Source organism: Symphodus melops (assembly GCF_947650265.1).
Source record: "Symphodus melops genome assembly, chromosome: 14".
Classification (NCBI taxonomy): Eukaryota; Metazoa; Chordata; class Actinopteri; order Labriformes; family Labridae; genus Symphodus; species Symphodus melops.
Window position 1 is genome coordinate 9,582,159 of NC_136704.1, and position 128,816 is coordinate 9,710,974.

The 128,816-nt window shown below is 40.5% G+C and overlaps 2 protein-coding genes across 7 annotated transcripts; both read left to right on the forward strand.

Moving 5' to 3' along the window:
• The first annotated feature begins 721 nt into the window (after positions 1 to 721).
• LOC306834869 (kinesin-1 heavy chain-like) lies at positions 722 to 27,141 on the forward strand. Its single transcript, XM_079361121.1, has 26 exons — positions 722 to 1,047; positions 6,428 to 6,515; positions 6,628 to 6,701; positions 6,802 to 6,906; positions 7,009 to 7,057; positions 7,661 to 7,716; positions 8,110 to 8,197; positions 11,332 to 11,456; positions 12,023 to 12,127; positions 15,265 to 15,410; positions 15,574 to 15,722; positions 17,502 to 17,701; positions 18,958 to 19,026; positions 19,324 to 19,530; positions 19,627 to 19,770; positions 21,441 to 21,629; positions 21,869 to 21,986; positions 22,558 to 22,613; positions 22,841 to 22,950; positions 23,037 to 23,138; positions 23,221 to 23,281; positions 23,968 to 24,039; positions 24,580 to 24,684; positions 24,799 to 25,012; positions 25,710 to 25,824; positions 26,852 to 27,141. Exons 1-26 carry the CDS (start codon positions 922 to 924, stop codon positions 26,856 to 26,858), a joined length of 2,880 nt encoding a protein of 959 aa, XP_079217247.1. The 5' UTR covers positions 722 to 921; the 3' UTR covers positions 26,859 to 27,141.
• Positions 27,142 to 32,036: 4,895 nt separating this feature from the next.
• arhgap12b (Rho GTPase activating protein 12b) lies at positions 32,037 to 104,975 on the forward strand. Of its 6 annotated transcripts, none has more exons than XM_079360850.1 (19): positions 32,037 to 32,195; positions 43,185 to 43,954; positions 89,245 to 89,517; positions 90,965 to 91,105; positions 91,222 to 91,302; positions 92,149 to 92,271; positions 94,223 to 94,297; positions 95,304 to 95,365; positions 95,452 to 95,533; positions 95,742 to 95,864; positions 97,660 to 97,764; positions 97,873 to 97,971; positions 98,837 to 98,939; positions 99,022 to 99,141; positions 99,271 to 99,369; positions 100,564 to 100,641; positions 100,814 to 100,948; positions 101,088 to 101,193; positions 103,217 to 104,975. In XM_079360850.1, exons 2-19 carry the CDS (start codon positions 43,277 to 43,279, stop codon positions 103,389 to 103,391), a joined length of 2,658 nt encoding a protein of 885 aa, XP_079216976.1. In that variant the 5' UTR covers positions 32,037 to 32,195; positions 43,185 to 43,276; the 3' UTR covers positions 103,392 to 104,975. The 6 variants fall into 6 exon arrangements, with proteins under 6 accessions (XP_079216976.1, XP_079216977.1, XP_079216979.1 ...); XM_079360851.1 differs by having other exon boundaries at positions 97,663 to 97,764; XM_079360853.1 differs by lacking the exon at positions 95,742 to 95,864.
• Positions 104,976 to 128,816: the final 23,841 nt, after the last annotated feature.

The window sequence follows — 128,816 nt, forward strand, 5'->3', positions numbered from 1 at the left end:
ATGTACAATTTAAAAACAAAAGCTTTCTAAAATATGAAAAACAAGATGTATTCCGGGTTCTTTCAATTTGAGATTACAAAACTAGTTCAGACTAATTTTAGTTTTGCCTCATCACGTGATTAAGCCAAATATCATGTACAATTTCAAAATAAAAACTATCTGAAATATGGAAATTTTGATTTACAGCAAGATTTTTTCAATTTAATATTAAAATTAAATTACCTGTTACCACAGACTCAGTTGAGTTTACGTTGGTCGTCAACCACCTCACATGACAATTATATAAGACAATTTGACATAAAATTTAAAAAAAAAAACACAAAAAACCCCATTTCAAACTTGAAAGCTGAGGTCTATTTTTTCTATATATATATTTTATATAGCTTTTATTTTGAAATCCTACTAATTTATGTTTAATATTAAATCGATCTAAACCTGGAATGTTGCTTATTTTCCAGCTGTTATTTTACAATTTCACATTAGACTATTTTAATGTTTCATAAATAACATTATGAAGTTGTGAACTACCACTCTCGACTGAAATGAGTCTGCGGTAACAGGAAGTTTATTTTTAATCTCAAATTAAAATAAGACTTGAATATACCTTGTGAAGCATATTTCAGATACTTTTTATTTTGAATCTTGTTATTTGCCACAATGGACAGATTACGTCCCGTGTTTCATTATTCCTCCTTTAAAGCAAGCATCTACTTCTTAAACAATACACAAGCCAATGAAGGGATTTTAAGTTGAAACTTTACTTCTTAGGCACTTTAACCATAATGCTTCTACTACACGCGCACCTCAAAATCGCGTCAGCGCTGGCTTGGCTATCGTTTCCCTCGGCTCTCTACTTTGCTCTCTGTATCCCTCAGACTGTAACGAGAGGACGGAGCTCTCCATCCATCCACTACCGCAGAGATGGCGGACGCTGCGGAGACCTGCATCAAGGTGGTGTGCCGGTTTAGGCCACTGAACCGCTCGGAAGTGGCCCGGGGAGACAAGTACATCCCCAAGTTTCAAGGGGACGATTGTGTGGTGTTAGCGGTGAGTGCGTTTCTGAATTAGCAGCACAGAGGACAGGCCTAAATTGAACCCAGCGCTACACTTACACCGAGGGAAAGTTAGTCAAATGTCTATAAAAATGGATTTAATGTTAATTATTTTTTAAATTGATATGAATTTGCAACACTATCCCACATAAAGAATGCGAAAGAAAATGTACAGTTTCAGGAAAAATTAAGCTGTAAAAAAGTATTACCTCCTATCATTGGAGTTAAAACAGGTTGGCTTTTGACTCTTTACGTTGCCTTGCTTTATTGTATGCATTACATTCAATTTGTAGGTGATTAGCACATGTTTGTATATGAAAAAGCCGTGCGTATAGAAGTCTTTTTACGCACGGATTTCTCTGGAATACTGACAGTTTTTTTTCATGTCTCAAGATCGGCTAAAACAGTAACACTCAAATCAAATCCATCATCACTGGCATCAGTCAGGCCAAAACTGAACTTTTCAGCTGAACTTTTACTGTATCAACGTCCACTAAACTTGGGGTTCATGATTTTTCTGGCATGTTAATAGGTTAGTGTGGCATGAGTTGGGAGTGGTAACGAATTATGTAAAATAACCGACAACGCAATCTGGGGGCTTGCACCCCAGGAAATCCACAATTTATCACTGTAAATGTAAATAAGTAAGACGCAAAATAATGTAAGGATTGTATTCAAATTAATCGAATGAATAAAAATGCTAAATAAGGTGGACTGAAGCTGTGGCAAAGGAAGAATGGTCAAACAAGACAAACACACAAGCTAACAATGGGAATTAAAATAGACTTCTATTTTATAACATTCTAAAATGGCCTAAAAGGAACATTAAAAAGCAAATTAGATTAAAAGAAATACTACTCGTCCAGAAATAAGCCCAGACTGAGTTTAACCCTCGAATGAAGGCAGACTACACTGAGGAAGGTGTTGGGGTTCTACCTCACCTACGGTAAGTGCAGCACAGCAATTCTCATCAACTGTGGGGCCTATTTGTGCCCCAGTGCTCTTTAACTCACTCTCAACAAGTAGAGCTGGTGGTTGGACATTTTATAAAAACAAAAACAAACGTTTTTCACTCTTGAAAGTGAATTGAGTCTTTCACAAGTTTCATGAGAATTGTGTTTATACCGAAATAGATCATTTTAAATTTGTTTTAGACGTAAGTTGTGGTATCTATGAGCATGACATTGAATAGCAACATGAGAAAACCTAGCATAAAAGTGCACCAGTTTAGCTGTGCGGACTAATAAAGTAAAAATGGGGAAAGTTGAGCCAGTAGGACATAATATCTACTTTCAAAAGGAAAGATGAAGGACATTTCCCAAGCTAAGCTCACTTGATTAGTGTGGTAGAGGACAGGTGAGAGGCTGGTTTAAGACTTCAATGTTGTATTGTCCATGGCATTAGCATGTTATTTCTTAGTAAGCAGCTGAAATTGACAAACTCTGTTGACCGAATGCTGAACCCTATAATGAAGGCTTATTTTGACGTTGGACGAATACGCTGGGGTGAGTCTAAAAAATGGGAATATTGTCAAAAAATCCCACTGTACGACCTAAGGACTGAATGATTAGAGATAGGTGACAGAGGTTTGCCAGTGAGACCTTAAAAGCAATGGGAAATAAAGCAAAAGTTGTCTAAATATGAACAGAAAAAACAAAGAAGCTCATTTGTTTGCACACAGCGAATTTTATGATTGACTAGCAGGCTATAAAAATTCATCATAAATCATATGCTGTGGCCTTCGAGGTCATCATTTGACAGCCAAGCTTACACTTGAATGTTACAATACTTTCTAATGCTAATTGACAAATAGTAAAGGTGACGATTTATGGCAGTGATCCATTTTTTGGTGTGTTTAAACTATAGATAGAATCTAAGAAGTAGATGTAGCCACAGTGAAGTTACTCATCAGTTTTTGGATAACTGTTTTAAAGGCCCAGGTTTGGCCCATTGGTGCGCCATGTATTTTTTTGTTTGAAGTTATAAGTGAGCTTGTCTGTGGTCATGTGGATGGATACACATTTATGCCTCTTTCTTGGTTTAAACATCAGTCAGCCATCTTTTGCAACAAGTGGCCCTCTGCTGGCTATGATGAAAAAGGCAAGCTTAAAGCACTTTGGCATTGGTTTCACTTTTCAAACCCACTGGCTGTGGTAATTATTAATTTATATTTATAATAATCACAATCAGCTTTATATCCATGCTGTATCTGCAGTTATTTGACTCTTTTACTCCAACACAAAACATCTGAGGAACAGATCACTTACATCAACACATAAAAAGTGAAGGGAAAAAAATTACATACTGGTTTTCGCTGCTAACAAAGCATGATACATTTAGTTAGAGCACATCCAGATAAATATAAGGCTTAAAAAAGGAAATATTTGAAAATATTTTTACCTGCCATAGGGGATGCCAAAATAAGAAGTTTGGGAACCACTGGGTTAGGTCATTGGTTTGGACAAAGTGTTAAAATCCCTTACATGCACACTTGAAACACTCTGCAAATGCTCTGTGGGATACTCAAGTCAAAGATGGCATCAGGTTAATCACTTCCTAGATGCCATCTACTCACCTGAGGGCTCAGATGGAGTCCTGTCTCTTCAGCCAGAGCCACTGACTCCCCTTTTCAGGAGACTGCCTTTCCTCATTCTCCCTTCTCCAGAAGTAGCCTTGATGTTGATGTGACAATAAAACCCTCTGCAGCCTACTTCGACCAGTCAGACGTTGCCTTCCAGCCCTGTTGTTTGTATGTCAGCGCACCTCAGTTTCTTCTGCTTGTATGCCTCGTCCCCTGTATCCTCCAGGACATTGTAAGTTCGATGATGTGGAGGAGCTGGAGTGAGGCAGGCCAAAGTACAAGGTCAGGTAGGAAGCACAGCCTTCTGCCTAAATCTAGTGGGCTAACATTTACGCTTTGGTTACATAATGTTTTGTCAGATTATTGCCACTAAGCATCCCTGATCATGAGCAATTAATATGTTATTTGTTTCCCTTAAAACAGTCACACATCTGTTTTTATCATTAGATAAATATGTATATAATTTTAGATTATTCCGTCTTTGATGCAGTTTCCATGGTCTTACATCAACCTTTTCTTGTTGTATATAATGGCTGCACAGATAAGTAAAAGTAAAGAAATACACACACATCAACTATTTAGGTGCTGAGTCGGAAAACTTCAGATGCAAAAAAGGACTTGCAACACTTAAGTTCCCTAATATAAACTGTTGTTAAAATGTTTATTGACAGACTGTGCTCAGCACAGGAAGAACAACATCTTAAAACATTGTGCCCCTGGTAATGCACTTTTAGCAAATAAAGACCTGTACATTTTAGTAGTAATTATCAATTTTAATGGCAAACTAAATTTTCATGGATACTAAGAAGTAACACATGAACAGCTGCTTTGTCTGGACGTACAGACTCCCAGTTACAGGCTGGCTTATGATCATTTGTTTAAGGACAGTTTGTGTGAACGTTCTTCAGCACTGACTCTGTTCAGTGCTGATCATATCAAAGGACATGTTATAGCGGGTATCTGTCCCCTCCCTCACTATTTATAGAAATAAACACAGAATATCCTTCACAAAGGAACATTATTGTGACAGGATTGATTATGTTACAGGAAAAGATTACAAGTAAAATATGTCAAAATGAGTTACATTTAAAACCTCTATATACAGTATAACACAGTTAAAGCTGTGGTCAGAGAGATTCAGGATACAACAAACACAACCATCAGTGATACAGGTTCCACAGAGGAAGGACTCAATGAATAATCTTTAGTTAGTTTAGCTTCATTTCATTTATTTTTAAAGTAAAAACAATCCTTAATGTCCACGTTATCTTTGTTCAGCGTTCCAGCTGATGGATGTTACTCACTTTTTATGAGGATAATTAGATTACCAAGATTTAAGCATATTATTTCTTTGCCTGGGGGTATAAAAAATATTCAAGAGGTTCATTATTTGACTATTTACTTGTTAAAGTTAGTAAATGAAACATTTGATCTTTGGTAATGTACCATGTCACAACCTCAGGGAGTGAAGTTATTTTCTCTGTGTGACTCATCCTTCACATGAACTAAAGTCATTAGCACTGTTTGAAACGCGAGGCATTTCATATTTCTTTATTTTCTTTTATTTTTCATACATCAAATTTCTTATGAATGACTGTTTTATTGACCTGATCAGATATAACCTCTGATGGATTCTTTGTAGATTAGAAGACATTCTGCCCTTCACAGAAGCTGTTCTCCATAATCTGACATGTTGTAATATGACTATATTGTTGTCCTAAATAAGCAGCTGGACCCCACAGTAACATATTGAATAACTTTCAAATCAAGAAGAGCTAATGGCATTGATACAGGGTTTTTCCTGGCTAAAGATGCATTGCTACTTAAAGTTAAAGTTACTCCACATGTACAGTATGTGTCACTGCTTCACACTGAGGGCCTGATTTATTAAAGGTTTGCGTGTATTAAACGTGTGCAAACTTAATACCACCACCAAAAAATGTGCTATCTGATGTACTAACAGTGTGCAGTGAGGATTGCGTCTTTCATATGAGCAAAACAACTTGTATTGTCCAAATAGTACGTTTGCCTTAATGAATATGCAACATGAGGCGTTTCTGCCCCAGTGTGCAAAATACTGGGAGGAGAAAATGTAAAGAAGTGAAGTTAGTACACGCAATGTGATTTACCAAGCCAGGCAAAAATTGTGGTGATAAATTTAACACCTTTGAAAGGAACGTGTTAGGCCCAGTGTTAGGCACAACAGGCTGCAGTTAGGAGGAGACATAGGCACAATAAAAGACATTGTAACATGTTTAAATGACAGAAAAATAAATGGTATGCATTTTTTTTTTTTTATCTTGCTTCAATAATAGTTTAAAAGAAACGCCATGATTAAACTATAACTGAACATTCACAGCGTCTGCATTCTAAAGAATTTCAACATTGACACCCATGTCTTCCTATTTCCCTCTTCTCGCCAACATTACATTTTAAACAGGGCATTTCCTTTTTCTTAGGTTGCGTGTCTCCAGAGCGCACTCGTCTCTTCACTCTACAGGCTTTTGTTATCCGAACAGCACACTGTTTGTGACAGCCAGAAAAATAACTGCAAGTGCAATACAATAATACCCAAATGAAAAGCTATTTGACAGGTAAATTAATTAAGTAATATCTGTGCATATCTGTAATAAAATTTGCAGATACCGATAGTCACTAATGCCAATACTTCACCGCCTAATTAATCAGTCAAGCTTTAGTCAAAACATGGAGTTATAATAACCTGTGTGCCTAACGTGTGTTAATATGTGGAATTTGATGTTTGACACTGATCACTGCTGACTCTTTTGAACAGGGTAAACCATACCATTTTGACCGTGTGTTCCAGTCGAACACAACTCAAGAGCAGTTCTACAATGCTGTGGCTCAGAAGATCGTCAAAGGTAAGGAATGCAGTGCATTACAGAAGCAGTGAGGGTGGCTGAAAGACTGGAACTGTGAACATATAAATGGAATCCTCAATATTGGTAAATTGGTAAATATTGATGTGTACAGATGTTCTGGAGGGCTACAATGGGACAATATTTGCATATGGGCAGACTTCCTCTGGGAAAACACACACGATGGAGGTAATGTAAAGAACCAGCTTTTGACCCAAGATTAGAAAATGGCAACAAACAGACTTGAAATAAAACTTTTGTTTCTTTTTCAAATGTTTGTTTCCTTAAGGGGAAACTCCACGACCAAGAAATGATGGGAGTCACTCCAAGAATTGTTCAAGACATCTTCAACTACATTTATTCCATGGATGAGAACCTAGAGTTTCACATCAAAGTATGTTAGCATGTCAATCAGCTGTTCACATTTTTTTTAAATATCAACAAGTAATCATCAAACTTGTCTTTTTAAAACTTATTTTATTTTTTCCCTTTGCAGGTGTCCTATTTTGAAGTCTATTTGGACAAAATCAGAGACTTGTTGGATGGTAAAATAGTCCTTTTATTTTTTAATGAATTATAAATGAATGACTTGTAAATGTATTTATTTGATCCCATTTGAATTTTTGTAATGCCCTCTACTCAGGGATAAACACAAACATAACCCCCTGGACTTGTTACATTGTCTTCCTGTTTTGAACCTCTAAAACACCCAGTATACCAGTATATACCTTACTTTACGAACCCCTTTTGAGCCTGGGAGTCCCCTCAGATTGGTTGATCAGGGTTTACTGGTTGTACCCAGAGCCCAATAGAAGACAGAGGCCTATCAGGCTTTTGCAGTCCACACTCTCTTTCCACTCTGGAATGACCTAACTGCTGAAATCCTGTTTGCTATCGCTCTCTCTCTCTGCTTTTAAATATATTCTTAAAATGTTTTTCTTTGTACATTTTTCATTCTTTATGTTTATTAAATTGAAAAATCTAAATTGCAAATCAAAATATGTGTTTTTCTTTAATTGTAATGTATTTAAGGCAATTTGTAAAGCACTTTTTTTTTCTTTGTTAAGAAAAATGCTTTATAACTGTAATTATTCAGACCATGATACAAAGAATGTGATTCATAAAGTTTATTTTTGTCTCCTCCGCAGTAAAAAAGACCAACCTTTCTGTACATGAGGATAAAAACAGGGTGCCCTATGTGAAGGTGAGTCTTTTTTTAGGTGCAACAATGGTTGCATTTGATTAAGTTGCACAATCAAAAGTCACAAGTTTGACCCAAACGTTTATAATGCATTAGCCAAAAATAACATCAACACATTTCCTGGATGAGGGTTTACGTAACGACAAAGAATTTCCGGTCTTTGCATTACACGGTAAAAGATTTTGATTCTGGAAAACAAGAACATTGTAGAGAGATCCTAAAAGTACAAAGAAAACGAAGTAATAAGCGCACTGTTTCTTTTAACCTTTCCTGTAAAAAGCACCAGCCTGATGCAGTATGTCATCATCTCCACTGCTCATAAGTGTCTCTCTGTATGTCCCTCCTGCTGCAGGGTGTTTAAACACAGTGTTTCCTTGTAAATGTGTGTGTCCTCAGGGTTGTACTGAGCGTTTCGTGTGCAGTCCCGACGAGGTCATGGATGCCATAGACGAAGGCAAAAACAACAGAATCGTGGCTGTCACAAGTGAGTTCACAAGGGCCTTTGGTGCTGCTGCTGCTTCTCATGGGTTCAACCTCACAGTCTCCTGACTGTCATGATGTGCTTAAACCACAGCCGAAGAAGAAAGAGAAGTGAAGGAAAATAGGCAAAATTCATAACACAGACATTTCCACGTTTCTCATTTTAAACAAAAAAAAGTATTTTTACTTTTTGGACCATAAAAACAATACAAGTATCCTTGTAAAAGTTTTCAAAGATTTGATCAATTTCTTTTGATGAAGTTACTACTCCATTTCCCGTTTTAATCATTGGTATATTGTTATAGAAATCCTGTTGTTCCAATTGTCTCGATAATAATCTACCACCCTTTTCACCTCCCTCGTAAAAATTTGATTTAAATCTAAACAAGGCGTATTCTGCTTTTTTGTTATATATCGCATGCAGCTGATATTTAAGATTGCAGATAGTTTAGTATAATGTATTGGTGTCATGCATTGCCAATTCTTTTTCCAGATGACATACAGTATTTTATTTTCTACTTCTTTTACTTTCACTACATTCTCTTTCTTAATTCTCAAAGATTGGTCGATGACTTGCCTTCTTATATATGCCTTGGATGCCTCCTAAACAGAGGATATTCTTGATGTGGTTTCAATATTAATTTTAAAAAAGGATTTGAGTTCTTCTGATAGTGTATTGCTGAATACCTAATTTTGCAACAGCATAGAATACTATGCCAGAACCTCCACTGGCCCTTTCTAACCTTGTCCATATTCAGGTCTACATGTAACTCCACTGGGCCATGATCACTGAGAGCAATGGCTCCTATCTCACAGTCCACTACTGAGTCTATTAAGGTAGTAGACAAAGGTAGTAGACAAGTAGATAAATCCTTAAGTGTGACTTGTGGCAATGAGAATAGAATGTGTATTCTCTCTCAGATGGATTCACTAACCTCCATATGTCAACCAAGCTCAAATCTTCTGCCAGCATATGTATTGCAGCCCTATCGCTGGGTAAATGTGTACCTCTAGGTTTACTCCTATCAATCATTCCATCTGTCACCTGGTTAAAATCGGCTGTTAATCTAACCTGAGCCTCCATATCGCCCACTATTCCATTAATGTTGTGAAAGAAACCAGGTTCTCACTTATTGGGAGCATATATATTGCATAACACAGTCCTTACTCCATTAATTAAGGCTTCAATACAAATAAGTCGACCTTCTTTGTCTTTTCGTTGTTTCTGCATGACAAAACTTAAGAATTGTCACCCCGTTTCGTTTACTTGAGTATGAGCTGTGAAAAACTCTTCCCACCCAGTCCTTTTGAAATTTGCCTACTTCCTCTTTAGACAATATATGGGACACCTGAATAAAAGTTACGTCCGTATTCTTTGATTTCAAATATGCTAGAACCTTCCTCCTTTTAATTTGGCTCCCACAAGCATTTAGGTTCCATGATATTTAAAAACCTTTTCAACTGCAAATCACCCCTTATCATCATAACACATCTAACTAAAGAGAAGTTAGACAAAAGAATATCCCAAACATTGTTAAATTTACCTAATGCTGTCTTAATGCAAAAATCTAACAAGAACAGAAAGAACAAACCACACACCCCCTTCCGAACAACATGGAACATCTTGTTGCTCCTAACCCCCCTCCTCCCCACCCCACTAACTGTTTCCCCTAATTCTTTACTCGGCGCTTTGCTATAGCCTCCATTAGCCCAGACAAGCCCATCGTGAGAGTTACTTTTCGTCTCCAGACTCACACACACCACACATGTCCATCTTGAGGACCCGTGGTTTCCTCTGTTTAGCCTTCTGAATGTAATCCTCTGCTTTCTTACTGTCTCTGAATGTTTTCTTTTGCCCCTTACATGTGAAAACAAGCGTTGCAGGAGACACCAATCGATGTTTCACATTCAGCTTGTGTAGAGATCTTTTCACCAGCATAAATGCCTTCCTTTTCTCTGCCAGCTCTCTCGTCAAATCCTCAAAAAAAGACAGCTTGCAATCCTTCCATTTAATTCCAAACTTCTCCTTAGCCACCTGCAGCACCTTGTCCCGGGCCATTGAGCGTAGAAAACAAATCAGGATGGTTCGAGGGTGGCTCATCCGCGTTTGGCATGGGGGCGAGGGAGCGATGTGCCTGTTCATTCTCGAATTCACGGCCGACAGCCCCTCTGATATGATCCTTTCCACGCATTGCATCCCTTTACCCGTCTGCTCTTTGCTTTCTTTCTGACATTATTTCTTCTACTCCAGTTTTCCAGGTCTCTAACTTCTTATCATATTTCTCTATGCTTTTCTCCATCTGAGCGTTTAAATCCTGTCTGATATCCGCTGCTCTGCATCTCTGAGCCTTACTTGTATGTTCCCCACTGCATCTTTCAGCTCTTTGTGGTCTCTTTTATTGCGGCAACATCCACCGCTACCACTTGTAGTGTTGCATTCATTTTTCGTATCTCCTCCTTTATGTTGTTATCGTCAGTACAGCTCTTAGCTTTGTCCATTGCACCTTTGTACTGCGGAGAGTCTTTCTCAAGTGCTTCCGCCTGTGTGGTACTCCGAGGCTGCGTGCTACTTCTTGCTACAGGCTTGTTTCGCGTTCCAGCACCCTTGAAAAAGTTGGCTTTGTTATAGCTCGACATTTCACCAGTAAGCGAGTGCAGCAGATATACTTTACTCCACCAAAGGACCTCAAAATTTCCACAAAAAGCGAAGTGTGTGCTTCCAAATTTATGCTAATAACTGATGGTTGTCAGGAGCTCTGCTAGTGTGCTGCCATCTCTCTCAGCGGTCCCACGTGACTCTCTTGACTTCTGTTTTTAAAATTCAAATGGAATCATCATGAAGAGGCAAAATAAACTCTTCAATGTAATCTTTCCATCAATATCAGGGTGCAATGGAGAGTCCAAACCTCGACCCTTGTGATGCATTTGCCAAACTATGACATTTTTGGGACATGCATAAAGCTGTTGGGAGAAATCATCAAAGAAGCCACTGTTTTTTTCTCAGGGCAATGATGAACCTGTAACAGTCGTTGCTAAACTAACTAAACTCACTAACTATGTTACCAATGCTTGGTATGTGGGCATTGCAAAATGTTAATTGTGTTTCTGTGGATGTGCGTCTTTCTGTGTGTATGCCAGACATGAATGAACACAGCTCCAGGAGTCACAGCATCTTCCTCATCAATATCAAGCAGGAGAACTCTAAAACCGAGCAGAAACTTACTGGAAAGCTTTACCTCGTCGATCTGGCTGGAAGTGAAAAAGTACGCCTCTATACACTTATACTCTTCTACATCTCCCTGTGTCCGTCTATTTGCTACTGTTGCTTTCAATCACATGCATATCTGCATTTTCCTACTGTTTTAATAAACACAAGTAAAATCAGTGGAACCATCATAGATTTTAAACATTTATTTGGAATTGTTTTATTCCGAGTTGTAGTTTTTGATCTTTTTACCTTTGTTGGGTTTCAAGCCACAGTTTGCCTGTCTGTATTGACTTGATCTATTTTGAATAAAACAGGGCTGCTAATGTTGTGTCCTCTCAGCAGGGAGTTCTGCAGTTGTCTGTCTGTCAGTATGAGATGTTAATAAACCAAGACTAAGCTTTTATCTCCAGTAAACAAAGCGTACATTTTTGGTCAACAGTCTTCAATTAATCTCTTTTGTTTTTCAGTACTCATAAGACAACCACACAGTTGTTGTTTCTGTTTTTATAACTGCTTGAGAATCCATTTTTATTGTTATCCGTTATTAATTATAATGCTCTGAAGAGGGATTCTGCTTCTGTTTCCAGCCTCATTATCCTCTTATGTGTTTGTGTTTTAAAGGTTGGAAAAACTGGAGCAGAAGGCACAGTGCTGGATGAGGCCAAGATGATCAACAAGTCCCTGTCTGCTCTGGGAAATGTTATTTCAGCTCTGGCTGAGGGCTTGGTGAGACTCACAGAACTTCCTGCTGTAATCCTGTACCCCTATCCAGTGGGTGGTTTAAGTGATTTTGCAGCCCCGGGCAAAGGGTGGCCTCTTCCATTTTGTTAAGAGAAATACCTTTAGTCAAAGGTAGTCCAGTCTTGTCTTGTCTATATAGTAAAACAACCTTTGCCACCATCAATTGTTATGCTTTTAATAAGTATTTTAGAAATGGAGGATGCTTTTAAGAGTTACGTAGAAGTACTGATTAGACTAATTTTAGATATTTATATTCCTTCAGACCAATAAAAAATAAATGTTTTTTAGAGAGTCTGTACTGTTATATTTACAGTATATATTTATATTTAAAACAATACACAGTCATATGTTTACACAATACGTAGATGTAGGCGAAGTTATGACATATGCCATACTTTTTAAATACCCGTTATTTAATATACAATTTTCTGTATATTGTTATGTTATGTATCACACATACAAAAAAGGAAAACAAAAAAATTGTAGGTCATAGGACAGTCAGTGTGTCAAGTCAGATTTGTCATTTTTGAAATATACTCAATCACTCATAGTACATTATTATATAATATTGGAATTGTGAATATAAATTGAATTATCTATGTTTGACTAAATACACTTTTTATGCCCATGTTTTTCCTTTTGAAGCAGTATGGAATAAGTCATCTTTTAAAAATGATGCAATGATTCTTCTTGCTTGCTGCCAGCAAATTCTTCAATAGGCTATATAGGCATTGTCTTTACTGAGCCTATCAGTAATATATAATCAAGGTGAAGAGATGTAAAAGTTGTACAAAGTGTCTGAAACCCAATGTTTTTGAGATTATTGTTGTGACCTCCTGCCAAACTTTCAATGGACTTGTTGTCTGTAACATGTCCTTCCCTCTATTAACACAACAGAGCATAGACTGCACATGTGTGTCTGTTAAACTTGACTCCATAGTCAATTTGGCCACATAAGATGGGTTACACCAGTATAGACCTACTAAGGGCCTCAACTGAGCTGACAAGTAATAATCTCGTAAAGATGGAAGAGCCCTAACCCGCTCTCTCATCTTGCCGCAGAAGAGTAGAGAATTTCAGTCTCGGTCTCTTTTTGTTCCAAATGAATCATGAGATACACTCATACAATTCTGGAAATTGTCTCTGAGGGATCCCTACAGGAAGTGACAAAAAGATAAAGTAATCCAGGTAGAATGTTCTTTTTGACTGATCTGATTCTGCTAAAGTAGAGAGAAAGCAAGGCCAATCTTGCAATGTCATCATATTATATGTTTTTTATATACATATATTTTTTATACATTATTAGTTATAGTTAATAGCAAATAGCTGTGAAAGATCCTTAGGTAGACATACTTCGAGGTACTTGATGAGATGAAGACCAGTTGAAATGATAATTTGTGATAAATTCTTGTGTGGGAATATACTATAAATGTCATGACCTTGGTTTTATGTATGTTCAGGAAATATCCTGAACATGTCCTGTATGTTGCCATCATTTTAATTAGCAGAGACAAGCCTGATTGTGACCATTATGTCGTCTGCATATAGGCTTACTTTGTATTCAATTCTCCCTGAGAATACAATACAGTCTGTCCTCCTGAAAAAGTTGCTTGAGCCAATGGCAACAAATAAATAAATTAAAGACACTGGGGCTAACAGCGTTGCAAAGTGATGGAGTTAGAAAGGCTACCATTGACCGTTATTCTTTCAGTAGGAGAAGAGTTGAGGGTTTGGAGACAACATATAAAATCTTTACTAAAGCCGAATCTATTCATTACTAAATACTGAAATTCCCAGCAAATCGAATCAAAAGCCATCATCCGCTGAATACTATGCAAGGCTCTCCTTATGTTGTCTTCAGTTTGTCTATTTTTTTATGAAACCTGTTTGATATTCAACTATTAACAAAGGCATTGCAAATTCCATTATCTGTTAGCTTACAGTTCAACCTATCCTTACCTTCTTTGAGGCTAACATCATTCAAACATTTCTCTAGTAAAGGGAGCAGATGTTATTTCATGGATTTGTACCATTCTGAGGGGGATTATTTAGAGTTATTGTTATTATTTAGAGATGAGATAGCTTTGTCTGTTTCCAATGTTTCCTCCAGTGACAGTGGAAGAAAACACATTCTGGTTAGAGGAGTCTGGAAACAGGCTCATGAAGTAGCTTAGTGTGGGCATCTTTCACTCCAATGGCCCACCTTCCTATGTCAGCCATATTCAGGGACCTCTTCACTGGGGCATATTCCTTCCCCTTAATACAATTGTTTGTTCTGGATAGTAGGCTAGTTCCTTCTTCCAAGCGGTAGGCCTATATAGAATTTTTTTTTTACTGAAAAACCAAGAACCGGACCACGGTAGAGCGTGGTGCTGCACTTGCCAGTGGTTTTGGTGCCAGGGCCCTGTGGGCGAGCTCTATATCCAGGTAATGGTCCCGGTCTGGGCCAAGCTCATCTCCCATTTCCGTCTTTATTACATTTTTCAAAAAGTTCATAGTGGAGGTGCCCTTGGCGTCCTCCGAGGCACCATAAATCCTTATATTGTTGCGCCTGGACTGGCGTTTTAGGTCAGATATTTTTCCTGTAATGTTCACTGGTCACAAAGTAGCTGAGTGAGAGCATCCTTTGCTCCAATGTCCCACCTTTCCATGTCAGCAATATTTCCCTCCATCTCACCTACACACTTCACCACTTCTTCATGTCTGGCTTGTTGATTCCTGTATTTTACTGTATATTTCCATCTCAATTTGTCCATTTGTTTTCTAATGTCCTCCCAAAACGTGTATGGAAATACAGTATGTGAGACCTACTGTATGTCAAAGGCCTTTTTTCAGTTTGGCCGGAACTGCCGCCATTCCACCCACACAGCCTTACACTCCTCTTGAATCGTATTGTCCTTTTCTATTTTTATCCCCAGACATTATTATATTAATGTGTAAACTAACTGTGCAGAAATATTCAAATTTAGGTACCAGGAGCTCCTTCTCTAAGCTTTTCTTCTGTGTCGTGTGTCACTTGAAGCCCACACATGCTGCAGCCTACTTTTAAAATACTATTTGACGAAAACTTTTAGTGGAATCATTAAATAATAAATGTACCCAGTATTTGTGTCCTCTGTCAGGGTTATGTACCGTACAGAGACAGTAAGATGACCAGGATTCTGCAGGACTCTCTTGGGGGGAACTGTCGGACCACCATGGTCATCTGCTGCTCACCCTCTGAGTTCAATGACGCTGAGACACGGTCTACACTGATGTTTGGACAGAGGTACACATATAACCTACATACACACACATCACATACACCTAGGCTACACATATTCACACTCATTCTGTTTTATTCAGCAGTAAAACAGATCTGTGAGTGGCAAAGCTGCTGATATTCAAAACATTTTTTTCCCGCACTATCTCCTATTGATCTTCCCCAACAGGGCAAAGACCATCAAGAACTCAGTGTCTCTGAATATGGAGTTGACCGCAGAGCAGTGGAAAAAAAAGTGGGAGAAAGAGAAAGACAAGAACAAAACACTGAAAACCACTGTCACCTGGCTGGAGAATGAACTCAACCGCTGGAGGAGTGGTAAGGACGTAACATACATCTGACGGTAAACGAGTTATGTGCCTTAACCACAAAACTCTTGAATACTGACCAGATGGTGGTGCCACAGGACCATTTATGAGTGGATTAAGCATAGTACGACAAGTAAACATGTGACTTGCCATCGGCCTAAGCCTTTGCGCCACAGTAAAGACAAAAACTCAGCATGCACTTTCACTACGTGAGGCTATGACATCACCTGGAGCTTGCAGCTTAGAACTTCAAATTCTTCAAATTATCAAAATTTCATCATAAAATTCTGAAAATATTCGTACAGTATCCTGATACTTTCCTGAGTGCTTTTGACAAGTTTGGTGAAGTTTGATCAAACATTTAGTGAAATACAAAATGTTTTGACTACAGTACCGATTACAGTAAAACGTTTATCGTTGTCACGGCCACACCGTTTAACCGATCATTACTAAATTTGACTTGTGGATTCTGGAGTATCTCAGCAATGGCTGATTTTTGGTATGTTTGGTATGCTTTGAGTAAATGCACGATGAGTTACAGTAGTTAATTGATTATGCATGTTTTGGAAAATATAGAGTGACGAAGTTCTGAATTGACCATAGGTTGCAGCGTGGCAAATGATCACTAGCATCCAAGCAACGTGCTGTGCAAATATTTTTTTCATACAGCTAACCTTTAGCGACTTATTAGCATTGAAAGCAAAATGCTTAGTATTTCACCACATGGTTGCACTATGGGTGTCATGGTTTAGTATGTTAAACATATTACCATTAGGGACAATATTACCAAATTTGAGTACTTTAGCACTTTTAGTTTTTGAGTTATGAGCATTCAAAGATGTGTCCCATAGGATTCCATTCATATTTTTACAGTTTAAAATATTCATATAAAATCACTGTACCATTGTAGCATCACTAAAAGTAATAGCGCACATGTCATCACCAAGTTTCCAGTTGGAACCATGTTTCTAGCACAAACCGCATAGGAGTAGATACAAGCCAAAAAACGGCGAAATAATAATAATAATAAGATAGAAAAATAAAGAGCGAAGATAACATAAGTGTGAGCTGCAGCTCTCACACTAATAATAAGAATATTTACAATAGTAGTAGTGTGGTTTGCCTTTCAGGCAACCACCCTAATAAAGGGCGAACACTAATAACATGGGGGGAGCTCTTTTCTTATTTTTAAGCCCCTGCCCATGCTTACTTCTTCAGTATACAAACTGATGAAAACTTCCAACCACCAGAGCTAAATATAATAATTACACATTATACGTAATAACACTAAACCTGTATCTACATTACATGGTAATGTGAATGAACAAGGATGAGATAAAAAAAACAACAACAAAAAAAGAATTGTGTCACTCTCAAGTCTCCCTGTCTTGGTTTGTTAAAACTGCTTCTATTTTAAGCTTGAAGCTTGAGCTTAAAGAAAGAACCCATTGTCTCTGTGTTAGAGGCTCGGTGAAGAAACCTGTTCTATTTGTACTTTTTAAAGGTAAAACAATAATTTTAGTGGATGTTAGTTATTGGGTGCTGCTGTGTACAAGATGCAAACATTTACAACCTAGTGACGGATGCCAGATGGAAAACCTGGTGGAGCACTTCCACAACTTTTTGTTTTGACTTTCTGACCACTTGGACCCAGAGTTTGTACAAAGAGAAGCCCATGTTTAAAGTCAACCTTTTACAAAACAGGCTCAGATTGAAGGAGAAGATGAGGAAGGATGGGACATGTTCCACCAACCTCGAGACTGATGTTCCTTTCTGCTGCTCCCTACAGGAGAAAGTGTGCCAGCAGAAGAACAGTTTGACAAAGAAAAGGCCAAAGCAGAGGTCCAGGCCCTGGATGGTGCGTCCAACAATGATAAAACAGCACCCCCACCTGCACTCAGCAGTCTCCCTGGAGTCAAACTCACAGATGCACAACCAGGAAAGTGTGAGGCAGAAATGGCCAAACTCTACAAGGAACTGGATGACAAGGCGAGGACAGATCCACAATACACTGTTTACAATACACAGTTTACGATACACTGTTTACGATACCCCGTTTACGATACTCTGTCCGATATTTTTGTTACATTTGCTGTATGTTCAAAGCTCCCTACAGCTTCTAGGAAAGTAACAAGTGCACATGCTGGTGTACAAACAGCATTTGTGGTTGTTGTAGGTTATTGGCTAGAAAAATGTAATCTGGTGGTTATAATAATTGGAACATTTAGACAGAAAAACATGTTATACTTTTCATTGGATGATAATTTTTACAATTTATTTCAAGTAGGGTTGTCGCTATACTACAACTTTAAACTTTGATACGCTACAAAGATAAAACACTATTGATACCTGTTTTGATACAGCAGCAACAAAAATAGAAGTGCCTTCATGTTTTCAATTAGCTGTTAATTCTTGTTTTAAAAAATGTCATGCTTTGTATGTCATATTTGAGATCATTAAAGCCCTGTTTTGACCAGAGGAATTTTAGGGACCTTTTTAGGAACTATGTACATGTTAACAACAGGAATCAGGCTCTAAACTTAGTTCTGGGGTTAAAGATCCCCAGAACCTAAAAAAGACCCTGTCACTGCCCCCCCATTTTTCTTCTCAAGGTGTGGCTTCTACAATTATGAAAAGGTACAAAAACACTATGTCAGACTAAGCAAATCTTAAAGAACAAAAGAGATAACACAAGTATAGAAAGAAAAATAAATAGAAAGAAAATGACTAAAGTAGAACACAATGTCAATGACATAGTACACTGAATTTCTTTGTATTTTGATTGTGCTCATTCCTCTCCCACACCTGTTTTATGGATTAGACATCATCTGATAGTTTGAGGCTATCAGTCATTAAAAAAGGGAGATTGTATCATTTAAAAGGTGTGGTATGAAATATTTGACAACCCTAGTTCCAGGCTAAATGTATCGGTGTTGTAATTGACACTTTTTTAAAGCCAAGGCTCTCAACTGAAATGGATGTTAGACTGAAAACTGTGAGTGGTCTAAGAAGCAGATAGACTCCTGCGATAGTGAACTAACTTTAGTCATAAACCTTTTTTTCCCACTAAATGAATCACTATGCTTTATAAATGCTATCGTATTGTTCTATTTGGAGCTTTTGTGTACAGTATTTATTTTGGCCAGCAGGTGGTATGATTGTATGCTGTTCATTATCAGTTGAGATTTAGTAAAAACATTGATGGTGAAAAAATAATGCTCTCCTCCATCCTGTCCTTCTTGCAGGATGATGAGATTAACCAGCAGTCTCAGTTGGTGGAGGAGCTGAAACAACAGATGATGGACCAGGAAGAGGTGACCCAATACCATCCCCCTCCCCCTTTCCTCTTCCCTCTCCTCCCAATACTTCCCAACTCCGCAACACTGTCTTTTCCCTCAAGACCTTCCTGTTAGCACACACCCAGTCTGACAGCTGATAGCAGACCATTAGTTTCCCTGCAGGAGAGGTCAGACTGTAACTCACCCTCAGTCAGCCTCACAGATTAAACACATTAGCTCAAAAGAAATGTAGTTCTTAGATCGTGTAATGAATTACTGACTTTACTCCCTTTTTACCATTTTTCATCCCTGTCCTCACTCCCTCACCCGTAGCTCTTATCGTCCTCCCGACGAGATCACGACACGCTGCAAACTGAACTAAACCGGCTGCTGGCAGAGAATGAAGCATCTAAGGAGGAGGTGAAGGAGGTGCTGCAGGCCCTGGAGGAGCTAGCGGTCAACTATGACCTAAAGACTCAGGAAGTGGAGGACAAAGCAAGAGAGTTTGAGGCTCTGAGTGAGGAGCTCAACCAGAAATCGGTGCTTTTTTGATCAAAATTAATAAGAAGATTTAAAATCATATGAATGTAAAACTTGTGATATGTGTATTTATTGTTCGTTTTCTTCCACCACCAGAGCTCCCTCGCCTCCATAGATACTGAACTCCAGAAGCTGAAGGAGATGACAAACCACCAGAAGAAGAGGGTCACCGAGATGATGTCATCATTACTCAAAGATTTGGCTGAAATTGGCATCGCCGTGGGAAGCAACGACATTAAGGTTAACTGTAATGACACGGTGACAGACAACAATGGCCAGTTGAAACAAAAATTATACATATCTCTCATTAATTCACCTGCTCCTTGAATAACGTGTTCTGCAGGACACATGCCTCTCATTTACTGTCTTTGTTTTCACTGTGTTCTTTTAACAGAACTTTTCAAACCCTTTGGTTCTGCCCATTTGTATTCATTCATCATCACCAAGTATCCAGGCAATACTTAGAGTCCCTCTCATTAGAGATATTTCTATTGTCAGACCATCCGTACTTTTGTTTCAATCAGTAATTAATTTTGATAACTTTTTTAAATACAGGGTGTATAATTAACCATTTGTCTACTGTAATGCCCCTTTTTTGTCTTGTAACAGTCTAAAACCCACAAACACTAAAAAGCAGCAAATTCTCAAAATATAAAAAGCTGAAACTGGGTGATGTAATATATAAGTTTTTCCAATTTTATAAAGAAGCATCCTAAGAGTTCCTTCGTTCCCATCCTCTTTGCCTTGTTATCACACAAACACACTTTATGAGAGTGCACTGATTGTGTGCATCGGTGTTCTACAGCAGGCTGAACATGGTTTACATTTCTAGACTATTTTGAACTCTTTAAGTTCATTTCCGGCCTGATCTATTTTAAACTGCACTCTTCTCCAGAATATAAAGGTCAAGTGTCTCTTGTGGAAACCTATAATTCTGCTGGTTTGTTTATGTCAATCACCTAACATCACTGAAGTGGAAACTTAACCTATGCTGTGCCAGAGCTAAATCTTACGCTTTTGAACTGTAGATATTTAGAGTCTCACACTGCACATTTCAGAGATCACGCCAGACAATCGGAGTGGCCAGAAAGGGGAAAAGTCAGTTCATATAACAGCCAAGAAAAATCAACAACAGTGTTTTACAGCTGAAAAAATACTGTCTTTTGTCAAGATACAAGCCAAAAGTTTAATCCTTCTCATGTCTCATATCTCTTTGCTGTTTCATATCAGTGTAACCTTAACTATTGGAATTTTCCCCAATTGGCCAAACACAACATCCAATTTAAAGATGGCATCTCCATTTTTTCACTTTACAGACGAAAGAATTAATCAGTATATTAAATCTTCAAATTAATTAATATTACGAATTATAGCTAAGTGCAGCCATGGGATGTATTGAATACCTGTACATGGCTGCTATGAAGATGGTTTATAGACTACCACTATGGAACCTCAGATCCTATTGACATTTGCTCGTTTGCTTTCCATTCCCCACAACATCCTGCAGACTTTTGGAGGCAGAGCCTCCAGTGTGGCAGCCACCCAACATCTGGAACTCTCTCCAGAGAATGTTACATTATTGGACATATTCAAAAAAAACTCTTCCCATAGCATGTGCTGCTTTGTTGTTTATTTTCTGTAAATGAGACCATAATTTACAAAATCTTATGATGCTGGATTGATGAAGGCTTGTAATTAACAGTTGAGACCATAAACTGATATTTACAATTTTAACGGATGTAGTCAATCAAGTGAGAATTAAGGATATTTACTTCTTGCAATCATAGCAATATTGAGCTGCTACCTTCATGGAGAGGACTTTATTTAGTTTCCTGTAACTTTTAAGAGATTTAGGTGATTAACATAAAGAAGATCTTCACATGCCCAGGGCTGTTTTTCTGACCTCTCAGCAACAAGAGAGCAGCGGGCTCATCGACGAGGAGTTCACTGTGGCTCGTCTCTACATTAGTAAAATGAAGTCGGAGGTGAAGACGATGGTGAAGCGCAGCAAACAGCTAGAGAACACCCAGGCTGAGAGCAGTCAGAAGATGGAGCAGACGGAGATTGAGCTGACTGCCTGCCAGCTCCGCATATCCCAGGTAACTGCTGCTTAGCGCCGCTGTAATCATGGATATTGTCACTATAGTGACAAACGTGACGGTTAATTAAACTGGCAGAGCATGAGCTTATCAATCATACTGCAGGGTAATAAGTAGGCAGGTTGTTCTGCATGTGTTACACTTTTTGTTCTGGGATTTAAAAAGCACTGTCATGGATTTTTTTGTAACTTTGAATCAAAGTTGTTGTTTTTTTTTTTGTTAATCCTGCTGTTTTGCAGTATGAAGCTAAGATCAAGTCCCTGACAGAGTCCCTGCAGAATGTGGAGCAGAAGAAAAGACTGCTGGAGGAGAACCTGGACTCTCTCAATGAGGAAGTAGTCAGGATCAGAGCCCAAGGTGAGCGCACCTTAGTCTGCAGCATTAACCCTTTAAAGGTGACATATCATCCTCCTTTTCAATCAGTTATACTAAGTCACAGAGCTCCCCAATACATTTCTTGTTAATTATCAATCAATAAGTCAATCAATCTTTATTTGTATAGCGTCAGTTCATTACAAATGTTATCTCGAGACACTTTACAAAAGCAGGTAGAGGACCTTACTCTACATCTGTTAACATTACAAAAGAGCAGGTAAACAGACCATGCTCATTGTTATGTTTACAAAAAGCAGGTAAAAGACCCTACTTATTGCTATATTACAAGCGCCTGGTTTAATCCATCATATTATCTACTCTGATAGGGAAAAAAATAATAATTTTAATATTATGTGACCAAGTGTTTTGGTGAATGTAAAATCTGATACAACTTGGTATTCAAAAGTGTTTTGAGAACTTGCAGGTTTTACAGCTGTATTTCAGGACTCTAGATACCAAGTTTACCATATAGTATACCAACCTGTCTGAGCCTCCTGAAAAAATGAGTTGAAACAATATTTGACTTCACGTTTGTGATTTTTGTTTCTATCAGAGAAAGTAAAGACCATGGAGAAGGACAATGGAATCCAGTCTGCTAATGAAGTCAAGGTACAGTTCTGTAATCCATTTTATTCACTAATTTAACAGGAACACAGACGATGAACATTGCTTTATGATGTAAAATACAAAGTAGATGCCAAACACACGAATGGCTTATTCGCAACCCCTGTCCTTTGCTATAGGCTTCTGGGAATAGATAAGGCCTTCCCTTAAAATTATGGCTTTACTTCTCTTGTATACTTGAATGCTTCAGTTGTATGTTTGTGTTTCTTCAGGACGCTGTGGAGAAGCAGATCCTCTCTCACAGAGAGGCCCATCAGAAACAGATCAGCAGCCTGAGAGATGAGCTGGACCAAAAGGAAAAACTTATCACAGAGCTCCAGGAGTAAGACAAGACATCAGCCAACACTTCTCTCTCTGTTATAGTGATCCATTGCCGCCATACTTAGTCTGTTTCTGACATGTGTTTAGTCTGAACCAGAAGATCATCCTGGAGCAGGAGAGGCTGAGGGTGGAGCATGAGAGGCTGAAGACTGCCGACCAGGAGAAGAGCCGCCAGCTGCAGGAGCTTACGTAATGTCTTTTCATATAATCTAAAACTGCCTGTTCTTATTTTACTATTTGCCATAAAAAACATATATTTTACACTGTGCAGGGTGCAGCAGGACAGAAGGGAGCAGGCCAGACAGGACCTGAAGGGACTGGAGGAGACTGTGGTTAGTTATTGCATGTTTGACTGAGTTGTTTTTAAATACAATCAAGGTGGAATTAATTTACTATTAAAGTCATGATCACCATTAATTGTGGATCAATAAGCTTATTTAGCCTGCTTTTTATTTGTGTGCAAATGCGCCATAACTAAGCTCGGCCCTCATCACGTCTTAGTACATTCATATTGATGTCACTGTCAGACTGTCAGATTTCAGTCTATGAATTCACATTGCGTTTTAGCGTTTTGGAAGCACAGTAGCGTTGTGCTCAGCTGCTGGCTCCGCTAAAACAGTTTCTCCCCTGTAACGCCTCTGTTACTACCTCTGAAGACGGTACAGAGGAGGGATCACTTTTTTCCCCCATTAAGCCTTAACGACATTCAGACTGAATGTGAAACTTCAAAATATCGCAGCTTTAAACAGCAGTCTGAATAGGGCTTTATGGGTACTAAATAATGGCTTCCTCTAAAATGTGGATCAAGCCATATGAAATTGTCGACGGCCATGATTATGTTCTGTGTAGTTAGAGACATGAGTTGAACCCTCCTAATGTATTTGTGAAGCTGCAAATGTGTAATTATTATTCAGAACACCTTTATTGTGTGGAAGGCAGAAAAGGGAAGGAGAGGATTTATCATATTGTGAATAAAAACTTAAATGTCCACAAATCTGTCTCTCTTTGCTTCACAAAGGCCCGAGAACTGCAGACACTCCACAACCTCAGGAGGCTCTTTGTCCAAGACATGTCGACTAGAGTCAAAAAGGTAAAAGTCCTGTCCTGCCCTGTACAGCCTGCTCACAATATATTCTAACTGTGATCATCGTTCTGTGATCTGGTGTAATGTGTAATATCTGATAGAGTAACATCAAAACATTTACCTGGAATGAGACACACAGATCCATATATTTTCTTGTGCACCGGCTGCACTCTATTTAATTTGCACCATGATGAAATTTTAATACATCCAGGGAGCACAACAGAAAGTCTCTGCAAAAAGTAGGCCATCTGATTCTTCAAAGGTAGAAGCTGTAAATTAGGAATCCAGGCCGTCCATGTGCCGCTCATCTGCAGCCCTCAGGCTGAGGCTTGAAGATACAAACAGAGGAAAAGCATGCCCAATCTGTCATGGTGTAGTTCTCATTCACAATCTTCCATTCATCATCTGATTCCACAACAATAAGGATGCTTTCAGTTAGTTTTCTTTTTGCTTGTGAACATATTAATGAATTAAATCAGCTTTAGGACGGTAAATTAATGACTGAATTACAAGGTATAATGTGAAGTCTTTGCTTTGCTTGAGCAGAATGCAAAAACAGACTCAGATGACACAGAAGGCAGTACCGCACACAAACAGAAGATCAGCTTCCTGGAGAACAACCTCGAGCAGCTCACACAAGTTCACAAACAGGTAAATATATAACCAAACATACAACACACACAACACTTTCCGCCAACCTTTTGGATCTAGAATGTATTTTTCCTCTCCAGTTACTGTTTAAATGATTTGTTGTGTCTTCTGTAGCTTCTACGGGACAATGCCGACCTTCGGGGAGCAATCCCTAAAATAGAGAAACGTCTCCGAGCCACAGCTGAGCGGGTCCAAGCTCTGGAATCAGCTTTAAAAGAGGCCAAAGAGAACGCAGTCCGTGAACGAAAGCGCTACCAGGATGAGATGGAGCGCATTAAGGACACCGCCAAGCCTAAAAACATGGGCCGGAGACTCTCAGCACAGATAGGTGCAATTCTCAACATGCTATATACAACCCCAAAGTAATAGCTTTACATTTTGAGCCAGTTCTACTAAAACGAGGATTCTAAAGAGACAATACAGCGGGATATGATCAGAAAAATTCACCTCGAGTGAGTCGGAGGGGAGTGGTGACATACAACCATATATTGTATGCATGTGTCCGACACGATCTACAGACAAGTAATTTAACTACTTCATTTTGTCAAAAACGACACCAACCAGATCAGGAGGATATATGGAGCAGTCCTCGTGACATTTCCTGGAAATCTTCAAGGAGAGTGCATATGTGAAAATGGTTAATGTTTCAGCGGACAATAGATAAATAACTGTTCCAACACAATAAAATGGGTTGCTTTTTCAGCTTGTGTACAAACTAAACAAAGCTGATAAACCATATACATAATGAAACTTTAAGTTGTTGGTAATTCAGGGTAGAGCCAGACTAACTGCCAGTCCTTATGCTAAGCTAGGTATTTACACTCTGACTCCAAGTCAGAGTTTAACTCACAAATCCACAAGCGTTATCGATCTTCACATCCAACTCTCAGAAACAAGAACATTTTTTTTTCCAAATAAGACAAACTTAATTAAAACAAATGAGGTGTGAATTTACTCTGCACAAGACCTTATATATGTGTGTGTGAGTGTGTGTAACTCATGTACTCTGTGTTTGTTAAACCTAGCCAAGCCCATCAGACCAGGCCAGCTGCCTGGAGCCCCTCTGATCCCTGGCCTCAACAGATCCAACCTCATCCAGAACAACCTGCCTCCTGGCATCAAGGAAGGGGACAATGACAGGTAAGGGAAGTATGCATAATCTTCATGGTCTTTCCATGATATTGGTCAGCTTGAAATGTTCTGATTATTCTACTTTTTTCACACTAATCAAATGAATTCTATATTGTTGAGAAGCAGCTGTAAATAGTTTTCAGCTGCTTACAAAATGGACTGTAACTAGTACTTATGCCTCCATGTGTCCCACAAAAGCAGAAAGTTTTTTAACATTTCTTAGCAGTTATTTTAAATGCCTGTTACAACAAGAAATCCAGACAATGAAACCATCATAAAGCAGACTTGGTATGTTTGATCTCAAAGGTAAACTACGTAAAGATTATTATGAAAATTCTAGCTTCAAAAAAAAAAAGATTAAAATGCATGTAATGCTATTACTGCTTATAGTAATAATAATTACCGGTACTATCATTAATCTATTATATAGAATAATACTATTACTTTCATGTTTTTTTATTCTGGTATTAACTATACACTAAATAATGGAAATAATCATAATAATACCTCAGAAAAGATGAAAAATCAACAACAAAATACCTCTAATAATAATAAAAGAGGGTGCGGCCCTGCATCCCAGCATTGCAAAGGGAGTTTCACATACACACAGTCAGACATGCACACACACTGGAGGTATCATCCCTATCTCTATCCCACTGGCTTCACAGATCCTGTTTCACAGATCCCATCTCCTTTACCATTGCCTCCTTTACCGTTTTGTGAAGTTAAAACGCCACAGGTGTTGCTAATGTCATGCCTAGAATTGGCAAATGTGTTTGAGTGTGTTTTTTATTTAAAAAGTATTTAATTTGAACACAATTTACATTTTATCATCAATCAAATTGGTATATGGTTTTAGAATAGTGACATGAAGCATTTCAAAGTACTGCCATCCATTCCTGTGACACAGTGCAAGCAGAGAATTTGAGATGTTGCATTTAGATTCTTGTGTTTTCCTTATCCAAATAAAGAGATGACACGTTGATGCAAGCTGACTTAAAGACTAACTTATTTTATCTTCTGTTTCTTCCTACAGTAGCTGAAGACAGAAGACAGTCAACCAAAGAAGGAACCAAAGCACTCGTACCAAACACATTTTTAAAACCCTAAACTTGAACCATCTGTGCACCATTCTTATAGGGCCAATAAAGTCTAAAATATACAAACTGTATGGAAGACTGTACTGTACTGTATAGTCCTTCAAGCCTTGGCACAACATGAAACCAAAACACCTATGCTGCATTTCAAAATTAACACATTGTTGCATAAGTTGATCTGTTACCAGCAATTTAATACAAGATCTAAGGAAGGACTAGGGCACTGGTAGCCTAGATGGATGGATAGACTTTACTATCAGGTACAGCTTTCAGTTATCAGGTGCCGCTGCTCTGGAATCGTCTACCAGTCGGGGTCCGGGAGGCAGACATACTATGTACTTTCAAGAATAGACTTTAAACTTTTCTTTTTGATAAATCTTATAGTTAGGGCTGGATCAGGTATAGACCAGCTCATAGTTATGCTGCTATAGGCCTAGACTACCGGGGGAACTGGCACCTTGATCTCTTATCTCTCTCTCCCTCTTTCTCTCTCCTGCCTCCCATATCATGTATTACTGCACGTCACTATTATTCCAGTTACTAACCTCTCCTTTTTCTGGGAGCTCCTGAGCTCTCTTAGGTTCCTTGGGACTGTTGATGGGGATGAGGATGGCCTGCCCAAACAACCCCCCCCTCCCCTTTCCTATCCTATATCCTTCTTTCTGAATCTTATCCCATCTCCCCCATCCCATTTTCAAGCCCCATACACAGCTTTGGCAGATGGCTGTTCCATCATGAGCCCGGGTCTGCTGAAGATTTCTGACCATTAAAGGGTTTTTTTCTTGCCTCACGATGACAGATTAAGCTGGGCTCTTGTAATATAGCAATAAGTAACCTGCTTGTCTTAAACATAACGATGAGCATGGTCTTTTACCTGCTCTTTTGTAATGTTAAAAGACAAAGAGTAAGGTCCTCACCTTCTTTTGGTAAAGTGTCTTGTGAGATAACACTTGTTATGAATTGACACTGTACAAATAAAGACTGAGTTTGAGGCGTTTGCATGGTGGCAGTAACTGGAGATATTGGTTGGGGGGGGGGGGGGGGGGGTTATCGGTTTTCATGCTGGCTGTCCTGGTCATGGAGCGGTTACAGTTCAGAGAGGATCTTTGTGGTGAACCGATTTTTTTGCTGGCCTGATTAATTATGCGGGATAGTTTGGGTTTGTGTTTGCTGGTGAGGGAGTTGTACCAAGATGAGATGTTAAAAGGGAGGATGGATTCAATAAGTGATTGGTTAAATTATTTTTGCTGACAAGAAAACTCCTTAGTTTCCTCAGCAGATGGAGTCTCTGTTGTTCCTTTTTGTAAACATTCATCATGATGTGGAAAAAAACAAAGACGGGTGTCAATATCTGTTCCCAGATATTTAAAGGACTGAACCTGATCTACAAGCTGACCCTGGATTGTAAGCGGTTGGAAGAAAGGTGATGGTGTATTTTCCCCTGTCCCCACAGCACAACTCTTTAGTCTTTTTGATGTTAAGCTCCAGTGAGTCTTAACCAAATGTCTTGACTAGGTTGTTGACTGCCCGCTTGTATTGGGTCAGAGCAGTGGTGTCAATCAGTTGCACAACCAGAGCTTTGTCATGTGCTTACTTAAAAAGTGTAATTTCCTTCAGTATTGCGGGAGATGTTTGTGTAAACGAGAAAGAAAAGAAAAGAGAATGGGAGAAGAAACACAACCCTGGATAAGACCTGTGTTTAAAACCAGTTTACTGGAATTAAAATCATTTATCCTGTCTTTCGCCTGTCTTTATGTAAAAAAAACCTCTGAATCCATAAAACCAGTGAGGTCCCAGAGGTGACGCAAAAAAGTCTGTGTGTACAGTATTAAAAGCAGAGTAGAAATCCATGAGTGAAATCATAGAATGGGGGTGTGCAGAGTTGAGGTGTTTGATGACAATATTTAATATTGTGAGACTTGCATCCTCTACACCTGGTTTTGCTTTATAGACAAATTGTAGGGGGATCAAGTTTGTTTGACACCATTTTAGACAGATGGTCACATAATACTCTCTTCATACATCAACACAGCACAGAGGTCAGGGCCACCAGTCTTTAGCATGAGTCCTTTTTGGGATTGGGATTATGGTGGATCACTGTCACTGGTTGGAGACAAACCCAGAATCCAAAAGGTGCTGAAACAGTCTGGTCAGAACCCCACCTAGCTGGATGGAGCATTCCTTGAGCACCCTACCTCTAAGCCTGTGCTTAGTGGCCTTGTGCGGTTTGACTCTGCAGGATGGAGGTAACCAGTAGTTCATGAATAGTGAGTGCTGTTGTTGCTGCTGCTGCTGTTAAAACGGGTGAAGATGATGTTGAGTTCTTCTGCATAGGAGCTAGAGTCTGGGCAGTTAACCAATGCAGATTTAGGGTCTCTTTCTAGCATGGTGTTTAAACCCTGCCGCTCCTTTGCTTTTTCAGAGGTTAATCTGTGCTCCACTTTTGTGGTTAATCTCAGCTAGCTAGCTAGAACTTTTTGATCAGTAGCCAAAGACAGGCCTAATACAACGCAGTTCCAGTTAACATTCGGACAAAATCAGAACAAAACGTGAAGGCGTACAAAAAAAACACACTACTTAACACACACACTGAGCTCTGTCAGGAATCGCTTTGACCAAGTGCGGCCTCTTACTAATACACTATCAGTTAGTATGTGTGACCTCATAGAGTGGGCGGCCCCAGTTCAAACATGACCTGTGGCTTTTCCTGCATGTAGTTCCCCACTCTTTCTCTCTCTCTTACTCTATCCATGGTCCTATCTCTAAAATATAAACCAACCCCACCCCTTTATACATTTAATAAATAAATAAATATAGGTAAGGACTTATAAATGTTCTTTAGTCTACAGTAGGCCAATGAGTACATGACATTGTATGCATTACTGCACCTGTTCAGTCTGTAGATACAGTCTGTGGATAAAATCCAGCGATCTCTTTGTTACACTCTTTTGCCTGTGTGTCATTATCATATGATTATATCCGTAGTCTTGACCATTCACAAGTATTTTTTTTACCAAATCCATGTGGCTAAAATAAGTATGCAACACTATTTGATCCAGGGAAGTACGAGCGCAGAGAGACAATATTTAGCCAAACATTTCTCTTTGACCCACAAGTAGAGCAAGTGGTTGCACCTTCCGCCCTTTATTCTGACCTGTTTTTTACAGCTATAAATATTACTGGTTTCAAAAAGCCTTGAACTCCTCAGGTTCCCAGAGATTACACATCAACAGTGCAGAGCTCTTTATTTAGCTAAGGGCACTCAACACATACAGTGACATCTTCAATTAGAGTTAAAGCTTCTAAATGATTAAGATTTACTGACCTAAACTTGTTCAATATTTTAAACCAAAGTAAATGTTCTCAACCATTTTAAATTCTTCTTTTAAACTATATAGAATCAACAAATAAATGGAAGTATTGTTAATGTCTTAAAGACAATGAGTCATCATGAAGACTGTACAGGTCTCTAGAGATAATAATAAATTCTAAATGGAAAATCCTGCTGTGGTTAATTTATTTGCCTTCAGCTGCTGGTGTGGATTGAAATACAATTCATTGGATTTACGGTTGCTAATCAGAAGCAGATGAATTACAAAGTAAGAGTTTTTATACAGAAATAAGTCTCAATGTTCTTTTATAACTAACACACTGGAATAAAAAAAACTGTTTACAAGTTGACAATAGGTGTCCAGTCACGATGCTTCAATAAACAAATTTGTAATATAGGTATGAATGGAAATGTTGAAATAATTTTGATATATTATCACATATCTGGTTTGAAAGTGTAATAAAACATTTGTGGGTTTTTTTGCCAAATACTATACTTGCAATAGTTCACAGTGTTAACTAAAAGAATATAAAACGTACAATGGTAGTAATCCAGAGGATATGTGTCATTGTAACACCCACAAGTCTGTTTAAAATGTGTTAAAGGGTCTGAAGATGAATACAAAAATAAAAACTATCAATGAGAAATGTTCATATCCCATAATATTCTAATGACATGCAATACAATTTTAACAAACAATATTGGAAGTTGCTGAAATCGTATGTGTATATGTCCTTCCTTTCACCAACAGGGAGCGCAAATTCCCAATGAGAAGAAGTATGGTTAGATTAATGTTGAGACGTTCACATATTATTCTAAAATAATGCAAACAATGCATGTCATTGCCTAAGGCCTATTTCAGTAGCCCTTTCTTCTGAGTGTTCTCCATTGGAGATTTGCCATGTTCCTGGATCCTCTGAGCTCTAAATCATTCATGAGCCTGCCTGCATGGTGAAACTCCCTGCTGTGATTAACAGACACAGCTCTGCTGAGTTGGGAGGAATCATTCTTTGTTTCACCTACCTTTTCTGATTATTTTATATGGCTTGAGAGAACAGAAGCCGTGGGATATACTGTAGTTTTGAAATGATATGTGCAATGATCAGTTTCACTGAGGAGCTATCAAAAATTAAACTATTCCAGAACAGGAGATGTCCATGCAAGAGCCCCGAATGTTCGCGGATGATGGGAATCACCGGACAGTGAGGTGTTGAACCTGGAGGGGCAATGGGGGTCTGGACGTCGTCTATCAGCGCTGACAGACGGGTGGGGTGGGAGCGACAGACATGCGTCTGCCGAGTTAAAGACCAAAACGGCGTCAAGTTGAGTGGATACACACTGACTACAACCGGATTTAAAATAAGACTCACCATCAACATAAAATAATAGCCTTTAATTGATTAAGAAAGGTAGATTGTTAAAAATGATTTAGAGACCAATGCACACCAGTATGGATTCAATAAAATAATAAATTAAAATGATACAAATACTAAGAGATTAACAATAAAAGACCACAATCTAATCGTCAAAAATATATGTAGGCTAAAATAAACTCACCGTTCGAAAACGTGCTATTTACGTAAAACGGTGTTAATATAGCACGATTAAAAAAATAAAACTATACAAATATAAAAAAAACACTTACATATATAAATAAATATTAATGTAGGCTGGCAAGAATCTTTCCAAAAAATAGTTAGAATAGAAATAGTTAAGTTTTTTAAATAAAAAGTTTTACTTTATGAAATTTTAGACCGGATATACCGTACGTTCCAGAAACTAGCCTGACAACCCACAGAGAGGCGGGGGATTGCGAACTGAACGGTTGACTGGAGGGCTGCTGCGGACTCAGTTGGAGAGGCAGACAGTAAAAATAGGTGGGGAAAGTTCGTTCTAACTACCTTTACGGTTCACACGAAGCACAGAGAAGCAGCACTGGAGTTTTTTTTACGGTGAGTGTCTTTTATGTAAATGTATGTTAGGCTTTCTCGTCTCCTGGTCAGCGCGAGGCGATTGGTTTCTGTCGGAGTTACTTTGTTGCTATGCACGCTGTTGCAGAGCGGAGGGTTTGTGAACCTGCGGTGCTTTTGTCCAGGCACAGAGAAGCTGCAAAAATGTCCGCAACCGGTCATATAACATGAACACGAGCCTTGTTTCTGTTTAAGATAGTCTAAAAATGTTGGTCATTTAACAGTCGATGTGATAGCATCAGCTTGTGTGGCACGCGCGTACAGATTTATGAAGCTTATTGCCTCGCGGTGTGTTTGGCTATTTGTCCCCGTCAAAGGGGGGCTTTCTCCGGCAGGCACGACCCTGCCTCTTCCCTCTGTCCTGGGAATTCTTGATGATACCGAGTCAGAGTCCTTTGTTATGAATGCACATGGATTAAACTCCTTTGTGTTGTTTTTCTGCAGTCTGTGGAAGGTTGAAAGGGACCCTACCCCCCACGTATCTCCCCCCCCCTCCCTCCACACACACACACGCACACACACACACACATCACCGACACCCGCCCCAGGCATGCTTTGGCCGCTCATGTGCCCACAGTCCCAGGCTGCTTGTATTGGGTGCATAATTACAAAACAACACTGTTTTCATGCTCTGCACATCCACATATGCAGCATGTAACCAGATGAAATAGAGTGAAATACAGCAGTAGCAGCAGCACATGTTGGAGTGGATGCTGCTTGGCCACATCTGCTTCGAATGAGGCACAGGGACAAAGGCAGTTCCAGTCTCAGGGTGTTTTGCTGCTACAGTGGCTGGTCTGCAGATGTATGCAGACAGAAGCACAGGTTGTGATCTCGCCATGATTGCTCATACTTTAATTTTCAGGCAGCCATAACCCTAACTGAGTGCTTTTTTAAAGTCATGTGCATGCAAAGTGCATGATTAAATTACCCTGATATACATATTCCTGTTACACAGCAAGAGCAGTGCACCAAAGATTTAGCATGCAAGGGGTTAAATTTAATTAAAATGTTCTATCAGAAGAATCTGAAATTATTGAAGCTTTTCTGAGTGTATCAAATTATTCAAGTTTTTAGCGGGGAATCACTCATTAGAATTGAGTTATCAATCAAGGCGTTGTATTGATTTGCTCTGCTGACAAATTAGGAAACAGAAGCAACAAAGCATATGATGTGAAGTTTATTGGTGAGAGTCTGTGGTTTTATTATTTAATGGAGCACATACACGGAAAAACACACTTTTTTTGTAGTCTCGGTGGCCTCTTAAAAAACAGTGATAAAACAACCAAAGACCAGTGGGGCATTGGTTCTTTTACACAGACTCAAATTGTTAAATCACTGCTACTGTGTCAACATGTTTCTAAAAAATCAGCAGCATCATTTGGGCACAGAGCAACAAGTTGGCCAGCGCACTCCCCCTAAGACTTCACTTTGCACTGACGGCATGCAGTGACTGGGATTCAGTTCCAGTGAAATTTACTCCGTCTGGTCCTCAGCCAAACGCTCCAAGGCAGTTAAAAAGACACATGGGGGAGTGGAGTTGTAAATTTCTGCTGCATTGTGTCCAAAAAGTCAGTTTGAATTCATGGTCAAATTCATTCAAACAAACTATTAAGATGAGCTGAAGTGACTTTTTAGCTAACATTTTGTTAAAATCAGTGCAGGTTTGAAATATTGTATATTTCATCAGGACTTGAGTGATCCGCTCTCTTTGATTAATTTTATTGTGTTGGGCATTTTTTTATGCTTTAATGTTGAGGATTAATTGTGTTCATGATAGGCATTTTCTCGATTCATCATGTAACTTATTCCATGTTTTATCTACTAATGAAAAACACATGCACACTCAGTGTGAGGAGGTTTGGACAATCACTGTCATGCAACATCTCTGATAGTGCCGTTATCATATGCATGACTCATTACTCTGACAGATGCCTGACTATACATCTCTGGCACCTCTGCTGAAAGTGCAATCTGTAAATAGTGTGCGTGTGGCGTTAGAGGATAGGTCACATGAGGATTGTGATAAGTTCACAACAGAAAGTTACAAAGAAAGTGTGTGTTCCTCGAGAGACGGTCGCTCATAAAGGCTTGGGTGTGTGACATGATGACATCATGGCTGGAGCTTGTTCTGGAACAGGCACGGACTAGGCTGCTGCTGTCAGACGCAAACACTAAAAGCCTTGGTGTGATGTAATAATGTGTGTGCATCATTGTTTTGATACAGAGCAAACTATTTCTGCTCATTATGAACCCATCTCTCATGTGCCTCCACTTCAACACAGACAGCTCTCACCACCGTAAATCTATTTTGGGAGTGTCACTGTCAGTCTGAGCGTCACAGTCTGTGTACATATATCTTTACATAAGGACAGGCCCCTTGTAGTTTCAGCCTCATGTTCTCATGCCTCACTAAAAGCACCTGCTTCTAACATTGGCGCTACCCGGATGTCAGAGTGAGGCAATTGCTATTTTAGGGAGGAAGAAGGAGAATTTGATATGAGGGGAGCAGAGGCTCGGTAGCATCTCCTCTGCTGTGGGACCGTTCGCGTTATTTATTTAGCTTGACCGATGCAGGGAGACTCTCTGACGGACAGATCAATGACATGCCTCATCCCGAAACAAACCATGCAGGAGTAGAGAGGTCCCAGCTGTCCTCTGGCTCACACTCTGACTCTGGTTGATGTTTTATGTGGAACATCCCCCTGAGCTTTTTAAAGATTTCAGACTGTATGTTGTAACTACATTAATGTGCAGTCAGGCTTAGTCATTAAACATAAACACATATTTAGTGGATGTCAAATTTATTGCGTGTGTAGACGCTAAATTAAGTGTAAACATTATTTTTAATTACTGGATCTGTTTGGGTTAGAAGAAACAGAGCTCCCCAGATAATTCAGCTTCTGTGTAATACCTTGTAAAAATCAACGTAACCTTTGTCGGCTAAAGAGCATCAGAGAAACATTTAAATGTGGAACATCTCCCTAATTTATCAGCTGTTTTAACCATTTTGAAAGGAATAAAGGCGTAGCAGTGAGTGACAGACAACTTATGCCTACATGAAGATTAGAGGCGAGGGAAATAATCGATACAGCATAGTATCGCTATATTTTTTTGTGGCGATATATCGTCTCATGGCAGCCGAGTGTCAATATTTTAAAAAATAAAATAAAATAATCTTTGGATTAGACTGAAATACCAAACAGTTTAGATTGTGAGATCCTTGCAGCCGTTTACAGGGTTTGAATTTTGTCAGTGTTGGTCAGTCTATGGGCTTGACTCCCATTGCTTATAAAAAAAAAAAAGAGACTGAAATAGACTGAGAATTTTTCTTCTTTGACAACACTGTTCTTGATTTAGTTTAATTTGTGGACATATTCAGTTAATTTACAATTATTTTCTTTCATGCACCCTTTGTTCATTTTGTGTTTTTATTTATATTAAATTCTTTTTATATATTTGTAATTGCTTCTTATTCTATTTTATCTAAGTACTTGCTATTTTAGCCTTTTTTCCCATGTTAACTGTTTTTCCATCAATGCACCATGATAAATTCCTTGTATGTAAATGTACTTGGCAATAAAAACCGATGCTGATTCTTATTCTGTTAAAGTTCAATTGTAATATACTGTAACACAATTCTCGGCATATCAAATAAATGTTTAAAATTGCAATAATATTGTATCGTGGACCCTCTGGTGGGTGACCCCTAATGAAGCATAGACTGTAAATATTAAAGGGAAGAAGCCTGTATCATGCTTAAGCATGGCATGGTACCGATTGCCAGTGTGATCACGCCCTCACCCTAACGACATGCTGAGAGCTGGAATTGAGGAAGGTTTACAGCCTCATGACACACAGTTACATTGTGCCCGCCTTTTAATCCTGTCAGCTACGCACACAACAAACAGTAGTTTATCTACTCTGTTTTTTTGTACTAGGCTGGTATCACTATTGGTGTGAATGTGACTCCTCTTGGAGTCAGCATCAAGTCCAAACTCGACTGACTGCAGGTTTTGGCATATCTGCACTGTCTGTATTTTAAACACGAAAGGTTGCCGCTTGGTCTTCAGTAGTGATGGAACAAAATATCAATTCAATATATCACTATCCTGTAGGGCTGTGCATCTTTACTGGTCTCACGATTCGATTCCGATTATCCTGTTAACGATTCGATTCGATTCTACGATGCATCATGATGCATTGCATCCTTGATTTTCTATATTACTGCGCATGGTTACTTTTTTAAATTAATTAATACAAGCAGTCAGATAAATATGAACTCCCTTCTTTATTAATTATAAAGTGCTTCATAATTCATTAACATCAATGTCTTAATAAAATGTAAACCAAAATAAATGAATTAAATTAACTAAAACAAATACTTCTGCAGTCTAGCTGCAGCTTCCAGCAACTGTCCTCTACTCATAGAAAGGACCCTGAATGTCTTGAATGAAGCAAGCATCAGAAATATGACTGAACACAGCAGACAACAGTAACATAGTATTTCTAACAGTGAATACTAAAATGGCATCAATACAGGACAGTGTACTTCTTCATCATACAATTTAAATGTTAATGTATGGACATCAATGTTGTAAACCAAAATAAATAGCCATGGCCTAGCCTGGCTACCTATATTATTTGTGTGAAAATGGTCATCCTCACTAAACCACACAGTCTTTGTTAACGTAATGCACCGTTACTGTTAAATAGGACTCAGTCGCAACAGAAGTCAAGGAATCACATGTTTTGGCTACTCGACTAGCTTGGCTCATTGATGCCATTATCTGGACTTTAGTTTCATGGTAGAGTGCAGGTATTACCTTCTCTGTAAAGTGGCTACGTGATGGAAGCTTATACCGAGGCTCCAGTGGTGGCGAAACCCGGTGTTTTCCACGACCGAATACGGCCGTAGATCCTTTGCTATGAAAGCCGCCAAAGACTGGGTGATTCTCTTAGTTTTCTCCGCGTTCGGCGGCAAAATTTTCAGTTTTTCCATCGATTCTTGGCTGAGCTGGATCCAGTGTTTCCTTTACGGTGGCAGGCGTTAGCTTCTCGGAGTGAAAACGGCTAACGTGATTCCTCAAGTTAGTCGTATTTCCAAGGTACTTGATTTTTGTGTGACAGACTTTACACACAGCGTGCATCTTGTCAAGTTGGTGCTTCCCGGTAATTTCGTAAAATCCGAAATGTGCCCAGATGTCCGCTTTCAAAATACTAGGTGCGTTTTTTATTACTGGCTCTCGATGATGTTCTCCTGCTTCCGCCATATTGCACTAGGCTAGCGCTGTTCTCCCATAGTTCAATGCGATGTTGCTACTCGGACGTTTTTTTGAACTTGAGAACTTTATTGTCCAGTCGCGACCAGAAAATCAAGGACAATGCGGGGACGCTATAATCGATTATGCTCTGTCAGTGCATCGATGCAGAATCTACCACGTCCGCTTCACGATGTATCTTAGAAACGATTAATTTCAACACCCCTACTATCCTGATTCATTTGCTGGAGCTATGTATTACAGACTGACTGATAAATGCAATGGCTTGCAAAAGTATTCATACCCCTCACATTTTTTAACCTTACAACCACAAACGTAAATATATTTTCTTGGAATTTTATGTGAAAGACCAACAAAAAGTGGCATACAATTGTGAAGTAGAAAGAACATGATTTGTGATTTAAATTTTTCTTTTTACAGATGAAAAACTGCAAAGTGCGGTGTGCATCTCAGTAGAAATACAGCTGTTCTGTGACAGCCTGAGGGGTCTGTTAAAAGAATATTGGTTGTAGCTCAGTGGGTCGTGGTCTCTTTAACCGGAAGGTCGAGGGTTCAATCCCCAGCTCCTGCGACCAACATGTCTGATGTGTCCTTGGGTAAGACACTTAACCCGTAACCCCTGACAGAGCAGGGTTCTCCTGTGTTCGACTGCTAATTGCCCCACAGTTTCAAAAACAAGAAAAAACAGCATCTTGAAGTCCAAAGAACACACCAGACAGCTCAGGGATAAAGTTGTGGAGAAGTTTATATAAAAACATTTCTGAAGCTTTGAACATCTCACAGAGCACTGCTGAAGCCATCATCCGGAAATGGAAGGAATATGGCGCAACAGCAAACCTACCAAGACACAGCCATCCACCTAAACTTACAGGCCGGACAAGGAGATCACTGATCGGAGATGCAGCCAAGAGGCCAATGGTGACTCTGGATGAACTGCATAGATCAACAGCTCATGTAGGGGAATTTGTCCACAGGACAACTATTAGTCAGTCCCTCCAGGAAGTCGCGATGTTGCGATCGCAACAATTCACGCGAATTCAACCAAATCCCCATGATCTGGTTGACCTTGCAATTTTGTCCAATCACTGCAACTTTTCTGCAAATTTGAACAATCAAAATAGTTTTCCCCGCAACTTTCACCAATCAGGGTAGTCCTCAGCGAAAACAGCGAGCTATACGTCACCAAAGTTTAGTGACCATGGACCAAACTCACTTCCATTTACATGCACTCAGGAGAGTGTGCATGAAGCGTTTGTGCGCTGAAAAGAAAAGCGCTGCAGGTCCCTCCTGTCTCCATGACAACAGTTTGTTGACAAAGTGCCCTGTATAGCTAACACTGCTCCGTCACTTTTTACTGCATGTCATTTGAGATCGTGTTTTAACCCAGCAGACACGGAGCATAGATGATCTGGGTACGAGGTACGATCTGTAGGAAGATATAAAATACAGGAAATATCAGACATTTTGAAAAGAGCCCCAGTGAAGTCAACAGCGCCTTTCTGAAAAGATGAAAGAGCTCAGCGCGGCCACACAAAAATGACTGTGTGTGTGCGCGTGTGTGTATGTGAGAGGGAGATGTCACTGAGTGAGGTAGAGGAATATTCCTCACAAAGTAAATTGCTCTGCTCAGATTACCGTATTTTCCGCACTATAAGGCGCACCGTATTATAGGGCGCACCTTCAATGAATGACATATTTTAAAACTTTTTCCATATATAAGGCGCACCGCATTATAAGGCGCTACAGTAGAGGCTTGGGTATGCATCCATCGGACGGTGCTAGGCTAAAGCTAGCGCTAGCTCATCCTCTTGCTTCCTCCACTTCCGCGCACTACTTCTTCTACGGGGGAAAATTGAGTCGGCGGCTGCTTACCGTAGTTGCGAGACCTGTTGCGGCTCAATATTGTAGCGATTGTAGAGCCAATCGTGGGGTGTTGATGCCGCAAAGCATCATGGGTGTTCAGGACTTTGGTGTAAACCATGAGTGTTTTGGGTATTGCTGTTCATGACTTTCTGCTGTTGGCAATGGCAGTGTTATTGTTTTATGTTCTGTCTAAATAAATGCCCCTGTTTGGGGCAGTGTGTGTGTTGACTGAGATTAAAAGCTCGTCTTTGAGTATTACTTCCATGCAGCTCGCCACAATATTTAACCATATATAAGGCACATTGGATTATAAGGCGCATGGCCAGCTTTTGAAAAAATGTAACGCTTTTAGGTGTGCCTTATAGTGCGGAAAATATGGTAAAATATCCCTCAATCATATCAAAGTGTGTGCAGGATACTAATAATTGACATGAAAAAAAAAATCACAACTATTTTGCAATTTTTGCTTCCTGCCGCAATTTCATTGCAAAAAACGGCTACAAACGTCACACCATGCATTGCAAATTTTTTTGGAAAAGTTTCTGTGAATTCAGGCATTTTAGGCCGCAACAATCCCCCGAAAAGTCCGCGAAATCCTGGAGGGACTGATTAGTCATGCATTGCACAAATCTGGCCTTTATTGAAGAGTAGCAAGAAGAAAGCCATTGTTAAACGAAAACCACAAGAAGTCTCGCTTTTTGTTTGCCAGAAGCCTGTGGGGGACACAGCAAATGTGCTCTGGTCAGATGACACCAAAATCAAACTTCTTGGCCTAAATGCAAAACATTGTGTGATGGAAACTTAACACTGCATATGACTCTAAACACACAATCCCCACTGCCAAACATAGTGGTGGCTGCATCATGCTCTGAGGACCCCTTGGATCATGACCACGTCCTACAAAGAATTCTCTTTAACACTCCCTTGTTAATTCCCTTTTGAAAGCATCATTCTTTGCTGGTACGTACGGCGCGCACACACTCACACTCACACACTGTCATTTTTTTGAGGCCGCGCCTAGCTCTCTCCTCTTTACTGAAAGGCGCTGTTGACTTCACGCTTCTTCTTTTTAATATGTATTATATTCTCAGTATTTTATGTCTTCCTACAGATTGTATCTTGTACCCACATTGTCTATGCTCCGTGTCTGCTGGGTTAAAAAGTAATCCAAAATATTAAATATGCACTAAAAAGTGACGGAGCAGTGTTAGCTACACAGCGGCACTTTGTCAACAAACTGTTGTCATGGAGACAGCACGGACCTGCAGCGCTTTTCTTTTCAGCGCACAAACGCTTCATGCACACTCTCCTGAGTGCATATAAACAGGGAAGTGAGTTTGGTCCGTGGTCACTAAACTTTGGCGACGTATAGCTCACTGTTTTCGCGGGGACTACTCTGATTGGTGAAAGTTTTGGGGAAAACTATTTTGATGGCTCAGAAAAGTTGGACAAAATTGCAATTGTTGCGATTGCAACTTTGCGACTTCCTGAAGGGACTGATTTAAGGGAAAAATCTAATACCATATGCCATAATACCATCTTGATTATTCGATTGAGCAAGGCTTTGTCATGTGTATGTTGCAACATGTATGTTGCTTTTCTCTATTTTATTGTTTTTTTTTTTTTCTTGCAATTGAGATTGTGATGATTGTTTTGTTTGTACTGACTGGACACCAGGAAGAGTAGCTGTCGTCTTGGCGTCGGCTAATAGGGATCCTTTTAAATAAACAAATAAACAGCAATTCATTTTTTAAAGTATTGATGTGAAACGTGACAACTTTGAATCGATTTTTAACTGCCTCATGATTGATCTTTAGATCCCTGTGTACGGCATACACTGTGTGTAGCGAGCCTAGCTGTTGTTGCTAACTTCTTGTCATATGTTCATGGACATAGATTGTGTTGCTGCTGTGTTACCTCATTTTAGTGAATCTTGGACGACTCGTGTCCAACTCCAGACTGTCTGGTGTTTATAAACATACAAAAAGTTTCCTTAATCTTTGCTTTCAGTTTTGCTCAAGGAGTAACTCATCCATGCTTGTTTGTTTTGATTTGGAACATGCCATGCATCACGCAGTATTACGCCTACTGCTCCCTATTGCCTTTAATGGGTAATGCATAATAGGAAATGAGTTTTTCAAAATGGCATTTACAGCTTTGTGGCTGTATCAATACTGTAAAATCTGCATCCATACATGTATTGGCAAGGAGCACATGACAATATATAGCCAGATCAATTTTTTGAGCACAGGAAATCGTTTGAATTTCAAGAAATCTTCTTTCTGAAGAAGATTGCTGAAGAAATTTACCGCAGGAAGAAGAGGACTTCAGTATTATGTTGGACGACAGTGACACATTAGTGAATAAATACTTAAATCCTGCACTTCAACTTTTTAGGGGTATTTTATATTCTTGATCAGAATTATCTTGCAATATATAATGCAGAGCCGCTGTGTCCCGATCCTGATATTATTGTTTTCCCAAGCCACATATCTTGTATCACATTGTGTGGTGATTTATACTATCCCGGAATACTGTCATATCAGGAACTTCCTCAAACTGTATTACTGTGTCATGATTTCATACTGCAGAAAGAACGACACACTTTATTTTTGGCTGCAGTCTCTAAGGGAACATGAGCTCCAGGGAGTTGTTGTAGTCTATATGGATCGCCTGCAGGATGAGTGTGTGGGGTCATGTTGTCATCACCCTCAGCTCTGCAGAGACTGGTCAGGTTACCAGGCTGGATATCCTGAGCTGTGGTGTCAGTTAGCAGAGCAATCAGTGCGAGCGTCTGTTGTGGTTTCAATGGTCAGAGGGGGAGATGGCCTGTGGCATTATTTACTCCACTCACTGACGGAGTATGTCCGTCTGGAAGTACACGCTGTCATAGTATGAGTGTGGAGCTAGCGGTAGCACTTTGTGGTTATGGTAAGCAGGTGATTAATAGAACAAAGGTTGTGACAAGCTGTGAGGTTTTTACAATAAAATGGGAGCATTTTTGTCTGGTTTCCTGGCTAATCTTTCTCGATTTCATTTTAAAATATTGCCAGCCTGCAAAGGGTCTCAAACAAGACCTGCAAAATAACAGATGTTACAGCAGTTGATGATTGGCATGAAGTTCATTAAGTCCTGAAGTTGTGTTTTACTATGATATGAAAAGTCAGATAGCTATAGGGGTAACATAAGTATCTCTTTAATGCTCTTTAAGAGCCACAGTACATCATATATAAAGAGGCTGCAAGCTGCTTAACTGATCTCTGCTTGTTTCTACCGGCTCTGCTTATTTGGATTCCTTCATTCAAACATTTTAACCAAAGAGTAAAAAAAAAAGAAACCCTCAATACTGCAATTTCATGTTTAAAAAACATCTCTCAAAACGGTAGGAGGGATTCTAGAACAGCTGTTACCATTGTCTAAAAGAATGTAAGTGTATTCAAAATGTTTTTTTAATTATCCATTAAACATTTTTGTAAGTTAGACCAGTTCACTCTCACAGGCATTTTAATAGTCCCTGGTTACTTTCATTTATGTTTTTTTTTTTCACTTTCCTTATTGACAGCTTGAACAAGGCTCTGTAGTATAAAGTGGGCATGTCGAGAAAGCAAGTAAAACAGCAGAGTGATTGTCGCCATTATTTCTGCTCTATGACTGGCCGTTAGATTCATCTGTGTTAAATAATGTTAAATGTATCATTGCTATTGACGTTAATTTCAATTACAATCCCCTAAATAGCGATGAAGATTTGATCAATAGTCCTAGTTTGTCTTCAAATGTACCTTCTGAGATTTAACTGAAAATGATTTCTGTGTCTTTTCTCCTGCAGGTCGGCAGTTCCTACAGTCAGACATGAGGAGTCCTCTAGGCCCTGGTTGCTGAACAGCTGAGGTCAGAGATCAAACTCTTGTTCCGGCAGTCATGGCTGACAGAGAGGGACTGCCCGTTGCTCCAGGCCAGGTCTACATTGAGGTGGAGTACGACTACGAGTACAAAGCCAAAGACAAGATGGTGACGATCCGCCAGGGAGAGTGGTACATGCTGGTGAAGAAGACCAATGAGGATTGGTGGCAGGTGAGGAAGGATGAGGGCACAAAGGCTTTTTACGTGCCGGCACAGTATGTCAGGGAGGTGCGTCGGGCCCTTATGCCCCCCCAGAAGCCCACTTTGAGGGCCAAGCCTACTGTATTGGATATCTGTCGAGCATCTAATGAGAACCTCAACAGACCCCAGCCGGAAATGTCTAGCTTTGGGCGGCCATCACCTTCCTCTACCCCGTCTCCATCGTCTGATCGGGTTACTCCGCCAGCACTGCCCAAGGATTCTAACCAGAACCTGGGGAGTCCCCTTCACTGCAAGGTGGTGGCGGAACTGGTACTTCTTCACAACAACAATAACCATCACCATAGTAACAATTCCACATTGCCAAGGACAAGGGCGGACTCCCCGCCGCTGAAAGGGGGGAACAACCACAACAAAAGTCCAGACAGTGATAAGATGTCCCCACCGAGCGAGCCGCCAGGAGAGAGGCTTAACAAGCTCCACAACGACTCTGAGTCTGGAGACGAGCTGAGCAGCAGCTCAACAGAACAAATGCAGGTAAGATGCTACTGTACTATTTTGAGAAATGGCATAAGTTTTCTTCACTTGTTGGGGTTTTTGCACATTATTCAGTAGTTTTAAATCCCAATACCCAACTCTGTATAGGCTCCTTTTGGTCTGTCTCTGCAGCCATGAAAACAGGAAATTGTACTGACTCCCATGAGAAGCCTTGGTTCTGCCCTTTTTTGTAATCTCAATTATGCCTTCAGTTTCGTTCTCTTTCTTTCACAGTCTTCAGTTTATTTCAGTTATTATCGATTCAGTTTAATTTCCCACCCTATGCTCATTTTGTTCTCCCAGGCTGGTTGCAGATAACCGTCCCTCGTCCCCATCAGATCCTGAGATATTAGCTGTTCAGAGATTGCATGTTTGTCATTCCCCGTCTCTTGCGGAGCCATATTCATCCATCAGCCCTTGCGACGCTCGACCTCAAACAATTTTGTGCCTCATTTGCCAGATTTGAAGAAAGCAGCAACAGTTGCAGGTGCTTATTAAATCTTCTGCTGTTGCCCAAGGACATTTGTCTGGATTGTACAGATGTGTGTTTTTTTGGGTGGGGGTTGCTGTAAATGGGTCATTAAAGACTAAATGATATGTTCACAGCTCACTGTTTAATAGATGGCTATGTAATTGAGAGCCATTAGCCACATTTTATACAAGAAAATGCTAAACACAACTAATTGGTTGTGCGCTTTTCTTGAGCTGCCCAACTTTTGTCTTTTAAACTTGCTGATGTCTTTGTGCTACACACTTCTGTTAAGGTATTATAGCAAAAACTATTGCCTTGTGGCTGATTATCTCAAAGGAGTCTGTCTATCGTGACTGCTCTCCACACATAGTCTATGCTTGCTGATATGTTTTATCAGTTTGAGTAAAACCGAGTGTCCCAGGCGGTGTGAAGGTGTGAGGAACATGATGTCCATTGTTGTGTTTGTGTAGGTCATTCCAGATGTGTTTGTTCACCACCTTATTTGCCTCTATGATGGTTTATTGTCTGATGGGCCCACTGCCCAACAGAAATGTAGTTTTGCTTATGTAAATTATGTAATCTGAATTTTAGACTTTCTAGGCTAATGTCCTTGTGATTTCATCCCCAAAAGAATTCTATTGAAGTAGAGACGGACACTTTATTATTAAACCCAAAACAATAAAACATGTATTTTAGCAGTTTATAGCCCCCTCTTTTAGAGGTCTCTAAAATGCTAATTACTGTGGAAGTCATGTATAATCACAGCAACAGTTGTGGGCTATAAAACAAAGTATAGTAGTATTGTCGGGCCTCGCCCTGACTCTGCAGCACCAGCATTAATAACTCAGGCCTTTTACCACCTCCACTGTATCTGTATCATCCTGGTGTGCCAGGAGAACAAGAGAGTGAGTGGAAGGCAGCAGGAACTGGGATGCATCCTCTGTTGTCTGCAGCGGAGGTAGATCAAAGCAGTAAAAGGAGGAGATTTCCAGACAGTGGGAGTCGGAGCTGCACTGCTCTTCTGAGCCATTTTTGGGGGTGGCTGAATCTAGGCAGGGTCTGCTTGTTTGAGGCTCCAAGTGCTGCTTGTGTTCTTTGTTCCATGCAGGCGAGCAGCCTCCTCCACCGTGGAGCAAACAAAGAGACACAGGGTTGAATAGAAAGTAGGTCATATCTGCTGAGGATCAGTCTGATGCCCCGAGTTGCCCCGCCGTGGGGACCACTCTGTGAGGAAGTGCGAATGCCATGTGCGATGCACCATGTGATGGAAGGGAAAGTGAGAATGGCAGCATGCTAACATGGTTTACAACTTCAGAGCCCCACAAGACGGATGGCTAAATGGTTTTTAGTTTGATTTGATGTACCTCAAAAGCTGAGAAAAAGGGTTGCTTTTTTCTGTTACCGCCTGCCGTCACCAACCTTTTTGAATTAACTTCACGCTTGTCAAACCGCATGGGCCAAAGTAAACACACATTTCACTCTTGGCTATTTACATTTGCATGGGCAGCTCTTTGCACTGTTTTGTGTCAGGCTACAGTATGCTGGAGGGGCGAAACAAGAAACAGACAGCTGACAGGATTCAGGGAAACCTCCCGGTGAAGTCTGTGTTCGCTGGGGCAGGTGGAACTTCACTCCATAGCTCTTTGTGCCTTTGTGGTGTTGTTTAGTACGTCCTGTTTGGCCTGTTGCAAGGCAAATGAATGACCCTGCAAAGAAAAGAAAAAAAAGGCGATCTTTCAACTCCTCTACTTCCAATGCTTCCTGTCAATGATCGGCTACAGACTGGGATTTGCATGATAGCAAGACCCTGCAATGCCGGAATTTTAAAGTTCAACTTAATTCTGGAAGTAATCAAACCATATCAATACCTGTTTCGTTAATATTGAAACAAAGAAAAAAGTCCCTGAAAAGGTCTTCTGTTTAATTAACAACAGTTGAAAGCAATTTCCACAAATACATTAAAAGTATCACAGTACAGAATGTGTTTGGGTAATTCAGACAGTGTCCCCCTGGCTGTGAACTTTATTTGATCACTCAATCAGTCATGCCTCATTTCAGCGTCTTGGGGAGCATCATCTTCATCTTCATTCTGTCTATTGTTGTTACATTTAATTGTGTTCATTTTAGATTGACATAAGGCTGAGAAATGGTAAGTGGACTCGAGCTTATATAGACCTTTTCTAGTCTTCTGAATACTCAAATGCTTTTTACACCACCCATCAAACTCACCATTCACACTAATGGCAGAGGTTGCTATGTGGTGAAACCATTAGAAATACTGATCACATTCAATTGCTGCCGACGACGTAGCAGGAGCAATTTAGGGTTAAGTGTCTTGCCCTAGGACACGTCAGACATGTTGCTGCAGGAGCTGGGGATGGACTCTTGACCTTCTGGTTGAGAGACGACGACTCTACCGACTGAGCCACAGCCGCCTTGAGCTTCACACCTGCTCCCATACTCTTATACACTTTGGCTAATTTAAACAAATGTAACTTTATCTGTCCATTATGCACTTTGCCTAAGAAGTTAATACAATCATTAGGACATAAGTGGACAGTCATTGTGCATTTCAACATGCTCAGGCATGTTGCAAAATGAAAATGTTTATATATAAACTTCAATCCATTTTGTACTCTGAAACCATTCAGTGCCAGACAGACGGTATTTGGTGAATGTGCACACGTACATGACAGTATTGTTTCTGACAAACTTTTGAAGTGTCAACAAGTCAAATCAATTCATGTTTCCTGGGCTTTTCATTCACACAAACTCTCCTCCCACAAACAAGGGTTCTTCTGTCCCTCCTTCTTAAAGCATATGCTCTGTATGTCATGTCTTTGCTCGAGTGCCAGCTGGCCACCTCTAATTGATTAGATTTGATCTCTGGGTGGTGATTAACACCTGTGTGTCTGCTTTCCATATGTGATTTGCTTATCTCCGGAACTTGGGCAGCAGCAGATCGCAGCAGCCCACTCCCCTCCTCTGCTCCTCAGTACTATGACGGGTGGCTGGGGCTTGTTGACATCCCTCCCTCCTAAAAGCACAGCTCCTATGCTCTTCAGGGATTGGCAAAATAATATTGTTTTACACACTTCTCAAGAGGCTGGCAGTGGGATGGAGTGTTTATTCTGTTAAGAGAAAGTGGAAAACCCGTATGATTTAAAGCCTGTTTTGCACATAAACTTTTTGAGTTTCTTTACACCTCTCTCTTTTGCCGGTAAAACAAGCCCACACACACATAATCCTTGCAAAGAGAGATATTTTTAAATTGGGCTGTTTTGGAATCCATTTACTCAAATCTTCTCATCGTGAGACGCAATCCCAAAGCTCCGCTCTGGGATTGTGTGCAAGGCCAGATTGTTGTTTTCCGTTCCTGTCATGTTGGGGGGAGATGTGGTGGACCTGGATGTGTTTGTGTCTGTGGCTTTGCACCATGGAGCCATGCGGGCTGTCTTGCTCTCACTCACTGTCTGATTAGACTGACCTTAAAAAAGCCCCCTCATCCATGCTTTTATATCACACACAATCCAAACAAGGCATCCACCATCAAACTGAAGGGCCCTCCCTATTCTTTCACAATTCAGTCACGTTAAGCTGTCAAGAAACTCCCCTTAGTCTCAAACATGCAGCGCTCCATGATAATAACCAAACCAGTGGTTCCCTGAGATTACAAACCCTAAAATAAGACGTCTTCCAGTAAAGGCATGTCATGTTTCACAGAAATCTCCCTTCCTGGGCCCTAAGGATGCCTATAGCCATGAATGATTCAATTCAATTAAAAAAAAACTTTATTTGTCTCCGGGGGGCAATTCAAGGTTTCATGGTGATTCATGTTTCACAGAAATCTCCCGTCCTGTGCTGAGCTCTGAGGGTGCCTATTGCCACAATGACATAACGTGCTTGTAAATGTATCCGGATGGAATCTCAAAGCTTTTCAAAACAGAAGGAAACAGCTGAGTGGAGGCCAGAGTGTGCCTGAGCCTGCTGTGTGGTCTTCCTGTTAGCTGGCGGTGGCTACAGGAGGAGGAGGGGGGGGGGGTTTTGGTGAATCTGTAGATTAGTTAAAGTCTGTGCGCTTCAAACTTCTGAATGACCGCTTTTTTTATATGAATGACTGGAAGAAGCAACATTACAAGGTCACCATTAAAGATTGAGGAGAGCAGTAAAACTGGATGCCATGCTTGCATACGGATGAACAAGGATGCAGATGGTTTGTGCATTGTGTGCGCTGTTGTCTCTTCCAACATGGTTTGGCTCTGCTTCGTCGTGTGTTTGCTGACTTGTGCAACAGAGCAAAGGCGAGTGTGTATCAGGGGCTCAGCGGTGCATTGAAATAGACGAGATGGGGGTGGAGTTTGTGACTCGTAAGTGCACTTTGAAATTGTTCACTCCTAGAAAGATTTGATCATGTTACTGCTACTTTTTTAGTGCAGTGAAGTAGAGCTGCAGTTATCGAATATTTTAGTAATCGAGTATTCTATCGAATATCCCGTCGATTAATCGAGTAATCGAATAAATCATACTTTTGCGTAATTAAGGTTTAACTCGTCTTGGGTCGTCCCTACAAACCTGCTTCTTTGCAGTTACCACGGAAACGCCTGCTTGTTACAGCCAACCACCTCTACAGCTGCTGATGATGCTCACCATATTACTGACAGGGTCCCAAATTCACTTTCTGATTCACTGGTCAAGGCGGCAGGTAGATGAAAAATACAGGCCAAACACGTTTTAATGGCTGAAATAGCAAATACTGTTTTGTGTAGCCTACACATCTGTTACAGTACATTTAATTGAGAAAGCATTATGTTCTATTGAATCAATCACAGAATCAATCATTATGTCAGATAAGGAAATTGAGAAACTTTAAATATATATTTGCTAAATTATTATTCCACAAACAAGTTCTGTCTTGATTTAGCTTTGAAGACATTAGACATTTCATATAATCAGCCTGTATATTGTTAAAAGTGTATCTCTGTCTGCTCCTGCAGTGCGTACATTCAGCGCGCTCACAGACTACAGAGACCAGAGACGCGTCTATGACAGAGACTGTGAGAGGACGTTGCTATCGTTATGTTAGCTGCAAACACAGAGAGAGTGAACGGAGAAAAGCCGACCGTTTGACCGGATCACGTGTTCCCGACTGGGTCGTATGGATCACGGATCAACTGTGTGCTGATTAAAAGTTAAAAAGGGCGCGCCGCGCTCGTGTGTGGGTGTTAGCGCTAAAGTGTCTGTGTGTAAGAGAGAGGAGCAGGTAGCTGCAGCTACATTAAACGTGTTTTATACTCGTACCAAAGTTTTGATGACGCAAAAAAACCAAAAACTTAACGAAGCCTCGAGGCAGCGAAAATTCCTGATTACAATGAATTTTTGTAATCGAATTATTCGATTCAAGTTTTCTATCAACCCCCAACAGATATAGCTTTTACCTGTTTTCGAGAGGATAATTAATGCGACAAACAAATACAGAGAGATTTTTTGGAATAAGAGTGGATTGTGCACCAATTGACCTCTGGTATATCTATAGCCCCGTTTCCACCAAGTGGTCCGGCTCGGTTCGTCTCGGTGCAGCGCGCATTTTGCGGCTTTTCCATAGACTTTTCCCGGGAAAGATTCCCAAATAACCGATCCGTACCGTCCCACTTTTTGGGACCCTTCCGTTGGGGTGCCAAGAATGTCGAGCCGACCTGAAAAGGTGGAGCTAAACACTGCAGTCCGCTGATTGGACGAAAGAATCGTCACTTCCCGTGTTGCGTCGGCAAACAAAACCTGCCGTTTTTAAACCATTGACTGTAAACACAGCTGATTGTTTACGTCTGTATTTCTCCTCATGGCACACAGCCTTCTCTGAAACAAAGCTTGATTGAGTTTTCTAATAAAGAGTCGCAGGCCAGTGACAAAGTGGATGAACTGGATGTCTTCCAGTGTTGGTTTTGTTTGTGTAGCGTTTTTCTCCTTTGTTGGATGTATTAGTTTGCGGTTAGCTGTTAACGGTTAGCTGCTATCATATTTACATATCAGCTATCGTCATCCGGCTTACACGCTGCCTACCAAATAGGGCACAGGTGGCTGTGGAAACGCAAACGTGATCAGGCTTTATCGAACCAAACCGTACCAAACTGTACCGATCGTACTGGACTGCTGTGTGGAAACGGGGCTTATGTAAAGGTCAGGACTGGCCGATATCACTTCATATCAATTAATTGAACATTTGAACTCAATTACAATTAATTCATGTTTTTTTCATTTGTGTTTTTTGCCCTCATAGTATTTTAAACTGACATCATAGCTTCGCTTGAAATAAAAATAACATATTTTAGCTTTAAAACAGAAATTAACTTATCTAAAACAGTACAGTTAGGGTTAGGTACAGTTCCGCAGTCTGGCTCTAGTTTTCTCTCGTGTGAAGCAGAACATGTGCACTGTTAACAGAAATGGGAGCATGCTGGATGATTACAGAGCCTTTCTCTCACACACTAGACTATCCTGGGAAGCTCTTCAGTTAACTGTACAGAAATGACCTGTTCCAGAACATCCCCACGCCAAAACAACCTGCTAATTACATGTTAACAGATTGTTTTGCCTGCAAAGTTGAAAATCTTCAAAATGTCTTTTAAAGTAAGTACAAGGAGTATGAGCTTTTATTACATAACAAGCTTGTAAATACCACCACATATAAGTGCAAGTAGAGCTGTGAAGTGTATCCATCTCCTGTTGGTTGTAATCTGGAGCTCCACCGAGAGTCTTACTCCCTGACCGGCTGAAAAGGAGGCCCCTGCTTGTTTTCCAGCGCATGCTTGAAATTCTTGCCTCAGTGCCTACACACACTCACACAAACTCACACACATTTAGGCAAGCTAAGTCAATGAAGGTCTGCTCTCGATTCAAAAGCAAAGCACTGAACTTTCAGTAATATAATATTAAACCTGAGCCATTAGTCTGCTCTGTTCATGTGAGAGTCTGTCTGCTCGTCCTCCTGCCTGCATTCTTTCTACTTCTCTTTCCTGTGTCTGGGCCTCTTTAGTTTCTCTTCTACCCCCCCCCCCCCCCCCCCATCACCTCTGTCTCTGTCTGTGTCGCTTCCTCTTCTGCTGTCAGCCCTTGTATTCTCCCCCCCCCCCAGGGTCTGAGCCTTCAAGATGACCACAAGAACCATTGTTGACATCAGGCTCAGGCTTTTGCAGAATTGTCTGTTGCGTAAGGTGAAGGATTACACCTTTTGTAATTCTTCCCAAAGTGGTGGATAATGGATAAGCTTTACTCCAGTCTTCAAAGCCTTGATCTTGAGGTTCAACACATGCTAACAGAATTTAACAAAACATTCAGTGTTCACCTCTTTTTTTAATTTTAGAAACATGGAGGAAAACCCTTTTGTAACAGATCTATTTCTTCCGATGGGGCTGGGGTGACTCGTCCCCGTCATTTATCATAAAAATGCTTCACCTTACACAACTTGCGTCACTGCATTACAATGGCTTTGCCTGTTTTAAAATGGGTTCCCTGGTTACAATGAGTTGCAGCTAAAAAAAAACTCGGCCATGATGATCTTTTATTAAACTAGAAGCAGGTTTTAGACTAAACAATGCTGTGCAAGCTCTGTAAAGTGTAAATTGCATTTCATTGCACAAACACTATGTAGGAACCCTCAAAGTTAAACAAAAGTCTGAAGCTCTTTGTCAGGATGACAGTGTCAGCAAGACAACAGCTTCCTGTTTACTTTTCATCTGTAATTAATTATTTTTAATATGGATCGAGATGTTCCAATGTGCTACTCCTTCCTGATACCAATTACAGCATGGGGCTATACTGACTACACTGCTGATACTTGTCATCAATACAAAATACTCAGGAAACTCACTGTTTTCTGACGTTTTGCTAGCCTTTGACTAACTTTGCACTTTATGCTGGCAACACTCCGGCTCTGCACTCAGAAATAGAAAACAATCTATTGACCTTATGAGTCCATAATTCATCCATCTATTAAAAATGGATTTGAAAAAAAATGTGTTGCTGTGATTGCTTTACAGCTTTTGGTTGGTCAACATGTCAATGCATTGTTTCACAAAACATTGATTGCACTTACAACAGCCTCTGTTGCAACTTTTGCGAGTAAAATGGGATGTGTACGTTGTCAGATCATTTGTGGGGATCCAATAGGGGGACCCATTGTCTATCAACTCACAGTGTTTTAGTGCGGGATTTGATCGCCCATATCTCGGTGCTTTCAATGTGCCCATTTAACAAATATTAATTGTGCAGGTCAAGAATTTGTCCTGTAGTCTTACTGCAGGATGTAAAAATGGAGTTTAGGTTGAGAAATGACAAAAAATCGGATTTGTTGTCTCAACTCATATACAATGAAGTGTGTATCCAACTAGAGTCTGGTCATGTGATTAGTATTACTTGGATGCCAAACAAAAAGCACTTCAAACTCCCAGAATCTTGCCAGTTGCCTTTTGCAAAGACTATCAATACATTCAGCTATTTCCCCCTCTGACATGCCTGGATTATAACTCCCTAACACTCACTATAGCTAAAAAGCTTGCCACTTGATTTGTGTTTTTTTGCAAGACAAAAAAAAACCCAACACATTTTATCTCTGCCTGTACTATGAAGGAGCCTCCAAACAACACAGAGGTTTAGCTTTGTGATTCAAGGTCTCCTCTCTCTGTTTTTCCTCTCCAGCATCCGCAGAGCCACTTTGCCTTTTAGCCTGTGACGCGGTACGGCAGTTATTCACAGAGCTGATGACGGGGAAGCATCACCTATTTCATTTGCTCACTCTCACTCTCTCCCTCTTCATTCCCTCACTGCATCGCTCACGGTGCTTTTTTTTTTCAGTCCCTCCCCTGCCGCTCACTGTCCCTCTCTCTGGGCCTGGCTCACTGCTGTAGTTCAGTTAACTAGAACAGCATGTACCCAGAAAAGGTAAGAACACTGAAGCTGGCCTGCTTCTGATAGAGCAGTCATGGATTTTCCTCTCGCTTCCTCCCTTTGCTTCTCTATCTTGGTTGTAGCCAAAAACATATCTGGATCCCGACGTTGCCTGGCTGTTTTTGGTTCCAGTGAGATTTCCTTGAGCCTCTTCTGCCTGTGACATTTCGACTTAAGACTGACAGCACCAACTGTTGAGGGAACTATTAAGAGTTTCAGGGTGTCAGGGCACGTGTGGTTGTACTTGTGTGGGTTTTATTTAGCAAGTTACTTGACAACCCCCCCCCCCCCCCCCCCCACTGTTATCCAAAGTGGTATCTGTTTGCATACAAGTGATCGAGGCACTGGGCTCCAAGTGCACAGTTACATAACTGATGCTGGCTACATCCAGAAGCTTTTAGACAGCTGCTAGTCATTTCCCCCTGCAGCCTCTTGCTCTGGATGAGCAGACAGGTCAGACCATGGTAACACGCAACCTTCTGAGGACAGCGACCACAGTCTGAGGACCATTCGTCCTGTAGTATCTCTTAAGGCCATGTCACACCAAGGAGATTGTCAGCTGTCGGTCCTAGTTGGACTGTTTGTGAGACTGTTTCTTGGCCATTTTGACATGTTGTATTGGCGTCAGTGAGGGGAATCTCTCTAACAGGCTTTTCACAGGTTTATTTTATATCCAGCTCTTCACACAAGTCAGAGAAAGCCCCTTGAGTATGTGCTTTCGTCCATTATTTCCTCTCACGCATGCACAGAATGTACATGGTGGATTCTAATGCTACTTTTTGGCCAAGACGTGAGGCGATGCCACAGGCAGCCTTTGTCGCTAATAGTTCTTTGCCATCTGCTTGGCATGTCAGGGCCTTTACAAATCTATCTGTGTTAGATGTATGTGGCTATTACCGACTTAAAGTGAAGCCATTTAGATATCACTTTCCAAATGTAAAAGCGATTTTGGCCTCTGCAGCGTTATGCATAGCTTGTTTGTGTGGTGTGCCCCATTTCCAATTTCTCCTATTACCTCTGAATCCACCTTGGGGGATCAGAGCCAGCAGAGTGCTAAAGTAGAGCACTGGCACTCCCAACAGCGCTCCGCTTTCTGTTTATAACCCTCTGCCTGTTTCCGCCCACGCTGGAGTATCGACTGCTTAGGAACTGACAGAAATTTGAATGTTGCATGAAAAAAAAAAGAAAGCAAAATGTAGTGGAAGTGCTTGTCATATTTTAACAGTCTGAAGATTCCCCTCATTCCTTTTGTAAAATGCAGAACTAAAGACGGGCAATGTGATTAGGATAGACCGTGGATACTGTGCAGCTTTTCTTTTGTATGGAATTCGTCTTTTTGTTGAAGAAATCAAATCATAACTGAGTTCAGCATTGGGCAAAATTTGACCTGTTGTCAATGAAACTGATTTTTTTGTTCTTTTACCTTCTGTCCTTTGTCACTGTCTTTTGGCTGCTCATTGCCTTGTAGCATCTACAACAATGTCTCTGAAGCCGCTCTCACACAGTTTAAATTGATTCTTCAGCCTTTAAAGATATTCTTTTGTGCTTGTTTTATGATGCATGTCAGAGTATGTGTGAAGGTGTTAGCGTCAAGGGGCAAGATTTAAATGTGGTATCATTTAGCCTCATTTCTTGTAAGTGTTTAGATACCTCTTGCCAGGAATTCAATGTACCCATTATCATTGTAGCAAGAAGCCTATGTTTTTAATGCAACTTTTATCAGCTGTCTATAATACCAGTTTGCATTGTTTGTATGGAACCTATTAGAATCTGTTATAAGGGGCCTTAAGCATGAGTTTCAAAGTATCCATTGAAACAGATGTTGAAAAAGTGTCTGTTTTAAGTTACTCTTCAATGACTGTTTCAAGGTGCCACTTGCTGGTTGTGAGTCACATCTGTGGTACCCTTTAGCTGCCTTTCTCTGTTCCCATTTAAGGCCTGTTTCAAGGAAACATTGCCCCTGTCTGCATGTGTTTTGTGGTTTATTTTCTTCATTTCTGACACTTGGTGTTTCAAACAACAAAACGGCCATGTTGAGTTGAGGAAACAAATCATTTGTGGGTTAAAAACTACAAAAACTCTACTTTGAGTTTCTGTTTCACATTAGACTCTCCCTGCCTGAAAAAGTACTTCAGCATTTGAACCATGTATTATCACAACTGCACTAAAGTCTGATTAATTAGAATTTGAATGTTAGTACATTAATCTCCTAAGTTTAAAACAGAGAGGAGAACAGCATAGCAACTAAGTATGTGTCACTCCTACAGTCCATTAACAGCCATGAACCAACTTTCCAGAAACTCTGTTTTTGTCCTGAGAACTTTCCAATAGCAGCTGTGACTGCCATTGATACAGAGGAAAACAAAGGGGATACATAGAGCGAGTGCACACAACACCAGTTTGGATCAGTCTGGGTCCTTCTGCCAGCTTTACAGCTTTGTACCCAAACAGTCAATTCAACAGCAAATCCAATTTTAACACAGCATCAACACACATTCTGTAATTGCGCTCTGATGGGATTTCAGCTCAGTAGGGAGTCTGCCAACCAAGCGCTTCCTTTTGGGTATACTACATGTCTCTGTGCATTTCCTCAAAGCTGGTCAGAAATAGCTCTGAGATAAAACAGAAGCAGGACGCTGATCAGTGTTCTCTCCACCACACTGAGGAGACTTTCCAAGGCCGAAAGCCTTTCAGTGCCCTTGTTTTTGATTGGCGGAGGCACTCCCAGTGTCCATTAATGAAATGGATATGCCAGAGGTAGCAGATCTCAAAGTGTTCCCTTCATGCTCTGTTGGCTCAGCGACACCATTGGCTGCTTTCATCACCTCATTGTACAGTTGATTGACAGCTTGTTGATTATTCTGTCATAAAAAGATTACAGAGTTTACATAAATGTAAAGAACAGCTTGTGTGTAGCCGCAGACTTTTAAAAAGTATGCTTGGAAATCTTACTCTACAGACATTTTTCAAGAGCCTTCTGGGTTTCATATTTCTCTCTAAATTGCTGCTTTTTAACCATGGACTTTGGTCAGCTCTGTGTTATCCATCTGGATTGAATAGGAGAAAAAAAACAAACACCTGTTTTTGCTGACACAATGCTTTGGTGTAAAAGCGCTCATAAATTATTTCTTTAAATGTTTAACCCAGACTTTGAACACACTTATTGATTAAATTCTAATCCAGTGGGGGCGCCGATAGCTCAGCGGCAGCGACAGCGCGCGTACCATGTTGCGAGGCCTCGCTCCTCGCGCGGGCGGCCCGGGTTCGCGTCCGGCCTGTGGCCACTTTCCCGCATGTCTCTCCCCACTCTCTCCCCCTTTCCGACTCTATCCACTGTCCTCTATCAATAAAGGCAAAAGGCCAAAAACAAATCTTTAAAAAAAAAAAAATTCTAATCCAGTGGATGCACAGCATTTTTTTTTATTTTTTTTATTTTATACTTTATTAATTCCTGAGGGAGAAATTGTGGTTCACACTCTGTTATTATAGACATGCTTTGGGTCCAGTCTGTAATTAGGATGCTAACACAAGCTGTGTTAGGATGCTAACACAGACTGGTCTGAATCACACACATGTACAAGCATGTGGGTACGGCGGCAGCCCCTTGAGCTGGTGGGGGTTCGGTGCCTTGCTCAAGGTCACCTCGTCAGGGCTCAAGAAGTGGTCTGTCACCCTTCCATGTCAACTTCCATATTTTGGTCCGCATCAGGACTGAAACCGGCAACTCTCTAGTTCCATTCACGTTAAGATTTTAGAAGAGGTTTTTTTAGATTGTGGTAGGTGTCAGATAAAATTTAACACTTAAACTGCATATAGATAGACAATAATTCAATCAGGTGTGGGGGATATACATACAGAGATGACATTCAATGGTGCAGTAAAGTTTTAGATGTTAAGTGAAATGATTGTAACACCATTAGCTCAAGCCGGTTTAGTCTCTCTTGGAAGTTCTCTGTTTTGACTGTGGGAGAGCAGACAGTGATTGTTTACCACTAATGGAGGTTACATAGATTAAATCCATTCTGCTAATGTTTGCGCAGTGAAGGGACACCAGATAGCTGAGCTTATTTGACCCCAGGCCTGCTAACCATCTGTTCAGACAGACTAATTAATGCTTGTGTACATCTTTTCACTTCATTTCCTTGTTATAAGTGCAATTCTCTGAGTTTATTTAGTGCAGGAGACATTACCCTTGGGTATACACTGAATGAATATAGTTTTCGGTTAGGATGAGTTTTTCTAGTTTAAATTAAAACAATAAAAAACATTAATGAAACTGAGAAAGATCTGATCTGTAAACAAAATGATTCTCTCTGTTGTTCTGGTGTATCAGAAAACAGGCATTTAAGTTTGTTTGGTACACTGAATGAATGCTGTTAACATTGCATGGTGTAGATTAAAGCACAGAAAAACAGACCAGAGTGCCATAATGATCTATAAAGTATTGTAGGCTTAACGCACCAGCAAGAGGGGCTTACAGGTCAGCCATGCCTGGACAGACTGCCCCCCCCCCCCCTACACACACACACACACACACACACACTGCACACATACTAGAATGCAATCTTCTTACATTTCTGGATTAAGGGGGTTGTGTACGGTACATTCCAATGTTAAAGCCCCTCCATTCTCCCTCATCTCATAGGAACATGCTTCGACAGTTTTTATCTTGTTGAACAATGTGCTCATTTTCTTTGTGCTATCGGGTTTTTATTTTTAACCCTGATTGTTGTTTGAGGCAAAACAAAACTGTCCTCGTACAGCAGCAAGTGTGCCAGACTATCAATTCCCTAAGACTATCAAGGTGAACATGAAGGTGTGTTTGCTGCTTTTTCCTTGTCTTTATTGTTGCTTAATTCAGAAATGTATTCTTCTTGAAGTCGATGTCGGTAATTGAAAAGCGAATAATCTGTCTTTTGGATGTCTTGGAGGGTTATGTGGTTTCTCTGTGGCCCAGGCCAGGACCCCCACACTGCAGCCCTTAGAGAGGTTTGTTGTTGATCTGCCAGCCAATCCCAGACCCTTGAGCCCTTATTGATCTGGAATGAGAGGGTGTTGCAACCATGGAAACAAATTTAAATGAGACGGCTGCTACTCCAGTGCCGATTGGGGTTGTGGCGCTATGGATATGTTTAGCATAGCTCTGTTTGAAGAGAGAGAAGCTACTTCAAAAAGAGATGCTTGAATTGGGCAAAAATCACGGCAGATTAAAGGAAACAGTTATTTCTCATTAATGTAGTTCCCTTTTTAAAAAGATAAATAAGATACATTCAAGTAGATTTATACAAGAGGTGCAGACTATAAGGGACACCTGATTATTGAATACTTTATCATGTTAATCTAGGTTTAAACTGTATGTTTCTCAAGATATAAAAAAATAGACTCCTGTTTGTGCTATTTATGTTCTAAAAAGAGTTTTTCATCAAGCCTTTAAAAAAACGTTGTAAAAGTTGTATGTTGATTCTAACTTACCAAGTTTTAGTTATGTAGTGTGAAACAGTTATAGTTTGGTTTGGGAAAAGGTTGTGATCTTGGCTACAACTAAAAAGCAATGTTGACTTTAACACTGGATACAACAGAATCTGCTGAACTATAGGGGAAAGAGCCTGTTCACAGAAAGACTTATCCTCAAAACAATGATTATTAGCCAATCACAGCACAGTGATACTAGCCACTCACTGGGCAGTTGGGAAAGATGAGCAGACCTCTGAAAAAAGCATCCCAAATATTTCAATGATACAAAAGATTAATTTTAAGGACGTCACTGAACAATTGTATCCTTGTTCCGAAGGAACTCAAGGGATGCAACGATTCACTTAAGTCATGAAACGGTACGATTCACGATACTGGGTTAACGATATGATTCTCTCACTATTTTTTTATTTTTTATTTGACAGAGTCGGGAGGTAATCGGAGCTTCTCATTGTGGTGTCGATAAAGGCTGCATGATGTTGGTTGTGCTAATTGTCTTCCTACAATCTTTGCACACAGTTATTGTCTCGTTTGCTATCTTTTCACCTCTTTCAGAAATGCTTCCACTGCCTGCGTATTGCAACCAACCGCCTCTGCTCTACAGCTGCTGACGTACACAACATGTTTGAATCAAATTTTAACTGCCTCATGATTAATCTTTACATTCCTGATGTTCTTGCTACATTCTGACAGCTGGAGCTCCGAAATGGTGTAATTCTCTTAAGCGTCTGTGGCCATTGTTATAAGACAGACTAGTGTCTGAGGCATTAAACAGATTGGTGGACACAGTTGCCACAGCCATTCAAAATTGACCCAGAATCTGACAGAGTGCAATATGTTGAATCTGCAGACTATTTTATCTGTCTTCTAAAAAGCACATATTCAATATGTCCCACTCATTTTAGTGGTATATAAAAGGCATTTTAGTGGTATATAAAAGTCTGTCAGTTTTGTTTATAAAGCCCAAAATCAAGCTAAGCAATTTGCCTCAAAGGAATTTGCAATCTGAACAGCGTAACACTCTCTTTCCTAAGACCTTCAAACGTACATTTTAGGTCTATGGTCTTGCACCCTTGAAAAGTTCCAAATATTGTCTGACACTGTTGTGCATGTCTATTTGTATGAACCATAATAGTTGTGTACGCCCAAGCTAGGCAGGGACCACTGGTCAATAACATCACATTGTTAAAGGAGTGTATAAACCCTCCCACGATTATGTTATCGAGCATATTGAAATATTTGATCAATTGCCATTCTTTAGGTTAAGAGGTGAAACTTGTAACCTCCTGTCTTTGCTTCTCTGAACCATCACTGGGCTCATAGAGGCGCTGATCCAGTGTCCCTTTCTTAGCCCAAGTAAACCCTCTGACCCTGTTGCTCAGAGGCACCATTGCTCCAGATCTCTGTCAGCATTACTCAGCAGGAGAGGACCAGCTCATGGCTCAAGGTTTCGAGCGCCCCAGTTCCTACCCTGCCTGGTGCCCATTCTGTGAATGGACCACGGACAATTTGGCGAACCCAGTTGCCTTTTACGTGCCATTGCCTGTTTGACAAAACAATAGCACCATTCTCACTAATGTGGCAAGTCATGCCCAGTGGAAAATTGAATTGCTTTCAACACAATCAGCCCTCTGATGGTCAGTTTACCCAACCAGGACCCTTTTATGGGTCAGTCAGAGGACGAAAGGGAACAAGGCAGAGATATAAAGCCCGGGAAAGTGCTTAGAAGGGCGATTATTTACCTGGATTTTATATAATTTTCTCCCCAGAAAAACTAAAGCCCAATGTTTAAAATAGTTCAGTAATTTGTATTGATACTTCAACTAATTACTATCATAGTTGTCTTTAACTATAACTATAGTCCTCATCTTATCATACAGGTAGTCCTGTATGATAGTCCTCTGGAGACTGGTTGGGGGCAATAGTTGGATAGAGAGAGTGGAAATATAGAAAGAAAAAAGAGATACAGCAACTAACCTTGAAACAGATAATATATTATTAGATAATAACTAATAAGTCCAATGCCAATAACATTGAAATAAGACTTCTATAAACATCAGCAACAATAATACTGATGTCGACATTTTAAAGAATTACATAAGAAGTTCTTATAACTTGTTATATGGGGTGGCAGATATATGAGGTTACTTATATTATGTTTACATGTAAATCAGGAGTTGGCAGGCCGTCTGGAGTTCAGTATGTGGTCATGTTTTCAGCCTCACATGCAGACCGGCGGCCAGCTGATGATGCAGTTCATATTCCTAAAGAGCTCAAGCATGTGACAGGGCAGTATAGATGACAAGGCAGCCCTCTCTCTGGCAGGGAAAGTGCACAACAATGGCTTTACAGTGGCTGCCTGGCTGCTGGGACTTGTCTCTGGACGGGTACATGGAGGGATGAGGGGCACAGAGAGGGGCCGTACTGGCTGGATTGGCAGTCTCTGTAGTGGCAGTAGTGGGCTGAACGACTATGACCCGTGCGAACAGGACACAATGGACGTTTCAGTTAGTGCGACTTAGTCAGTGTGACGCACGCACACACACACACACACACACACACACACACACACACACACACACAAAACATTCTTAATCTTTCATCTCACTGATTGAATACAGCTAGTCTCTTTGGACATATAACTTAATCGCTTTTTCTCATTCCAGTATTCTAGAGATGTGTGTTACTCAAAAATTAATATATCATCAACGCCATTAGTTTTTCTTAAATTAATGTTGTGAGAAATGTTCAATACTTTGATACTTTTGTGGTCTCAAACTATCCAATCTCCGTTAATAAAATGTTTGGTTATATCCAAGTTATATTAAGTAGTTGTATTTTCAACTAAGTTGATTCCTGTGTCCTTACAGCCTTACACACCTGCAAGCAGAGATGGAGTGCTTCAATCCTTTTATTTTCCTGTGTTATTCACCGTGCATTTTGGAGAGGAGGAGACCTCTGTGGATAATCTGGCACACTGAAAAGGCTTGTGAATAATGTACGTTGTGGGGTCATTAAGAGTTTAACCTGAGCCTGGCAGTGACCATTTTCAATACTAAACCAATAAAGTCCAACTGATGTTTGTTGCTGCCCTCACAGCACTCTCAGTTGAAAATATTTCAACTTTTTGAAAATCGCTGTGCTCATAAATGACACCTCTACCTCACTGACCAATCAAAATCAAGAGGGGGCAGGACTGATATCAGCTGTGTCAACAACAATGGCAGAGGAGAAAGAGACATGAATCTCGCTTTTTTTAAGGGTGCACTTTTCTCATGTAGAGCTCCTAATGCTGTAGCTCCCTTACATTTTTTGCATGTTTTCTGGTGATATTTCCTTGAATGATGGAAAATATATCCATACACCACTTTTAAAGGTAGGAATGGCAATTTACAGTCATCCCTGTACTCGATTACTTGAATTACCTAATGAACGAGTACAGCTTATTATTATTTTTTTATCCTGAGAGGGCCATGTCTGACAAAGCTTGTGTCGGTCCTGGACTTTTGGGAATTAGCAGGCTAACGGCGTGTGCTTGGTTTGCAAATAGCGTAATACGAGACTGCCTGTTTTCTGTCTCCGCTGTTTTCCAATTGTGTTTAAATTAACTTAATTGTTTTTTGTCATCACTTTTCTTGACTGACGTTTTGCAGGGGTAGCAGACAGTTCTGTATTTGTTGTGCTTTTGCTTTCCATGAAGCATCTCTCATATGCCTGTGTTTGCAACGCTCTGAATCTCTCATGATCAGGGTCCCCACGTGCGCCAAGACGAATCTGATTAGGCGGCCGTTCTACTCTTTTGTAATTGGTCAGTCACTCCGCACTGATGTCACATAGGCATGCATCACAAGGTCTTGCTACGATGTCGTCTTCCTTTTGGAGGGGGCTAGGGACCGAGCGTTACATGCAGCTACTGCTTCAGCTAACATGAGGAGGTAGGAGAAGATGCATTTTTGCAGATTTTGAATTTTTGCACATATATGGGCCTAAACATGCACAAGACACCTGGAAAACACTCTAATGAGCATTTAAAAGCAGAAGAATCTAAATATGGGACCTTTTAAAGCTGACCTGATTGCAACAACCAAGAAAAGCAAACGTGAAATGTTGTCCTCTAGCAATGAGCATTGGTGAGAAGCGCTCTAAAACTGAGGTTGTGGGTACTGCCAGCACAAAAAGTGCCATGACAGAGGCCCTGAAGCCTCACCTTGCCAAAATTGTTAGTAAATTTGAGATCTTTAGGCTGATGCAACAGAACAGAATTAGGATAAAAGACAGATTGGGATAAAATAATCAGTCAGATTAATAGTAATTAGAATATAGACACATTGATCCTAATCTGCTCTGACCCATTTATATGGCACCGCTGGATTTATGTGCTATCATCTAATTAAGACCTATATTTTAGCAACACTAACTACATTACATAGTATTTTCTCCGCTAGTCCTTATTAGGGATAATTTGTTAATCAATTATTTTTGATGGCACACAAGAATGGAAATCCTTGTCGTCGTAAAAATTCATTTAAATGATCTCTTGGAGTCTCCTTCTGAAATGTTTTTGAGACTGAGGAATTGAATGAGTTGTTCAAACCTCCTGCTGTGCTTTTGGTTTTATCTCTCAGCTCAGGTATTACCATTTCCTCATAGAAAATGTGCCTTTCCTTTCAGTGGGGTTCCCTGCTGTCAGATGTCCTGTTTACTGTCTGCAGCCCCCCCTCCCCAAAACCCCCTCCTCCCTTTTCCATTGATCTCTTCCTGAGTTAAACCATTGCAATCAATTGAGCCTTCTGAATATTAAAACAAGCATTTCAGCATGAAACAAGCACATCAGTCCTGTCCCTTCTTATTTGGTGTTTCAGCTCTTTGAGTATTACAATCGTTTAAACCAGAACCATTCCACTTTTTTCAGTTCCGATCGAATTCTGATACATGTATGGATACTGATTCCAATATTTATATCATTATTATCATGATGTTGTTGTTGGTATTATATTTTATGTAAGGCTATACAAAGCTGTTGGAATCCTGACATTAGATTGGCTGACATTGCATTGTGCTTGGCTTCCCATACAAACAGGGAGCAAGAACAACTGAAAGGTTTTCCAATTAAATGTTTTAACTGAAGTGTAAGAATTTTACTTTCCGTCATATAGTAGGAGCTGTTTCATCTCGCCTGAACATCATCATGGAGTCTTAAGGTCTTCAAAGAGAGACTGCACAAGTTGAGAATGTTGGAAGCGCCCAACCATATTTCTTATATCATTGAGCTGGATTTGAACCTTCAGTCCAATATCCGTAACGTCAATATCTGACCCACCACCACTCCAATAGGGAAAGCAAAAATTACTTTTTATTAAATGTACGTTATTTGTGTGCACATTTGTGTCAGTTTCACAAGCACAGGCGGATGTAGCCCTTCTTCACTGGGGTTGTCCATGTGTTCCCAAATGCAGTGGTGGCATGAACTTCTGCATACACACAAAGCATCTTAATTTATTCACTGGTCCTTCAAACAAAATATTAGAAAATATGTAATTTTATTTTTGCCTTTTTGTCCTTATTAGATATAGGACAGCTTGAGAGAAACAGAAACATTGAGATTAGATTGTGAGGGGTGGCATGCAGCAAAGGGCTGAGGCCGGAATTGAACCCAGAGCTGTGCCACTGTGCTATTTAGGACCACCCACAAACCATATCTACTTCTGAAATTGAAGTATCTAATAGGTAATGGCTGAATTTGGAAGCATATAAAATGAACACAAACAACTATATCTTATAGGGCATATTGGATAAATGATCTTATCTTTTTGAGTGGCATGCTGCAAGCCTTTTTTTTTATAATCTGTCACCTATTATTACCACTACAATTATTAAAGAAAGTCGTCCTTCACCTAAAGGTGAACACACTTCCTGTGTCTGTGTTTGCAGGCTGGTTGCGTTTTTTTTTTTTTTTGTGTGTATGTTTGATCAAAGCTTGCTGGTTTAAGGGTTTTTGTTTGGGAGGAAGTTTCCACTTCCCTTGAGGGTGAGCAATCCACAGTGCTCCTCAGCATTCAGTTTCACCACAGATTCAATCTGCTGTTTTGGGGAGTTTAATACCAAAGGATGGCCTGAATAATTCAGCCTGTGTTCGTATACTAATTTGAACTCTTGTCCTTATATTTCCTGCAAACACACACTAAAGTATTCCACAGAATAACCCTCGGGGTTGTACTCCCTCGGGGAGTGCGGCAGCAGATGAAAAAAGAGGGAGAGATGTGTGAAAATATGCCATGAGAACCTCCAGGGTGGCAGGGTGCGATTATCTGGGTCACATTCTGAGAGGAGGATCATTAAATTTAGAGTGTTAGAAGTCAGCGACATTAGAGCAAACACTAAAGCATATGTTTTCAAACACAGTCACGCAGTAACACTGGTGTGTTTCACACACAACTGTTTGCCATCCTTTTCCTTCCTGTGCGATACCTGTAGCTGACATGACATTGTGTGATAAAAACACTCCTCGCTGTGTGTTTGATTTTCAATTAACCTGATTCGCCGGGGTTAATACCCTGATGCGCTGCAATCAGTCTGCTTAGCGGCTCCAAGGCGAGCTCACTCGGTTCTTAGCTGAACTGAGTCATCATTTGTTGGACGCGTGCAGACACAATCATCTTTTTCTCCGCACAGGGAAAGTAATGCACGAAGATGATAAGAAAATAACTTTAGATTCAAAGTGGACATAAGCCCCTTTAAAAGGGGCTTATGTCCACTTTGAATCTAAAGTTTACATGTGTAAAAGGGGCCCTTTTACACATGTATTTCACTCTTTACACATGTATTTCACTCTTCACATTTCTCAAAATTGTCTTTGTGGTGTGTACTGTATGTGTAAAAGAAATCTGTTTGCTCTGCCTTTATGGAGACTTTTAAACGCCAGTCTGCTGTTAAAATGTAAATATTTAGAGACATGTCGAAAACACTTCAAGTTTCTCTACTTTATACAGCTTACTGCTTGGCTCAGTTGTTAGTCTGTTTGTTTAATACTGTTTTATGGTGTAGTGATATTACCACAAACACTGTGCTTCTCCTCCTTCCTCTGCACTTGGTATCCAAACCAAGCAGAGTATTCTGAGCTGTGAGAGTAGGTCTGACGCAAATAATCAGATATACTCTACTGCTTTGAGGTGCATGTGTTAAAATGTCAGAAGCAGCTGTGGGCACAATATACTTGGTGCTTGGAGTCCTCCATAATTATCATACTGGACTGCTTCATTATTTTCCAGCTCATGGAAGCAGTCTGAAGCTGTAATCAATGATTCATGATTGACTTAAAGTTAAGCTATGTATCGGTAAATTTAAGTTAGACTATTTTCTGTTTGTTATTTTTTAAAATATTAACTGTCATTTGCAAAGAAGACACGTCACCATCAGCCGCAACGTCAGACGTGCAACACACGTACGCAAACAAAAAGGGATTAGCAAGTTTAGCCAGGTTATTTTGCCCTTGGTGGCATCTCAAGTCACAGTTGTGACAGAAATGTAGTTTTAAGTCGAGGACCTCTCTCCTCCCGAGTCTCCCATAGGCCACGGCAGTCCAGAGCTGGGTCAGTTTGAGCCGTTAGCATAGCAACGGATGCTGAGTCAGCCACTGACGAGGACATGGAGCGGTAGGAGAGGTTGGGGTATGTCTCTGAATGGTAGATGATTCCCCCTGTCGGATTTATACGTCATTAGTTTTACATGAGCCCTGTTTGTGCTCTTCACAATCCCCATATTTCCTGGCAGACCGTTAGTTTTTATTTACTACAGGTAATCTTGTGGTCACTGCACTAAACTCTGTCCTCGAGAGAACGTTGACTAGTTTTCATCAGCCAATAGAAACTTCTATTGCAGTTGCCGGGTTGACGCCTGTAGGGGGCAGTAGCTACAACACAAAAATGTAGAATTGAAAATTGTGCTCACATGTCGAGAGTTGGACCCGACTTGATCAACAATACGACTTACTACCCAAACGAAGTAGTCCTGGGGTTCAGTTACTCCTTAATATCCTGCCCTGAGTATTTAATTTGTTCTCTCTGTGCAGTGGTTCTAGCTGTTTCTGAGGCCTTTCCTGATTATACCCACTTTTAAAAGCACAGCATAAACTCTGAATGATACTCTCTCACTCACCTGGCTCACTACAATGAAACCATGGCGTTGCCATGACTGAAAACTCCTCCAACCAATCTGCCACTCCACTAACGAGGCAGATAATAGCTGTAATCTGTCATCATTCTCCTATTTTGGCTGACCTTTCCATTGACAGACTGAAAGGAAGCACTCAGATCACTTTGTTTTCACACACAGCTGGTGGCGAACTCGCTACATCTCCAAAAATCTAATCACAATAATCTTCTCCCCAACATGCGACAAAGGAGAAAGAACACAGTGGATTGTGGACATTTGATGATTACAGCATGTTAGATGGTGCTTCAATTAGCTTTAGTGGAGCTGTTTTTGTTTGTTATTTTAAAACTGTAGAAATTTGGCTCTTGTTGTTTTCTGGATTATTTTTTTGTCACAATCAGAGCAGATTTTTTAGTGCTGTCTTCACAATGTGTGACTGGAGCGTGTGAACCACAGACTTTACGACCTCAGGATCTCAAACTCTGACCTTTTATGGCCTTTTGGGTGAGCTTTGAGTACGGCCACCCGTCAAGCAATCCACTCTGTCTCATTCTCTTTCACTTCATTCATCTGCTCTATGTTTTTTCTCTCTCTCTCACTCACACTCACACACACACACTCACACACTCTCTCACACACACACACACACACACACACACACACACACACACACACACACACACACACACACACACACACACACACACACTCAGGTCATTCAGCTAATGAGTGCTCCTATTTAAGGCAAGCACCAGTGCCCTAAATAGATCTTCTAAGATCCTTTAATCGGCCACTGTGGCCTCTTCTCTTCTGTGTGACGACAGTACAGTATAGATGCAGTGAGTCATAGTTACAGTAGCCGCCACCTGTTACATCCACATACCTGCTTGGGCAGCCCCCCTCAGCGCAGACAGGATCTTTTTCTCTCCATTTGTGGACCATGTTTTCCTACCTCAGGACCCCACACTACATTGTGAGTAGCTGTCGTTGTCTGAAATCAGGCTGAGTGAATGTGACTGGAGGTATTACGGCTTAGGCTGCTTGGCCGAGAGGAAGAGTGGAGCAGGTGTTCGTGGCTCTTTGTTCAGACCATGGCCTCTGACTACAGAGCTAAACTGAAAATCTGTGTTTCAAATGAAACTGTATGCATGCCCTCTGATTGTCACTTGGTTATTTTTAATGCAGTTATTGAGATGTAGTTTTGAGATTTGTGTCTGAAGTTTTTAAAGCGTAGTCACCTGTCAAGACACTTTAATTGTCTTCTTAACTAGACGAATAATAGTCACTGCATCAATTTTTAATCATAAATTTTATTTAAATTTATATAATTTAATCATATGTCCATACATTTTTATTATACTAATATTGGTTAATATCTATTGCATTTTAATGGCTGCAAAAAAAGTATTGCTGTTCTTACTTTTCTGCGAACGAGATACTCATAATAGAAACTGTTCCAGTATTGAGTAACTTCTAGTTTTTAATGACCAAAACTTGCTAGGCAAACTCCTGCACACTGTCAAAATAACTGTTTTGAGTCTCCTCTCTCAGCATCGAAAGGAGTCAACAACCAGATAGTGTCTAAAAAGGATCTGACCTTCACTTAACTCCGGGGCAAATGCAGTTCAACTTGAACGCCCCTCTGATGAGGATGGAGTCTGTCAGTGAAAAGAGCTGAGATTGTGGGAAGTGACAGAAGCTTGTGTGTGTGTGTGTGTGTGTGTGTGTGTGTGTGTGTGTGTGTGTGTGTGTGTGTGTGTGTGTGTGTGTGTGTGTGTGTATGTGCTCGCGTGTGTGTGTGTGTGCGCACACTTGCACATGTCAGTGCACAGTGATTGTATTCATGGTGAGGGATTTCCTCGATAAATAATGGGTGAAAAACTCTTCCTTTATTGATCAGTGATGCACCTGCCTTCCTCATAAAGACTGAATTGTTTAGTTTTCATGTTCGTTCCTCCCTCTTAATCACCATGGTAACCACAGTTCCCTTATTCCAATTTTTTTGTCTCTCTTTTTGTTGCCTTTTTCCATTCGTGTGAAACTTTGCTCCTCTCTTTAACCCCCTCCTCCACCTCTCCTCTCCTCCTGTTGTTGTCAGCTATACTGACCATTGTTCCTCTCTGTACCAAGAGCCCTTGTGTCCTGCACCATCTCTGCACTTCATGTGGCACCCCATCAATAGACCTCAGAGGCCTGCTGCCACCAGGCCCACTGGGTCTGCTCCATCACGCCTGTTAACACGCTCTCATCTGTAGGCCAGTCAGGAATCAAATAAATGAAATCCAGGTTTAACAGGTCAATTCACCTCCTTCATCCAATTAAACATGTCCTCTTACCTGGAAGTCCACTGAGTACACCGTGTAGCAGGATGACTGAGAGTTGTGCAGTTTCGACAAGAGTTTTTCAATGACTATTGTAAAGTACATGACATACTCCTGGACTCCTGGAACCCAAAATGAACAGATTTGTCTTTGATTCAACACTGTAAGGATAGGATGAAAATTGAGTATTGGCGTGATCAGTTCTAAAATCATGTCCAGTAATTCAGGTGAGCGTCAACATCGATTAGTAGGGATGTAAGGATTAATCGTGAGGCAGTTAAAAATCAATTCAAGGTGTCAAGATTCGATTCGGTACTCTGAAAAATGAATCGCAGCAATATTGTGAGCGTCAGCGGGCGTTATCATGGCAGTTAAAACACATTTGCTTCCCAAGGCAGAAAATGAAAGAGTTGAGTAGATAACAGACAAGACACAAACTGTGTGCAAATATTGCCACAACACAGAATTTTCCAAATGGCACAACCAACATGATGATCGACCACAATAAGAAGCTTCAAACACGTCTCGATTATCTCAAAAGAAATCGTGAGAGAATCGTATCTTGAACTCAATATAATAAACCTGTATCGTGAGTTGGGTGAATTGTTACATCCCCATTGATTAGCTTTCTTAATAGAGCGTTCTAAATATAAAAAAGCCAATTAAGTGAAATAGAAAATCTGTAACATCTAGTAAATACATGTGCATCTATATCTTGAAGTGTTTCTGCATTGACTTGGTATGTAATTTAGAGCTGCAGCTATCGAATATCCCGTCGATTAATCGAGTAATCGAATAAATCATACTTTTGCTTAATTAAGGTTTAACTCGTCTTGGGTCGTCCCTACAAACCTGCTTCTTTGCAGTTACCATGGAAACGCCTGCTTGTTACAGCCAACCACCTCTGCTCTACAGCTGCTGATGATGCTCACCATATTACTGACAGGGTCCCAAATTCACTTTCTGATTCACTGGTCAAGGCGGCAGGTAGCCTACACATCTGTTACAGTACATTTAATTGAGAAAGCATTATGTTCTGTTGAATCAATCATTATGTCAGATAAGGAAATTGAGAAACTTTAAATATATATTTGCTAAATTATTATTCCACAAACAAGTTGTCTTGATTTAGCTTTGAAGACATTAGACATTTCATATTATCAATCAATCAATCAATCAATCTTTATTTATATAGCGTCAATTCATAACAGGCGTTATCTCAAGACACTTTACAAAAGCAGGTAAAGGACCTTACTGTTTGTCTGTTAACATTAACAAAAGGGCAGGTAACAAGACCATGCTCATTGTTATGTTTACAAAAAGCAGGTAAAGGACCTTACTGATGGCTATATTACAAGAGCCCAGCTTAATCCGTCATAGCGTGGCAAGAAAAAACTTCCTTTTAACAGGCAGAAATCTTCAGCAGACCCGGGCTCATGACGGAACAGCCATCTGCTAAACTGTGCTGGGCTTGAAAATGGGATGGGGGAGATGGGACAAGATGCAGAAAGAAGAATAGGATGGGATAGGTTGGGGGGGGAGGGGTCTGGGCAGGCCATCCTCAGGGGGAGGGGGGGGGGGGGGGGGGGGGGGGGTTGTTTGGGCAGGCCATCCTCACCAACAGTCCCAAGGAACCTAAGAGAGCTCAAGGAACCTAAGAGAGCTCAAAAGGAGAGGTTAGAATACAAAGATAGTGACAAGCTACTGCTTGTCACTATAGACATATCTTATTACTATAAGGTGAGAAAGCTGGGAGAGAAAGAGGGAGAGAGAGATAAGAGATCCTGGTGCCAGTTCCCCCGGTAGTCTAGGCCTATAGCAGCATAACTATGAGCTGGTCCTAAGCCAGCCCTAACTATAAGATTTATCAAAAAGAAAAGTTTTAAGTCTATTCTTAAAAGTACCTAGTGTGTCTGCCTCCCGGACCCCGACTGGTAGACGATTCCAAAGGAGCGGTGCCTGATAACTAAAGGCTCTACCTCCCATAGTACTTTTAGAGACTATAGGCACCACAAGCAGGCCTGCATTCTGGGAACGTAATGTTCTTGATGGATAGTACGGTACAATTAACTCTTTAAGATACGATGGTGCCTGACCGTTTAGAGCTTTGTAGGTGAGCAGAAGGATTTTAAATTCTATTCTAGATTTTATAGGGAGCCAATGGAGAGAAGCCAATACAGGAGTAATGTGGTCCCTTTTCCTCGTTCTAGTAAGAACATGAGCTGCAGCGTTTTGGACGAGTTGGAGGGTCTTTAGAGATTTACCATTATCAGCCTGTATATTGTTAAAAGTGTATCTCTGTCTGCTCCTGCAGCGCGTACATTCAGCGCGCTCACAGACTACAGAGACCAGAGACGCGTCTATGACAGAGACTGTGAGAAGACGTTGCTATCGTTATGTTAGCTGCAAACACGGAGAGAGTGAACGGAGAAAAGCCGACCGTTTGACCGGATCACGTGTTCCCGACTGGGTCGTATGGATCACGGATCAACTGTGTGCTGATTAAAAGTTAAAAGGGGCGCGCCGCGCTCGTGTGTGGGTGTTAGCGCTAAAGTGTCTGTGTCAGAGAGAGGAGCAGGTAGCTGCAGCTACATTAAACGTGTTTTATACTCATACCAAAGTTTTGATGACGCAAAAAAAACAAAAACTTAACGAAGCCTCGAGGCAGCGAAAATTCCTCGATGAATTTTTGTATTCGAGTTATTCGAGGAATCGTTTCAGCTCTAATGTAATTACATTTTCAAAGTTCAAAGTTAGTTCCAATTCCCCCTATTGTCTAAAGTTGCTGCCAACTGTTCTAATAATCTGCTGACTTCTTATGTTTACATTAATATTCTTCTGATCAGATAATTTACAAGCTATAATCAGTTTAAATACGTGGCAGCCCAGGTTATAATGTTATTATGATACTGAAGAGAAGTCTTGCAAGACATCTTCCACATTTTTGAATAAGAACATCAACAATAGTCTACTATGCCAAAGTGTCCTTGAGAAAGAGTCTCTGCTGACAGGCTCGAAGCTTTAACTTCCCTGTTGAGAAAAGAACACTTTTTTTCTGTGTCCAAAGTCTGTTTTCTTCATGCAGCAGCATACATGAGCTCATCAGTTTGTCTTCAGCACAAATGAAAGCTTCAGTAAACTGTGAAACAGTTAGCATAGAGGAAATGTAGCCCAGGTGTCCCTTATCTCTAACATGTTGATGTCTCAGCCCTGTTGCAATGATGACCAGTACCTAAGGACCTCTGCACTCAGACACCGTTATACTACTGCCAAACATCTGCAGGCCTGTTTATGAGCGCTTCATAGCAATATCAAAGCAAATATCATAGCAAAGTCAGAAATATCGCCTGACCTGAACCCCATAGAGCACGTCTGGGACCAGCTAAAGCAGTGACTGGATGCTTGTACCCCACCCCCATGTGACCTAGCAGAACTGCATGTAGCACTTGTGGAGGAGTGGAACGCATTGCCTCAGAACAACCTCATGAGGCTAGTTAGGAGCATGAGACATAACTGTCATTGCGGCAAATGGTGGAAATTCCCGCTACTGACTTTGTCAATTTTTGTTATTTCGGCCTATCTTTGTTACTGTCTAAATTGTTGGGGTAATAGATACTACACTATTCAAAATGGTTCTTCTTCTCATTCATTTATGGTAATATCGAAGGGAACTATTACTTAATTCATTCAAAATTCAGACCAAATAGGAAAAGCACTCATGTAAATAACAATATCCCTAACTTATTGTGAGTGGTGTATTTGACATTTGTTTTGTGCAGACAGTAACTTGATCTGTTTTTGTCATGGTCTCACTCTCAGCAAAGGGAACATTTCCTGACTCTGAGATGAGGATGGAGGAAGGAAGGGAGCTTGCTTGCATAGAATGAATATTATGTACTTGTTTCATTTTGATCGTTGGTTTGTTTTGTTTTTCCTTTGTAAGCGCATTCAACTTAAAACGATTCCAGCTTGAAATGCAACATTAGCTCGAGTTCAACATGCCATGTAATCATTCTGGCAGTGGAAGTGCCTGAAACAATCTGTTATTTTCCTCTCAGCTGTTCAGGATTCAGGAACTTGTCTGACTTGATTGTTTGCGAATGATGAAGGCGTGCTGGCAATATTGCCGTAAGTGCTATAATATTAGCAGCATGTTTACAGCAGCACTTATTAAGTTAAGTCAGGAACTTCACTGCTGCATGTAATCTGCTTTTTCTAACACCTAATCCACTAAAACAGGAAGTACTTGAGGGTCTTTGTTCCCTCAATAAGAGACATTTTCCCTCAACATGACGAGGCTTATGTTCTCTCATGGATTTATTAGACGTGAAGAATGTGCACTCATATTGCACATGTGTAAAAGCTAGCATATGAACATGCATTAATCCTCCTCCCCCACAAAGGCTTACAGAAGTCTGTTTTATGTTTTATGGACAGAAAGAGTTGACTTAATCTGTGACTTGAAGAGATTTGCGAAAGTGAGTGGTTCCTCTTTTTGTGCTTTGTAGTTGAAGTATGGGTCAGTTTCACTTAAAAACACAGTTGCTGATGCGCATGACGACAGTAAGTCAAGCACATTGAAATGCATTATGGAAAGATGGCAGCTGTTGTAATAACTGAAGCCAAATAAGAGTTTAGAAATCTAGTGGTTAATGCGCTGACCTAATGTACAAAGGCTATGATCCTCAAGAGGGCAGCCCAGGTAGAAATATGAAATGTGAATTTATGATTAAATGGCAATATGTTTGACATGATGTCTAGTATGTACCATGTGTTCAAAAGTATGGGGACACAATGAACGGCGCAAAACAGTTATTGTTTTTTACTGTTCTTCCAACTTTCTTAATGCTTAAAACTTGACTGATTAAGCCAGCCTGCTGTTAATATTAGCTAAGCCAGGGACAATTGGTATCGGCTAATTTTATTGCAGTTATGTGCCGATATTTCTCAATTTATTCACCAGTCACAATAAATAGCATTTTCCTTTTACCAGCCGACGATGCCAAATGGATTAAAACAAGCATATCACTCTCCAGACTGTCATTCGGTGGTGCATATACATGTGCAGTTATTTTCCCAAAACCGTTTGATGACTGCTTTTGAGTAATCAATGCAATAAATGTGTATATATGTAGCTATCTATAGACCAATCATAGGTTGAAGGAAAATATCGGCTTTGGGATTTTTTCTATTGCTCATATCGTACTCGGTACTGGCCTCAATTATCCGGTTGGACCTTAGTTTTCTCACTTGCACACAAAGGATCGGGAAGGTTTCAGTGGCATTCCTCATTAAATTCTCTAGAAATTTCAGGACTACATTATGAAAATGGCTTTTGTCATCAGTTTGGGTTTCTTCCTCTCTTAATTTCTATTTGACAAAGGTTGTAACTATCATTCTTATGACTGATGAATCTGCTGACTAAATGTATCATCTGTAGCCCAGGAGACCCTGATTAACATGCATTTGTATGAGTCCTAAAATGATCCCCCAGGGTTCACAAGCTTTATTTACTGAAGAGATCTTATTATCCAATGTAGACAAACCTGGAAATAAAACTGTTAAATAGAAGAAAAGAATCTGTGACCATCATCATTCCTCTGTTAGGTTTTGGTGGTTTAAGCCGTGTCTTGTCTTTAAAGGACCAATATTTAACTCTAGTAGCGTTTAAAAATGTTCTGCAGTCCAAACCATACTAAATAAAATGTTTTCAAGACTGACAAATATATAACAGTGTGAGTTTGGCTAGTGTTAGTGTGTTTGGTTAGTGTTTTACCCTTAATGTGATCAAACCTTTTTTTGCAGTTTTCATAAAATTTAAAAATTCAGTGTTCTGCTAACCAATTTAGAATATTGTCCTTTTGATTCTTCTGGATGTTTCTTTCTTATTTAAATGAGTTTAAATTTAAATGAGATTGAGCGTTTTTATGGTGGAGCAGTGGGGAAATTAGCTCTCCCACCCCCTCATCCTCCTCTTCTCTCAGAAATCCTCAACAATCTCTGTTTCCACATCAACAGAGCAGATTAGCAGCAAGATTTAAGGGAATATTAATCACCTACAATAAAGCCCAGCAAGCTGCCTTCCAGAGTCAGAACACTGCTAAAGACAAAAAGGTGAGCGGCTGCCTGTTCAACAATATACAATGAGCTGTTACCAAGTGATGATGTGCTTAATGAGGTAGAGCGCTTACTGGTTATTCAGTAAAGTGTATTATATGTTGAGTATAGATAGATAGATAGATAGATAGATAGATTATTGATCCAGAGGGAAATTCATGGTAAAGCTATTAAAGTGCTTAAATTACACAAAATTCTCCATAGTCTCAAAATACCTTCTGTAAACAAACCTATTTGTGGGTAATTAAATGTGCTGTTAATTCAAATGTGACCCACATTTTCTTTGTCGCTGCCTGTTAGTTAGATGGATAACTTCAGCTTTTTTTGTTGTTGTGGATATGCAGTCTGTTCAGACTGCTGTTCCAAAGCACCATGGTATTTGTCTCTGTGAAGTTACACCTTCAACATGAATGTCATGGAGGCGTAATAAAAAGGGATCCAACAACGCTGTGTGTTCATAAGTCATGAGTGCATGTGGAGCTTCTGCTGTGCATTGACCTCTCGTGCTTCTGCAACACTGTCACGCAATGTGAATCCAAAAAAAAGTCACCTTCTTCAGCAATGTTTTTTTGCTTTTGATATATTTATGCAAAATTATTTAACTTTTCATCCGGGCTGTTTGTTTAGTCTCATGTACATTTCTTCCATTCTTAATAGAGGAACTATTATCGCAAACTGCTGATGAAGCAGCGGAGCCTCCAGTAGGTCAGAGTAACAGGTTCATGTACAAGGCATCTCTTGTCCAGATTCACTGAAGTCTGACTTTGTTCAGATGATGATATAACCAGATCAAATGAGCAGCTTCAACAAAGCAGATCCAACCTGATTGAGGACACATCGGACAGCTTTTCCACAAAGCTCCAGTGAGAGAGGAGCAGCAGTTGATCTTCACGGTGCTTAAGGTTATAGGATTTGAAATCTATTCAAGCATTAATTAAAAAATCCCTGAGCCAGCAGCAGTCGAGAAGAACTTTATATGAATACAATAAGACTACATGTGCAAGAATAAGTGTTACCCCAAAAGTTAGAACAATATTTATAAATATAGGTAAACCCAGAAACCTTGTATTTAATTGAGATTAGCACAAAGACATTTTTTTTAATGCCAATTTTAAAATCTATGCCAGCAACACCTTCTATGAAAAAACTTGGGACAATTTTCAATTAAATATGGAGGTCCCAATGAGTAGCAAATCACAATGTTTGGCTTTTAATGTAATTTCAAACTTTTTAGGAAATGGGGTTGTTGTTTGGACCCAGCCTATGGGGTTCCCTGGCTCATGGAACCCTGGTATCTGATTATAATAATTTATTGGACGAATACAAAGAAAATATATCATTTATTAAAATTATATATTTATTAAAATAAATATAGTTAGGTACTAATTTAATAACGATCTGAAATAGAAATTGTCCACAATACCCATTGTAATTTCTGAGTCACCAGAAGTCCTAATCAGTTTGCTTGTTCTGACACAGAGACCATCACAGACCTCTGATGTACTGAACAAGATGAAACGGCAAATGTCATCATTTGATAAATCCTCTAAAATCCTCAAATGATTGCTTTAAATTCGTGATCAATGTATTCCTAAATATATTTTCCGATTTAACCATCGAGTCAGTAGTTCAATTTGTTCCCTCCCCATCCTGTCTGACCAGCCATTCAGCACCCAGGGGAGGGAACTTCTCCAATTAGCTTAAACCAATCACACTGAAAGCATGAAGCAGGATTAGTCATTAACTGTGGGCTAAGCTGTCAGCTTTCGGGCCACTGAGAAATGCTGCTAAATCTCTGCTTCAGCCCCTCACTCCATGCTGCCAGAAATTGAGAGAAATAAAACCCCAAATATTCTTAAAATACAGGGGGAGTCAAGCGGGTATGGAGCAGGCACCAGTCGTAAAGGCCTCTGTTGCATATGTCTCTTTTCATGTCCTGAATATTATATTCCTGTATTTATCGTGGAAAAACGGGCTTCATAATTGCCTGAAATGGACCTAATTAACCACATTTCCATTGTCCCAGTTGTGAGGATGAAATGTGTAATGTTAAGTGGTGTCAGCACAGAACAGAGCCTCTGTTTGTTTTGGCTCTGCAGTGGGAGAGAACCCGGTGGCGGCAAGTTTGCACAAAGAGTCTGTTGTACGGGTAGGACCACTTGAAATGAGTAATACGAGAGACATTTGGCAGCATTGCTTCCATTAAAGAAATAGAATTTTCTTTCGCCATGTCGTCAATATTTTCCCGCAAACCTGTCCGTGACTAAACAGAACAAAGTGATGCTGTCAGGGCGCTGGCAGGCCGTTTGACTTCTGCCGCCAGAATTCATTTATCGGGTCCTTCCCGCTCAGTGTTCTTTCTCAGGAGAAAATGCACAATCCATCACGTCCTGTTCTGCCTTTTTATTGGATGGTTGTGTGGGTAACAGATTGCAGTGCTGCTCTGTCATCATGCCCACAAGTCTGCCTGTCCGTCTCACGCTTTGATCGCAGAACACAGATTGTTGTGCTGCTTTAGGAAAAGAAATGTGTGTCCAGGGTGGTCAGACGAGAAGAAAAAGGGATGCCAGGAGGCGACAGACTGCTGGGGGTCTGGGAGTCCAGCTGTGTGGCTCTATGGCCTTTGACCCCCCCGGAGAGACACGTAGGAGGCTTCATAGCATCCACATGTGCACATGCAGTCTCTTTGTCTGTGTCCCAGCCTCTCACCCACATACTGTGCTTCTCTTAGTGTTTCTCAGGGAATAGATCTTAGATGGTCAGACTTTGTGGCAAAACCACTTAAATGACGGTGATCAGTAAGTCAAAATAAACAGTTTGTACTAAAGTAAACAAATGGGAAATTTGACCTTCAAATACTCTTCATTTACCAAAAGGAAGCTGTTTTAGAATGCTGACTTAGTTAATGCCTTTATTATATAGGACAGTGAATAGAGTTGAAAATAGGTGAGATAGACAGAGAGTGGGGAATGACATGCCGGAAAGGAGCCACAAGTTGGACTTAAACCCGGCCCTCTCTCTCTCCATTGGAGGACTAGATCATCTGTGCCCCAGAAGTGGTCAGCACTTCTTAAAGGGATGATGACCTGGCCAGTCTGTCGGGGAGGTAGCCATTGTAGCTTAAAATATTTTATTAGACAAGACTAGTCGAAATGACAGGAAAGATGGGAAGGAAGAGAGTGGGCAAGACATGCACCAAAGGGCTTCAAGATTGTAGTTGAACTCAGGACTGTCATGAGGAGGATGCTACTTGGTGCCCAGTGAAGATCTTTTTTTTTTAAAGAACAGAAAACATACGTTAGGGGGAGACCACAACCATGACCATGCTCACTCTATTCAAAGGTCGACTGCTTGTCCAGTAGCCCTACAGTTACCAGGTTTTTCTTTGTCAGCTCATTTGATTTATTGAGTACAGAAGATATTGATATACATGTTGAATGACGTAATAGGTTTGCTAAATGGCCATGGCATTTTCCCTTTCAATTATTTACAGAACAAAATGTTGTTGATCAATAAAGTAAGGCTCCAATGTCTGGCCCAGTCCGCTAACCTGTTAGGAGTGAGTTTGCTAACTGGTTCTGTGAAAATAGACAAGCTTCCAAAACCAGGAGGTGCAGATTGTTTTTTTGCTGTACCTCTTTGTATTGTGGCCAGATTTGAGTCCCAGGCTGCACAGATCTGATGAAAATACCTAGACAGAAAAAGAAACCAGGGACGCTGAGACAAAGCATACACGGGCGCTGCAGGGACACACGTGCTGCTTTAAAAGTGCTTGTTTCACAAATTATCCCAACAATGAGCAACATTATGCAAAACCATGTTCTCAAAATCGGCATCTTGCAAGTAGGCATCCTCGCACACCAAGAACACTCAAACACAATCCCTCCAGCAGCTGTATGCTGTGCTGCACAGACCTGCTGATAGTGGAGATACTCAGACACACTTTTTAAACCCTCTAGGAATGTCTCCATATGCTTTGAAGAGAGGAAATAGACAAAAAAGGAGATGTCTGCCTGGCTCTGGCCCGTCTCTTCACTTTCACGCTCTGACTCGAGTTTAGCCCCAAATAGAAGCCAAACCCTGTGATCCACTGGGTGCATGTAAAATAACCACGGATGTGTTGTCCCAGATATGAATTGTTTGATTCCCCTGCTCTAGTTAAGCTCTCTCACTGGCACACTCGTTCTGCAGAATCTGCAGACCAGTATGGCGGGCTGGTTCTTGGCCAATGACTGTCTCCCAATAAGCACATTAGACTTCATATGAGCAGGGAGGCTGCAGGCTTCCCTCGTTCTTAAAATCCACCCGGTCCCTCCCTCATTAACATTTCAAGAGGAAAATGTGATTGGAGAGGCAAAGCGGCACAGTCCTTCTGTCAGTTCACACAAAGGATTATTCAAACAGCATATCTGGTGTTTGAGTCTGTGACATCAAAAATGATGTAAAACAGATCATTGTGACACAAAAAATACCAGAGCAGCTGTTAACTGCAGCTTCTTTAATTCACAATTAAAACAACTTCCTGCTCTCATTTGGTAAAGTTGTTTTTGTCTGTAGCCTTGAATCTTCTTTGTCTGCAGTGTCCACACAGCCGCAGCTTCCATTCGACCAGCTTTTCCTTACAATACTGCTAGAAGTTCATCAGAAGCACGTTGTATGCCCACACACACCTAAACTGACATTTTAATTTGGCACTATCAGCTCAGGACATAAAGGTTAATTGCTCTCGTGTCCGACAGTTTGCGAGCCTCGCCCGATCCTCTAATCTGTGAAATGAAAGTAGCTGTCGTCATCCATACCAGTGAAAACATGCTGACTCACTCTCATCCCTGAGTTTATTTTTTGTGCTATCACTGACAAAGCTGCTCATGTTTGGCTGACCTGTGTTCAAATGAGAGTGAATTCATTATTTGGAGGCCATTAACATTTCGTTGATTCTACCCACGCTTGCTCTTTAACCTTTTAGTGAAGTCTGTTTAAACACAAAATCTTTCTGAACGGCAGTTCAAGGCTGGACATGGTTGCTATGGAAAGTAAGGAACAGTGTGTCTTTGCTCTTGTGTTCATGTTGAAACAGTTGTGTGTCGAGTGGGGGGGGGGGTTCTAGAGTGAGTAAATGTGGCCTGACGCCCAGTGAGGTGGAAATGTAGGTTAATCTGGTCATATGGATTCAACCATCATGATCAGCATCATCTATCCTGGAGCACATGGAGACAGGGGGTGTTGTAGGGAGGGAGGGGGTGCAGTGGGGCGTTGGCCGAGCCTGGGAGCAGAGCTGAGAGGAATTGAAGCAGGAGGTTTGGTGCATGATTGTCAAAGGATGCAGCAGAGGAAAAAAAAAAAGGCAATGAGTGTTTGTTTGCTGTGTGTGTGGACACAGAGAAGAGAGATAGAGGAGGAGGAGGGTCGAGGTCAGCACAGTAAGATGAGAGGACAACGGAACAGAGGCAAAGGAGTGGATGGATGCATTTTCTCCGAGCTTGTGCTCCCCTTCCTCCTCCCCTCTAACCCCACAGTCTATCTTCAAACACGTCTCTGCGTGACCACCTGATTGGCTTGGTGTCGCCATGGTCACGGATGCAGTTCTGTCAGTCACCATGTCCACCCTCCTTTCCTTCCCAGCCACCCCACCTCACTTCCTTAAGCCTGCTGTCATATAATTCAATTACACAATCACTTATGTAAGAGTTAGGGGAAAGGCACACACTCTGAGGTGTGACATTGATGCCGTCGCCATCTGTGATGGTAGAGAGGCAGACCTTTAAAACCCAACACAGAGTCATAATGTTAGCTGTCAGTTTGTCACCATGCCACCATATGCATCTGCAGCCTTTAACATGAAATGCAGTGTTTTTTGTTTGTTTGTTTTTTCATCTGTTTTCAGATTTAACAGCTATTTATTCAGCACACCTCAAACTAAGGAAGGTTCAAATGAGTGAACAGTTTATTAAGCACACCAAATTATGTACCCTGAATTTTAAATGACAAAAGTGGTGGAAATAATATTTGAAGCACCTCTATAATTCAGTGCAGTTTTTATGTGTGTGTGTGTGTGTGTGTGTGTGTGTGTGTGTGTGTATGTGAGTGTGTGTATGTATGCAAATCGCCCTTTTTACCGACTTGCATACTCAATCCATTGGTTCTTTAGAGCCCAAACTGTAAGTTATTATTGATGGTGGAAACAAATCATCATTAAAGATTATTAACAGATTATTGAAGAATAAATTGAAATCCAGTTTAAAATTTATTTTGCAGCCATTAGAGCGTAAATTAGCCGGCATTTATTTATGTTACTCGTTATGCACACAACCATGTTTACATCAGTATGCACAGGAGAAGTGGAATTTGTCACAAGGATTTTCTTAATCCATCTCAAAAGGCTTAAAAAGATGCACAAAAGACATGAGGTTCTTGGAAGGCGATCTTGAAGACATTAAATGACTATTTTGAAACATAGATGTTTTTTTTTTTCAGAAAAGCTCAGTTTATTCAAGCATACTGCACTTTTAAAAGCTATTCTAATTTCATGTTGTACCATCGGGTCAATATATCTTGGACTTAGCCATTCAGCAAGTTATATACAGGATATATCCTGGCAGCAGCAGGTGGATAGTGAATGAGCAGCAGACTCTGAATCAGCTGCAGCAAGATGACTGAATAAAATTACAGCTCTATAAAAGACAACAAAAATAATATTTGAGCTGCTGTTGTGTGCAATGTTCGAAGTGTGGCATTGTGCATCATTGTGAGACCAGTAATGTCTCAGAGTGCAGCATGGAGATGCTGCAGTGTGTGTTGCCATGTGTGCGCCTAGAGAAATCCCTCCCCCTCATGCTTCTCTCCTCATGGCCTGATGCATTAGAGACTCCCACCCACTCACAAGCATCCCTGCTCCTCCTGCTCTCCTTGCCAATGTATGAGAGGCACCCAGTGGTCTCAGGGTGTAACTGCATCCCCACTCTCCTCCTGCCCTCACCCTGACCTACACTTCTTTACACACCGGATAATTTATAGTGCATGACATTTTCCAGTGATTGTACAAGCACAGTGGGACAGGGGGGGGGGAGAGTAGGGTTGTATTCCCATTCTGGCAATAAACACAGGGGCTACAGTAAGCTGTGTTCCAGCAGCAGAGCATAATCTCATCAGGTTCCATTGGAAAGCAAAGTCTCAGTTGTTTAGCTGATTCTGTGTGCACTTTCTGCTTTTACTTGACTCTATTAGAACTCAGAGCTGAATTAATCACACACTCACATTCTGGGTGTGCCTACACACTCTGCAGGCTGCATAATGCATCCTAATGCAGTTTATAGGGATTCTATACTCGACTGGCATGTAGTCTGAAACTCATTTATCATGACTGTTCTGCATGCAACAGCACATCTCTGCCACTCTGATCACTCCTTTCCTCTGTCTCCCCTTCAATCCATGCCTCATAAACACCCCCACTCCCCCGAGCTTTACCAGGGATTCCTCCCTCCCCCTAAGGTCTGTTCTATTTTTAATTACCTGTCAAAGACCCAGGGTCTCAGTCCTCTACCTCTGAGCTCTGTGCCACCTCTCATTCATGTCAAAATAATCAGAAATATGCCTATGAGAATTCAGTGAAGGGTGATTTCCAATCTGGGGGAAATATAGAGGACTGGTGGTGTGATTTCAGAAACAAGATGGTGTGTTTAAGTGAAGATTTCTAATTGGTGAGTGGGAGTTATTGTAATGGAAGACCATTTGGATGTAAACATTCCTGTTTTTGATTTAAACTAATTCACACCCATGTATGGGGCAGCAGTGGCTCAGTCTGTAGGGGCATGGGTTCTGTATCAAGTCCATTACATAGAAGTTGGTCTGGTAGCTGGAGAGGTGCCAGGTCACATCCAGAGTACTACCAAGGTGCCCTTGAGCAAGACACACCCCCCCCCAACAGGTCTTGCACGCTCCCTGCATAGCAATGGGTAGTAGCAGCCCGACGTTTGTGTTATTTGTTTTATGATATTTTGGGGGTTATTCTTAGTGAGTGGTGAGGACACGTACATTACATATTCAATAACGTTTTCCATTTAGGGATGGATTTTCCGTTAACATGTCAATACATTTTATTATTACGTGATTATCAGATGTAAGAATAGAAAATCACTGCAGGTACAGACGTCAAAGAAACTAGAGCACAGGCTCACTCTCAGATTTGCAACATATCTTTCCTTCTTTGGGAATAAAAGGTGTGCAACTTTTAGTTATCATTGCCTGCCGCAAAAAAGAAAATCAGTATGAAGTATGGAGGAATCCTTCAACAACAATGTCTTTCTGCAGCTCATACTAAAGCAGATATAAAGATGTGATTACGTAATGTCCACCAGTTATGGATTTCTGAAGTGTAGTTAAAAACAAAAGGCCCTCAGTGATGGATTATGGATTATATAAAGACTAACATCAGAACCGAAAATAGGATATATTGTCTGTCAAGCATGTGTTTTGCAAAGTACTGTAAAACTGCAAGTTCTTTTGAGATTATTGTGACACGCATGGCAAGCCTTCGGGTAACTGTTGAAGTTAATACAAGTTCCTCTAAGTCTGATGATGAAACAGTGCTACTTGACAAAGTTTGGATTTAGTGACTGCAGACCAAAATCATTCATGAAAATGTTAACTTCCTAATTCACTATTTTCTCTTTTACTTTGTCCGTCTGCATCTCTTTCTTCATCTTTGTTGTGTTACTCTTGCGCACTGTTGCCCAGTCCCTCGTCTCCTCTGCACCCATTTGTTCAGGTGAAAGACGAGAGCAGGACCAGCCACTGCACAGTGACTATCAGTGTATTATATTACTTCACCACGAGTCATTTCGCCCTGGTGTGTTGAGAGTAGCAGCCAGGTTAAATATAGAAGCATTCGTCCGTGAGCAAGTCTGTCAGTGCATTATTCGACTCACAGAGAAACCTGCTTTTGTAGAGGAAGCTCTGTTTTTTTTGTCAATGTCACTTCCTGTTGTGTTAGACGAGTTGTTGGTCAGTGAAGTTGAGAGATCCTGTTCCCCTTTGCCTCCGTCACAGTCAGTCTCAGATTCCCTCATGCCGCCAACTGGACCGTCACACAGTACAGAAGCAAGGAGGAGCGAATAAAAGCAGTGTTGAGTGTGTGTTGGAGAAAGTTGAAGCCAAAGCGGTCTGATTGTGTCTTTTCACTTTCTATGACCACCGTGCATCACCATGCGTCGTGCATTCAGTGTATTCAGAGGATACAGAAGAGCCAGTGAGGACGATAATGAGGTGTTCGTGTGCAGCTCTGGATTCAAGGTGACACAAGAGAAACAACGCGCTGAACATGTTTGTTTAAGAAAGTCCTTTTTTTGTCATGCAGGTATCTTTTTTTTTTTTTTTTTTTTTTTTTCCTGCTTCCAGTTTAGGATTGAATCATAACACAAAGTGTCTGCTTAAGCCCACTGATGGATTCAAAGTCCTGTAACTACTGTATTAACTATTTTTTCTTAAAAATGTCCATTAGTTTGGGAAACTTTCCATCAGATACTTGTCCTGTTAAAACTGTTACCAAGAAATCCATTTAACCTCAGTAGTGTTTTAATAAGAGTTTGTTTCACAGATACTATGTGACTACAGCCTGTAAAACACTTGATCTTTATTTCAATTAAACATTAACCTTAGAGAAGTTCCTCTCCTGTTTTCTGCTGTTCCAGCTCTGTGCTGGACTTCTCTCTAAGCATATGGTGCACATTGCACAAGTCTTTTCTGTCTCATACAGAACAGTCCAATTTTTGCAAAGAGGGCACCTATTGTCTCTTGACACTAGGGCTATTTTGGGTCGGTTAGTCAGTTTCAAGGGAGCTGTTAGTCGTGCTTTCTTCTCTAGAGATCTTTCAAGGTGAAGTACAAGCTCGAGTGATATGTTGACTGGGTCAGTGTTTTTCTGCTTTTATCTCTGACTATGCAAAGTCTTCTGGGTGATGAAGTTACTTTTTATACAACTTGCATACATAAGCAGGACATTTTACGATGTTGATCAAATGCAGATGCTATATCAAATACTTATGGAGTGTGTGTGAATGTGTTGTTCTGTGCAGAAACAGGATGTGTGGACATCCTGATCTTTACTATTGTTAAATTATTGTCTGAATCAAAGACAACACTGCAGGAAAGTGTTCTGTTTGAACACTTTGTTTCAAAATAGACATAACTGCTTGTTAATTCCTTCTCCAGTGGATGCATATTGGTTTGTCTTGCCTCAGTGGAATTTAAATAGATTTGACCCTGGCCTCACTCTCAGGCTGCACTCCATCATCTGCAGTTAGACTTGATCATTACCACATGATTCCCTAAAAACTCAATTAAAGCTGCAGCATCATGGCTCTGTTCTGGTTGTGACTGAGTCTGAACCCGAGTCCAAGCCGAACCCGAGTTTGTCATTGGCTTACCTTCATGCTCAAGCACTTGTTGTGTTTTGGACTGTGCAGTGGCTGAACCAAAGTGAAAACAGCAGGACACCTTTCCTCTGCTCTTGCATGTGTGCAGGATATTAAACAACCATTTATATAAAAAATAATCCTGTTTTTCCAAGAATGGCAGGAAGTCCCATCTGTGTCCTGAAAGCTGTTCAAATGGTCTGGCTGAAGTGATTTCACCCCCCAGCATTCCTCACCTATAACAAACAGAGGGAGAGACGTGCAGTGCTGGCACAGACCCTGATATCTCAGTCATTTCAGTTTGGCCATTTATCTGCTCGCTGTTTTACAGTGTTTAGGGCTGGATCTCCTTTACAGAGACACAGTTGGCATCCGAAATTTAGCTTGGCTCCAAAACCACAAAAAAAAAAAAAAAAAAGATTTCAGAAGCATTCAGAAACCTTTTAAATGCCCAGAGCTGTAGCCATGGAAACATAGCTTTCCGGCTTTGTGTGCAGTGACCTTCGGATGCTGCCAAGTTTTCAAAGACCACTATTAAAACAGACTTTGAAGTGTTTCTGCTGAGAAACAGTGGGACCAGAAGTACGATGAAGTTGATTGTGTTGACGGAGGTTTGCTGCTGTAAAAAGCAGAGTTTATTAAGCGTGGAGTTAAGGTGTGGAATAACATGAGTACATTTTGTTCCTTGTTTTGCACTCAAAACGTACTTGTAAATCATTTGTAAGCTGGTAACTCTCCTCTAGTTTCGAATCAAAACTTTACACCAGCTTGTAATTTAATAGGGAAGTCATTACATAATCTCCTCTTACACTTCCCCCTTATGTGCATTACACATATTGTAATGACCGTTATCATTTGTGTTTATGCAGCATACTTTGTGGACAGATTAAGGTTTAGTAGTGTAGCATGCTTTCTGTCAAAATATTCAACCTACTGTGTGCAGTGAGACAGGATTTGTCAGTTTAGAGAATATATTGAAACATTTCATAATGTATAGATGCATGTACAGTACATGCAGGGTTGTCCTGTGTTTAATCCAATGTCACATTGAAGTATGTAGATTATATGTGAGTTTGAGCTGCATTTGAAATCTCAGTTTGGTTTCTGCTTGTGCAAACAAAGAAGGCTGCAGTTAATTTAACGTCTACAATACCAGAGTTTTGTGCAGAGTTTCAAGGTTATCGCCGTTTGACCATTCATAATACACGCATTTAAAAAAGAAAGAAATCTATGTAAACAAGTAGAGATTGGACAGATCTGGTCGCCTCTCAACTTGAAGGTTGAATGTTCAATCCCGAGTTCCTGCAGCCTAATGTCCATTGTATCTTTGAGCAAGACACTTAACTCCAAGTTGCTCCCAGTGCTTTGTCAGGGTTGTATAAATGATTAGTTACTTCTGATGGACATTTTACATAGCGACGTCTACCATCCATGTGTTAATGGTTCGGTGTGACATGTGGTGTAAAAGCTTTTTGAGTATTCAGAAGATGAGAAAAGCTCCAGTTTGAAGTCCATTTTATATACTGGTTTGAGGTCCAATAATAAAGTAATTAACATATTGGATATTGTTGGACTGACAGTGTCCATCCACGATAAAATCTTTGGGAACTTTAACATTCTCAACTGGGACAGTCTTGCTTTGGAAACATTTAGACTGAACTTCAAGAAAATCATTCTTCACACAAGAAGGAGCAGCTTCTTCTATATGATAATCAATCAATCAAAGTTTATTTATTTTTATTTTTAAAACAACCTTGGTTGACCAAAGTGCTGTACCAGCAGAAGTCACACTATAAAAAAGACAATAAAAGCAATTGAAATACAATAAATAGGAAGATGAAATAAAAAGATGTCAAAATGTCAAGCTCAGTTTGTGTTAAAAGCCAAAGCATTAGATTAGAAAAAAAGCACAATTGTTGAAGGTGAAGCGAATAGCTATCAGCTGGATTCATTTTTTTATTTAGGAAAGGCATTTTGCAAATGCAGGTTTGTGTCAAACAGCACATTATAGACAAAGAAATTGTAAAGTGTAGTTATATGCACTAATCGCAATATTGAACATTTTTTGATTGCATTTTTTTCTCACATCATGCCATTAAAGCCAGGATGCAAGCTACAAATTCAAAAGTTATGTGTACTGGATTTATAGGAGAAAAGAAATGAAAAGGGAAGCTTCATTACACGATAATGTTTTAAGCCCTCAGCTGTTCAGATAGTTGGCTCTACGGAGTGTGAAGCCTAAATGCTGCAGTACGTTGTTTGGTTTTGATCGTGGAAACATTCAGTAAACCTGTCCAAATAACCTGAGGGGTCTGTAAGCTCCATGGTGACTTTAAATAAGAAAGAGTCGAACCCAATAAACAATTTGATCAAGTTATCTAAACGATCTTAGATAACTAAGGGATTTAATGTGTAAACTTGCCCGCTATTCGTCTGTGTTATTGACGGCCTGAATGTTTTTATACTGTTTTCTGTTTATTAAGGTAAATTTCTGGTGGATGATGAAGATTTATTCTATTCTATCCGATTCTAAAATGTAGAATTTTCAACCAAATTCTGTAACAGTTGTACTACTAAAGGGTCAGGTTCACACTAACAGGAGCCCTTTGTTAGAGAAGTACAGCCTCCTCTTTCATTTGATTGTAGGCACAGGGTCATCCAGGGAAAAAAAGAAGGCGTACCTGGCTCAGATTTGCAACAACACATGGTAAAGTTATCTGACAGGGTTGGCCAATGAAGTTCATGGAAATTGAGATTTCTAAAAAAAAAAAAAAAAAAAAAGATATAGTTTCCTCTGTGACTCTTGTAAATTCTGACTGTGTGCATCTGTGAAGAACTGTTTGTTCTTCATTTTCATTACCTCGGTCTCTGCGCTCAGAACAGACACATCAGCGATTATATAACTGTGCCAAGTCCATTTGGTTTGAGCCTGATTAACAGCAGTCTGATATGATTCGAGAATATCTGCAAGCCACATGTTGCGTCTTATTGGATCAGCAGCTGCATCCTGCTGTGCAGAGAAGCACACTCTCATAACTCACTGCCTCACCTTTATGATCTTCGAGACTTTATGCACAACATCAGGTCTGTTTCTGCAGCTTAATGTGCATGTTTGTGAGTGAAACTTTATAGCTCGGCTTGTGACAGTCCATATCGGAGCACACAGTGTGATAACTGCTGGTTTGTACGCTGGAAGGGATCAACATTCCAGCAGATACTTAGATCTCTGCAGACTTTGGAGGAATTTCAAGGATCCTTCTGCTTCTGGAATTCCTGGAATATCATTGAATGTTCAGAGAAAAAATTGAGGACACCTGTTACATCTGGAGAAGTGAGGGAGATAAAAGTTGAACACATGGAGTAGAATATGATCTCACCTCCTCTCTCTTTTATCCTTTCCTCCACCAGACCACATCACCAACCGGTCAAGGCCGGTCCGACTCGCCGGTCTACACTAACCTCCAGGAGCTGAAGATCTCTCAGTCCAACATGCCCCCCATCCCCTCCGGCTCCCCTCTCCATATCCTGGGCGACTGGGAGACCCACAAAGACCTGAGCGGCCGGCATTTCTACTACAACCGTGCCACCGGAGAACGGACCTGGAAGCCACCGAGAACGAGGGACACCAGCGGCAGCACCAGCAGTGTCCGAGGAGACAGCCAGGGCACGGTGGAGAGTGAGGTGAGGAATGCTTGTTTACATTTTCCCACAATAACATGCTTTTATTGCTGCACCTTTATGAGCCATAATGGTTGTGATCATATTCTGAAACACAATATTATTGAAGAAAAAGTCAAAACTGAAATACATAAACAGCGTTCAAATAGAGTCTCTGGTAGTTGGTCTTGAACTAGCTGTGGTGGACTTCAAGCAACTTTTAAAATGTTGTTGTGGTTACTGAAGGCAGGGAAATATATGTGTCTTTGATGTAGGGAAGTTACGGTTTCCCCTCAGTATGTAGCTTCCTGTTTAACTATCCAACACTGCCCCCATATGGTGGTTTGTTGCAATGCAGTTTACAATTTTTAGAACAGCAGGCTAAATTTACACAGTGTTAAGGTAGTGTTAAAGTATTGTAAGTCCATAGAGTATTGTAATTCCAGCGCGAGCAGATGGTTAGCTTTGCAACACTGAAAACAAAAATAAGCAGAAAGCGTTGCTCTGTCCAAAGGTCAAAGTCAATGTCAGTTTTATTTATACAACACATCTAAAACAGCGAGTGGCCAACCAAAGTGCTTTGCAGTAAAGACAGACAGTTAGACAGTTAGTTACAGAGGACCAATGGACACTTGAATTTGAATGTTGACATTTTATATTTTAACATGCTTTATACATTGTGTCTTTGTAGCCACGGTGATGGAAGGGAATGGCACAGCTGCATCTGTACATGTCTCATTTTACTTCCACTAGTAATTTCCACTCTACTGTCTCTAACATTTCACTTTGTTAATGAATTCAACGAGCAAGTGAAGTATTCTCAGTTTAAGTCAGCGCACAATTTCAAAATAAAAATCTTAACAATTTAATTTTTAAATGCAAGAAAGTTGAATTTCCTACAAAAAACATGATCATTCACGATTTACTGTTTAAAATTTAAAAATCTAACAATTTAATTTTTAAATGCAAGAAAGTTGAATTTCCTACAAAAAACATGATCATTCACGATTTACTGTTTAAATTTTCCAAACATACAGCACCAGTCAATTGTTTAGACACACCATATTGAAATGCATGTTATTATCTTAAAGACATTTTGATCTAAAGACTTATGCTTACATTTTGTTTTCTTATACACACATTCTGCAGTTGATGTCTACATATGTACTGTTTGCATTTCTTTCCAAAACAGAACTGAAATGAAATATTACGTTTTTATTGTTTTAATATCTAGTATTTTTCTTTACTGATGAAAATAGTAAATAGTAGTTGTACCTGAGATACAGTTTAAGGTAGCTAGATATTATAATAATATATTAATGAGAATACTGTTACTGTTGTGTGTCCAAGCTTTTTACTAGTAGTGTATAATCGGGTAAAGTCAAAGTTTATCGACGTTTTCATGAACATATTGTGCGCTCTAATGAACATCGTTAACCTGTATCATAAATCCAATTTCCTGTCCTCCCAGGCGCTGTCCTCAGAGGAAAACTGCCACAGCACACACTCGAGTCAGTCTGACAGTCAGTACGGGTCACCCCCTAGAGGCTGGTCTGAGGAGCTGGATGAACATGGACACACACTCTATATCTCTGAATACACACAGGAGAAGGTAAAGTATGCAGATTGGTGACTGGTTTTAATTCCATTACTTTGCTACTCTATCTGATAATTAGGATACAAGTATCAAATACACTTTCTTCCTTTGACTTGTGTTTGTTTTGGTAGTGGATAAAACATGTGGATGAACAGGGCCGGCCCTACTACTACAGTGCTGACGGATCCAGGTCTGAATGGGAGCTGCCCAAGGTAAGAAGAGATGAAAATAAAAACATGTCCTCCTGACAGCCAGCACTTGTGCTTTAGTGCTTTTTAGAGTGATTCAATTTTCCCACCTCAGTTGACATTTAAGCCTTATTTTACAGTCGAAACCAATGCCTTATAATTTTTGTCATGTTGCCTTTGTAAGACAACCATTTCCTCAACCTGTCAGTCACTTTCCTTGTTGGGCCTCTTTCTTCCTCTTTTCCATCAGTAGCTCAAACATTGTTTAGCAGGAGTCCATTTGCTTGTACATTAACGTGCTAATAGCTGTGGCCGTGTGGGCTATTGTCATCTTATGTTACAAACGGTTGTTTGCCTGACGTTACATTGAAAGTTTAATAGTCACTTTTTCAACATGGCAGCTGTCATGGATAGGCTTCCTATAGAGCCAAGGAGAGTCAAAAACCAATAGGTGACATCACTCAGGCTTCATCCATGTTTATTTGCAGTCTCTTGCACACTTCCGTGTGACCCGTCCTCCCCTCTGCAGTGGTCCTGTTAATGTAAGTGGATAAGAGTCTGAGGAGCTCACAGGAGCCAAGTTAGTGTGAACTGTGGTTTACAGACCGGCTATTACCGGCTCACTTACTGCTAATCTGGATATCTGATCAAAATAGAATCAAGCAGTCACATCAGAATGGATGGACTGGAGTGTGTTCATGGATGGTTTGGTGGATGTTACTGGAGAATAATGGCCGGTCTGTAGTGGAGGAACCTCAGTCCAATGGTGTTGTGGAGAATGAAAGGAGAGGTGAGGACTCTAAAGGGGTGCTTTGGTTAACTCTGTGATAACTAAACTGTAGCTCTCTTCTTCTGTCTCTGTTTCTGCAGTACACATTCTCCCCTCAGTCCGGAGAGGTTCCCAAGAGCCGCAGTCTGGAGAGAAAGCAGCCGGATCCCATCGTCCTTACCAAGTGGAGACACAGCACCTATGTGTTAGACCTTAATGACAAGGTAAGACACGATGTGAACGCCGGGTTTAAAAGTCAGCTATGTCTGATTGTCGTGGATGAATGCACTGTTGTTGCTTCTGTGTCATTATCGAGGCAGGGGGGTTTACGTGTGTGATTTTAGAGCCTCCCAATGTGGCCAATCAGTTGTCTTAAAAGAAAAACACATCATGTATGAAACCATTTATGAAAATGTAAAGTTTTTCTCAAATATAAAACAATGACAGACCTTAAAGATAAAACTGATTATTTTGTTAAGTAATCAGGCCAAAAAATTCAGATCCAAAATTCAGTTGTAACGATTCTTCTGAGGCTACATGAAATCAGATCAGAGCTGCATTATATTTAAGCCGCTTATGTCTATTAGACTGGCCTTGACCTGACAACTGAGATCTTTATCTTGAGGTGCCAAAGGCTTCACAGTAATATAGATGTGTCCTAATGAGCAGCCAGTACTCACCAGCAGTTGTACTGAAACAACACTATTTAATCTGAGCACTGTGAACTTTCATGCTCTCTTCTGTTCATTCAAGATCAAATATTTAATTAGGGGGCACAGTTGCTTAGTGTCCTTTGGTTTTTAAGTTAGTATAAATTGGTTTTGTGCATTAAGAACCTATATGCCGGTAATTACTTTCTATATCATAACATCTGCTTCATTTTCACCGCAGTGCAAGAAAAGTTTCCAAGTTTCTAAATGGTGTAATCAGATAATTTGACATGCAGTCAAGAGCATTACTTCTTTGTAAACAACACTTTAACAACATGATGACAGTTATTACGTTTTTTAGATTTGTTTTTTATAGCTCACATCAGCTGGCTGTATCATAGTTAGGTATTGGCATCGTCATATTGATGCAAAATCAATCAAGTTGCATTATTCAGGCTCAAATATTCAACCTGTCTTCTCCTATATTCTTCAAAAATTCTCCTCTAGAATTACACCTGTAGTGATGACACCTTAGCTGTTCTTAAACGTTTAAGATAGTTTGGGTTTTTTTAAAGGAAGACTGTGCAACTTTTTGATCCCTTGAGCATCAGCATTAAACCAAAACACACGGCTGTTTGATGACACCTCTGCTTTTCTGAAGCCCCCGCTCATTGTAGACAGTTCTGATTCTGAGAGACATTTACATATGATATTCTTGATTTCTGCTGCATTTGTGTAAAATGTTGCACATTTTGCCTTTTAGTACAGTGAACATGTGACGTGAAAATATGATTTTATCAATGTTTGCCATGAGTTGAGGTAACTGTGTAACAGCTGCATACCATAATAAATGCATACCGTTAAAACCAGTGTGCTTCAAACACAATAAATGTTAACACGTCACCTGACAAGCTTTTTTGTTATTGTGTTTAACATTGGGCCACTGTTTTTTAAAGTCAGGAAAATATATTCGAAGCTAACTGTTTGGTGATTTTGTTGCAGTTGTCTTTCAAACTGTGGCACTTCACCTCCGACCAACACAAGAGGAGTTTTCGCCTCTCTGTTTACAGTGATAAAGTTGGTATTAAGCAGAGCCTTTGTGTTCTCTGATCAGCAGATGATCTGTTTAATTCACAGTTAGTTTTTCCTTGAGAACACCTTGTTACATAGCTGTGGTCATGTGCCCATCCAAGCCATGTGTTCACGCAATCAAAGATTTTGATTTTTTCCTATCTTAGGTTAGAAAAATAAGCAGAGAGAGGAAAAAGAATCTCTAACCCTAGATTAACACACTCTTTAAAAACTGTTAAGCATGTCATTTCCAGCCTTGATCCAAACCCTCCCTCTTTTCCTTCAATACTGTATCTTAAAGACGTTCTCTAAGATAAAACACAATCTTATGGTTCCTATCTAGGTTGCTGATCCATCTTCTTTCCCTCTCTAACCTCAGACTGACTTTCTTCATGTTTCTTATAGTTAACTGCTAGATATTAGCGACTCATCATGTTTTGCCTCTTGTTGGTAGGAGTGTGCTCCGGCCCCCAAGCAGAGCCCTCCAGACTCTGACTCCTGCCCCTCATCTCCTAAGCATCCCTCGACCGTTAGTATCACACTGCATCGCGCCACATTTACCATCATTATCATAATCCTGCTTTCACCTGCATCCAAACACATCTTTCTACTCATCTAAAGTCTGCTGCGTTTCATTTTTCTCCTCTACTGCATGCCACAACTAACGTTTAACTGCATCACATGCCAACATGTTTCCACCTGCACAAATGCAGACATTGTTAGAGAGCTCTGTTCTGGTAATATTTGACATAACATCAAGCTAGACATCCACTTCCAGCCTCCAAAATGTCTATGTAGCGTTTGTTAGGGATGGGTAATGAGAAACCATGATAGAGTTTGTTCTGGTTCCTGATTGTTCATTACAGAAATGATGATTAGCTCCCTGAAAACTGGACTGCCATCAGCAGTTCTGTTATGTTAATTCATTTCAACAAAGCTGGCAGACTCTTAATGACTCTGTGTTTAATTCCTGGCTTCATAACTTACAGGGCAAATAATGAGTGGGGTATGGCTGAAGCTAACTTCTCTGCTCATGCCCTTTTACGCCACACCCTCTTTCCCTTGCCCAGTTATTTCCAACGGACCACACACATCGTCAATAATACCAAATCGCAAATTATTTTCAATTTTGGTCAGTGAGTCTTTTAGTTACAAACATGTTTGAATTTGTTAAGCACTTGTGCCATCTGTGTAGTATGTAGTACTAAAAGTTATTTGTCATTTTAACTAAACCATTGATATATCAAGGCCATGATCTTTTTAACTTAAGTCCACAATTTAATAATACAACACACACAATGTTTAATGATGTGTCTTGAACAGTGTGCAATCTTTTTTAGAAATGCACAGATTTACAAATTATCATTTGTAGTTTTTTTTTAGCTGTAGCTCTCATTTCTGCTTTCTCATAATTGGCAGTATATACAGTATAACAGAATCGTAATGGATCACCAGTGTTTGTTTTGTGAAAGTGTGTTTTTTTTTTCACATGTTCTTATCTATGTGTGTGTGTGTGTGTGTTCCTTCCTCCTCAGCCTTCAGAGAAGTGTGGAGTCCTCAACGTCACCAAAATCACAGAGAATGGAAAGAAAGTCAGGTAAGAATCTGACCAGGCTGTATAAAACGTAATATCGAAAATTAGATCCCAGACCCTCAATGTCTTTGTATTAATGTGACACACAGAAAGAACTGGACCTCCTCGTGGACGGTGCTGCAGGGATCCTCGTTGCTCTTTGCAAAGGGTCAGGGGGGCAGCACCAGCTGGGTATGTAACTCACTCATCAACCACAGGAGGCCAACAATTCTGCAAAGCTTCTAAGCTTTTTCCAGCATTTCGTTCATCTGTTGTTTCTGTCCTTTATTTCTGCATAGTGTCCTCCTGTCTTCATTGTGGCATCACATGTATTGTGGAATTTTCCATACTCAGTTTATTGCTTTTCTCCATTTCATATCCTCACCTTTCCTTCCTGAAGTCTTACTACCGCAGCGGCTCCATCCCTGAGCTTCTCCTCACTCTCCTTAGCAACTGGAAGCGTTCAGTAAAGCCCCGTCCTGCTGTCTCCTATGTGAACTATAGGCCTGTGCAGGCTGCTGCTGTATGTCCTCTCTTTCTCTCTCTCTCTTGTTCTCTCTCTGCATGTGTTGCTCCTGCTCGTCTTTAATTTCATTTTGCATTAACAAATTGTATCAAAGACCTGTTTTCAATGTGAACAGGTTGTAATAAAAGTCCCTGTAGTTTTGTATAGCATCTCTTAGTTAATTGTTTAGCTCTGCGATTTTTGAGTTTAGCCAAAAAAAGCTCAGTTAAGGCCACTGTACACTACCTGTTCGGCCCCAAAGAGTAGACAGATCTTCCTTGTACATACAGTGTAGCACTTAAAAACTAAGAGACGCCAAAAACTGAGCTAATAGGAGAGTGTATACTTTATGAGAAACGGGAACAATATCAGCAACTTATTTCAAGTCAGGGTTCACGACTGAAAGTGTTTTCATGTGATGATAGTTGAACATAAATAGTGAGAGTGACCCAAAGTAGAAGGTTCATCCCCAATGAAAACAATGCAGAATTGTTACAACTGTTATCGTTTATTGTTGTAAAGATTTGCCAATTTTCCTCCGAAAATTTCACCATGTTCACAACACTGGCAACTTAAAGAGGAGAAGTAAAGAGACCATGAATGTCTTTAAACGGATTGATTTCGGTCCACAAATCTTGAAAGCATCCAACCGAATGATAAATAATTATGTGCATATGCTGTAAGCGTATGACTCATAGCATGACTAACAGTGTTTTTCCTTTTCTTTAACACAATATTTAAAGGAGCAATATGTAATTATGACACCCTGTGTTGAAAATGGGTACTACAGTCCAAATTTAAAACACTGAACAACGCTGTGCTTCCCTGACTCCTGCTCCTGAGAGTTATGTGCACACGGTTGCAATGCCACGGAAATGGAAGTTTATGTGTAGCAAGCTCAACATTGTTCTTGAATCCTTTCTGCGCTCTAACCTCTTTACATTCTTCAAAATCATCTCCAATATTTATCGTACTTTCACTAGATTTTGGCTCATGGAGCTCATTTGTAAAAGCTGAGGCTTTTTAGGTCGGGTAGAATCAGTTATATTTGAACCAGTTAGCTTGCCCGCTTCCATCGCCCTTTCATCTTCTGTCTTGAGGTAGCCAAAATGCTTCTACACCTCCGATTTAAAAGACAGTGGTTCCTTCTCAATTTCAAAATTTTGCTCTGCAGCTGCCAATCGCCTCTGCTCTACAGCTGTTAACATCACAATATTATTGTGATTAATTTTTCAGAGTGATTTTACGTTTCATCTTTACATCCCTAGTTACATCTGAACCAGTTAACTTGCCCGCTTCCATCACTGCAACACCTGTTGATTTGGTGTTTGCCTAGCTGACCGATGGGCATCCACATCTGCCTTCACTCTCTGATTAAACTAAAACAGACCATTCAGGATCAGGATTGAAACTTATAAGGAGGACATACTGGCTGCTGCATTCTTGACACAGAAGCCAGCACTTAGGTATACATAGCAGGTTTCCTTAATGTCTAGTGATATAGAAAGGTTGTTTTATCATTTATTTCAGTAGCTGTCTTACATATTGCTCTTTTAAGATGTGTGTATGTCTACATGAAGAGTTTTAAAATAACATTCATATAGTAGAAGGATGTAATACTTGCACCAAACAGTGTTTTCACACATGAATTCTCTTTGCTTTTAATACCCTGAGGATGTCAGCTAAGACTTGTCCACAAAGTATTTACCTAACATTTTCATATTAAACTAAAAATACATCTATCCTAAAACATCATCATGTCACTTTTCAATAGTGATTATCAGACCTGCACTCACTGTTCCCTTTTTTCCAGAAGTTCGGCAGTAACCAGTCGAAGCCGGAGTTTACCGTCGATCTGCGAGGAGGGTCAGTGGACTGGGCCTCAAAGGACAAATCAAGCAAGAAGCACGTCATCGAGGTATCCGACACAGTGAACCTGCCCTCACCATTTCACTGTAGATCATCTTGTTTGTTTGTTTTCCATACATCAAAAAGTAACCCGGACTTTCCCTTTTCCCTTCCTCAGCTGAAGACACGTCAGGGGACAGAGCTCCTAATCCAGTCAGAGATTGACAGTGTCATCAACGACTGGTACCGCGCCCTCACAGAGACCATCAACACACATGTGAGGAAATGTCTATTATTTACAAATCTTCTTTCATCTGGACATTCTCAATTACGCATTACAAGTAGGAAAACTTAACTCAGAGCAGAAATAGATTATTATGACCAAGATGAAAGCTACAATCCTGTGCAGGTGTTTTCTCCAAGAAATTCACCAAGTGGCAACTATGACATCACCCATTGTGTTGGAGAGTTCTGAAGCTTTGTTGGTATTTTTGTCATTATTTTTGTTTCTGAAGCCAAAAGTGTTGCACCCATCGATGTTTATTGAACCAATCAGTCACAAGTAGCCACGCCCTAAAAGAAACCCTCGTGTAAAGTCTATTTTACTCTAAACTGGACCATAGTTTTCTATCCACGTTGTAATGTGGTTTGAGCCAGGGAATGACATAGTGACACAAATGTTGAAAATGAATAGAGGCCTTTTTCAAACCAACCCCTACACCCTGCCCCTCCATGACAGAGTTAGAATTCACACTCGCAGCTGGTGTAGGAAATGATTACAGCGGCAGGCTTTGGGAAAAACTTCCCTCTCTCTGGTGGAAACAGGAATTGTCTTTTCAGCAGCATCTTTTGGGACCAGCAGTTGTTTCCTTGATCCGACAGCGATTGGAGAATGAGCGGATTAGATGTTACAGAAGGTGTAGGGCATCTTTTGTTGTTGATGATATCGACCTATATTTGATCCTGACACATTTTAATTTGCAAACATCTGTATGGCAGTCTTTGTACAGGCACTTGCACAAGAACTTACATCTTTAAGTTACTTCCTCCATGAAGACCAGACACAATGGGCGTTTCACCTGGCCATCTCTTTTCAATCTGAATGCATCTAACAGCAAATATGTGTGTCTTCTCCTGCCTAGGCCTGGGAGTCGGATGAGGCCATTGAGGAGGACATGCCTGAGTCTCCCGGAGCTGAGAAACAGGACAAAGAGAAGGACCACCGGGACTCCAAGAAGAACAGAGGTGACACAAACCTGATGACAATGTGTGTATTATAAATTGTGAAGAAGTACACTGACAGTGAAATCCCTCCTGACTTCTTCAGTGATGAAGAACTCTGTGAGCATGGACGCATCAGACCAGAAGAAAACCAGGTTGAAGCTGAAGAAGTTCCTTACACGTCGACCTACCTATCAGGCTGTGCGAGACAAAGGCTATATAAAAGGTACTCAGACTAAATACAACACAGGCACAAGCTTCATTCTGGATTTTAACCTATTGTGTTTATAAACATAGTCCTCATTCCACCTGTTTGATGAAAGTAAGTCATGTGTGTGTGCTTTGTGTGTCACAGATCAGGTGTTTGGCTGCAGTCTGAGCAGTCTGTGCCAGCGGGAGAACACGTCAGTGCCCAACTTTGTCACAATGTGCATCGACCACGTGGAGAACACAGGTATGAGAACATAGTAGGTTAAAACAAAACACTGACATAACATTTGAATTTAAGCCAAAAATTTTTTCAAAAGAATAAAGTAGGATTTGAGAGTTTTAATAATAATTGTTTCTTTCTTTGGAGAAACTCGGGTAAATGTAAGAACTGGAATTTACCAAATCTGTGTTAATCTGAGTTGCTTTGAGTTTTTAATTAATCATTTATTACATTTGTTTATTATTTATTTTTTGATCAAACAGCATGAGTATTTATAACTCTGTGATATCCGTTTAGACCAAGAGTCACATCACATCAAAGGTCAGAGGCCAATTTTATTTCTGTGTTGATAACAGCTGATAAGATTTTTTAAGCCTCAATAGTGAGTTGTTGTATCAGCATTCTACCAAGATTTCATCAAATCAAACTGTATTCTTAACATCCCTGACCTCTTTTAAATTAGAGCACAACAGTTAGATCTAATAGTTATTGGTAAAAGTCCCAAAAATCCCATATGGACAGACAGTGATAGAGCGATGAGAAGTGTGGGAGAGACAGCAGTGCATGACATGCTCTGAGTAGAACCAGGAGAGGAACCTCTGACCAATGAGACAAGGACTTCTGCACGCCGTGCGCCGGCGCCACCAAGCAACCTGAACCAACACACTGTCTTTAATCTGCCATCCTAAATTGATTTAATGCGGCACATCCAGATTTATTATCTTGAGTGGGACTGATTTTGTTTTGCAAATTGAGGCCAGATTGAATAAGGTACGAATCAAACACAGTTTTTGCTGAACGGATTAGCCACTTCGAGTTTGTTTAAAATGTGAGTCCATTCAGATTTGTACAAATGTGTCTCAGTCCAGACAAAAATTAGATTTCAAAGACAACACGATGAGACATCAGGTCTAAAGTAACTTTGAATGCCGCCCATGTAAAAGGGCTTGGTTATAACCAAGGTATATTCCCCACTTTGTAAATTCAAGGTAGTTATTTCAGCTTTTCTATTCACATGGCAAATACTTCCAAATGTTGATGTTCAGCCAGTTGTAGGCTGTTGTACGTTTAGTTTGTTCACTGGCATCCTTCACAAAGAGAAATGCAACATGCTTGACCACTTGGCCATTGTTTTCAGCTCTCGGGTCAGCACGTCAGGACCTCATGTTTTTTTAGTTACACTCACAGCTCATCCCTCTACCTCTCCTCTACCCGCAGGTCTAAGCATTGATGGTTTATACAGAGTGAGTGGAAACCTGGCTGTGATCCAGAAGCTCCGCTTTGCTGTAAATCACGGTAAGATTCGGTTTGCCAGCCGACCTCAAACACTGTTGAAACACACACACAATAGGAGCACATACACATTCTGCACAGAGATATGTTAATAATATTAAACTCGTAATAATTAAAAAAATGTAATATCATCATTTCTCCGTCACCCATGTCTTTTGGATTTCATCCCTTTTAGATGAGACGTTGGATCTGAACGACAGTAAGTGGGAGGACATCCACGTCACCACCGGAGCTCTCAAGATGTTCTTCAGAGAGCTCCCAGAGCCTCTCTTCACATATGGATCTTTCAATGACTTTGTCGAGGCCATCAGTGAGTAACCACTTAATTAATTGTGTCAGAAGATAACGCTATGACGAGGTGTTTTGTACACGTCTTTCCCTGATGTTGCCACAAGATGGCGCTCTGCTTACGTGTATATGTTGACTGGCTCTCTGTTCCTCTACCTCAGAGTGCTCTGACTACAAGCAGCGAGTGAATTCAATCAAAGATTTAACCAAGAAGTTACCAAAACCAAACCACGACACAATGCAGGTCCTCTTCAAACACCTCAGGAGGTAAGAGAAGCAGCTGAGCAGCTCACACACACTATCATCTTTACAGTAATGTCTGAACACATTTCCATTAACAATTGCTTCTCATAGTGAAATAATCACATCATGGTGACATAGATATAAACACAACTTTCAGAAGAAAGATATTTCTAACATTGTAACGCTGTAGTCCTACAATGTGGCTTTCACTTATAGCCGTTTATTCTTTTCTCTATGATCATAAAGACTCAAGTGTACTTGTTGTATTGATGAATGATGTTGACATTGAGTGCTTAGAATCACATCCTTATTCATGACCCGAGGGCCCTTTAAATGGATATTTCCTAAGTGATGTATTTAATTAGCTCTGATTTAGTTTGGAGTATTTAGTTGATTGAAAAAAAAAAGGATTGACATGTTTATGTTTAAAAAACATTACGTCACCGTGGGAAACCTCAGAGTGGTCAAAAACTTAAGACTGTTGACTAAATCAGCAGTAAAGTCAAGACTGCTTTCAGTTTATAAGTAGAAACTCTGCACTCATTCTTGTGCTAAACTTGTTTGAAATTTAGGCTTCCTTTATTCTTTGTTGGCAGCTTGTTATTCCAGGAGATAAGATATCTACAAATTAAACAAAATAAAAAGCTGTGATTCTAACTTTAGCCTACTTATCATCCTTTATCAGTTCAAATAAAAAGTTGAAGCACAATATTAAAAGGCCAAATCAAAATAAATCTGCTCGGGCAAAGAACAATTATGTCCACTGCTTGTATTTAATTGTGTTTGATTATGGTTTGTTCTAATTCATAGCTCCTCGCGATTGTGAGTGGAGAGAGGTTGAAGAGCCTTCAAAATAGTGGAGGTGTCGTCAAACAGTTTGTTTTGGTTTGCTCAAGGGCGACACCTACTGGATCAAAAAGTTGCACAGTCTTCCTTTAAAGTACAAGCAATAAATGACCAAAAGGTCAATATATAAAAATCTTAATACATGGTAATAATGAATACATATAAATGAATTAAACATGTTTTAGAAGTAGCTGGGATGTACTCTTGTGGCCAAAAAAATAACAACAAACACTTTGATATATTGACCACACAGGACTATAAATAAGCACACCACGGCATGCAACGCAGTAATTGTTTAATCTTAGTCATCTTGTATTTATGATACTGGGAAGAGTTTTTGCACCAAAAAACATAATAAAGACAAGAGTTCTTGTTTTGTAAACCTCGTTAAAAATCCTTTTTTAACATAATGTAATTGCCTGATTTGATCGTCACCATACATTCTAACTCTTCTTTTGTTGTGCCAAAGCCCTTAAGCATATTGGTGATTACCCATTGAGTTGTTGTACATGCACCCACATGTGTCGGCTCTATCTAAACTCCATGTTGTAATGTTCGAATGACCTCTTAAACCCTACATGGTCTCACTTGGGTTTGATCCACTTCAAGTTCTCTTCATGTTTTATACCGGCTGCCATTTGACTCTGTGTGTTTACCTTTCCTTATCCGGCTCAGCCTCTGAGCAAACGCAAACTGCAGCCAGCTTTAACGTGTATTCTTAGCCCACTGCAGCCAGTGGCAATATCATATGTTCACAATGACATTTGCCGGGCTTTCCAATTTGCATTTATATGGCGCTGTTTGCTGTAATTCAGTACCTATGAAGTGGTGTTTCTGGAGGAAATTTATAGCGTGACATTCAGTGTATGGAGGTCTACGTATATCAGCAGGCGGATTTAATCTTCTTTTTTTTCTCTTTCATGAATATGTTATTGTTTGTGCATCTGCATGCAAGGATGTAGATTCTATTTAAAAAGGCTATTATGCTCAAGCCTGGAGCGTTCTGTGGTGTTACAGAGTGTGTGTCGCCAGGCTGCAGCTCCAGCCCCTGAAGATGTGTGTAAAGGCATTAATGTTGTTTTTCTAGATGAAAGCCTGAAGCTGCTTTGAATCAAAGGATTGTCAAACAAACGCACTCACCTTAAACCATTTATGACACGTTCCAACTGCCTCTCTCTCCCCCCCCCCCCCCCAAACTCAGGGTAATCGATCACGGCGAGGCCAACCGTATGACCACCCAGAGTGTGGCCATCGTATTTGGACCCACGCTGCTGAGGCCTGAGACTGAGACGGGCAACATCGCCGTCCACATGGTGTACCAGAACCAGATAGTGGAGCTCATACTGCTCGAGTACGAGAGCATCTTTGGCAGGTAGAGGCGCCTGCTCAGAAGAGGACGTGGCTTCTTTTTCCATTATCATTACCTTTTCTTTGACTGAGCTGAACATTGCTGTGGACCAAGCAGTCGGGAGGAAAAAAAAGAAATACATTTACATTCATCAACAGGACAGTTTATGAAAATGTTGCACTTACAGATGAGTTTAAAACAGGTGTACAGATTTCACCCACTTATCAGCCATTAATGGGTGCGAGTGACGGGTCAGACCGTCGACAATGTTTCAGAGTGGTGACGTGATGACGTCCGTGTGATTTGGTGGACTTTGATTATTCAGGTGTTTTCACATGCACTGAATCCCTGTGGCCAGTAATACAAACTCATCATCTGAACCGGCGGCAATTTATTTTTTGCCTCCTGGTGAAGCTGACCGGACGTTTTTTTTTTTTGTTTGTTTGTTTTTTGTGGCATTAAAAGTCAAAACTGGCAACCTCATCACCTCTCAGAAAGGCATGAGATGAATATGAACTGGATGGCTTTTCGACGTAATGGAGTTTCTGTCTGTTGATGTTTCAGCCGTGTGTGGTGGAATAGATTGAAAAAATAATCAGTGTTATATTAACAGACTGTCTTTTGGCACTTGATGATGATGATGATGAACTGGAGTTACAGATCGGGTTCCCAACTTCCTCCAATCTCACTCTCTTCATCACCCCCCGTCCTGCCCTCATCCTCTCTTTCCCCTTTCAACCAGTGTTAAGCATTAAACCTGTGACATGAGCGTCTTGTGACTTGAATGATGAAGGACAAACCCGTCTGTCTGTCTGTCTGTCTGTCTGTCTGTCTGTCTGTCTGTCTGTCTGTCTGTCTGTCTGTCTGTCTGTCTGTCTGTCTGTCTGTCTGTCTGTCTGTCTGTCTGTCTGTCTGTCTGTCTGTCTGTCTGTATGTGTGCGTGTGGGAATGAATTAAACTTAATGGGTAAAACCTGAGCAGAAGCACCCTCGTCTTGCCACTTTGTACAAATGTGTGTGTCGTGTAGCCTTCGTGCTTTCAGTAAAATTTCGTTTAAGCTGCTGGGGTTCATCGTCTGTGCTCCTTTATGAACTTCAGTGTTTGTGGGAAACGTCACAAGGGCCTGGTGTAACTGGAAAAACAACAAAGTGGATTTGTGGGAGCTGCAGTGTTACAAGTTTTTACATAAATTGTTATCTACCTTGTTTCTCTCCGCTAAGCTAAAATTAAATAGTATTTTGAGAAGGGAAACGGTACAAAGTGTTTCAAAGATTGATGTTTGCGAGCGTGAGTGTTAAAATGCAAAGAAGAGCCTTGAAAAAATCTTGCAGAGCATATGTACAGAAACATAGCTGTTAAAATGTGTTCTAGTGACTGAGGTATGTATGCTTTGATGGTGAACTAGTGAAAGTTTTGATTTTGTAAATTTGAAATAAAAGATAAGAAATACACATTGTGAAAAAAACAACCACACGATTGACTGTTACTTTTGATTGAAGGTGTATCTGGAGTGTTTGCGCATGGTCAGCTGCACATTTTGAATGTAATTTTCAGCCTAACTGCTGTTTGTGAAAATGCTACGTCTAATAAAAAAGAGAAACTAAATGTTCCAGTTTCTTTGTCAGGAAGTGAAATACTCGCAGTGATCCGAGATGACAAAGACTGAAAGGTGAGTCTGCTGTTTAACCTTCAATCAACTCTAATGCTTCACCTTTTCCCTCGGCTTTAATTACAGAATTGGATTAATCTACTCAACTGATATCCCAGTTATTGAATTGAGTGATTAAGCTTTCAAGTCTCAATCAATTATATTCCTACCTGTTAATTATGAAATGAACTTGCACTATATTTCCAGAGATTTCTTAAATGCAGCACAACCTCTGCAGCTCGGCCTCCATTAATCTGATTTCGCTGTTCTTCGAAGGCGTTTTCGTCATTACTCCTCAGGTCAAACTTGGCTGCAGACCTGAAGGGTGCGGATTAATTGATGTCTAATTAGGTAATTGCGGTGGTGCCAGTTTTGATTAAGAAGCACAAGGCAGAGCGAGTCCAGTGCTGAGCGAAGCTGCTTGCTGGAGGCAGGTCTGAGCGAGCGAAAGCCTCTATTTAGCTTTCACTTCGTTTTTACAGCAGTATGTCTGTGTGTGCAAAAATAAACCTGCAGTTACCTCTGCTTGAGCACTTTCTAACATTTACTGGATGGCAGCTCTTTAAAGAAGTTTTGTTCTTTCACAAAAAAGAAAGAACAATAAAAAGCTTGGGTTGGGGGAAAAATTCATTTCCTGGATTAAACTGTTATATGCGTCTCCGATGGCATCTGTTAGGACAAACCGCACCAATTCAGAGTATTTCCGGCTTTATCGCTTCACAAGGCAAGGTTGCCCTTTAAGTCCTCTCCTATTTGCTATTGTAATGGAACCGTTATCGATTGCTTTAAAGTCCCATCCAGATCTTTCGGGCATAATTAGAAATGGTGTGGAGTTGAAGACTGCCCTTTATGCGGATGACCTGTTGTTGCTGGTTTCCAATTTATCACACTCCATCCTGGCAGCACTTTCAGTTTTAGATAAATTTAGCAGGATCTCTGGGTAAATCTTCGCTAAATCTTAGCAAAACTGAAATTTTCCCTGTTAACAGGTCTGCCAGAGAGTATCCACTAACAAATTTACCATTCAAGACTTCTAACTCTGGTTTTGTTTACCTTGGTGTATATGTGGCCGATACTTGAAATAATCTTTTTAGATAATTTAGATAATTCAAGTTTTTAAATTAAACTATTTTGGTAAGATAATTAGTGTCTTTAAGTAATAACCTAATAATCAGTTTGACTTCAATCCAAAGAAGTTATAAGTCAAAGTTATGACCTCCTGAGGAAAACCAGTTCATGATACAACATTGAAGCAAGCGAAAATAATTATGATGTGTCAGACCTTTTTTTCATTTTACTGGCACTAACTGGCTTCCATCGATTCACTGGGGACCCAGAGTTGAGGTTTTTATCCAATCCCCAGCTTTGTTTTATGTGTACTTACTACCACATGTCTTCCTCGTTCCTCTGATCATAACCATTCCTCTTTGAAGACAAATCAAGCTCCCTTCCCTTCTACGTGTTAATTTACTACAACAGGTTTGACTTACACCTCGGCTCTGGCTCTGTTTTGACAGAATGGACCACCTTGGATTCAACAAACGTGTCAGAGGTAGGCAGCACTGAATCATGTGCCCCGCTGGAAACCACAGGCCGTTAAATCTGAGACGCAAAGAAGAGGGCCCCCACTATTTCCAAATGAGAAAACAATTAGATCATTTCTATAATTCATGGGTGCGACCACAGCTTAGGCTGGGGAGGCTCTGAGTGTTTGAAGTGCTCCATATGCTGGAGTTTTTTTTTTTTTCCAGGCCTGCTCAGCGCTGGCCAGACCCACTCACTGGAGGCTGAGGTGTGGGCAGGTAATGTGAACAAGCCATTAAGAAGCATAAAAGATTTATGGGGCTTCAGTGCTTCCCTCTGCTTCATTTGCAGGTGGGCTGTCAGCAGAGTGGTTGGATGAGGAAACAAAATGATCAGGAGGTTTAGCCACTGTGTGGTAAAGAATCCTGAACTTTAGCCACTGCTGTTTACTCCCAGCTCAGTGAGCTAATGAATGCTTATCTGGGGGATGGAGCTGTTGTGCTTCAATGAGGATGAGTAAAAACTTAAATATATGTATATACATACTGCTAAAAAAAAGCAAAGGGAAAACGAAAGTAATATATCCTAGTTCTGAACAAGTGAAGTATTCTTATTAAATAAGTTGTTCTTCACATACTTGAATGTACAAACAACAAAATCACACAAAATGACAAATGGAAATCAGTGAGTAATACTCAAAATTAAAGTGTAAATACACACTACAGGCAGATCCAACTTTTATGGAACATTTTTGAAACAAGTCAAAATGAGGCTCAGTAGTGCATGTGGCCTCCACGTGCCTGTATGAACTCCCTACAACACCTGGGCATGCTCCTTATGAGGTGGCGGATGGTCTCCTCTCAGACCTGAACTAAAGCATCCGCCAACACCTGGACAGTCTGTTGTGCATTGTGGCATCAGTGGTTGGAGCGAGACATGATGTCCCAGATGTGCTCAATTGGATTCAGGTATGGGGAACGGGCGGGCCAGTCCATAGCATATAGCATATGGATATGTTACTCTAATTTTCCCTGGTGTCATTGGCAGTTAATTTAGGGCCCAGAAACCATTGGTTAATCTGCCCCTTACCTGAGATGCTATTAAAGTATTTCTATGTGTGGGAGACTCATGCATGTGTGTGATATTTTATTTGACACATTAACTAGTTTTACAGCCTAATATACAACTTCAGCAGCTGTAGAGCCTCTGCCCATATCTTCCACCCCAACCTTCATCTAAACATGCAGTCTGACAGAACTAATGTTCCTTTGCCTTCTCATCATCGTGGGGCCCAGTCCTGCAGGGTGATGTGGCTGTAGTGTGGCACTGTGGTTTATAGGTCCCAAATTATGCCCTTTTTGGGGTTCATATATCTGATTTATGTGTCTACTAAAGTACTTCCCAATTGCTACTGTTCGAAAAAAAAAAAAGAGGCACAGATTCCCCCAAAAAGAGAAAAAAAAAAGGGCGTGCCAAGTCTGATCTGAACTGCTCTCTTATAATTGGTCAGTTTGTTCTTTGTTCTTGGAGAACCGGAACAAAGCCACGGGGAAGCCGTGTTTTCACGGATTTTGAATTTCATGTGGATTTTGCATTTTTGCAAATAGATGTGCCTAAACATGCCAAGAAACCTGAAAAACACACTGAAGAGCACATCAAACCAGAAATAGTATAATATGGAACCTTTAATTATATTTTCTCATCCAGTTCCAATGTATGTACATCTATACATTTAAGTGTTGATTAAGGCAAAAAACAAAAGATAAAAATATAAAAGAGAATCAGGTGATTTGATTTAGCCAATAGCTCAGCACACACTGAACTTTGACTTTTATTCATTTCCTCCCAGTTGAAGCGCAATTTTTCAAGTTTTCCCTTGTTTGGCACATGTAGCTAGATATTGTCTGGAGAGCATATGTGAAAACTACATTAATGAAAAACTACAAACACAGCAACAAGAAATGGATGCTTGGCTGATTAAAAAGAAAAAAACAGCTAAAAAACAGACTGCAAGGAAGCCAGCAAACGAGTGGGCTAAACCCCTGCTTAGCCAAAGACACAGCTAAAGAGCAGACTGTAGCTAATGTTAGCCTAAACAGTGGGTCACATTCAACCCATCGATGACAGCACAAGTGGAAGGGTTGACCTGATGAAAATGAATGTTAAATTCGCTTCTCTCACAATTTATATTTGAGGCCTATTGTGAATTGGGTCGCGATGGTTTGTCATTTTCAAAAATCGTGTTGCAAAGCTTGTTTTGGTTGTTCCTATATTTCCTCTTGGTGTTGTGTTCTTACAGTTATCAGAAAAGTAGTACCAGTAGTGATAAGTCTGTGCGGACAATTTCTGCCAAAAATAGTTTCTTTCATTTCTTTTACCATTTTACTCAGGATTATGACTTTTAAAATGAAAGTGTGAATGAACACTTGATGACATCTGATGACATCATCCATGAAATGTCCTAATAGTCACTAAAAAAGCTTCTGCAGTGTTAAGGGACACATTATAGCCTACTGTTAGTAGTATTTTGTAGTAGTCCTTGTGGGATGTAGCCAGCTCTACATGTGGAAAAATAAGGGAGTTTCCCTTTAAATGCTCATGAATTGTTTTATTTATCTTAATTGTAGGAGGCTGAGAGTAATCGTAAAGCTTGATGCATAAAACCTCAACCATCTGCATGCCATACACTATTATGGGAAAATATGTCCTAATATTCTTTGTGTTGACTCTTTCTTTCACGAACTACTATTATCAATTCTATTTGTAAACTGGTCATGTTAATGCACTTGTAAAACCAGGAAAATGTTTGGGGGTTTTTCGGTAAAAGGCCTGCAAACTACCTTCACTTCTCTCTCTCTCTGAATGATCAAAGATTGCATGTGCAGACAAGCAGAACAACATGTGCAAGAAGAAGAACTTCCTCTCATTTCAGAATAACTCATTTGCTGGTGCGCTTTAATTCATTGCCATCCTTTTTTCCAAATGCGCTGTCATAGCTGCAGCACATGGCAGCCCAGGCTATGTTCCTGCATGCATGGCAATGTTAAGTAAGCGTGTAAGTATTTCAAATGTCAGGCCCGGCCCGTCGTTGTTATTAATGAGCTCCAAGCGGCAGGGGTGGATCATTTTCCATGGAAATTCAATGCATTTTAAATAGCAGTGGATCAACATTCCAGACCAGGATTTACATAAGGTAATTGCAGGATGCTGAAAGCACCTCTGAGCTAGCAATGGATTTTTTTCCCCTTCTTACCTTCAGTAATACAATCAAGTCCATTAAGTAGGCAATAAATACAAGGCAAGCCTGAATGAGCGCTCCATGACAGATAATGGCCGCTTTCCAGAATATCTATTTGTTTACCTCTGCAAAGTTACAGCCACTGTTGTAACATACACACACTTCCTTTTCCTCCTCACCTGCTAAAGATTTGACAACCTCTGGGCTTTTTCCCCGCAGTGAGTGATTGGATAGAAAAGGAGGCTGTGTTGGAGAATTGAGATGTGGCCCTGTGTAACACCTCTCTGAGGTCTAACTGCAGTGGCTGCTATGGGGGTCTTGGGAAATTAACTGTATGAACAGAGTGGGAACACAGAGACAATAGTGGCATGCTTTAGGTATGCAGAGGTGGAGGGGGACTTCAATCAACTTTGTGCTCTCCTGTTTTCTTCCCCGGCTTTGTAAACTGGTAGTTATAATCTTACTCCAGGCTGGAATATTAAAATCAATACACTGTCTGCCTCTGTCATGTAGAGGAATACCTGAGGTGGTAGTTAGCCTCTGCAGGTCTCTGACACGGCCTGTTCAGCAGCTCATTAGAGGAATGGGCTGAGCAGGCTGACTGCCCCTCATTCCCCTGCACTCACACACTGTTCCCCTTGAGACCCTGGATTATGGGCTGGTGGCATGTTGGGGGTTTTGGGGCCGTTAAGTGATGATTACACTCAGAGTGCTTTCTTTAGATTAAGACTGATGGCGGGGACAAGAAGCAGCCAATGGCTATAACAGCAAATTATTTGAAAAAAACAAACAAAAGGAGTGAAGCAGGATCTTGCAACCTGGCAAATTGAAAAGAGTTCAATTTTGGGTGTTGGCAAAATTTAAGCAAGTGTAGAGTTAATTTAACTGTAGAACGATCATATCCCTGCAAATGTACTCTCAGTGTAAAATGAGTTGGAGTCATAAAGGAGAGTAAAAACAAAGGATCAGGCAAACAAATCTGCAAGTGTTACTGCAGCATCTTTAACTCTGAACCTGTCGCTCTTAACTCTGAACCTGGTTGTGAAACTTATCAAGAGTTAGTTATCCCGCCCCCCAGTACCTATAGCCCCGTTTCCAACGAGCAGTCCAGCTCGGTTCGTCTTGGTACGGCGCGCAATTTGCGGCGTTTCCATAGACTAATCCCAGGAAAGATTCCCAAATAACCGATCCGTACCGTCCCACTTTTTGGGACCCTTCCGTTGGGATGCCAAGAATGTCGAGCCAACCCGAAAAGGTGGAGCTAAACACTGCAGTCCGTTGATTGGTTGAAAGAATCGTCACTTCCCGTGTTACGTCGGCAAACAAAACTCTGCCCTGTTTAAACCATTGACTGTAAACACAGCTGATTGTTGACGTCTGTATTTCTCCTCGCGGCACACAGCCTTCTCTGAAACAAAGCTTGATTGAGTTCTTGTAATAAAGAGTCACATGCCAGTGACTAAGTGGATGAACTGCTGGATGTCTTCCAGCGTTGGTTTTGTTTGTGTAGCGTTTTTCTCCTTTGTTAAATTTATTAGTTATGCTATAAGTGGTTAGCTGCTATCATATGACGCTATTTACATAGCGGCTATCGTCATCCGACTTATACGCCGCCTACCAAATAGGGCACCGGTGGCTGTGGAAACGCAAACGGGATCTGGCTTAATCGAACCAAACCGTACCAAACTGTACCGATCCATACCTGACTGCTGTGTGGAAATGGGGCTTAACATGCCGAAACCAAGCAACAATATTACCACTATATATATACCATATTTGATATGTTAAGTGATATATTTTCTTATTTCTCCCAGTGATTGAGAAATTTAGTCTGCAGGCTCTACTTCAAATTGAAGGTGAGCTTAGGCTGCATGATGAATCTGGTACCGACATTGACACAGATGTATTTGATGAGCTCCTAAAGTCAGGGGTCTGAAACTTTAAGGTTGGGTGCCACCAGCAACAAGCTACAGGTAAAGGTTGCATTTAAAATCCTGTTAACATTTAAGTAACAATATCTGTCATACAATTAGGATTTTTAAAAATTATTATGATGCATTTTCATTATGATGTTTTGTTGTTATTTTGTATTGTGATTCCAAAATATATTTAATTCAAGATGGTTTTATAACAAACTTGATTTTTTTTATTGATGTTATCATGATGTTATTTATTTAAGGATTTATTTATAAGGATTAATTTATTTTGATTTTGATTTCAATTTTTTGATTGAGAAGTTCATTCGATTTGGGGCGCCGGTGGCGCAGTGGCACCACGGGCGTCCCCATGCACTGAGGCACAGCCCTCGCGCGGGCGGCCCGGGTTCATGTCTGGCCTGTGGCGGACCCTCCTGCATGTCTCTCCCCACTCTCAATCCCCACTTTCCTACCCTGTCCACTATCCTCTCTACAATAAAGGCTATCATCAGTATTGCTAGACCCATCAGCATCACCAGCTTCTTCCCGTTCAGATTCAACTCCACAAAGGACAGGAAGAGGGGCTTGAGAGAACTTGATCGTGACGAAGCAAGACAGGTAAACGTCCAAATATAGAAATATATTGTAGTTCACCATTTCTTGAACTATTTTTCTACCAAAACCTGTGCATATTTAAAGATCATATTTTAAAAGAATTTTGGTGCCCTATATGTTCAGGTATGGCACAAGTATGACCTTGCAGATCTAGCCTTGTATCAAGATCTGAATACATGTTCTTCTTTTATTCTTATTTACACCATTACTTTGTCTACATTCGTGCCCCATGTATATGGATATGTGTGTATGTATGTATGTTATCTTTATTTATTATTATTATTTTATTGGTGGTTTTTTACATTTTTTTATTTGTATTTTATTGTTGGTGTGTTTTGTTGCTCTATCCCTATCCATATATATATATATATATATATATATATATATATATATAGATATATAGATATATGTGGGTGGGGGGAGGGAAAAAATGCTTTAAAGAAAATTGTAAACAGAAATTGTAACTGTAAAATCGAGGACCAGTACCTTGGTATGTTATCTTGAGTGATTTTTCTTTTGAGAAAAAAAAATCCACAATTTAAATTGATTGGGTGAATTGTCAACAAAACCTAATGACTATTTTCTTTCAACAGGAAAGTTTCACCAACAAGTGTTCGGGCCAGTTACACAGTACATTCAAAGAATCGTGACACTTTTCCCAGATCTCAAGATCTGTTGGATATGGATAAGTGTTAGTGTCGCTCAAAATTCCAAAAAGTGTGCTGTTACAGAACTTGTGCTACTTATAGAATGTATCCTAATCACGTTTTTTTGTGTGTACCTGGGTGTATGCATGAGCAGGAGCATTGCTATGATGTCTAGGCAAATACAGGCTAGCCTGGAGACTCAAGACGGTCCAACACAATTCTTGCCATGACTCCCAAAAGTGTTCTAGACCACAATTCCAGGGCGGTCTAACTACACAGAGAATCTCTATTGCTTGGTGGACAGATTCTTGATGAAGAGTGCAGAGAGGCTTTTTCTATAATTATACACTCAACAGTTCCATCTCTGGTCAAAGAAAAGATGAAAGCAACCTTTGAATACAGACAGAAGACGGTCCATGACAAGGATGTCACATCTTCAGTGTTGGATGTCTTTCCTCATTTTCTTGACATACCAGGATAGGTAAGGATATGTATAGATTGTTTTGATTGTATTTTAAATATTTTATAACCTAATTCTTGTCAGTGCAAAGCACCCTAAACCTCTAACTGGACATGTGTGATAAATTGAAACACTTTACCAGCTTCAGCTAACCTTTTGCGAAACTGCAGCTTAAGTAAATCTATAACATTTTCAAAATGTTTTCTGTGTCTCCGGTCTCCTGTCCTCTGTACTCTTCTTTATCTTAAAAGCTGGGATTGTGGAAGTCGAGAGAAGGAGGCGAGAGAGCAAGATTCCGGAGCCAGTGAGTTTATTCTCAGACTTCAATACAAAACAACAACATTCACTCGGAAGTGTTACCCCATATATGCGATCTCCTCCGGCCTATCTGCCAATCCCATCTGGTGATGAGCACCCCTAGTGGACTGCCATAGGTTAGTGATATGTCTTCACTCCTGCTGCTGTTGCAGCTCCTGCCCCTTACGTCAACAGTCAAGATTAGCTCAGCACAGGCAGCCAACCACCTTGTGAGATTTGTTAAGGTGTGTACCATGATCTTTTCATACCACCAACATTATTTTTTGCAGCAGTTGTGAAAAATAAGTGCATGTAGGTTTCTGTAGGAATGCAACAATACACTTTTAACTTATCTGGTATATTTTTGGATCTTTTTCATTCAAACTACAGGAAGGAGTCAGCCTCGCTACTGTTCTGGAGAAAGTTGATGCAATTAAACCATTCCTTCTTTGCACTGGTGAGCAAAAGAAGAAAATCCAAAGGTTCTTCATTGTTGTGGACAAGAAAGCAATCCTGTGCGATGCTCAGACATCAGTTGCTGCTTTTGACGCTCTATTCAAATCAAATTATGTCTTCAGCCTTTCTTATGATGAAGCCCTTTGCAGCTTTTACACTCACAGTATATTCAAACCACCGTTTAACACATTGACTTTCGGAATGCAAGAGAGAGCCCGAGAGTCAAGGAACTAAGAGCCTGAATACTACTGGATCATTGAAATGCCACCAAATAAAGGTTAGAGCCAAGGGAAACTGTCTAAAATGTTCAAAGTATTTGGTTTGTTTAAAGCAACATGGAAATTGCTAGTGAAAATAATTGTTAGACTGCCCCCAGAAGACAACAGGCCAACAAATGTTTCAAACAAATTGGGTAAAAAATTACGGCACTGAGTATCAGATACATTTATTTGTATGTACTGGAATATCTAACAAACTACCTGTATTCAAGAAAATCTGCAATATGATAATTTATGAACAGTGTGCTTTCATTGTAGGATGTACTGTTGACACACACACACGCACTTTCATGCATACTGTATAGAGAAGCACAGCATACAGATGAATACAGTGTTGTGTGCATTGACAAGCTTCTTTATTTTAGACCCTTTGCTCAACAATACTCCAATGAAAGGGAAACAGATTGATTTAAGTTTTTTGGGATTTTCTGCTTTATTTATTCTTCGTGTGTGTGTGTGTGTGTGTGTGTGTGTGTGTGTGTGTGTGTGTGTGTGTGTGTGTGTGTGTGTGTGTGTGTGTGTGTGTGTGTGTGTGTGTGTGTGTGTGTGTGTGTGTGTGTGTGTGTGTGTGTGTGTGTGTGTGTGTGTGTGTGTGTGTGTGTGTGTGTGTGTGTGTGTGTGTGTGTGTGTGTGTGTGTGTGTGTGTGTGTGTGTGTGTGTGTGTGTGTGTGTGTGTGTGTGTGTGTGTGTGTGTGTGTGTGTGTGTGTGTGTGTGTGTGTGTGTGTGTGTGTGTGTGTGTGTGTGTGTGTGTGTGTGAGAGAATACTGTATATCTGGTTTTCTCTAAGACAGCAAAGTGAGAGATGTTCCTGGGTTTGATTCTTCTCTTTCTTTCGACCCTGCACAGTACCCGTGGGTTTTTTTCCGTTGAACTATGCCAGAGAATGTTTTTTTTATTTTTTTTTATGCAACTGCTGAATGTGATTTTACTGTGAGAGAGCGAGAAAGAGAGAGAGAAGCAGTGTGGATTGTTTTTTTGTATGGGTTAATTTAAAAAAGAAAAAAAGGCCATATTTAATTTTTTTTTCTCTGTTGTCAAAACATTTAAAAGCAGATCTGGGAGAGTGGAGCCTGCTGGTTGAGTCAAACCGTGGGCTTTGTTTTGTTTCCTCATGGATGTAGCTTCTGTTATATGATTTAGAACATATTTCAAATTACATCGTGGTGCACGTTTGAAAAATAAATGTGTTCTTACCAAACATGATTTCTTTATTTTTGCATAATTTTGAAAACATTTTTTGATAATTCATTAACCCAATGTTTACACTCTGCAGTGTTAATAGAAACGTCACAGTTTTTATAGTTAAAATATATACCTGAAAGAGTTAAATTCTAACACTACATTGCAGTGTTAAGCAAATGTGACACTGGTTAATGTTACCCAATGTTACATTTTAACTCCAGAAAGAGTCAATAGTAACACTAGAACAGTGTTAGTGTACAAAAAGTACCGAAAAGTACCAAAAAGTAAAAGAGTAAAATTAACACTGTGTGGTGTGGACCCATATAGACACTTTAAAGGTGTTGGTATTAACTCCTATATAGTTTATCTGAGTATCCTGGGTTTGCAATTGGAGATATGAGGATGTGGTTGGCCCAAGCAGAAACATCAGGGTGCTAAATAATGTGTGCCTTCAAAACTGCAGTTCTCTTGAAAGGCCACTTGAGGCTGTCTCCACAAGTGAGTCAACCCCCATTGGGCCCTTTATTAATTAAGTACTGACGAGTGCAAGCCACTTTGCACAAGCACTATTTGAACACCAAATACAGTACGTGTTTTTTCGCCTTTTTGTACTAATGAGCAGGAACAAGTTTCTGGGTTATATCTTATTCATTAGATTAGTCAGCGTTTGTTGCTGACAAACGTTTATACAAACGTTTATACATTGCAGAGAGTTCTGTAGTGATTAGGTCGGGGATGTTTCTTTAAATTGCCTGGATATATGGAAATTGTATCCAGTACTTTCCAGCTCCACCCTTGCTAACAAATAAGGTCACTTCTAGCTCCAAAGAATCCAAGATGACCACTTTTATACTCTCAAAAAGGCAATTGAAAAGCCATGTGTGATGTCAAAGGTGGTGTGGAATTATACTATATACAGTCTACAGGTTGGCCATGATAAGAACTGACAGTGAGACAGGAGGAACTCGATGATCTGATTAATGTGTGTGTATGTGTGTATGGGGGGGGTTCTCTTTTTTCACCGTGCCTCATTAACACTGTTGGCTCCAAAATCTGTTAGCTAATAGTGCATGTATTCCCCTGGTGGAATCTTTTTCCTCCACTGAGGCTGTAATGAGGACATTTCATCCAACACAACAGTCTGATTGGAGAAAAGAGCTGTGTAATTACAAAGGGCCTTGCTCTCTCCCCCCCCAAAAAAAACAAAAAAAAAAGGTGAAGGAGGGGGCCCTAAACAAACCATAAACAAGAATTTAATTAATGGATCAACGGCCTCACGTGAACATTTACATTTGATCAGATGACTCGATCATGACTGGAAGTAAAGTCGAAGTTTCTTCCTCTACTGCAGGTAGACCGACAGGGGGAGGGGGCGCTCTGCTCTGCCAGCTCTCTCATAAGCTCATTGGATTTGCTTCTGTGCCAATGTCTTACTTAATTAGCCTGCACATTTTTACGGGCATAAATCGCTTTTACATGACTGCCAGCGGAGCACACCGCAAAGTGGGTCGATCATATATTATGTTGATCCTCCTTGGCACAGTTAAAGCCATACATTACATTTGAATTTGTCGAAGAGCGGAGGGCCCCCTGGCATATATTCTTCTTTGTTGTGCTGTCAACACTAATCTCTCCCCAGGGGTCCCAGCATCAGCGCTCTCTTTCTCTCTCGCCGCTGCCCCCAGATCAGATGAGTAAAGGGACACAAAGATTGAGAGGAGCCAGGAGGGCACCCACACATCTCTCAATCGCCCCTAACGCCCCTCCCAACATGGAATGTGCCTCCCACCTTCACCTCACTTCTGCATTATCAGCAACCTAAAAGCCTCAACCAGCAGCAATCCTGATGTACATGACACTTTTTACGAGTACCATAAGAATCAAACTCTCTCCTCTCTCTGTAAAGCACAGATAACTGTTATCTTAACCTGAAGTTTTGCATAGCTCGTTGTTTTTGCATCTTTCAGACCATTGTTTTTATTAATTAAATAAGACATGTCTTGTTACAAATATCAAATTAAACATTTCTCTGGCTCAACATTAAACAGAGCGTTTCTGCTCTGTAAATCCATCTTCTCCCTGCAGTGTCTCTCCTTTCCCACTAGGGTGTAGTGAAGAACACATATTCACCCTCTTCTCCACAACCCAGATGCATACCTGCTCCAGGCTGAACTGTTTATTCTCCTTGGATTAACTTCCCCAAATGTCCTCCTCCTCCACCTCCTCATCTCCCTCATCCTCCTCTCCCACCTCCACACAGGGAAAGAAAAACAACCAGAGACACTTGGCTCTTCAATGCACTGCAAATCTGCTCCAACAGAGCATGTGCATGAACACACACACACACACACACACACACACACACACACACACACACACACACACACACACACACACACACACACACACACACACACACACACACACACACACACACACAGAATCAAGCTTTTGCCACTGTTCCTCTGTCGCCCCTCTGCATTAGCATGGAAGTCTTCTACATTGATGACCTCTTTGTTTTATCTGTTTTTTTCCCTTGTCTTCTCACCCTCTTTACCCTGAGCTTTCTGCTGAGGATCAGGAGGGTGATTAAGGGCAAGGAGAGATGGAGGTGTGGTCGACTTAGGACCCTGGGGTGGTGGGGGTAGAGACAGGGAAAGGTTTGTAGCCCCGGTCCCCCCGGTGATGAGGTGGAGCCTAATTGATTTGTCAATGTGGAGCCATCTGGCACAGAAAGATGGAGCTCCAACCTGTTCTCCTTCCTGAGGTTGGGGGGTGGAAATGGACAAGACGGGTTGGATTACACTCAACAAACTGTATGATGAGCCAGAGAAAAGGAAACACCAGCCTCAGACGGAGGATCAAAAGGTTAGGGGTGCTGATGGACGCCACCGCATTAATGAGGCCTGTGGTGTCTTAATGAAAAGATCAGGAGGAAATAGGGACAGACAGAGACAGAAGGACAGAATGGATACTGCCTGCATGGATTTGAATCATTATCTCCTTTATACCCTCCTCCCCCCATCTTCCTTTAATGTCCTTCTATCGCATGTCCTCTGACTGGGGACATCGTTCTTTTAAAGGCATTTTAAAGGTTATGATAAGAGAAGCAAATGACAGTTTGACTGTGATCGGCTGATAGGTCGTAGCTCTGTTGGAACACAAAACATGGCTGTCAGAATCCATGTAGCCAGCTCTTATTCAAACTGACAGTTTGTATCTCTACTGACGTGTGAAAATCTCATATTGAAATGTTGGCACTTCAATATTTAAAAAAAGGGGGTGGGATGAGGCACTCTGGCAGCCCTGAGGCAATGTGATGATGTCTCCAATAAAATTTGTTCATGTATTTCAGGGTATCGTGCATCACTGGAAATCTTCAGATTATTTCTAAATTAAACACCTTCAGAGATATGACTGGCTGAAGTCACTTGAGGTGTCGGGGAGGTGTTGCTGAGGCAGAAGATGCTTTAAATAAAAAGACTGACGTGCAATTACAGAAAAAACTCTGAGACTGAGACGCTGAGATTTTTTATTTTACATTAGAAATACAGTTTGAATATTCACTTTTTCAATCTCTTCTAGTTTATTACCTTTACCATTTCCCATTGTTCTTTGAATCTGCACTGATGATACTTTTGTACAAAGACAGGCTCATGACCTCATTCACCGACCATTTTTCAAGATTTTTTTCTTTTGGCTTTTTATGCCTTTATTCAAGAGATAGGAAGGTGAGAAATCTTGAAGAGAGAGAGAGAGAGAGAAAGAGTGGGACAAAACATGTGGGAAAGGAGCTACAAGTTGAACTCAAGTGGCACATTTCCATGCATGGGACATGCGTACAAGCCACCAGGCTACATGGTGTCCCCATCAACCTTGAAGAGGATTCTGGGATTCACCAATGTTGTCTTATGTGGGATTAACCTAACCCTAACCCACATGTCAGAGTTGTCTTTCAAACAAATGAAACTGCAGTTCACAGAATTATGTTTATTGCATGTATCTTTTTTGTGTTCCTGTGTAACCATTACTCACACTGTTAATTCAAACAGTTTGTTTGCTTATGACCTCCTGCAGTCGTACCTCCACTTCACAACTGATCAAGTATCTTCTCCGTTAGGAGTCCAGTGCTCCACTGGTGCCATCATTTAGCCATTTTATAAGCATTTACACAACCTTGTATTTTTTCAACCAGCTCGTGAGTTTGTGTGTCTGCACTCCAGCTCTTTTATTGGCATTAGTGGGTTGTTACATATCATATGCTTATTGGGTATAATAGTTTTAAACTTAGAAACACAAGGAGATAAGAACACAGCTACAAATGATTCAGTCTTTGAAGAACATGTTGGTGAATCTGACAGAGTCTTATGAGAAAGTCTCTTGAGGAAAACTTTGAGGAAAACTATGACTTACAAAAAGTCTTATTGAGATATTGGTGAATACAAGGCCCAATGATAGCAGTTTAAATCTCTGAAGCTCTTCTGTGCCATTTAGTGTCTTCAAGGGCATAGTTTCATCTTGGGGCCCACCACATGACTGTTGAGAACTTATTTTAATAAAAATGTGAGAACCGAACCTCTGAAAATTCTCTTTCACGATTAGTAAAATTATTACACCCTAAATATTCATATTCAGTCACTTATCAGCACACAAACGTTTTCACATTTTTGATTGCCGTTATATTACAAAGAGCTGTGAAGCCTCAGGATTTGCTGTCTGAGATTCAACAGCAGACAGAGCTGCGAGTCTCTCAGCAGAGGGGAGGAAGAGCAGAACTGTTGATAATCTGGATATGAAACAACAGGTGCTGTCCAAACTGAAGGAGAAGCAGGAAATGCATATTTGTGGGTGAAATGTGAGGAGGAGTATGTGAAGGAGTGAACTGTGTATTTGTGAGAGTACAGTGAGATGAATGGAGGACAGAAACTCAGGTGTTGGTGAAAAAAAACAAAGTTGCTTAATAACGGGAATGTTTTCTCTGTTCACGTCTGTTCACATAAAACATGCATATACACATAGATGTCTCCCACCAGAGTCTGCCCAAAGGCCAAGGTTAAAGGTCCTCATACGTGGTATGTTCACCTGGGGAGAAGGCAAAGGTTGGGCACATTGGGACAGAGGCAGTAGACACAATCCTAAATTGACTACAGGACTGCTAATGGGGAGTTGGTCTGTAAAGCAGACAAGAAAATCTCTTAGTGGGGAGGCAGCCTGAATAGCTGGGAGCTGGATTATTTGAGTTCAGCTGTCGGCTGCTGAGTGATTCAAAGTTGAAAACACATCTGGATATTTCCTCCATGACTATATCCTTCACTCACAGAGCCCTTCTGTCGCAATGATTTTCTATGAATACATTTTTTTCTTTAAATTTTAGATATTCAATTGACTGAACTGTGACTTTTATTGAAAAAGGACAATGATAAGTTGTAAAGGAGGAAGAGAAAGAAAGAGGGAATGAACATAGAATGACATGGATGGAAGAAATCACAGGTCGGTGAGGACAACAATCTCTCGAATGCACAAAACCAACTGAAGGCCACTGGCATCTCTTATTTTTCATAATTTTTTTAAGCAAAAAAAAAAAAAGTAAGATATTCACAGTTTCATTGCCTGGTGCATTGCCACTCACTGCATCTGAGTGGTACTTTGTTTGAGCAAAAGGGTTTTAAGGAGGCCATCACCACTTGCCACCCCCTTTCTCCAAAAAGTTACATGTCCGTTCCCCTCCAGCAAGAAACCAACATTAGCTGTATAATGATAAAATACTGAGTCATCAAAACTAAAATATTATGGTCAGCAGCAAAGTTAAAAAAGTAAGTGTTGCCAACAATGATATATTTATATATATTTTAAAGATATTGTTTGGCCAAGATGTAAATTAATTGATTTAAGGAGCAAAGGAAGTTCACTGTTACTCATTGAGACTTGCAGAGTTTCTGCCCTGCACTTTGCTCAAACTCAGTGTGTCCCTACAGATCAAGGAAACTGGTTTATCCATGTCTGTTTGACTCTGAACACTGTTAAAAAACTGGGGGCTTCACTTGTTGCTCTATAAAATCTGATCACAAATGTCACTTTAAATTCTTCACTGGTCACTTTAACATGCCATTTACTGCACAGTATTATTACTATCTTTTTCATTGTCCTGCTGAGTCCACCACACTATAGTCCTCTATATAGACCCCCCCCCCCTTACTACCTGGATTGTATTTATGTTTATGTTATCATTTTATTTGATTTTTGACTTTTTGTTTTTGATTCTGCACTGCTGCTGCTGCTGTAACGCCCACATTTCCCAATTGAGGATCAATAAAGTTATATCCTATCCTATCCTATAAAAAGGAGAGAAGTCTTCTAATCACCTCAGACAAACACCCGTGCACCCTCAAAACTCCAGGCAGACACCTACACTTTTTTCTTAGAGAGTTGCTGTTGTGGGTGGTTTGATATCACTGACATGGGTGACATCCTTGATTGTTGACTACTGTTGCAGTCTGTTCAATCATGGTGGTGGTCACTCTTATTCACTTCTGTACATAAAACAAATGACTTCCTGGGTGGTGGGACAAATCTATAAACAACCTTTTCATGTTTTCATCTTGTCTTCACATATATTTTGGAAGACACTTTTGTTAATATATTGAGGAAGTGATTTCTGCATCAATGACTGAGAATGTAAAGAAGAAGTGAAGCTTTATTATTGAGAGTTTCACCAGAAACTCGACAGGAAGTCACGGATGAGGAGGCTATGTCTTCTCTGTAGTGAGAAGGAATAAGAGCAGCCAGGAGGAGGCATCACTAAGTGATTGACACAAAGGCCGTGAGATACAGTCCTTGCAGCACACAGACTCTGTAAGGACAAAAAGGTGAACATTTAAAGGAGTGTAAAGAGATGTCACAGATTTTTATGGGCTTAGCCAATGACCTCTAGCAGCCAATCAGGTGGAAGCTTTAGAAGCAACACTTGAAAGTCCAGGCCTCTCTAAGGAGGACGGGACAATGGGATTACACATTACACACACTCATACATACACACAGCAGAGAGGAGAAATTGATATTTGCGTATGTGTGTATGTATTCATGCATGCTTTTCTTTTGGTGTGGGAGGACCAAAGCATACAAGAGTGGGTAGTTGGGTGGAGGTGTGTTACTTACAGCATGGTGCAGTGTGTATGTGTGTGTGTTTGCACAGGCAGGTGGGTGGTAGCTTTTCAAAGAGCAGACCATTTAATTGAATTTTGTTCAGCTCCTTGTTATTCTAGTCATGACTGAGAGCCGCTCCATGTTGTCCCAGCAGTGTGGGAGGGCCGGCCTTACCTGCAAACACTGTGTGTGTGTGTGTGTGTGCGTGTGTGTGTGTGTGTGTGTGTGTGTGAGAGTGTGAGAGTGTGTGTGTGTGTGTGTGTGTGTGTGTGTGTGTGTGTGTGTGTGTGTGTGTGTGTGTGTGTGTGTGTGTGTGTGTGTGTGTGTGTGTGTGTGTGTGTGTGTGTGTGTGTGTGTGTGTGTGTGTGTGTGTGTGTGTGTGTGTGTGTGTGTGTGTGTGTGTGTGTGTGTGTGTGTGTGTGTGTGTGTGTGTGTGTGTGTGTGTGTGTGTGTGTGTGTGTATTTTTGTGTGAGTGTGTGAAGAGGCAGGGGTTGTGAGGTGATTGTGGTTGCACTGGTGTTTTTCTAGCGCAACTCGAGTCCCGATGTGGTAACTGGGAGGGGAAGTGGTGAAAGTCAGCCCTGAACCTCACCCTGAAAAGAAAGCATGAAAGTGCCAGAACATTAATGCAAAATACATGTGATGTGTGTGTCTATGCGTGTGTATTTGTATTTTGGAGTCTTGAGAGAGTGTGATTTGAGAATGAGCTGCATGTAGAACTCTAAACTCTTATATTTTACAAAGCAACCCAAAGTGCACAAAGGAGGAAAAAATAACAGTTACTAACACACATTCACCGTTGCAGTCGAGACAATCTCCTGTCTAGTAAAATGAATTGAGTCTCTAAGCAATTACAAGCTTAAACGATGATGCATAAATTTCATTTATTGATAGATTTCACCAGGGCTTATCTCTGAGAAACACTGTAATAGAATTCAGCTGCAAGGCAGGAGAAGAAAGATGTGTGCACGGTGATGTGTGCGGGTTGTGAGCGTGTGCACATCAGTGGAAAGTGAGGCATTATTTGTGATTGAAGTGATTGGTAAAAAGGTGACCAGGATTCAGGATAATGACTCTTTGCTAAACAAGGACACCTGAAACTCTCTCAGCTTGGTTAATGATTGGCTTCATATGACTGTAGCTGAAGGGTAATTCTCCAGGGAGATGTTTAAGGTACAAGCTAAATACAGACCAATGACAATCCAATCAACCCTTTGGTACACACACACGTACAAACACACCTACACACACACACACAAGGACACACACACACACACAAGGATATCCCTAACTGACCTCGCTGGTTGTTGACCTTACCACTGTGTTTTGACTTGTATAATGTTTCATCACAGTAAATCAGAGACGAAAAAATATCCTACGTTAAAGGTCCTATATTTAGTTTTTTCAGTTTTTTTATGCTCTTTAGTGTGTTTTCCAGGTGTCTTGTGCATGTTTAGGCACATCTATGTGCAAAAATTCAAAGTCCGCTGAAACGCGGCTTCTACCACGTCCTCCGGTTAACAGTAGCAGTAGCTGCATGGAACACTTGATCCCTCGCCCCCCTCGTTGAAAATTGTCAGTGTGACATCATGTCAGTGTGATGTCACTAATCCAAGTCCAATGGCTCATTGTAGCAAGCACAAGCTCATGCGGCTCCGTTCAAAGCAACAGTCTGCATTCACAATAAGGTAAAAGGGGCGGGATATTTATGCTGAACGACTGACCAATAGCAAGAGCGCAGATTGGCCGACCATTCAGATCAGTCTTGGCACACGTGGGGACCTTGAGTGTGGGCACTTTTGAGAGACACAGGCTGATTAGAGAACCTACATGGAGTGTCAGTAGGCCTACATGTAAACAGACTCTTTTTTTCCAACATTAGCGATTTTAAACGTACTTTAGTAGACACATAAAATAGAAATATGAACGCTGTTGAATTTAAATGGAAATACCCTGAAGGCAGATGATGATTGATGAATCCTATGGCAGAGTTAATGAGCAATCAATGAGATTTCAATATTGGACCCTCATCTATTTCTTGATTTTAGCAAAAAAGAAAAATTAAGTAGAATTCTTTCTTGTACATTTTTCTAATGCATGTTGATAACATACCATTTAGTATGCAAATAAAACACAGGTGCATAATACAGTTACACAATGGGACATGTCACATTGTGCCCAATGGCAACCTCCAGTGTCGTAAAATAAAGTCAATGCAGAAGTGCTAAAAACTGCAGTTCCTACATGGTCTACTTGAGGCTGTGAGGAGCAGCCTCACAAGTCCCATTGACACCCATATTAAACTACACGCTTCAAACAGCAGAAGCACCATGATTACAGCCAGGTTCAAGAAGCAGCTTTGGTCTTAAAAGCTCATGTCTTTGTTGAAACACACTTTTCTGGGAGCAAATTTTGATTTGTATCACATTTGTTCTGATTTTATTAAAGGTGTAGTTTTTGTAGAAAATTGTGAAAGTTGGAGAAATGCACAAATTTTGTCCTACATACCTCCTCAGAGGAAAATTTCATCATAGGAAAACTGTTTAAAGAAAAAAATGTGAGAAGTTGTGGTGCTGGGCCCACAGGAGTGCAACTTTCCTGGTAGCGTTTAAGCTCCAAACTCTGCAACAGGGACCCACTTTTTCCTTTAAACAAAGTTAGAGTATTTAGTTCAGAAAATATCGCATATAATTGTTTCAATTCTCCAACTTTCATATTTCACTATCAAATCTACATAGTGCACCTTTAAATGTTATGGATGTATGTTCCCCTCTGCTGTTTGTCCCATTTACCCTTCCTATTGCTCTCAGCTCTGATCAGGTGATGCTGCTGTTAACCTAACGAGGTACTCGCGGCATACATGCTTAAAAGACCCGTGTTGGCTTCAGGAGGCCCGCTTCAGCTCTACCTCTTTCTCCTGTTGATCATTTGAGTGAGACAGCATCTCCAATCAGGTGACCGCCTCATCAATGAGCCTCAAAACTTTGCTGCAGAAAATGGTTGTTGAAGTCTTTCAGACTACACCATATTTTATACAGCCTGTGGTTTTAAGTTAATTATTATTCCGTTTTTTTTCATTACCTGAGTGTCATAATATCCAATATAATAAGAACTTCAATAGGTTTTCGTATAACAACAACTTACTCTCAGAACCACCAACCCACAGCCCCCCTGCTCCAGCCTGTCCTTCACCACAGAGAGGTGAACAGAGAACTGAGGAGGCTAAAGGCCAGGAAGGCAGTTGGTCCGGATGGCATCAGCTCCAGGCTCCTCAAGACATGTGCAGACCAGCTCTGTGGGGTTATGGGGCACATGTTTAACTTGAGCCTTGAACTGGGGCGAGTACCACAGCTCTGGAAGACATCCTGCGTGGTACCGGTGCCAAAGATCTCCCGCCCCAAGGACTTCAACCACTACAGGCCGGTGGCCCTTACATCGCACCTGATGAAGACCCTAGAGAGAGGTTGGTCCTTCAACATCTGCGCCCCCTGGTGAGCTCATCAATGGACCAGCTGCAGTTTGCCTGTCAGCCATGCATTGGGGTGGATGATGCTGTCATCTACCTCATGGAGTGATCTCTCTCACACCTGGAGAGGGCTGGGAGCACTGTGAGGATCATGTTCTATGATTTCTCCAGTGCTTTTAACACCATACAGCCCATGCTTCTGAGGGACAAGCTGCAGCTCACAGGAGTCGACCTGCACCTCACATCGTGGCTCCTGGATTACCTGACCAACCGGCCACAGTTTGTGAGGACACGGGACTGTGTTTCTGACCTCGTCATCTGCAGTACAGGGGCCCCACAAGGGACCGTCTTGGCTCAGTTGCTCTTCACCCTGTATACTGCAGACTTCTCCTACAACACGACCAACTGTCACCTGCAGAAGTTCTATGACGACTCTGCCATCGTCGGCCTCATTCCCAATGGGGATGAGGGGGAGAACAGAGAACTCAACAGGGACTTTGTGGACTGGTGCCAGCGGAACTGCCTCCAGATCAACGCGGCTAAAACCAAAGAGATGGTGGTGGACTTTCGCAGACGCAGACCCACTTCCCCCACATCCAGGGAAAGGACATTGAGATAGTGGACTCTTATAAGTACTGGACTGACAACACACAGGCTCTCTACAAGAAATGCCAAAGCAGACTTCACCTGCTGAGGAGACTCAGGTCTTTCGGAGTGCAGGGAGCACTCCTGAAGCCTTTTTACGACTCAGTGGTATCATCAGCTATCTTTTACGGAGTGGTCTGCTGGAGCAGACTTACATCTTTAAGTTACTGGCATTTCAACTGTTCCTTTCTGTGGCATGTTTTTTAATAGCTCTTCAATTGATGCACATTTCTTTTTCGTACTAGCTCTTGATTACTGTTTTTGATGCATGTTTTTTTCTACACTTATTTTTTTATCTATTTTAATGTTTTTGCACTGTCTGATTTTCTTCTGCTATCCTGCTTTGCTGCTGTAACACTGTAAATTTCTCTGCTCGTGAGATGAATAAAAGATTATCTTATCTTATCTTATCTTAATATTAAAAAAGAAAAGTTTGCAGGTTGCCAGTTGATGAGTGGTTGGGGCATGCGCCCCACCTACAGAGGCCTTTGTCCTCGAAGCGAGCAGCTTGGGTTTAAACCCGACCTGTAGCTTCTTCCCTCGCATGTCAATCCCATTTTTACTATCCCTGATTGCCTCTATTCACTGTCCTATTTCTACAATAAAGTAAAGCATACAAACCCACAATTGCATAGCTTAAAAAATATATACATGACTTTGCATAGCACTGTACATCATAGCATAAATAGCAATCAAATAGCATATCATTACTTTGATTGGTTCCAAAATTATGAACCACTTATTTAAAATGAAATTTATTTAATTAGATTCCAACTAAACTATTGACTTTTTAAGTATTCACCCATAAAGGTCAGATCAATAAGACGTCCATTGATTGGTCAGAAAATTAGGTGAGCCTTTGAGTAAACAGTGCATCTCATTTTAATAGAACGTATAAATATTAAGTCATACCATCAACTGAATTTGAATATTAGACTGTGAAGAAATGTTAGATTTAAAAACTCTAATTACACAAAGAAATGTACAAGCCTCTTTGTTGTGGTTCGATGTTTTTATTGTCTTAAATGTGTTTGTTTCACATGTCCATTAGAAAACAGCAGTATATTTCAAATACTTCTGTTATTTCTCATGTTGTCTGTGTAAATAAATTGATTTCCAGTTACAACATGGTCTTATGCTGACTGGTGTGTTACCAATGGAGCACTGAACCAGTAATTTGTCATGTGAAGTGGCATATTAACCAGCCCCTTTACCCACACGCACACAATGTCTGTGTATGCATTCTGCTCTTTAGTGGTTGAGTAAATGAACACGATATTTAAGCGACTGCTATTTCCTGAGCTCAGGCTTTTCTTTCCTCCTCCTCCTTCTCCTCCTCCTCCCGGCTTTCTTCTAAATTTCCCTAGGGAGCTGCGGCCCCCCTGGGTTTGGCTTGGTGTCAGAGCCCCGGCAGCCACGATACTTCATCAGGCTTTTGCACCATTATTGGCAAGAGCACTCCATATCCTCTTAGCAGTTATAGCTTTTCAATTTTCCTTTTGAAATGCTGAGCCCAGCAGAACATATGGCAATATCTCGGCTTTTAGTCCTGGATTGGACTGAAAGCCTGTAAAATGGTCCCGCATCCTGAACACACGGCCACAGACGGCACACTGTGACCTTTTTGGACTTTGAGAGCGCCGCTGTGAACACTGTTCAAGACATTTATAATAGGCACAATTACAAGACGCTGTTGGAACAGTTTGACACAGTAATGTTATGCTGTTAGCTGTCCTGTAAAGCATTATTCTTCTGCCAACCCCCTCTTTCATGGGTCTCAGGGGACTCATTTAACATGATGGCAGGGTCAAATCTTCTCTGTCACATCACACATGCACATACACAAACGCACATGATCAAATACAACATGCACACATACAGACACACACACACAAAGACCTCAGGTTGCACACTCAGGTAGTTATAGTCATACAAT

Coding starts and splice junctions, on each gene's coding strand:
- LOC306834869 (XM_079361121.1), top strand. CDS start 922: ATGGCGGACGCTGCGGAGACCTGCATCAAGGTGGTGTGCCGGTTTAGG. Junction 12,128..15,264: donor CAGCTCTGGCTGAGGGCTTG/GTGAGACTCACA, acceptor GTCCTCTGTCAG/GGTTATGTACCGTACAGAGA. Junction 19,771..21,440: donor TGGGAAGCAACGACATTAAG/GTTAACTGTAAT, acceptor CTGACCTCTCAG/CAACAAGAGAGCAGCGGGCT.
- arhgap12b (XM_079360850.1), top strand. CDS start 43,277: ATGGCTGACAGAGAGGGACTGCCCGTTGCTCCAGGCCAGGTCTACATT. Junction 91,106..91,221: donor CTGAATACACACAGGAGAAG/GTAAAGTATGCA, acceptor TTGTTTTGGTAG/TGGATAAAACATGTGGATGA. Junction 95,865..97,659: donor GGCCTGTGCAGGCTGCTGCT/GTATGTCCTCTC, acceptor CCTTTTTTCCAG/AAGTTCGGCAGTAACCAGTC.